We start from the raw sequence: 103,116 nt of genomic DNA, 5'->3' as shown, positions 1-103,116 counted from the left end.
GAAATTTCATCAAAATCGGTCCAAAACTTTTTCTGTAATGTTGCTACATGTAACAGACAGACAGACAGACAGACAGACAGATAGACAGGCAGACAAACTAACGGAACCAAAAACATAACTTCCTTGCCCGAGGTAACAAAGGATGGAAGCTTTTAAAAGATTGAATCACTCTGTACCTCTAATAGAAAACAAAACTTGCGGTAAATTTTCACATGAAGAAAGTATTCATAAAAGGCCAAAACATTTTACTGATGAACATGAATAAAGCCATGTTTTATTATGTATAAACATTTCAAAATTAAAAATTTTATATATTATTTAATATTTTCTGATTAAAATACATCCGTGTAGTCTATTGATAATAATAATAAGTTTAAACATTCTTTTTTCTACACAAAATGAAAAAGCAGAACAAAGCATTCGGTTGCACCATGACCTTCCTTAGTGTATGTTATTATGAGACTGAACACTACACACCAATGTATCAGTAATTGAATCAGTCCATAATAACACGCGCGCTTCGCTTATTGAAGAAAGGGAACCGGAGGAGAAAGGATTGTGCCGGAAGTGCACGTCATATGACGTCGAGTGGTGTAAGACGTAAAGCTGCCTGGTCATTTTTAGCAGGAAAAACACTGGATCGGAGCCATGAGTGCGATGTTGAAGCGGATTTTTAACAATAATACTTGTTAATTATAATTATGCACCGCCGCAATCCCCAAGCCAGGTAATGACAGGTAACTCAACCTATCAGATTCTTGGTGGGCTTTAATATTTTTTCAATATATCTCTTTTATTTCATGGGGTAATGTCATTGGTATTTTTAAATGACGTTTACCCAGGGTCGGATCCAGAGATATTTTTTGACAGTTTTTTTTTGACAATTATTTTTGTTGATCCATCCTCCATTTTTGACCGTCTTCCGACAGAAAAAAGATAAATACCCATCATGTAAACTTGAAAATCTGACCGTCTTGTGGAAGACCCAGAAGATGGCCTCAATCCGCCCCAGTCCCCGCAATATCGATATTTAAACAAGTGAGCTCAACACGGTTGCGAACATTCATGAGAGAGATCGCCTCAGGGTATCTTAATGCACATGCCCAGGCATTACTTCCGAGGAAGAAAACGTCGTTGAGAAGAAAGAGACGTAATATTAAAGAGAATAAAGAATGGAAACGGCTGTAATGAAATGGTTCCTATTCCTAATTCGGTGCACGAAATAATGTGTTATGTGCTTTTACCGGGTAGATTTCTTATTTGTTTCTAAAGGGTATTTCAACTGAATATTAAATAATATTAATTATTTATAAGTAGAACCCAAAGTACTGCGTCTTTACGCAAAACTTTTCGCAAAACTTAACGCAAATAACATAGACCTAATATCGAATGATCAAAATACCCCCAAGTCATTTAACTGCAGTACTTTATACTATTGGGGATAACGGTAATGAAATGCTAGTTTATAGACAGGAAGCTGGCTTCACGAAGATATAAACCCCTCAGGTAAGAGAGGTGGAATGGGCATGAATTGATATCAGTAGTTTGAAAGCTTACTTAACAAGCCGGCTCTCTCCTCCGGTGGCTCGTTGTCGTTCCCGGACCCAGGGCCGTAGCCTGAGCAAAATGCCAGGGGGGGCAGTAAGCGGACACGAGGGGCAAAGGCCCCGAGAAGGGGAGGGTGTGGGAGGGGGTGTCCCCCTCCCACGGTGTGGAAAATTTTTAAAAACTGTATGTATAATACTGCATTCTGGTGCATTTTAACTTATTTAGTGCTCAATCAGAAGTCAGAAATTGTGGGTTCATTTTGCCGTAAGTACAGTCATTTTTTCAACACAACACGCCAGTTGGACTTCATTTCGTAGATTGTCTCAGGATTAGGAATAGGATCAGGAGAGCTCCCTAAGGGAGGGTGAGCTTTTTGGCATGAACTGAGTTGGCTAAAAACAGTCACCTTTGTAAGATTGTTGAATGATTGTCTAGTGGCCATGAGTGCATTTTCTCACAGAATTGATACCAACTTTGCAATTATTTTTTTTTACCTTTGCGATTATTTTTTTTTTTTGCAGCTCAAATCCCAGGGGGGCACCTGCCCCCCGGGCCCCCCCCCCCCCCGGAGGCTACGGCCCTGGGACCACGTGGCCACGTAGCTCATTAAATCCCATACCTAGCGAAAAGGATTTTTAAGCTCAAAATTTACAAAACTAGCTTCAAATTTGTGTATTTTGATTAAGGTATCATTAATTAGGCATGTTTATGAAGAATATGTTCCGTTCAAGCCATTCCGACGGTCCGACGCAAATCATTTTAAGGACCTTGTTAAAACCAGGAAGTACATGTAGAGCGCAACTAACAACTACTGCAAATCGCAAATCGCAACGAACCACAATCGAGTTGCAATGATATATCCGTTTTTTTCAATGTTGTGTCGAGTTTTTAGATGATAAAATTTCAAGCCTATATAAATCGTTGATAGTGCAATGATAGATCTATTACAGCTGGGGTACGCACTACACTGTACTTAATTGACATTCGGTTAGAAGAGGTTGAGTATACAGTGAATAGTGCTAAGTGTGACAAAAGCCCGGGGTTTGATTACCTTCCCGCAGAGTGTCTGAAAAATAAGACGACTATTAGATTTCTGCAGTTCTGCTTTGTTAATTCAGTCGTGCCTAGTGCCTGGCTCAAGTCCGTTATTAACTCAATTCCTAATCCTATAAGGGTAATAATGTTAATCTATGTGATCCACTAGAATACAGTGGAATAACATTATTTAACATTTAACGTATGTACGATGTATATACATTTACACTGAACAGAAGTTTATCAAAATGGGCTGACGACAATAACATAATAGCTGACGAGCAAAATGGTTTAGACCCCATTCCCAGAGATTAGATCGATCCAACTAGATCGACCTAACTCTCTGGGGGTTAACGCTAAATAGCGGTCAGCCGAGCGGGAACGAAAGTTAATTACCCTCTTACAGCTTGTGGTAGGCGGGACGGACATTTAAGCCGAATTATCTGACAGTAATCTAGAGAGACTCCCCACAGGGATAGATCGATCTAAAATCTATGGGAATGCGCCCTTAGACAAGATCGAGGGGGTTCGGATCATCTGAATGTATATCATATCTAGTATTAAAGAAAATAGTCTAAAGCAAAATCAAAGCCTATATGCGTGTTACATCGATGCAAGAAAAGCATTCGACAGAATTAACAGGTCTTATTTATGGTACAAACTTAATAAGTTGGGAATTTGCGGAAATTTCATGAATTCCCTTCAGGCCTTGCATAGTAAACCCAAGTGTTGTGTTTGGGTAAATAATTATACAACAGGTTTCTTTGGCACAGATACTGGAGTAAAAAAGGGGTGTCTGGTGTTACCCTTTCTTTTTGAAATCCTATAGTATATTAATGATTTGGTACATGATGTTAAAGCAGTGGTTAAGGGCTCTGATGTAGGAGCTGATCTGATCTGTTATCTTCTTTATCCGGATGATGTTGTGTTTCCAGCTGGGAAAGAAAAAATGAATAAGTTTTGCAAGCAATGTTTGATGTAGTGTACAAGTGGTGTCATAAATGGCAGCTGACTCTGAATGAGGATACAACTCAGATAATTAATTTTCGGACACCCAGTGTGCCTAGGACTGATTATATGTTTACATGTGGTATCTTTGGAGTAAATGTTGCTGTAAAATACAAATACTTAGGCATGGGATATTTTGAGCATTTTGATATGAGTAAGACGGTATCTTGCAAAGCAAAATCTGCAGGTAGAACTCTAGGCCTTCTGACAGCAAAATCCAAAGCAAAAGGGAGCATGCCTTATGTATTAGTAGCCCCAGTGTTAGAGTATGATTCTGCGTTTTGGGGACTCCAGGAATTTAGTCAAATCAATGCTGTGTAGAGCTGCATATTGTAACTGAACGCATTTTGCAACCGGTTGCAAGTGTTGTGTTAGGGTAAGCAAAAAAATCGCGAAATATGCATTTTGCAACTGCAACGCATTTTGCAACCAGAACCTAAAACGGTGAGTACTATGCTACTGAGGTAGAATTAAAATGGTGACGGGTTTTCCTCTACTATGTACGATGAATTTGGCCAGGCTGCCCCTGTGGCGGACGAACATATATACAATTTATTCTAGACTGTAATTTCCCAGACCATTAGAGTTAGGAAGTTGAAACGTCAAGGATTAGTAAAGATATTGTAAGACATATGCATGGGCACTTCAGATTTTTTTTTGTAACTTGGGGTGTGTTCGTCCCTAGGGGTGGTTGATTGTAATTTTTAAATCTTAATTTCTGCCATTTACCCTTATATCTTTAAAGTAAGGAAATTAAATCGTTGGGGATTAATACACAATCGTAAGAAATGTGCATGGGCACTTCGAATTTTTTTTGACTATGATTGTGGTTGTCCCTGGGGGTGGTTGATTGAAATATACCCTAAGATCTTTAGACTGAGGAATTTGAAATAATTAGAATTAATAAACATATATGCGGAATTTTAGTTTGAGCTTGCTGTCCTTGGGTGATGGTATTTATATTTTTATAGCGTTTTTACTGTTATATGCCCTAGTCTATAACAGTGAAGAACATGTCCAAGACACAATTAAATATCAGAACAGCCTTGATTTGCAAATCCCTCAAGATGGGTTTATTAGCCCCCAACGTAAGTTCCTAATCATGGTGGACTAGGAATTAACAATGTAAAATACATTATACATGTATCTTGTGAATATGTAGTCCACCCCAGCGGTAGCCTGACCAATGTCAGCGTACCTAGCCGAGGCAACTATGTCCCCATTCCTGATCTACCTCTATAGTACTTTACACCATTTCAGTGACTTAAAATAAATAATATTGCAAAATGGGGCTCTACACCGCAGTGAATTGACAGTTACTTTATAAGACATAATTGTGCATACAGAGTATCCGCCCTCCATTACATTTGTACAGGTAAGGGGTAACATGAAGAAGTTAATCAAAATCTGGGACGGGGCTTAGACTTATCCATGGAACCGGGTTCTCTATCATTGGGGACTCCCTTGTAAATGACATATCAACGTCTAGCATTCAATTGTTCTACGAGGAAGGGCACCACAATTTAACATTACCACCTTCGTCACCCACCTATTCAGAGTACAGAGAGAGTCTAAACTAGGATGAACCTCAAGCCGCACTTGCCGTTCTACCTTGTTATATATTTTGTTCGATAAGGGGTATTCAATTTACCAGTATAAATTATTCAGTGGACGTAAGGACATCATTCTTCATAGGCTATTTTCATATTTTCATGAGGAGTCACCACTTTTTTAAAAGAACGGTGACATGTGTGAAGAAAAATACTGTTGCAGCTAAATTGTTTTTTCTCTTCGTTACCGTAAAGTGTGCACGGTTAAATAGGACGTCTGCCTTTCAGACTAGAGGTCGCGTTTTCCGCAACAATGATCTACAGGTAGAAATATATATAGCTCATTTCTAAATGCATTTTTATCTATTGTTATAGGTGTATCCCAGAGGCGAGAAAAATGAGAAGAAACTGGAGGGGAATATTCAGTGCATTGGTTATTTTGATGCTGATTTTTACGGCAAGTTACTTTAATAAATCGTAACCTTTATGGTCACCCAGTCGTCTTCAAAAAGTGTCAAGGTAAACATGAATGATAACAATGGGAAACAAGAGGATTCAGGTGTAAAAATAGTCGAGAATGTTCACGGCAGTAGGGTGACGGCTGTTCCCGCGTCCTCGTCACTGAAGAACCCAGATGGAGAGGACAAAGTTAAAACTGCGACAATGTCCAGTTTGACAGATAGAAAATATGAAAATACAGAAAGCCTTTCTGCTCGCTTTGTGTACCTCATTCAAGGCCCAAGCGTTAAATCAATTAAGGGACTAAAACATTCATCTGACCGTCAGATTATCTGGTTAACGTTCGCTGACCGGTCTGGAGACTTTTACTTTCCAAAAAGTACCTGGACACAAGGAAGAAACATGCTGCTGAGGGAAGCCGTCAGACAGGCTTCCAAACGCGAAGATGGTGGTTATTTGTACTACATATTTTTGGACGACGACGCGGTATTACTTCCATTGCCAACAGTCAAAAATACTAACAGTTCCTCTACAAGTAGAAACTCAACCAAAGACACGCCGTTTGACATTTTCGAGAGTTTTCTTCTGGAATGGGAACCTGCCATCGGATATCCACATTATGCAAAGAATTACATAGAAAAAGGAGCACGCGTAAATATAAATTTCAAATTCGATGCCATGTTTACAGCTTTTCACAGACATACGCTCTCTTGTGTTTTACCGTATACCGAGGAACTGGATCATATTTCTTGGTATTTTTCACAACTTTTCCTTGATTATTGGGCAGCAATGCTATATAATTCGTATCGAATCCAGTGCAATGACATTCAAGTGACCAACAAACGTTTTCATGATTATCATGATTCTATCAAATTTGAAATCGCGAAGGCATTTCAATTATCATCACTGCGGAACGAAACAAATAACAATGTCGCCACAAACTTAATTGGTGTATTTTCGAAAAAGGAGCCCATATTTGCATACATCAACGGTACTGCTACAAAGAAAAATCAAATGAACTATAGAGTTTCGACTAATTTCATATTGGACAATTTTCGTGCCGACCATCCGATAATACAAAACATTTTACGCTGCGACGTCTTCCGGAGGTAAAGAAAATCATCTACGCAACTCCAGGAATTCGTCAAGAAAATGAACCGCAATTTATTCCAGACATCGCTAAGTTGACGTAGTTAGCAAAAATCTTGTGTGGGAATGGAGGGTGAGAGATGAGGACCTGTGAAAAATGTCGGCTTGCAAGTATACCTTTTCCCTCGCAAATTTATTGTGTCACTGCTCTGACAGCCATACGAAGTGGTACTTACTGCAAAAAATCCATACGTTATCCATGGAAGGTGATTTTGTTGTCAGGTTGTGACACGTTTCTTAAAAGTAACAAATCCGGAGTCTTTGCGCCAAATATAAGTTTTCTAAAGAAAAAAAAAAGCCATACAATTTTTCCTAAGCACCTAAGACTCGTCCGCACCTGCACTAAGATTCTTTGCTATATACTGTTTCTATTTTGATAATTTAGTTCAAAATTTCTGGTTAGGTATACCGCCATGTCTTCCTGTAATTATCCGAGGTATATATCGTAGGCGTAGAAAATGATTTGTCACATTTTAAAACGCTTTTAATATACTTTCAAAAGCGGTGTACATTTGGTTGACGGAGTATATGCCAGGATATGTTGCTGACTGCATGCAGAAAATGTGAGGGGCGGGATCATTTCATCCATACCACATTTTTATTTATAATATAATTATCACAAATAACTAGCGCAACGTCTAGTCTGCTCGGGGTGCTAGGGTGGCCACAGTGATCTGGCCAAGATTCAGCATTTTCTCCACAGTTACCGTAGAACGTAGTTTACTACTACTTGTACTAGAAATAAGGTGCGTGTGGCGGTCCTAATTATCGGGATAGGGTAGGTGACTAAGAGTATCAACAACAGATGGAAATCGGTGTGATGACGTGAAGTAAATATTTTGTCATATGCTACGGCATTTAAATTGTATGCGTTCGCTCAATGATATCTAAAGCGCATTGTTTAACATTTTCTCGTGCAAGCTTAACCTTTAAGTTGCTAAGCATGGGTGTTGTCACTATTTTTTAATCTCATTGGTGCAAATAAAAGCATTTATACTGTTTATAATTGTGTGTGTTCTTCTGGATAGCGCTCATTTCGTCTTTGAGCACATATTTTGCTTAAAGCGTTTTGGAATTCAGGACAAGAAAAAGACATGACTGTTCTGCTATGTTATTAACGTGGCAACCAAACTAAATTTAGTCTGCGGCCTAACAAGATTTTGAATCAAGAAAAGAAATAAGAAATACAATGTCTTGGTTCTTAAAACTTCGCCTTGACTAGTATTTCGTTATTTGGAAATCCTTCCGAAAAAACATAAGTTGATACCATTCTAATGAGCCTAGGTTCAATATTATAGACAGTTTACACACTGCTTAGATAGCAGTTATCGATACGCGTTTAAGGTAAATCGTTCGTTACATGTCTAACGTTCGATTTTATTTTTCATTTTATTTTATTTATTCATTTATTTTTTGTTAGTTTGTTTGAAAAGTACATTAAAATTTTGCAAAAAAATTGAGGGTCACAGAACAAATAAAAGAACTAGGCCCAAGCATGTTACACCCTGCGTTTCGCACTAGTCTCCATTCATATCAATGGGGAAATGGGCGTTATTTCACGTAACCGTTATTTTATATAATGTTCTAACGTCCGATTTTTTTAAAAAAATGTTTTACTATAAAGAGACATCCAAGTGAATGAAAACTTTGCAAATAAATTTGGGGGGGGGGGGGGCACCGACCAAATAAGAGAACTACACCAAGTTGGAATGCATTTCACACTCTCCCCCATTCAATGGGAAATGGATGTTCTATCAATTTATTTGATGTCAAAAAAATTGTCCTCATGAAATTATGTTGAAATAAAATGAATAATAAGTAAATGGTCATGGAAAGGTTCTGTAAAATTGGCACTGTACTGCTCATATGTAAAAATATTTTTAAGGTTTTAAATAATGTTGATTAACTAGACTCGACTTCGGGCGGTTTCTCATTGTTTTTCATCCTATGCCTGTGATCCTGAATGGCAATCCTTAAATATTATGCTTAATGTATAAAATCCAAGGCTCTCGTTATTCTACACACAGTATTTGATTTTTTATCAACGCAAGTGAAGTGACTGTCCCATGCCTGTATCACACTCAACTGAACTTGCTAAGCTGAAAAGTTCACTGAATTATAAAAATACGTAGAACATGTATAGTACCTTGCCAACGAAATTCTTCAAACTGTTACTTTTTTAAAACAGTAGGTCCTTTTTAAATAGGCTACTAACTTGTGCCAATACATAACATGCACTGGCGTAATTAAGAGGCTCACATGTTGACAATTTGAAGATTTGGAGTGAAAAAAACTGTCGCACACAATGCTGCGGGTATACTATAGCCCAGCTAATGCATTCAGGCTGCAGGCCCTACCTTGTAAAACGTGAATGTGATGACAGTGTAATTACTGGAGCTTGCCCTGTCTCTCCGTGATTATGGGTAAAAGTAAGAAAACAAGAACTAATAACTCACCTCAGCAAGATCATTTGCAGCTTAGTAACATTTTAAAAGACTTAAACCATATTTTGCAGGGGCGGATCCAGAGCTTTTTTCAGATAGTCTTCTTAATTATCTTTGTTGATCCAATTATCTTTGTTGACCGTCTTCCGACAGAAAAAAATAGATACCTGTCAATGTAAACGCGAAAATCTGACCGTCTTCCAGAAGACCCAGAAGACGGCCTCAATCCGCCCCTCTTTTGTATGGCGGCACAGACAATTCTTTAACACCATTCTTTAACTGTCTTCTCCGATCCCCACGCAAGCAATGGTAATAATGTCGCGCCACGTAGCTGCATCCCTCCGTTCGGTAGCATGTTTAGTGAACGTGTAAGGTATAAATTGATTGTGTTTATTGTGCTTGAGGAGCCGGGTGATCCGGCACGTCTGATGCAACGTTCTTTTGCATAAGTGATAACTTTAAGGTTTAGGGATAATCCCAGTGACTTCGAAGGAGAAAGACATACTATACCTCACATTTTTGCTCTTTTGTAAATTCAAGATTAGGACTTACAATTTATTATTTCAAGGATAGGCATAATTGGTGAGTTAAATGTATTGTTGTTTGAGAAATACATTGTAAACTTTGTGGTGCACATATTTACATTTGAAAAATGAAGATATATATTATTGTATTTAGGAAAGAATTTTAATAAATTCAGCTAAGACACATCTGCAGCAAAGTTAACAGTTGATACTTGTAATTTATTTCAATTATTTCAAAACTAATTCATATTTAACAGCTAACATAGTGATTTGCATTATTATTATTTTCTTTTCCAATTTTTTCACGTGTCTTGAGTATTTCGGCTTGAAATAAACAGTGATTCAGAATTTCAGTGAAAGGCTAATGCCTTTCCTCAGACTTTTCTTTGACTGTTTCTTTCCCTTGCGCGCTATACAACAGCTTGTGGGGCAAATGACAGGAAATATGAAAGAACTTAAAATTATTAAAGAAGGACAAAAAAAAACAAAAAAAAACATTGATAATAACGAAAGAATGGGGAAAAGTTTGGAAAGAGACATCTCAACTTTAGTAGAGGAAAACGTAAATGCTATGAAAACATATGGGTGCAATCATCAATGCACAAAGTGAGCGCATTAAAGTACTAAAAGAAAAGTCAGCCCATCTGGTTAATGATCTGCTGGAAAAAGATAGAATAATAAACGATCTGAAAAGCCGTGTCAATTTTCACTTAGATACTAAGTGAAAATGTGGAGTTGTCTGTAGTTATCACTACAGTGTATAATTCTACATCAAATCCGTGCATGTTCCATATTGTATCGACTAGACTTTATACATGATGTACATGTACATTGTGCGACAAAGTTGATGTCTTTATCTTTTGCTGTGCGCGGGGTAATATGAACAACTCAGTTATAATATTCCATATTATTGATTAACTATCTTCCAGTTGTTTCCCTCGCCACTTTCTTACAATTTTTGTCTCTACCTCATTCAATCTCTAGCGGCATTCTCTCCGTTTACATTACATGCAGTTGTATAGATATCATAAAAGCATGCCAATCAACTCTTTTCCTCTACAAAACACCCCCGCTTCTTATTCACCCATGGCTGTCAATTACTAACATTACATCATCTTCTGGGGCGATATTATTACCACGGCTTTGTTGTTGTTCGCGGCGGTAATATATAATTGATTAACACGAGTCAAGAATCCGGTTATAGTGTTTTATTCTTTAAGCTTACACTAGTTTTTACTTAAAGATTCAGCTTTCATAGTAACTAATACAGAACATATCATACTTTGATACTTGATACCGCAGTGTATCGAGTTCTAGGACAGGTTTGCCTGTCATTTAATTCCTTAGAAATATAACGTTTATCTTTGAGATCCTTGGATCTGGTGCTGTCTAGCTATATTCAGTTTTTCAGGTGTACATGCTATATGAGGTGTACATGCTAGCTCTAAACCATAACATTAAATGTATAAATACTACAGAAAATAGGTAAACTGCATAAATAAAATCGTTTTAACAATATGCCTAGGCACGTTTAAAATTAAAATATACCTTTAAATAATCCCTCTTAAGAACTTCATATTTATCAGAAAGTCATGCAAAAATATAATTAAGTAAATAAATTCTATATAATAAACTAACATATGAAATAGAAACACATTCGACATGAAACCAAAAATATAACTCAAAGGAAGGTAGACTGATTATTTTTTGGAAAATATTCTTTCTCATGGACGCATTTCGTACTGAAATTGGCATTTACACTTTTATAATGTGTTGCCCAAGAATACAGATTCTTTTTCTTTTTCCATTATGACAACCACCTGTGACTCTTTTATTATGGCTCTGACACATTTTCTTATACAGTGTTGTTGCTGGAAGGCACTACGTGAGACAATTTTTATTGGGGCCCCTTCAAATAAACAGCATTCATCACAACGTTGCGACCAGCGCATCGTCGATGACGAAGTACCTGTTCAGCTTCTACTTATCCACACTATAGTTCTCCTCTTTGATGACTATAAAAAAAGTTGTTTATAACAAATGCAATCCATGGTTATATAAAACTATACCAAGAAATAATATAGCCACATAAATGCGAAAATTTTCCTTAATGTATATATCATCAGTTTCATGTCATCAGCGTTACAAAAGTTAAATATACTGTTAATACCGTACACCAATAACTGTCTGATAAAATATCGATAACAGATAGCCATAAGATTGCTAAGCTTAATATAATACGTCACGCACTTAATATTTATTACACAATACTTAATGTATCATTATTACCTCATGCAATAATGTTTGACTAAAAATTTTAACTTATGAAATATCAAGTATATAAATCATCAATTTCATGTCATCAGCGTTACAAAAGTTAAACATACTGTTAATACACCAATATCTGTCTGATTAAATATCAAACCGATTATCAATCTGATTAAATATTAAATATCAATCATAAGGTTGATAGGATGGATAAAGATATATTTATAATATTTAGTATTCATTACACAACACTTAATGTATCATTATAATCACATGCAATAACATATGACTCAAATAAATTTCAAAGTTCATTTTCAAACAAATGGCAAGATTTTCATTTGGTCTAGTTCACTGCATCCTCCTTTTTTAACTATAGCACGGGAGTTCAGTTCCATTTAATGTCAAATAAGTCCTTACAGACGGTGAATAACGTTTGTCATTTGCCATTCATTGTATAATGGATAATAGTTTTTATGGCGTACGTTGGCGCACGTATAGGTAAATGTTCATAGTTTCCTGTATATCTATGAATGTCCAATGACCAGCGTCTACGAATACATCCAATGCTAATGACGCAGATATGCATGTCAAGAAAAAACTTAACTACCTGTATCTTAACAGTTATCTTCAAAATTCAATACAGTTATGTATATCAGACAAACTTTAATTTGCCACGATATTGTTGATGCAGAAGATTTGATAACAACAATACGTGTATTTAAGCGTATATAAACGAAATAATAGTTTCAATAACAGTAAAAATAATAATAACTCCATCTGATGTCCCAGATAATGGTATTTATGACGCCAAAAATTATCAGCGAGGCGCAAGTACAGACTTGACATTTAATATGGAATATTTTTTTCCAAATCATTTTTTTCCTTTTTTGCTGACTGATAAATGAAAGTTAGGATTAAAATCGTGTTTTTATAAATTTTACTTATCTCTTTGATGTCCTTGTGACATTCTAAGTCATACGATAAACATTAAAAGCGATGTTTTGGATCTCCATTTTATTCCAAATTATATAGTCTGTAAAAGAGTTACATGCTCCACAAAGAACCCTCAAGTCAGTGTCTAGTCATAGCTACGGTCGCTTTTAGGCCTGACCTCATCTGGCTGCTACCAAGGCTCTCAAGCGACAAGGCATTCATTGGGATAGATTTTCTCAAGTTTAATCTGTAATAACATTCCAATCATCGGCCAAAACTTGTCCTATTTGGTAAACTTTTGTCGTGGGACATGTAGGCCGTTGATTTGGCGAGAAATGACCTGCCCACATATTGTCGTTTAAATATTGCAACTTTGATGACCAAGGTAGCTGCTCATTCCTTCTTTCTGTAAGTTATCTGCTATTAAAGTGCTTTTTGTGAACAGGCAATCTCATCGTGCAACCTAAAATTGTTTCTAAGGTTCTTCGTATCAAATGATAGTCAAGAGGTTCCCAGATTATTGCTTTATTTGATCTGGTTCAGGTTTTCATCGATGACTACCATAGGTGTTTTGACACCAGTGTGGTATCATCTCCAAATACTGACGCTGTCGGTGATCGTAGTCACTTTGGACGCCGCACACGCTTCGTCGCTTCGTCGTAGGTCTCTTCTGGACGTCTGTAATCTCTGTTTTGACTAGTTGAGCGATACAGGTGAAATCTGACCCCAATAAAGAAATCCACGCTGTTTCAATGTTCTATCCAGAAACGGTCATGGTCGCCAATTCATTGGAGAAACAGACTACGATGTTTTGCTGTTTTTATTGAGTTTCTCAGGGGTCGTCTGGTATTCTAACCTGCTAAAACAAGTTTGGTATTCGCTAAGGGCCTTGAAAAACGCGTTGTGGTGGCAATTTGTCCCTCATTCTGAACGGACTGGGTGGTTTTGTTTAGTTGCAGCAGCATACCCTGAAGGAGAGTGAGTCCTGTATCCTGGTGGTATGATTTCGATATATTGGGTGTGGCCTCTGTGTAGGCACATCAGTCTGGGCATTACTCTATAAAACTGTGCGGACCGTTTCGTTTGGCACAATTACCTGTCTAGCAATGCCTGTCTTTTTCGCGCCATTCTGCCACAGATGAACAAATTTGTAAAGCACTACATAGCTCATTTTACAACCACTTGCATGCAAAATTTTAAATTCTTCTATGCAGTAGTTGCCGACATATGGATACTTTTTTTGACAGAACCATGCTTTGCCAAAGCCAAGCTTTGACCTGCCCAAAGGAGCACTACTCAATTAAATCACTGCATTTTACATAATGCAGCAGCGCAACAAACCTAATAATCAGTTAATTGGTAGCGACACACCTGACTACACACTTCTCCATTCACATATCTTATATGAGATCGGAGTTTGTGAAAAAAGAACGCATTTTCACCTAGGCATACATTCGAAACTGATATATTCCATATTAAATGTCAAGTCTGTATTTGCAAACACTAGGAGCACCTGTAATTACAAAACTCGTGTTTATTTTTGACGATGGTAGTTTCCTTGGTTTATTACTTAATCTTTCACGAACGACCATGTTTTTATTGCCATCAGTGCTGAATTTATTGCAAGGTGGTGACATCTCACTTTAAAATGTAAATCCTAAATCATTCCAAGAAAACATTATAAGACACCTTAAATACATTAATGTGAGTTGTTTAAACTGAAATGTTTCATTAGCAATGGGTTAGCCATAAAGTGTGGTTGTTATGTACACCAAGGTGTCACATCTGTCCACCTGTAAATGTTACCTGGCCTTGGATGAGCCTGTATATAACGTGGATCTTCATGTATCATTTTGCGCACGTGGCTAATTCCACGATATTAAGTATTGGGATGGGGTCTTAATTTGGGCACCATCCCGAGGCCAAGGACAACAAGCAAAATATATTTAGAATATGCATGAACAAAGTTACTGTTCTTTTTTTAACAGATTTGGTATCAAATTGCAAATACCTCCCGCACGAAAATGCAGTAGTATCGAAGTAGCAAAGAAGCATTAACGCAGTAGTGGTGTGGAGCATATTTGCAGTAGAAATGCAGTATAGCCTACTGCAATTCTACTTCAAAAATTACATAGGGTTGTACAGAGGAGGAGCATTAATGCAGTAGATTAGCAGCATGATAGAAGCATGTTTCAAATATGCTAATTAGCTCCCACATCGAAGCAGATTTGAAGCATGTTTGCAGTATGATTGCAGTAGTCTACTGCGCTGGAGTATCTACTTCGTTTTCGTGCGGGCTGTAGTGATATAATACATTTCCATAAAATTAAAAGCTACTGAAGACTGGTTTCCCATATACCTATCGCACTAGCAAGATCGATCTAACTCCGAGGGGATTCCTCGCTAAATTGCATTCAGTTTAAGCTGTCACGCCCACTAAAGCCCATTAAGTCTGTCACGCACACTGAAGCTGTTAGTGGGGTAATTAACTTTCGTGTACTGCTTAAACTGAATGCAATTTAGCGAGAATCCCCGCGGAGATAGATAGATCCTGCTAGTACGACAGGATTATTGGAATGGTCCCTAAGACAGAAGGCTGTCAAGATGAACGAAGATATTGATAGTTAAAATAGGTAAATAGAAGAATGAAAGGTGGGAATGTGAGAGATGATAAGTAACCTTTATCAGAGTCACATATTGATTTCCACTAGATATGTCTCTGGCTATTCTAAGACACAGTGTTGTACTGTCTCAGAAATGTACATGTAATTAGATAGAGACATACCGGGTATCTTTGAAATCTGTGGCCCTGGTAAAAAAAAAAGACGAGAAGAGCTAATGGGGGCCAACCTAAATAGACCCAACAGACTAGCAAACGGTCGAGAATCTACGTGAGATGGAGTTATCTTTACAGCGAAAAGGATGAAATTATATGCGCCAGGAATGTCTTGCATTGTAAAGTGCATAATGCGGAGTGACTTCTCACGTTCTGTTTTCGTAATCTAGCGGGTATTATAGGGTATTTAAGCATAGCTTTTCCGGGCATATATCTTGTAATTTAGGCATGGTTATGACAACGGTAATGGCTCCAAATAACAATAATTGCTGATTAATAGCTTTGTTGTTTTCCTTTTGACAGCGTTTGAGGGAAACCATAATTGATACAATAAAAATTATTGCGTGCAGCACAGGAGAGTTTAAATAGTCTTTTAACCTAAGCCTCTTCTTGCCTCTACGCCTCGGACTATCCTTACCTTGAAACGCAAGGCAACCGGTTGGTGAACAAAACTATGCATAAAATAAATACGTGTCATGCATATGTTAAGCTGTAGAAATTGCAGTATCTGACATGTTATTGTCCATAAAATCAGTTATTCATTAAAACGACAACATTCCGTATTTTTGCAGAAATTTGGTTACAATTATTTTCCTGCGATCAAGAACATTTTCTGCTTTTCGCCAAACATGTTCCCTCCAATACTTAAATTCATTTTTACTCCACAAGAAAACGATATTCTAGAAAAATGATATTCAAATTGTAAAGGCCATTGAGCGAAACTTTCTCGGCACTCTGCCTTATATATATATATATATATATATATATATATATATATATATATATATATATATATATATATTAACAAACAATTTTTCATGGTGTTCTGACCCACCTGTTTTTCCGATGACTAGATTGTGGGCAGATAATATCATTTTCGTTGCCACGATTCTGTCCCCCTCCTTTACTGACATATTGAACATAGGATATATGCTTTTAGGCTAATATAAAAAAAGCAAACTTTTGCTACCTAGAGAATTCTCATTAGATGTCTGTCTCTATATGTTATTAATTAAGTTTTCAAGCAGTTGAAAAACCCTTTAAAATGTTTTGAAATGATATAAGAGAAACCAAAACTACATGTATAAAATTATCCAAAGATGAAACTTCTGTTTTCAGATAAAATCTTGAATACTGTACTTTTCAATAAATATTATGTTCGAAAAATCAGACTGAGTAAAAGCTATCTCTGCCTTGCACCTGCCCATTAGTTTCTCAACCTTGCAGCACACCACAAACCCATATAATACACTTCCGAAATCGTCTGCAAGACTGGTAACAATTAGTAGATTTGAATATTGTTAATTTTAAATATCTGCAGAGGACATTAAAATTTAAATGCAAAGACATAGAATATGATGCATTTGCAAAATAACAAATTGAACTTGCAAATCTTTCTCTTTTACTCTTTGATACGTGTTTGCGTCTGGTGTGGCGTGAACAATATCATGTAAAAGTACCGTTTTGGTGGCATATCATAAACAGGCAGGCCTAAATTATATGTCTCATGAAACTGAGTTTGATGGCCCCAAGGTGCGACAGTTGATGTCATTTCTATGTGAAATGAAAACTAGATTATTGCCATGCTATGTATCTTCTGTTTTTTTTTTTTTTTTTTTAGTTCAACAACAAGCAAATAAAACTACACCATCAACTGTAAATGAGCTGCCAGTTATCAATTTAAAAGTTTTAACCATTCGTTATTATGTCCAAGTTTAACTTAAAAGGTGTGGTTGTTGAACTACTGGTGCACACTGAATTGCATGCGTGGCCTGGAATCTCATTTTTGAACCTATCTGAACCTATTATAGTGCGGAATAAACAAACACTAAAATTCTTCCAGCATACTATAGGCCCTTTCTCTCTTTTGTCCTATCTTGACAGAAGTATAGTAACACGCTAAGAAAACAATAAAATTGCTTACAGAACTGGTGAATTATATAAAATAAAAGATCTATGAAATATTAAATTAACCATCAAAAGTTGTACTTATAATCACAATACGTTGCAAAAAATTAAAACAATCAAATCTTGCCACAGAAATATATTTTCCTTGATATAATCACTGCTGGTGTAACAAAATTTTACGTTCCAGTGGTACTATGTTTTAGATGTTTTAGAGGTTAGACTCAAATCGTAGACCTCGTGTGGCAACATTCTTGACTAAGGTGTCAAGAGGCCTGATAACAGCTAAATTCGGGCATGTAATTAGTGCTAACGTTAAAATTGTTGCTACACAGTGCAATTATCCAGACTTGGGGGAACGCCCCCCTGTTAACCTTAAACCTCCAACTAATGTGGAAGACACTGTGTTTGTATTATCCCAGTTTTGGGGTAATAACATCTTCCACTCGATGATGGAGGAGTTCACACGAGCAAGTTTCTATATCAACTTCCTTAAAAAACATAAGGACGTCAAAATACACATTTATAATGTTGGGATAGTTAAAAATATTTTGAAACACCTTGGAATTGACCCCTCCAGAATAGTGACTGGACATGTGTGGGCCAAGACGATATATCTTCCAGAAGGTACAACATGTGGAAGAGCCAGACCTATACATGCTCAGTTCCTCTATAAGGACCTAAGACAACACATTGATGAAAAGTTTCGTCCGAATGAAAGAAACAGTGTGGTTTTAATCAAAAGAAACCCTGGAACTTTAAGACACTATTCCCACCACACAGAGTTACAGAATTTCATGGAGAAATTTGTCCCAGCTCTAGGTTTCAGATTTGAATTGTTTACGGATTTACCATTACCTTCATTCAATGACATAGCTGCCATGTTTAATCGTGCAGTAATGGTGGTTGCCCCACACGGGGCAGGTCTGTCCAACATACTGTTATCAAAACCTGGAACATTTATTGTGGAATTGGTTTGTAATTGGATTCATATAAATTTCTGCTATCAAAATGCTGCCCATATCCTTGGATATCGGTGGCATGGAATCTCTGGTGTGTCTGGCTGTGAAGGTGTCATCGACCTACCAACAGATGAAATAGAGAAATCAATCTTACATGGATTAAAGAACATAGAACAGAATGGGAAAAAAGTGTTGCTCCTCCAAGCAAAAAGTATCACCTTCTGTACGTAAAGTAGCGATATTTGCTTTGATTAGGGCATCAACGTATGATAACCTAGGGAAAATAATTCTAAGTGCCATCTACTGGATGGATTCTGTTCGTGCAACACCAGCGTAATATGTAGCCTAATCCAAGCTTTCGGCCCCTAGGCCTTCTTCAGGGATTATGAAAAAAAAAAAATAATAAAAATAAATAAAACAACAAACTCCTAGGATACGTGACTTGTATTTTAATTATTTTGTTTTAAATTTGTTTACATCACTATAATGGTTTTATTCAACTTTGATGCAATGATTGTAATTATTCAACCCTCGGGTTGCAAGTTTGGAAATAATAATAATAATAATAATAATAATAATAATAATATATCTGCATTGGTCCAAAGGTTCAACAGTAAACATTCGAACATTCGATATTTTGGGGTGGTGACGTCTGCAGTGATGAAAATAATCTATGCTTTCCCTGAAATGTTCCCAGAAAAAGAACTGCCATTCATTCCAGATATAACGTAGTTAACAAGTCTGCGAGGGGAATGGTTTTCCTGATATAGAGACCTCTGAAAAGGCGGTTGTGACAAAGACCCTCTTTCCATCGCATGTTATATATGCTTTGTAATGTATCATTAGACAACTGGTTGAAATATATTGGTATACACTTTGCTTTAAAAACAGTTTTGTATAAAATTCATTTAAAGATAATAAGATGTATACTAGTCATATACTTGTATACTTGTTATATGCATTTTGGACAATGGACCAAGTGAATCCGAGGATGAGAGACCACTGGTTACGCTGAAAAACAATTGTTTAACTGGTAAGCCATTATGAAGAAATTATTTTAATGCTGGGGAGCATTTAGGTCATTTAGGCAAATGACGAAAGAAATGAAATCCAGAAACTTAGACACGTGTCCGCTCTGACTTGATGTTGCACAAAAAGACTGGAGAAATTATTGTTTTTGTGGATTTGGTGAATGAAAGAATTGAAATCTTGGAGTTTGGGGGGTATGTCAAAGTTGATGACATGAATACTGCAAATCTAGCCCGATACATGATGGTTTGTATGGTACAAATCATAACCTCAGACTTAAATGTGCACTTGCCAGTTTTCCAACAAATGGTGTCAACTCAAAATATCTTTACCCTCTGATATGGGAAGCTATAGAGCCACTGGAACTAGATGATGTTCCAAGGAGGGCAAACGTAAAACCTGGTGTGATCCATATACTAGCTGTGGGCGCGGTCTTCGTGTTGATGTTCAAAAACAAAGTTCAGTCCTGGAAAAGTTAGAATAACCAATTAACAGTGGGTAAGGCGGAAGAAGAATGAACGCAGGTTCGTCCCACAGAAGGTGCCCCTTCACCCGCAGGAAGGGGTGGGGGGCACATTAAAGGGGGTCGTTTAATTTAAAATTATACATGAATCAATATACTAAATATTGTCCTTATTGTTATGTTACTTTGAATAAACATTTTCCGAATAAAATATGTTCATATGGTTTCATGAATTGTATCGACTTTCATTATTCTGAAATCCATGCGTACGCGTGTCATTGTCTGTAATTTCCCTATAATCATTTGAGTTAATTGTTATTTGTTTTATTTATTCATATGAACATATTCCATTGATTTAATCCACTTCATTCTGAAATCAATATTATACGATGTCATGATAAAATTAAAAGTAAGGACATAAGTATATTTATCAAATAAACAGATAATTCAAAGACATCCTTTAAATTACAAATAATATAGGACATACATTACTGAAATTTTAGGAATTCATGCCCCATTAGGACTTTCATTACTAGACGTAGGACTTGCATTACTTGGGAAACTTTTCTCTACAACTATCAACATCACCTTGTGTTAATTCTATTTCGTATAAAAATATCGGTCAGTCTTAAATGAGATATGCTTGCGCATGCGTACTCAGTTAGCTTGTGACATGCGGCTGGGTAGTCAGCCTGAAAATAGATGCGATCTATTTCTATCAGAATTATAATCTAAAACAAACGTAGTTTGTTTGCTTAAGTTGGAAACATTTTTGCAACGGAGTTGCAATCTTTTATGCGGCATTTATATTGATCTGTAACGTAGTTACACATTGTAGGCTACGAATCATTTGTGTGCCAAACTTAATTTCAATGAATATGGCGGCCGAAAGCACGTGAAGTGCTGTTTTACCGGGCCTTTCAAAACCCGCAATAGATACATGTAAGAATAGCGAGGACGTTAAAGCAAAGAAAGTAAAAACTAGAACAGGAAAGGGGAAACTAGACGACAAAGCAAAATCTAGTCATAACAGTGATGAATATTTAACTATAATGAAAAATATACAAGAAACTGTGCAGAGACAGGAAACGAAAATTAACAGCGTCGTGGGACGCATAGATTCTTTAGAGAAACAGTACCTGTATCACGATGCATATTGTGAGGAGAATTATGAATTTGATGAACAGTATGATGAAAGATTGGAGGATGAAACATGCCCGGAGGCAGGTACTAGTAGCACAAACAGATTTGATGATATGACGAAGAGATATAAATTAATAGAGTATACAGACGTGGAAGTTGACAGTGTGTTGGCGAGTAGTGTCAATGATTTGTTCACCAATGGGATAGTAGATCATTCAAAGTATACAGAACTTACCAAAGATGAAAATAACTCACGGCCAAAAAACTGTGAAAGTTTGGTGATAGTCAAAACCAATAAAATGGTATGGAACATTATTCCTCAATATGCCAAAACAAATGATAAGAAGTTACAGGATGTTCAAATGTCAGTTGTAAAAGCAGCTACGTTGATGACTAAAGGAATAGACAAACTGGCTAAGTTAGAAACAGGAAATGACACGAGTGAAGGGCTTGGAAAACTCATTGATATGTTCAATGACAGTATTGCTTTGCTTGGTCATGCCAATACACAGATTAACTGTTTTAGAAAGGATTTGTTAAAACCAAACCTCAAGCCAGAGTACAAACCTTTGTGCAATCATAACATTCCGTGCACAACTTTTCTCTTTGGAGATGATATTACCAAATCTGCAAGGGAAGTGGAAGATTCTGCGAAAATGAGTTATAAAATGATGCAGAGTAGAATGGGCTTGGATTATAGAAACCGCCCATACCAAAGGGGCCCACGATTCAGGGGACGCATGAGAGGAAGGTACAATCGTGGCCGAGGAAGTTCTTCCCAGAGGGGTGCACATGCAGATTCAAAAAACTTCTCATGGCAAAGCAGCCAGTGGGATCAGAACAGATACTAGAGGTGAGACATAAATTTCAAGCTGGTAGATTGCATTTGTTTGTAGATGAATGGAGAAAATTGACCAGTGACCCATATATCTTGGATATAGTACAAAATTGTCATATAAATGTTGATACCAACATTGGATTTCAAAACTTAAATGATATGGTGAAATATAGGTTTAACACAGAAGAAACAATTATAATCAGGAAAGAAATTTCTAAACTACTTGATCTGGTGTTATTAAGAAAGTTCAAAGTGTACCGGGGCAGTTTTTATCTCCTATTTTTGTACGCCCTAAAAAGAATGGAGAATACAGAATGATATTAAATCTTAAGAAGCTGAATCAACACATTCCCTATGAACATTTTAAAATGGACACTTTTGAAAAGGCATTGACCTTAGTGACAAAAGGATGCTTCCTAGCATCAATTGATATAAAGCATGCATATTATAGTGTGAAAATAGCAGAAGAACAGCAAATTCTTTGTCGTTTTGTTTGGGAAGGAAATATCTATCAATACACATGCCTTGCAAATGGCGTTTCTGAAGGGCCCAAAATATTTACGAAATTATTAAAGCCTGTATATGCAAAATTGAGAAGTCTTGGCCATTCTAGTTCAGGATTTATTGATGACAGTTTATTGTGTTCAGATAATTACCTCGAATGTGTTGAAAATATAAGATGCACAAAACATCTAATGGAAACACTTGGTTTTATAATCAATGCAGAAAAGTCTGTCCTTATTCCCCAACAATCATTGTTGTTTTTGGGAAATATAATTGATTCTGAAAGTATGACGGTGACTTTACCTTAAGATAAAATGGATCACATTGTACAGCAGTGTAAAATGCTTATCATTAAAACAGAAGCAAAAGTAAGACTAGTAGCTAAAGTGATTGGAATTATAGTTTCAACATTCTCAGCTGTTGAATATGGTAAACTCCATTATAGAGAACTTGAAAAGCAGAAGATAAGTGCTTTAAAAAGCAACAATGGAAATTATGATGCTATGATGCACATTACAATTAGTATGAAGCAAGAATTACAATGGTGGATGGAAAATGTCCACTTGCAAAGAAGGAAAATTGACAAAGGAAATGTTGACATTATATTGTATACTGATGCATCCAAATTAGGCTGGGGTGCTCATTTGGAGGGTCAAAAAATTGGTGGTAGATGGTTTCCAGAAGAAGCTAACCTTCATATAAATGCTTTAGAGTTACTAGCAATATTAAATGCATTGCAGTCTTTTACATTTAGATTTGAAAATAAACATGTAAAGATCATGAGTGATAATATTACAGCATGTGACTATATTCAGAATATGGGTGGAATTAAGTCTTATGATTGCAATAACATAGCAAAAAAGATTTGGCATTGGTGTATCGAGAAAAATGTTTGGCTCACCTGTGTCCATGTGCCAGGGAAAGATAATGTAGATGCTGATAATGCTTCTAGGAAGTTTAATGAACGTTTAGAATGGAAGTTGAATGAGAATGTATTTCAAAAGATATGTGAAAAATTTGGAAATCCATTTATTGATCTTTTTGCCTCTAGATTAAATGCGCAAGTTGAAAGATATTGTTCATGGCAGGCAGACCCCTTTGCTTGGGGTATTAATGCATTTACTTATGATTGGGGAACACTGAATTATGTTTATCTGTTTCCACCTTTCAGTTTGCTGGGTCATTGTATCCAGAAGATTCGCAAAGACAAAGCCAGGGGTATTATAGTGGCTCCTGTATGGCCAACACAGATATGGTTTGCAAAGTTGATGGAATTACTTGTGGAAAACCCAATAGTCATTCAAAAGAAAAAAGGTCTGCTAACTTTACCAGGGAACAAGCTCCCAGTGGAACATCCTCTTATGGACAAGTTGAAACTCATTGTATGCAAAGTATCAGGGAACAGTTTAGAGAACGAGGCCTTTCTGAGCAATCAACCCACATACTTATGTCATCTTGGCGTACAGGGACAAAGAAACAATACAACGTGTTCATTAAACGCTGGTTCAAATACTGTGGTGAAAGGAAAATTAATTCAATTTCACCACATGTGGAAGAGGTGATAGAATTTCTTACAAAACAGTTTAATGATGGCTTAGCTTATGACAGTTTAAATACAGCAAGAGGTGCTATTTCATCAATGGGTATTCAAATTGATGGAGTTTCAGCAGGGAGTCATCCATTGGTGATAAGATATATGAAAGGCATTTATAATTTGAGGCCACCAAGACAACGTTATGCTCAAATTTGGGATGTTAATAAAGTTCTGGTTTTCTTAAGGAAACTTTCACCAGTAAAGCACTTGACTTTGAAGGATCTGACTTTAAAACTTACAATGCTCATGGCATTAATTAATGCCACACGTGTACAAACATTGCATTTAATTTCTGTTGTTGATATGAAAAAGTTGAGTTCAGAGTTTGTGTTTCAGTTATGTGGTTTACTGAAGCAAAGTAGACCAGGTTGTAATTCATCACATATTGTGTTTAAAGCTTACCCTCCAGATAGGAGGTTGTGTGTTTATACTGTTTTAAAAGAGTATATAGCTCGTACAAAGACATTGCGTAGGCATAATGTTGATAAAAATTTGCTTATAAGTTATATGAAACCTTATAAACCTGTTCAAAGAGATACTATTTCTAGATGGATCAAAGTTGTAATGACAAAATCGGGAATAGACACTACTTTATTTGGTGCTCACAGTGTGAGAGCTGCTGCTGTTTCAAAGGCAAAAATGAATTCTGTGCCAGTGACAGATATTTTGAACAAAGCTGGTTGGAGTACTGAAAAAACATTTGCAAAATTCTATGAGAAACAAATCGAGGATAAAACTACCACATTTGAATATGGAGTTTTAAAAAGGAAGTAATGAGCATATTCATATACTAGTATATACTGGCATGTATAGGTTTACATGAGTATCTGTTGATGATTTGTTGAAACTGTTCTAAACGATATTTTAAGCTGAAATAAAGGCCATTGAATACTGGTTTATTGATGTTTGTCACATTTTACTTTAAAGTCTCATTTAAGACTGACCGATATTTTTATACGAAATAGAATTTAAAATTCATCCAAACTTTCCTATTTATATCTGTGAGCTGATTACATTGGAATTATATTACTGAGTAAGCTGGGTGAGGAGGGTGGCATTTAAGCCCTCCCTCATTTTTACACTCACAGAATTACAATCAAACATCGACTTAACCAAGGTAAGTCTCGTTTAATTTTAAATTTTTCGCTGCTAATGGTGTTGGAAGCTTCACCAATCTTGAACATAAGAGAACCATTGAACTTAAATCGTTCTTCATATATTAAATTAATCTAGTCACTAAAAACTGAAGATTTATCTATTACCAAAAGACTGCATGAAAGGCAGTAAATAAGGAGTTTATTGGCGAAAGGTGGCAATAACCTTAAAGTTCTCTAAAATAAGAGATGGTAATGAGGCTTCTTTCCAAAAATTTATGATCAACCAATAATCAGAAAAGAGCAATAAGGAGAAGCGCGGCAAATCATTGCAAAGTAAGTATTATATACTCGTTAAAGTTTGAAGATTATTTAATAAAAGCGCAATTTACAGGTACATTTAAGATTAATATTTGTCATTCGGTTTTGGCTTGAAAGCAGCTGCTTATATTACAGAGCTGTAAGAAAGATAGTCGAAACAGAAATTGGGGAGGAAGAGAGGGAGAAGGGGAAATGGAGGAAAGGTGTGGAAAGCGAAGATAAGAAAAGTGCCTTGTTACAAGAAATGCATGACAAAGGTGCTATACATTATTTACTTACGATACATTATTTACTTATGTTCTACAGCTAAATTGATTTTCCAGCTTCACATTTCAATAGTAATATAGACATTATCATCGTAAATAATCATTAAATTAAATATTTCATTATTTGATTCATTCTAAAAAATTCTATTTTTTTTAAATTCAATCTGGACACTTGGATGCATCAAAAACCCTGGTCAAAGTAGAACAGAGATATACTGGCACAACATGGCCACAGACATTAGAAGATATGTTTCGTTATGCCACCAGTGCCAGGTGGCAATTAAAAAAAATTAGAATGAACCATGTCCCACTTCACCCAATAGTGGTGGAAAAGTGCAAACCGTGGAATTAGGTAAATACATCAAAATACTTTACAGTAAGATGGACATTAAATTTAACGGAAAAGGTAATTTTTCATATCTTACGTTTTGGCATAATTTCCAAATCTTTAACCATTTCGGTTTTTCTTGTCAGATTAGAATTGATTTTGCCCACCTGCCAAAATCGTATCAAGGTAACCAGTGTTATATTGCAGCCATATGCTACTTCACGAAGCACGCTTCAGTGAAAGCACTGCCCAATAACAAGGCTGAAAACGTGCCAATATTTTTGTCAGATTTAATGATGTTGTAAATATGCTTTCTATATCTAAACTGCATAGTTAAATGAAATCCTTAAGCAGAGGCAAAGGGACTCACGGGTGATTTATATATTATTCATAAATAATTACTTTCTTTTTCTTAACATAAATCAAATAAATGTACTTTTACGACTTACACTAGCGATTGTATTATAAAACGAGCAGTGTAGCAGCATCAGAGTAAACGTTACATTTTATATTTCAGAGAGCTACAACCAAACTTTGAATACAAAATTAACCAATATTAATCGTGCAAAGACCCAAAAGAGTGGGATCTCTACATAGGGCCATGCAACTTTGCATAGAACACTTCCTAGCGGGCCAGCACAAAAATGAAACCCTATTTTCTTATGTTTAGAAAGTGAGCATGAGTTTTCAATCAGACAGAAAGTCAAAATTATACTAAATATCGCATTTGTAAAATAAAAGTATCACAATAATTATGTAAATCACTCTTGCTTACATCAAACGTGCACAGCACATAAGTATTTGCCATTTTAGTGAAGCGACTCTTCCAAATGAAGACATTAGTTACTTGCAACCAATGAACAAAGAAGAAATAGACCCACTGCCACGGGTACAATTCATTATAAAGGATTTAACTGTAAGGCACGACCAACAACTGTGGCCAGCATAGAGGAAGCGCAGGCAGAGCAAAATAAATAAATAAATAAAATAACCTGCAGCAGCTAAAACAGAAAAGTCCCTTGACAGTCGCGGTGTTTTAGAGCCCTTAAATAACCTCGTTAAAACCAGAAACTAACAACCAAATTGCACAAAAAACCACGACCGATTCGTTGTTCAATGATTTATCTTTTTTCCAGTAACTTGCTGCATCGATCAACAGCGCGACAAAAGACGTCACGATGAAAAAAAACCCCGCGAGGATGAAAATCGTTGTCATATACAATTTTTGCATGTTTGCAATCTGATATGCCCATATCTAATTATTGTTTGGCTTTTTACGGTAAGTGCTGCTATTATATAACGGTGTTTTAGAGTACCTTGTTAAAACCAGAAAGAAGATCGCAAGTAACAACTACTATAAATCGCAGCGAGCCACGATCGTTGTGCAATGGCGTATCTTTTTTCAATATTGTGACGAGTTTTAAGATGTTTTAACAGTGGCGTAACCAGGCCTTTTAATAGATTATATGCAAATATTTTCAAATTCCCAAATACATCTTAATGTAGACTTACGCAACAGATGAAGGGCAGCCTATATTATATCTGCCAAATATCATTGATTAGTTTTCACTAGTAAAATAATCATCACTTAAAATCAAAAATATAACCGCGATTTCAATAGTCCAGTATATTTTTTCACCCAGGGGCTTACTGAAAACTTTGGGCACTGTACGAACTGCAGATAGTGCCTGCTTGCATCGAGCTGAATTCTGAATAACGTTGCGGTACTGTTCTTCCATATAAAATACCGGTACTGATCATGATATTTTTTCGTCGTGATGGAGAAACAGTAGTAATTCATTGGAAAGATATATTTAATATATTTTAATTACACTCTTACACATTAAAAACAAAAGCTTATTATATACATTTAAAAACAAAAGGATTGCAACTGCTAGCTATTTATCTATAGCCTATTGTATATTAAAAGTTATTATTAAAAATGTAAAACAGTAGAATTAACATGAGTATGTTCACAATTCATTTTACTATTACGATCTCTTCATTGTAAGAATGTTACTGTTTTAATATGAAACACAAATGGGGTCTACAAGTGACACAGCCATTACTTTAATGTCACGCGAAAACGCTAAACAGGGTGCAACTTTATCTTAAATTTGGACATTGAGAGCCTGTCGAAAATGTCAGTAGGTACTCCTCGTCTTTTGATCGACTCATCTTTCCAATGCCAGGGCTAGATGCAAAAGACTCATGTGGAACACCTTTCTGCTGTTTAGACGATGGCTCCGTCTCTGCGTTTTTTACTATATGGGAGCGTTCCCATAAACTCATCGTACTAACTGCATCGATCTAACTCTGCGCAGAACGAAAATAAGTTTTTGAATCTGACATCGAAAGTCCAAACTATTAGTAAGATTAATCGCTAAAAGATATATTGACATCAGCACTAATTTGTTAGAACCCATTCAGAAGATCCGAACTGATCAGCTGATTCCCGGCTTCATTTGAAAGAACGCACAAGAGAACAATGAAACGTCCGATGTATTAATGTATTAGATGACTCAATCCAATATTATTTTAAAGAAATTATAAAAATAAACCAATCCACCAGTGAATGACATGAAGGAACTAACTTTTGCTATAATTTTAGTGACGAATTTTTCTATACATATGCATACTATAATTTCCCCATGCCCTTTTGAAGACACTGCTCCACCTGAGGTTAGTATATACACCCAGCCAGTTTAAATAAGGATGTCAAGTTGTTACAATATAAATTAGTAGTGTCGAGTTGCAATGATATTAATGATTTTTGTTATAATCAAGATTTAATCACTATGCCCATGCAAGGACGACGCGTGGGGGGGCATGTGAAAGGCAGATAGACCATTACAGGATTAAGCGGCCGTCCTTTCTGTAGGGTCCGCCATATTTTATACTTGGATCAGTTGATAGTCGGATCTTCTATTCTGAATGGGTTCTTAGATAACCAAAATTGCCGGTGTGCCAGGAATAGTAATCCTAGGTGTGGAAGTCGGGGCTCTCATATAAGTCGGTACAGAAATCCATATACTGTTTAGGTGACGCCATCTGTGCGATACCGGTGGCGCTTTTACAGCTACTAACCTCAGTTATGTCTGATTATTTAAAGTGACGAACGCATGACCCAAGCTGTGATCAACGCACGTGATATAATCCTTCAAACATCGCTACAAGTTACGCCCCCATTGTTTGCGATCCTCCCCCTTCTATTGTTACGAAAGGCGGCTGATGTCGAGGTTACGCGGTCAGGGCCCCGGGCCCGGGCGCAAGCATGGCGATTCCTTGCTTTCCCATAACTCGAAAGTCTGGCAAATCGCGACCTGCGCTAGAAGCGACATCACCGTTAGTTTCGAGGCTGTTATATGCAACGAGTAAATCCCGACCCAATGGCCTCTGCGTATGCGCAATTTGTCATTTTAACGTATCTTTCATGCATGGACCTAACTAGGTCCATGTTTCATGTAATTAAACATTGCGGCAAGTTTGGGTTGCTAGTGATAATAGCATATAACAAAACATATAACAAAACAAGGCAGCAAAGCTGTCAAATGTACAGACAAAAAAACAGAAAATAAAGATGCAAATAAGTGAAAAATTAAATTTTCACAAAAAAATGTTAAATTGCCAGAAAAATTTACCAAACAGACTGCGTTGCCTATTGAAGCTGTATGTTAGACCCATGTTTCTTTCCTGTAAGTTTGAGAACAGTAAGTGACATGATTTCCCTTAAATGGTCATCATAGGAGCAGTGTACAAAATAGGGGTTTCTTCAAATTTTGATGCAACATTACATAATGTTTAACAGCATAATGACAATCAAATGTTATTAATAAAATATTAGTAACATGGACATTCAGAAAATGTGACAAGCAAAAGTCTTCAGGATCATGGAACTTTAAAGTCACACCTTGAAAATGCCAATATGTGAAAAATTAAATTTTCACAAAAAACTGTTTAACTGCCAAAAAAAAAAAAAAAAAAAAAAAAAAAAAAAAAAAAAAAACCAAACAGACTGCATTGCCTACTGAAGCTGTATTTTAGTCCCATGTTTCTTTCCTGTAAGTTTGAGAACAGTAAGTGACATGATTTTCCTTAAATGGTCATCACGGAAGCAGTGTCCAAAATAGGGGTTTCTTCAAATTTTGATGCAATATTACATAATGTTTAACAGCTTAATGACCATCAATTTTTAATTATAAAATATTTGTATCACAGATATTCAGAAAATGTGACTAGCAAAGGTCTTCAGGCCCATGGAACTTCAAAGTCACACCTTGAAAATGCCAAAATGTAAACAAGACAGCACTGTTCTGAAATGGGTTTATTTCCATTTTAACACTTTTTTAACATAAAACAAAATAAACATTTTACTGCCATTTTTATATGACCAACTAAGAAAATTGATGAGATGGGAAAAGTATCAATAGAACAGTGTTAAATGTCCAATTTCCTCCATTCTGAGATTCTGAACATAGTGGATGATTGAATCTGACAAACTGCAATGATATGAGTTTATTTCCATTTTTGGCACTTTATTACACAATACATGATAACAAGTTTACCATGTTTTTTACATAATCAACTAACAATGCTGTAAAGATGCAGGAAATATCAAACAAACACTTTTAGGCATCTTATTAGTTAAATAATGAGACTGTTAACATGCCTAATAATTGAATCTGAGGAAATGGGAAAAAACAGTATAACTTCTAAAATAATAGCCCGATTATGCTGATTTTCGAACTCAACCTGCGTTTTAGTAAGATTGACCACTCCTGTGAGTATAATTACAATTGGCCGATCCGTTTTTCTTATATTGTGTTATCAGTGTTGCATTTATATTGAAAATAGTGAAAAAACAGCATAAATTCCCTAAAAATGGCCCAATCATGCTGATTTTCGAACTTGGCCTGCGTATTATAAATATTCATCAGTTCTGTAAGTTTCAAGTCAAAAGGTAAAATGGTTTTCCACTTATTGTGTTATCGGTGCTGCATATATGCTGAAAAAAGTGTAAAAACAGCATAAATTCCCTGAAAGTGACCCGATCATGCTGATTTTCGAACTTGACCTGCGTATTATGAATATTCATCAGTTCTGTAAGTTTCAAGTCAAAAGGTAAAATGGTTTTCCACTTATCGTGTTATCGGTGCTGCATATATGCTGAAAAAAGTGAAAAAACAGCATAAATTCCCTAAAAGTGACCTGATCATGCTGATTTTCGAACTTGACCTGCGTATTATGAATATTCATCAGTTCTGCAAGTTTCAAGTCAAAAGGTAAAATGGTTTTCCACTTATCGTGTTATCGGTGCTGCATATATGCTGAAAAAAGTGAAAAAACAGCATAAATTCCCTAAAAGTGACCCGATCATGCTGATTTTCGAACTTGACCTGCGTATTATGAATATTCATCAGTTCTGCAAGTTTCAAGTCAAAAGGTAAAATGGTTTTCCACTTATCGTGTTATCGGTAAAAGTGCACGGCGACGGCGACGGCGACGACGGCGACGACAGACGCAGATGATGGCTATATGTACAGACACATCTGTGTCTGTACATAAAAATGGAAGCTTATAATAGATTGAAGCACTCGGTACCTCTGATAGAAAAACTTGCGGTAAATATTCAGGTGAAGAATGCTAAAGTCATGCTTTATTACGCACAAAAATTTCAAAATTAAACATTTCATACATCATTTTATAGTTTCTGATGAATATAATTAATCTGTGTAGTCTATTGATAATATTGATTGTTTTTCTATCAGAGGTACCGATCTATTATCTATCGTAAGCTTCCATGTTTTTGTTATGTTTTGTTATATGCTATTATGACTAGCAACCCAAACTTGCCGACATGTTTAATTACATGAGAGACACATAAAAATGACGAATTATGCATACGCAGAGGCCATTGCGACTAGTTTGTATCGCCGCAAATAACCTCGAAACTAATGGTGATTTCGCCATTAGCGCACGGCCGCGATTTGCGAAGCTTTCGAGATATGGGATAGTGCACGCTCGCCATGCTTGCTCACGCTCGCCATATGCGAAGCTTTCGAGATACGGGGCCCTGGACGATGTCCATCTTCACCCACGGCTCAAGAGGATGTCCATCTTCACCCACAGCAATGGACGATGTCCATCTTCACCCATAGGACTGCAACTAACGTTACAGGGATACACAAAGTAGCCTTTTTCAACTTTTCCGGAAATGGAAATTGCATTGTGGGTAGGGGAGCCCTGCTACGTCGAAACACTTAATGCGGTGCTTACAACCATGGCTGGGTTTACGTGCTTTTTGTCCCACTACTACAATAACAGTAAGCGAGATCGACACATGAGGTTTAATAAGTTCCCAACAAACCCGTTAGAATGAAAAATATGGTAGAAAGAAAGGAAAATATAGCAAGTTTGGATCAAAAGCAGGGCACCGCGTTTGCGCTGAACATTTCGAAGGCGGGAAGAAAAACTATAATATTAGGAGTTCAACGGTGCTTTAATAAAAAACAGAAATGCTTAGTTAAACAACGTATATAATGAACTATCGGCAAATAGAACTCGGGGGTAAAAAATGCGAGAAAAAAAACATTATAAAGATTTGAAGAAAAAATTGAAGAATAGGCCGGGGCCTAAAAATTAAGAAAAGACTTCAAGCATGAGATTATCGAAAAAGAAAGTAAAAGCTTTGAAGTTTTACACGGGGATTCTACTTACAAAACATTCAAGAACGTTATCGGCGAAATAAAAAATTATTTATTTCTGAACTCAATGACAAGAGAATTGGAAAATTCAATGGGCATATTTTTACAAAAAATGCAGAAAAGCCTTTCTGTAAGCTACACGTACATAATACATGTATGGTAAAGACAAAATGGATAATAAACATAATCCAACAACGTATTTGTAAAGTAATACAAATATGCTTAGTATTAAAGTAGGCCTACGTATATTTAACTGTCTTAGATAGTTGAAAAGTATGAACTGTGTGGGAAACACTTTAGTTGAATGTTTTAATTGTCTGGGACTGAAAACGATGAAAATACGCATAAAAACGTTTAAAAATCAAATAATTTGGGCTCTTGCTATAATTTTGTTTTTGTTTCAGATTGACAAAATTTTCATACTTGTCAGACCGAAAGGCTGACATTTTTTACCTGTCGTAAATTTTGTACATACAGGGTTACTACTTAATATGGAATATTTTTTATCATTGTTATTTTTGAGTCCTGATTAAATATTTTTTGGCTTGATTCATCAAATAAGTATATCATTGAGTGAGGAAAATATCCAGTCTTCTATTGTGAGATATTTTGGTCAATAATCTCAAATCTGACATAAGATGTCATTCAAAAGAAGAGAACACCCCCAGAAAACCATATCAACAGTTTGATGTCAGTATTAACTTTAAGCTAAGATATTAAAGAAAATGATAGCCTCCGGACAGTGATATGTTACACAGTCAAAGAAAGCATTACAGTTAATCATGAAAAGTCATCAATAGCGGGTATGACCTCCAGCAGCCGCTTGCAGCGCCCTCATCCTATATGCCATACCCTGTGACAAGTTTTTTAGAGTTTGGATGGGGATATCATTCCACGCAGTGATATTTGCCTGTTGCACTTCATCACTATTTACCGGCCGATGACCATAGCTATTAATTCTCTGAGTTACTTCCGCCCACAGATTTTCAATTGGGTTCATTACTGGGGAGTTTGCAGGCCAGGGCAGTTGCTGAACCCATTGGTTTTGAAGAAAAACAATGATTCTGCTAGCTCGATGTGGGGTTGCACAGTCGTCTTGGTACACAAAGTTGTTCCTGAAGATGACTCTTACAAATCGAAGCATTGTTTGCTGTAGAATGTCTCTGTAGGAACCCTGGTTGAGGTTGCCTCCTAGAAAAACCAACTGGTTCTGGGCACCGGCATGGAATGCTCCCCAAACAGAGACGTTACCACCCCTGCTTGCACCCTAGGTAGTACACAATCATCGTTTTATGCCCCTCGTACACGTCGGCGGACACGGATTCGACATTCAACCCCCCAAATTCCATATCTGGCCTCATCACTGAAAACGACGTGATTCCAGTGTTTTGGCTGCAAACGCACGTGGTCCCCAGCCCATTGCAGACGTCGCTGTATATGACCTGCTGTTAACAGTGGTTTCCCTACTGGCCTTCGTGCAAAATAACCGGCTTGCTGTAATCTCTTGTTTACAAGGGACCTTGAAACGGGCGTTTGAAAGGCATTCTGCCACTCTTTTTTGAGGACACTGGTTGTCTTTGTACGACCAGCACGGCGCACTCTAAGGAGAAGGCGATCCTGTCTTCTTTGTGTGGTACGCGGACACCCTGGTGGAAGTATTGGCGTAGGTGCCCCTGTTGTAGCATTTGTTTGGAGGACTTTACTAACGGTTCCTGAAAAATGTTGAATTATCTGGCAATGGCTGTCCGTTTCTAGCCATTTTCTCTGAGGCCAAGAATCCCATAGAAAGCTGAGTTGCTTAGCTGTCGAAGCATATCTTCTCTAAGGTACCTGACAAGTTTCAGAGGGATCCCTTTGTTGCTTCTCTAAATACACTCCAAAGATTAACCAAACCCATGCGTTTTTATACAAGGGCAGAAATTGCCGAAAAGACCACCCCTCACATTTCTGACCACAGAACATGCAACTGCTTACATTAATTGTTTCGAAAGTTGCATGGAAATTAGGTAACACACCTGGCTACACATTATTTTAGGGTAATGATGTAAAACAAGTTACACAAACTGTAAATTAAAAAGATAAGCAACTGTAACACACAGAAGCACAAGCAATGGCTCAAAATCACGGTCAAGCGAAACAGCGCGATTATGATCACATTTAACGGCAGAGTGTAGCGTAATAATCAGCTGCACATATAAAGCAACATCTTGGCAATATCAGCAAGAAGGTACATGTATCACAATAATTAGCTACGCAAAAAGCAAATTGCTTATACTTATCGTTTGCTGGATCTCCTTAGAACCCCCTGTCCACTGAAAATAATGATTAAATATAGTTGTCCGCTAATCCAACGACCTAATGAAAACGGTTGTAGTGCCAGGGGCAGGTAGAACCGGCCGGGTAGCTTAGTAGGTAAGAGCACTCGCCCTGTAAGCGAGGGGTCCCGGGTTCGATTCCTGGTCTGGTCGGTGGTTTTTCTGCACTCACCCCAAATCGCTACAATGGTGGCAGCGGTGTTGCGAGATAGGGCTCGCGTCTTTCGGCATTTGGGTGGGAGGAGTGTAGTGCCAGGGGCAGGTAGAACCGGCCGGGTAGCTTAGTAGGTAAGAGCACTCGCCCTGTAAGCGAGGGGTCCCGGGTTTGATTCCTGGTCTGGTCGGTGATTTTTCTGCACTCACCCCAAATCGCTACACGGTGAATGAGTCAAATAAACAATATCCATTCGCAAATGTTCATTTACATACGTCAAAAATATCACTGAATCCTCCTTGACGGCGGTTGATCTCGTTTTTGATTTACACCAGCGCCGTTCTCAGGTCTCCGTTCGTGGATGTTGATTCGGATTCGTGGTCTTGCGACTGAGGATGGCTCAAAACAAACAGCAGTACTGTTCTCAGGTCTTTGTCAATCTCCACCGGATTCGTGATAGTGCGAATAGCGATGTCTCGAAACAAACAATAGGCCGTTTTCGAGTCCTTGTCGATCTCCTCCGGATTCGTAGCTCACAGCAAACGGGTGATGACACGTCAGAAGAGGGCGTCCAAACAATAGCTCTCCGCACTTACGTGTGTTAAGATTCTTGACGAGAGAGCTAATGTCGTCAACAGTCTCTCTAAATTTGGTTAATGAGCACTATGTGTATCTTCACACAACTAACAGGCGCTACGACAGTAAATGAAAATCGTCGGCCTCTGAACAGCCCGAGTGCATACAGAACGAATATACGGGGTTCTCGGCTGAATTATCTTATCGCTATTGGAAAGGCAATGTTGGCCATAACAGTCATTACATCGTTTCACTCTGGTAAATCGCGAACCAAGAGGGCACAACAGTTGATATAGTCTGCTAACAATGGTACACGTCATGGTTGAGGTCTGGTGAGATCGGGTTCTTTATCAGCCACGCCCACCTCCAAGGTACCTTCTCTTCTTAGGCTAGATTTCACTGATTTTCACCGTCAATCTCATTGACATCAGTAGGAACCATAGCCTGCAAATTCCTGTCGACTGCTCCAATTAAAGCTGAGTATAAATAACACATAGACTAAACTGCAAATCGATCACCAGCTTCTTTATTCTTACAGTAAATTTACACACGAGTGACGACTGACTGAAGAATAACGAAGAATGACCTGTCGTGACCCAAGTAACAGGATAAGCGGGACATATAGTAAACCGGTTATATATATCTTTAGGCCAGTGGACAACAAAATAACTGCACAACGGCATAACCCGCTAACGCGCGCAAATATACGGAGCCCCGCAGGGCTCACTCAAAAATTTGTTTTTTATCTCGAGCGCTCGACTTACTATCTCGAGCGCTCTAGTTAATTGGCCAATCACAAACCAACTTCAGTCAAAATGGCAGACATGAGTAGAGACGATCTCATTACGCTTTACTTTAATCTTGGACTCAAATATAAAGACATTGTATCTAGTCTTAGTGCAAAGCATGAAGTGTTACTGAGTTCTTAAAAGAACTCTTAAAAGGATCCTGAAGAAGAAAGGACTAGTAAGGCGCGAGAACTATAGAGGTTATTTTATGGAGACTGTAGATGAACATAAAGGATGCACCAGTATTATCCGTGCAGACAAAGGGACTGAAAATGCTGACACATGCACCATGCAACATTTTCTCACACCTAGGAATTAGAGCAGTGCAGCCACCCAGACCAAAGCCTGTCCCTGCCTCGGCCGCATCGTGCATTTCAGCAACTTCATCTTCAACCCAGCCTACTAGATCTTTATCGGCAACTCCAATGCACCAAACACAGGAAAAGGATTACAAAGGTTCTGAAAAAAAGGCGACTATTAGATTTCTACATATTTTATTTAGGTTCTGCTTTGCTAATTCAGTCGTGCCTAGTGACTGGTTTAAGTTATTAACCCCAATTCCTAAGGGTAATTGTGTTAATCTACATGTATGTGATCCACCAGCATACAGAGGAATAACATAAGCATCTAGCATATAGATATACACATTTATACATGTACTAAACAGAAGGGCTATGGACAATAAAATAATAGTTGACGAGCAAAATGGTTAGACAAGATCGAGGGTGTTTGGATCAGCTGTATGTGTATAATGTCTAGTATTAAAGAAAATGGTCTAAAGCAAAATCAAAACCTATATGCGTGTTACATCGATGCAAGAAAAAGCATTCGACAAAATTAACAAGTTGGGGATTTGCGGAAATTTCATGAATTTCCATCAGGCCTCATATAGTAAACCCAAGTGTTGTGTTAGGGCTAATAATTATACAACAGGCTTCTTTGACACAGATACTGGAGTAAAAGAGGGGTGTCTGGTGTCACCCTTACTTTTTGACATCTAATAGTATATAAATGATTTGGTACATGGTGTTAAAGCACTGGTTAAGGGCATTAATGTAGGAGCTGATCTGATCTGTTATCTTCTTTATCCGGATGATGTTGTACTTCGGTAGCTGGGAATGAAAAAATGAAAAAGATTTGCAAGCAATGCTTGATGTAGTGTACAAGTGGTTTCATAAATGGCAGCTGACTCTGAATGAGGATAAAACTCAGATAGTTAATTTCAGGCATGGAAAAAATTGCGTTATTCTAATGGCCTAAGGGTAGATGGCAGAAATTACGTTGTAAAAAGATCCATATACACATCCCCAAAGACAGGTACGTTTTTCAATCCCCATAACGTTACGTTCCTATCTTTTATTGTCTAAAGGTAGATAGCAGAAATTACAATGTCATATTAGATACAACCGCCCTTAGGATCACACCCAAAGTAAAAAAAAAATCCAAAGTGCCCTTCCACATCCCAAATCATGCTACGTTTCACGTTCCTAACTCAAATGACTTATACCAGCTGTATTATACAATGGATAGATGGCAGAAAACGCAATGTAAAAATTAGAATCGACCACCCTCACGGACGAACACAGTCCATTAAATTATGTAAAGATAAAAAAACTCCATACAATCATTAAATTAAAAGAATTAAAAGCCCATTAAATCATGTAAAGATAAAAGACCCCCTGCTAAATCGGCGTCTAGCATTCAGCTGTTCTACGAGGGAGGACACCACAATTTAATATTACCGCCTTCGTCCCCCACCTAATCAGAGTACAGAAAGGGACACCCAGACACCGCAACACGACCTAGGCGAGTGACCTAGAAGCTTTTTTTTTTAATCATTATCTCAGGGCTTTCAACAACAGCTGCAGTCGTAGTACTGTGCACGCCCATAGGGACCTATCCCTGAATATCATTTTCCAAAGGGGAATTAAACAGAGGTATAAGTAAGACTATACCACACCACAAATCCAAACTAGGATGAACCTCAAGCGGCACTTAAAATCATCTACCGATCTACCTTGTTAAATGTTCTTTTTCGACAGGGGATATTCAATACTGTACACCAGTGCAAATTATTCAGTGGGCACACATTCCTCCTATTTAATCTTTTCATTGGTAGTTACCACTATAAAAACTGACACTTGCGAAGAAAAAATACAGTTGACAGCTAAATTGCTGGTATTTACCTTCGTTCCTATTCAGTGCGAGTGGTCAAATAATGTGTTTGCCGTTTAGGCTTGAGGTCAAGGGTTTTGCAACAGTGATCTACAGGTACAAACATATATAGGCTAACCCGTGTTGAAGGCTTGTCGCCGCCGTCTACAGGAGATAATTGCAGTACGCGGTAGACGCACACGCTGTTAGGCACGTAATTTTTAACGAGCACACCCTAATGCTAATTGTGTGTGAATTTGGTGACATTTGATGGCGTCTTTTCAATTTTATAGACAATTTCTTTACATCTGTAGAAGTCACAGTGAAACAGTCGATTTGAGGGGGTACCTCTTATAAATTTTACTAAATGGTATAAAATGTGTATATTTTCACCACTATTTTGTATTTTTTTAACCATTAATCATGTTAGACACGGTATCCGTAATAAAAAGCACTATTTCTAACAGTTCACAGCTGTGAGGTGATCATTTGTAAATAAAAGTACATGGAAATGGGGGTGGGACAACCTTTTTGACCAATGTTGTATATACATTTTCATCGATTGTTCTAGTTTTATCCTTCAAGCGAGAAAATTAGAGGAAACTGGAAGGTTTTTTCAGTGTATTGATTATTTTTATGCTGATTTTTACGGCAAGCTACTTTAATAAAACTGTAACCTTTATTGCCGCCCATTCGTCTTCAAGAAGAGTCAATGTAGGGGAGACCGGGGCTAGTTGGACCCCGGGGTAAGTTGGCCCCCCGTCAATTTATGACAAAGTAACTACGAAGTTAAAAAATTGGCCACATACTCTTGTAAAGTGACCGTAGCCTACAATGCAAAGGAGGTGTCGGACGTTAAAAAGTTTTACTTAAGCGGTGAGTCAAAATAAAGTATTTTTGCACCTAAAAGTAATTTTGTTAAAGAGATTTAAAAATCTATTTCATAGGCTTTTGATCGAATATAATATATGTATAGGGCAACAAACTGAAGCTCAATGTTTCAAGTTTCACAGAGACGTATCATCGTTGCTCATTCTAGCACCATAAATGGCTGCCATCCTTTAAAATAAAAAGTGTGCACCCGGGGCTAGTTGGCCCACTTGACTCGGGGCAAGTTGGACCCTCATATTACCCACAAACCTTTGCGCGCAACACAGCTAGAGGCCATTGTTGAAACAAACTCAATGGTTTAAAACTGAATATGTTACTTTCTTTTAAAACGAAAATTTATTATTCGTTTTCATTCATTAAAAACCTGTTTTATACCATTATTAATCAATTCTTTATTAAAATAAAACAAATTCATCGATAGATATTCTGCTTCTTGCAACACATACCCCCCCCCCTACAACGTGACGTACGGAAACCTCAATAAATCTACCTCATTTGAACTATTTATTCATCAGAGACTCTCAAAAGTCAATTTAATAAATTAAAAATGTATAAAAATGTATTGCAAGGCGTTTACGTGGGATATTTACTCCATTTTTGTATAGGGGGCCAACTTGCCCCGTGGCGGGGCAAGTTGGCACCCCCTGACGTCAACTGCGTTTTTTGTCAAATTGTGAGCCATCTGGCATTATATTTGAAAAATAATGACGTTGCATACGTAGCTTAGTTGATGAGGCTTACTTTGAAACCGGTTTTGTTACTCTAACTCATTCCTAGTTGGCTCTACAAGGCCAAAAGTGTCTAACTGGGCCAACTAGCCCCGGTCTCCCCTATACATGATTGATGACAACGGGAAACGAGGATTCGGGTGTGAAAATAGTCGAGAATGTTCACGGCAATAGAGTGACATCTGCTATTTTTTATTCATGGGGATATATCGGTTTTACGGTCTGAATTGCAGGATATGTAGGCGTTGAAATGATTTAGGCATATTTTCGATGTGTTTAACATACTTTCAAAGACGCTTTACATTTGGTTTACAGAATGTATGAGACCATCCCCACAGATATTTAGATCGATCTCTCCCCCTGGGGAGTCTCACTAGATTGCTGTCGGCTTAACCGGCTTAAATGTCTGTCCCGCCTGCTAAAAGCTGTAAGGGGGTAATTAACTTTTGTGCGCGCTCGGCTCCGGGAAGCTGACAGCAATTTAGCGTGAACCCTCAGGGAGTTATGTCGATCCAGATGGACCGATCTAAATCTGTGGGAACCCAGTCTATGCCAGGATATATTGATTACTGCATACAGACAGTTGTGAGGGGCGTGATCATTTCCTCCATACCACAGTTTTATTCGTAATATGTCACAAGTAAAACTTGTCTCGTCTGCTGAGGGTGCTAGGGTGGCCACACTGATCTTCCAAAGTTTTCTCCACAATTAGCGCAGAACGTAGTTTATATACTAGTACTTGTACTAGAAATAAGGTGCGTGTGGCTGTCGTAATTATCGGGATAGGGTAGGTGACTCATGGTTTCAACAATAGATGGAAATCGGTGTGATGACCGTGAATTAAATATTTTGTCATATGTTAGGGCATTTAAATGATATATTCAAATTACGGTGAAATAGCACATCTATCGATTGCATCCCCGTAAACCAAGATTCCAAGTACTTTCGTGGCCATCTCAATCTGAATGTGCAACCTACATGTACGCGTATGAGTGAAATGGACTTCACAATACCCACCCCACGACTATGAAAAATTAGATAATACTCCGCGATACAAAACGATTGTCATGTTGTAAATATAAGAAAATATTTAATACGGTAGAAATGAGTATAAAAAACTTGTTAAAATTTCAAGTTAGATGTCGCATGGCGGCGTTTCAAATCGTGCTACTTTACCGTTATTTTGATCTAGAATTATATAGAATCGAATTAAAGTATCCAATCAAGCTAACATAAATTTGGCCGACAGGCGCTTACAAAGAGAAACGAGCGGAATTTAGTGTAGGTTATAATGTCTTTTATTTAATTTATGAAATCAAAAATGTTTCAAAAATTTTGGCTCTGCAAAATAAAAAAATGTGGTTTCGGCAATAGTTTATTTTTGTGAATGTAACATTATCATTAAGCTCACTATGATTATACATACGTGGTAAAGGAAATTTCATAGTTTACATGATAGTGCTCATTTCGTCTTCGAGCACCTATTTTGCATAAAACGTTTTGGTATTCAGGACAAGAAAGTGACACATGACTGTTCTGTTATGGTATTAACGTGGCAACCAAACAAAATTTAGTTTGAGGCCCAATAAGATTTTGAATCAAAAAAGGAATAAAAATACAATTTAATTAGTATTTCATTATTTAGAAATCCTTACAGTATTTCATTTTTTAGAAATCCTTACGAAAAAACAAACTGATGCCATTCTTATGAGCCTGAGATCAATGTTACACACAGGCCACACACTGCCTACATTGTAATTTATGCAAAAAACCCACACAAAAACATCATTATGGCCAATGCAATAACGGCATTGACGTTGAGAATAAATCTCCACTTTGAACTCTCTATCATCGCGGCCATTCTAACGGCTGCATCATTTACACTGGCTTGAGCTATTTCCGGTATGCCACAAACGAAGTGGACCCAATGTCGTAAAATGGTCGTTTTTGTTTCTGTGGACATCGACTCCTCCTGGTGCTCGATCTTGTTTTCTTCTGTACCCTCTGAAAATTTAAGAGACATTCATTTGAATTGTGCGTGTCTTTGTAACGTGTCTTTGTTAAATCCGTGTACATGTAGGTCCCCTTATTTGCAGTGTAATATTACCCTACCAAAACCGCGAAGAATATAAAGCTGCACTGAGCCGTTTTTTTATTTCTATGTTATTATTTTGAACAAATATCTTTCACAGTAACAGTATTCAATAATGAAGTGCTATAGCTGGTTTTTGAAATAATTTTTGTAGGTTTTAACAACCGAATGTGAGGTGCAGTGGAATCAGACAAAAATCAAAACCAATATCCTACAAAACAAATATTACCACAATTTTGCTTCAGTGCTGACGAAAGCTGTTCACGGTGTTTTTCTGATACCGTTGTATATTTCTAAAATGTAGAGTATGGTTGGTGTATATATACCCGCAAATTATCCCTTTGATTTTTTTAAAAAAGACGAGTTATCACTGTCCATCCGTTTTTTGTATCAACTGGGACATTCTAGTTCTCTCCGAGAGTTAGGCCAATGCTTCGCGGATTGCAATGCATAAACTAATGAATAACACTAAATAAACTGGTCATGTCCATCATCCAACTGATGACGGTTCATTTTGCAAAAATAATTATCAATAAGAATGAGCAGGGGGAAAAAAGAACACCCATCTATATAAATAGTAAGGTATGATTAGTAGCAACAACTGTCACATTAATAATAATAATAATAATAATAATAATAATAATAATAATAATAATACATTTTATAAAACATCAAGCAAAAGAAACTGCAATTTAGCAAAATGTATTGAACAATTCTTGTCCTACCTAATATTTGCTCTTTCGCTGTTAACTCCTTCATGCCGTTGATACCCGTTTCAGACTTCGTTTCTTTTTCTAAATTTGTGTCTTGGGATTTCTGCACGGCCACCATAGGAACCGGGTTGTAATCAGGAGCCCCGGTCTCCGAGGCGTAGCTGGACACGTCAACGGCATCAGAAGGAGAACCAGCTTGTATTCCCCTGAATGCGTCCCACCGTGTTTTCCACGTGAGTCCACAAAGCTGGGTAGAAAAATGCGTTAGGTGAGACAGACATTGTGTTTTTATGTGTAGACGGTGGCTTCATATTGATAACATAAATCCCTTCCCCGAGGCTCTCAAACCCGTGTTATTACCTGCTTAAGTTGGACAACCTTTCCCTCTTTCACCCCTGAATTCTAGAACATAAAAAATACGTGGTAATCAATGAAGTAAACAATGTTGATTTAGGAGAATGGGGGATACTAATGTAACGTACATGTATGAAGGATAAGATAGAGGAGTAAAACAGTAGACCCTTCCATGCTTTTATTTACCTTCTTAAAATTCTACAAAACAATAAGAGATTTTTTGTCTCATTACAAAAAATCTACATTTTAAAAATGAATGAGAGAGAATTTTGGACGTTTAATCAAATAAAAAGTAATAGCCTATTCCAATTTCGGAATACAAAAATGTACCAAAGCATGCTTTACCCTTTGATCCAGTGGTTTGGTCAGCAAGCTGACCACAATAGTGACCAAACTTGTCACCACGATGGTCAAGGAACCAAAATAGGAATAGTGGACCTTGTAGAGAATTTCTGGTCTGGTCTCTGGTTCACCGCATTTTGGGCCTGGGAAACTGAAGTCAAGAATCATTCTGATGACTCCGCACGTGTGACCAGCCAAGATTCCCCAGAATGCACCCTGAAAGAGCCAATCAAGGATTCAAACACTTCCTTTAAAAACTTTTTATCAGTATTTCCCATTTCCCTTGGCAAGCTGTTGCGCCTGTTTGCAAAGCACGTGTAGAACCGACATTAGAAGCTCTTTGAAAATAAAACCAGCCAAGACTATGAAATACCTGTTCGTTCATTCTTCCCCACGCTATTGCTAATAGGAACAAAGCCCCGATAGGCGTGCCGAGGTAGCCTTGCACGGCCTGGATATAGATGAACAGCTGCCCACCCTGGGATGATTTTACCAGCGGAATCCATAGTATACTTATCACACACATAAACAGGATGAACACTCTGAAAGAGGTTTAATAGGAAAATTAGAGATACAGTACGTAAAACATAAAAAATAAGTTTTCCTACGGCATTCTCGTAAATATTTTTAATAATATCAATAATAATGAAAGAATCCAAGCGATATTTTCAAAATTTTCAAAATTTCCGTGTGCCAACCATTTTGGGCAATAGTGTATATGAACCTTGACAGCAATTTAATTAAAACATTCATTCTCCATCATAACCGTTATGTTTTTAGGACATTCAAACTGACTCCTACTAATACATGTAGCATTTATGGCGGAGTTGAAATTTCTGAAAATTCCAAGGAAAGTTCCATTTTTTATGTATAAAGGTCTTAGGTGAATTGTATGCCTCTCATGATTTTCTACATGTAGTACCGTCCAACAATGAGTAGCTCTCGTTCAGTTGCTTTCCCGCGAAATCGTCTCCACAGGTCCAGAGTGAAGATAGAACTGGCGCTGTTGAAGATTGAAGTCAAAGAGCTCATGATAGCTGACATCATTACTGCCATTAACAGTCCTCTCAGACCTGGAATTGCGTATTATGGAATTGGTACCTGTAGTTATGCAGGGAACCTACTGTGTCTTATTGATTAACTAGTATATTTCACCGATTGAGAGGGCTTCTTCATGTGAATAACCCTTGCCAACACCTTAAAGCGTTCTTGACTGACCTTTCCCTTTCTTTATAATAACTGGGGAGAGCAGGGGCATTCCCCTTGAAGAACGGTACTACTGTAACTAGGTAAATCACACATTGTCCCATCTATCATAATATCAAATTCCTAATACGTAAATCTGCCGTTCTTAAAATCAGCACTGTGACCTAAAATCTTGCAGACCTGAACACAAAATACTGTAATCGTTTACTCCGGGAAAATCGTAAAGCTTCCTTCAAGATCACTATTGAAAATGCACGTATATAACCTTAACTAACGTACGCACCTACTGGCAAAAGAGTAAGTACCAGCTTAGGGTAAGCGATGTTGGAGCAGCCGACCGGATTGCCACAGTATTTCTCACATTCTGCAGGATCCACACACGCGACCTCCTCTGAAACAACAAGAAAACAACTAAAAAAAAATGACAAAAACGACATTTACCTCTGCCAGCGATGAAGGCCACGTTTTCATTGGCGTCGGTATGAAGAGGATTTTAGAGTTATTCACAGAGTTTTAGAATAAAATCCAAGAGGGATACAAGGGATTAAAACTACACATAAATCCATGTCTCGGCAAATTCTTAATTTTTCAAGGCTTCACCTTCCCCCTTCTCCCCCAAAAACACTATACCAAATAAAACGAGACAAAGCCACGCAATTGTTTAAACCTACATGTCACGGTAAATTTGTCCCCGTTTACCATGATTTACCATGTGGCTTCGCTCAGCAAAATCTTTGTGCCCCCCCTTCCACCTTACCAAAATCCCGGATCCACCAGTGACTGTACACATTGAGTAGCGGAAAACTTATTACATCTTCACTCACCAGGATAAAGAGCTCGTGCCATCATTCCGGGCAATATCATTATGAATATAGGGAGGAGTTTCAGGTAACCGGCTAGGATTGCCCCGCCCTTGGCGTGAGTGATGGATTTCGCTGCAAGGGCACGTTGAACTATGACCTGAAAATAACATCAAGCAATGGCGTTTAACAACATCCTCAGTTTCTATTAAAGGCACATACTGAGCACGTTATATACCTTTAGGTCTATATATATAAAACACGAAATTAATATAGCTGGAAATTTTAATTTTCCCAAAACTGTTAAAAGAATTTTTGTTTTTGATTTTAAAATTTCTTATTTTTGCTGTCAGTATGTAGTGAAATTAATCAATAACTGTCTCAAGTTTATGGTTTATAATATAATATTAATAATACATTAACATACGCGCAAAGTGGCGAAAATTGTAAATATCAATCCATATTTAATAACAATTCATATCCAATGTCAATTCATATTCAATATCAATCCGTATTCAATATCAATCCATATTCACCTGGTCAGCACACCAGTACCAGAGACAGCCAATGGTGGATTGTAAAATGAGGCCAGGCCATGGGAGGTCAGAGGTCACCGGGTCACGGAACATGTGGAATGCATCTTCCCGCGGAAAACCACACGTGGAGTTCAGATCACGTACTGTCGGTACTGCAGCCGTGTACGCCAGGATAAGGTTGTTGTAACCTCCCACCTTTACGAAGCCTGAATATATATATATATAGCATCAATGAAAGATGTATCATATTCTGTGTTAAACTAATTCACTTATTTTCAGTGCAATTTTAAATTTTAATTGCAAGTTAGCTACGACATGCTCATGTACAGCAAATATAACAAGACGTTCCATGAAAAACAATAGACGTACGAAGTGTCGAACTACGGAAATTCGATTATTACTAAATGGACCAGGGGAAATCTGACTAACAAGGAATAGGTTAAACACCTCGGAGAAATGCTGATTTGGGCGTGATGACGACACTCACCAATGGCCATAAGCACCACCGCCCCTATCATCATGACTATGGTCTGAAAGGTGTCTGTGTATATTACCGCAGCTAGTCCACCTGAAAGGATGATAAAACCGTAGACGAAATATTACTGGATTTATAGATATATCTGAGAGGACATAAACAATATTTGGAACAAGTGTTTGTAGAGTGAAATCCAAAAAGGCTTTTGACAAAATGAGTGGTATTATTTCATGTTCAACCAAAAGCCCATTCGATTTTGCATTTTTTAAATTCTGAATTCACGTAATTTTTAGCTGAATCGTTTCACACGTTTTTAAAATATATAATCTGTCCATTTTATATTTAACATTCATGTTATATGTGCTGAAAAATTAAACACACAGTTGTGTTAACATTCCGTTAGTAAGAATGTCTAGAGTAAAATCACCAGAAATGTCTACTGCATACTAAAAGCATGTTCCCATTATTTAGCTTTACCTTAGTCTCAGACATTTAATTGCATATAATAACAGTAATACACGTAAGATATATACAAATCATTCCTTTTTCCTCACAGGAGGAAAATATGGACATCCTGCGCATTCCCTAGAGTACACCAACGACCTGGATAGAGGAGAACTGGAAATGTTAGTAGACCAATGACCTAGATAGCGGGGGACTGGAAATGCTAGTAGACCTACCTAGCACGGTGAAGACGGCAGTGACAGCCAACAGGACGACAATGGATACATACATGTCCCAGCCCAGGGCAAGCTGGATAAAGAGGGCGCCTGCATAGATGCTAACCTACAGTGAATATATTTATATCGAGATACAGTACTCAATTCAGAAAGAGATTTTACTATATTGAATGAATATTTGAAATAATTTGCCAACTAAAAAGTACTGCCGATAAATAAGACGCCTGTGTGGATGCGCACCTAGAATGGATACCTTGAATGGGTACCTTAATTGCCAAAGACACTTCGAATCTATCTGAAGATTATGGTTCTATTTTACAAATTAATAGTTGCCTTTTTTTTCTTGCGTGTCTGTTGTAGTACCACATGAAAAGCGTAATATATGTTGAGATATTTATCTAAAATATAAATTAAACCTTTTCAGCAATTTTGAAAGTGTTAATAGGATAATACTGACAAAAAAGGGTCAATAAGCTTTCAAATCCAACGAGAATATGTAAGCGATTTCCCCAAAAAAGGTTGGAAGGCAAGTTCCTTACGGCAAGCTTGGTAACTATATACAGCACGAGGGCGATGAAACTGATGTACACACGGAGACGTTGGCCGCCAAAACGCTTCTGTAGGTAACCTGGTAACGTGTAGGCCTTAAACATACAACATTGTAAATTTATTTCTAAAATACCAAAAGTTTCACTTGAACATTTCATACCTATATACATGTACATGCAGTTAAGCGTCAAAATTTAGAAATGTGCATTAACTGTGGCCCTTACATACGAAAGCGTAATGAAAAATAATAGTAAATAGAAAAAAATAATGAAACAGTGTAAAGTTACGATTCCTTTGTACCTGAATAAGCAATTTTATCATTTGTGTTGCATTTTTGAAATACTAAAACGTATTGCCTTATGCTAACCGTATATCTCTTGCTGATTCCAATCTGAAGTTAAAAAAATCAAATACCTAGAGTAAAATTAAAACAAAGCATGTCTAATCTTGACCAGTTACACAAATGAAAAGAAACAGATAAATATACACTTACTCCGGATGCAAGGTAAACCGGCAGAAATACCCATGCAAGCAGCATGACGAGTGGCATGGACTGGAAAGTAAATATATTCAGTAACACTTTTCAGCCTTTAATTTGGATTAAACTAAGACCCAATATTCCCATCACCTCACTAGATTCAATTGTAGGTTTTTGATCTTGCTAAACATAAAAAAAAATCACTACACGTTTGGGATTACAAAAGTTCAGTGGATTTTTCGTATATTAGATATATTTGATAAAAAGACTTACAGACCACTCGTACATTACTATGGCAATGCCAGAGGCAGCTCCTGTTCCCGCCAGTCCGATGAAATGTTCGCTGCCGATGTTACTGGCAAAGAGTGAAGCGCCCACCTGGTACAAGGAAATGATAGTCACTGCGTGTGTTTAACTGGTGAATAAAAAGCTTGAATAAAGGCGCATAGGTTGCAATTAAATATGCGATCCTGGATATGGTGTTCCTAATACTAAAGGGAAAGCGTTGACATTTCTAAAAAAACTAAGCTACATGAGTTTGCGTCTTAAGCGAGCAGCAGCAGATAACCATGCACATTATTCAGACCCAGAATGTAAAAAGCGAAATAATACACGTCAGACAAAATAATGAAATAAAATAGAAAACGAAAAACTTAAAGTGATAGGCATTATCACATGTCTCACCCTCACAACTGATAAGATTTTTTTCCGAAAATTAGTCTCCCAATGAAAATACAAAAACATAACTGTGCTTAACAAAAATTGGATCTACATAGGTTTTAAACACAAAAATTCGACTCTCTCTCTCTCTCTCTCTCTCTCTCTCTCTCTCTCTCACACACACACACACACACACACACACACACACACACACACACTAATTGAGAATCTTACCGGCCACCAAATCATATCTCTCCCAGCGAGGAAGTACCCTTTGACGCTGCTACGGTTTGGGCGACATAAAGACTGAAAAATGTTATATATATAAAGAAAGCTTTATTAACAATACCTTTAATTTTAAGGCACGAGTACTTGAAACTAAAATTTACACATATAAAGACATCCACAAAATGCATGAAATAGGTGGATAACGAATACAACCCATGAAAAGTACTATTACTGTATCATAGAAAAAAAAAACATTAAAAGCCGCCACGGTCACCCCCTTATCAGACTTATCAGACTATAGCCCCTTTCACTTCGAGCGATATACGTTTCCGAATCATTCACCGGTCCGAGCAAGTTATTACGTATACTCTACGGGAGCAGGGTTAATCCCTTCCTCAAACTCCAGTGCACGTTACACCGAGTACTGGTATATGTTAAAGACTGCATTCCTACAGATTTAGATCGATCCATCTGGATCACTAGGGGTTCACGTCAAATTGCTGTCAGCCGAGCGCGCACGAAAGTTAATTACCCCCTTACAGCTTTTAGTAGGCGGGACAGACATTTAAACCGGCTAAGCTGACTGCAATCTAGTGAGACTCCCCACGGGGATAGATCGATCTAAAAATCTGTGGGAATGCAATCTAAGTAACTCTTTTATTTAATCAAACCTTTGTCAGTCTCTCACACTAGGGCGATTAAAAATACTGTGCTGCTTGATGAGAAAATGGTGTTATTATGTTACATCAACAATGGAAATTTATAGGTCATGTTAAGGTGAACAACAACACCCAACAACACCCACACCCACACTCACCCAAAGTCCCACTGCCAACACGAAAACAAAATAGAGCACTACAACCAAAATGTCCGCCCAGTGGTCCAACCCTTGCTCCATTTTATGGTCGCGCCTGGACAGCTATCAGATGATGACTAGGAGGTGAAGTTGATCTCGCGATTGAAGCGGATCTCCTTCAATTCTGAAGAAGATATAGAGCATATAACCACAACAAGGGTCTTATTCCTTAGTGTAATTGTTCTGCTGACAACAAAACGATAGCCTAAAATCTGCAGCCGCAACAAGACACCCGCATGTTGCTGCAAGCTTCCTCGTCTTAGTAGTTTTCAAATGCAGTACTTCCCACGTTTCCTAACACTGGCATCTCACCGCTTTGTTGGATAACTTAATGAATTAAAGATGTGGTGCAGCTAACTTGATCCGCTCTTCCTGCAAACGAAGGGATTTTATTAAGCAATTGTTTATTCAGCGGAACAACTTGGTTACGCGGGGGAGATAGGGCTGTTTTGGTCAAATCAAATGGCCCACTTAACGTACACTTAACACCATATATCAATATCTGCCCTGATATTCTCAATATTCATACAATTACCAGTAAAGTAATTAACTGTTTATGTTCAAAATAAATCAAGTACCTATATAAAACTACAATTAAGAGAATTAATTGTATTTATGTAGCAAATGGTTTGTTTTAGTGGTGCTATTAACTTTTTGGTAATACATCAACGTTTTGTTTGGGTCTTGTGTCTGCACATTTTGACCTTAAGTAGTTGACCAAGACAAGGTGTTAACAGATGTCCAGGGTTAAGGAATGTCTTAGCTGCTGTGTATCAAGGCACACACAAGTATATTCTATGAAAGATGTTTTGGAGATTAATTCCATCGAGCTGCATTCAGTGTAAGGTCATTCAGCTTTGTAGCTGCGGATATATTTACCCGCAGTTTTAGCAGCTGCACTGTATTTTCATAAGCCTTTTATTTTCATTTGCGCCAACTTTTTGCTCCTATAGCTGTTGTGATTTCTCATATTTTTCATAATTAATCCTGGTTACATTTCATTAACATACTTTATTATTTTTATATTTAGCACTTATATAGTTTGGGGGATGTTTATTATCTCCCCAGTTTTGTAACTTTGTATCTTATTAGTTTTCGTCATTAATAAATGACAATTTCAGTCATATGGACTTATCCTACTTAATTTGGAGCAAAAACAGAGCTTCGTTGTGCTTGTGAACATTTGGCTACATAAAGTATTTTGTATGCTGTGCCCATTTTTGTTGAGGTATAAGGGCTCATTCTCTTGGAAACTAAGACACCTCCTCATGTTTCCAACGTATTCGTATAAATCATCAGCCTTTCTGTAGGCTAGGAGAAGCCGTGTTAAACTGTAAAACTGATTGCAATCAGCGAAAGTCCCTGTGGCGTTTGACCGATCTACACATACCGCTAGTTTCAATGGGAATGAGCCCCAAGAGGGGGAGATTTATATTCATCTGCACAAACGTAGACCATCTGTAACTGTAACTGTAACTGGCTTCATCGTTAGTAGCAGATTGCCAATTGTGAGGATGTGGTTTATATTCCGAAATTTCATTCATTCTTTTTTCATTCATTTGTATTGATCCTTTTTTACATCAACTAAAGTGTTACTACATGTACCAGAAGTGTTACTACAGATATACACTGTATAGGCCTACATGAAAAATCTAACAAATAATTCACAGATATTAGGTATATATTAAGTGGCGATTTGAATTGTAGTATTAGCATTTTAGTGTGAACGGTGTGAGCCTTTTAAAGCTATGCCACTGTCCAATAGCGGTCCAAATAAATCTTAATCAGGACGTGAGGTGTTACGGTGACCGCTCCACAGCGGTAAACTTGATCTTTGCTTGTGTGAACTACTTGAGTGATCTATATTTGTACGCAGTTAAACAGGTCGCTTTTATTAAATCTGTTTATTTAGCTATTTATCTTATGTTGCAATACTTGATGTCTGGTGTCCAAAAATGTTGTCTGATGCTTTTAAAATTAGTATTATAAATATTTAGTGCAACTTAGTGAATACACTATTTTTGCTAATCAGTAATAATAATAATAATAATAATAATAATAAATTCTTCAAGTACTTACTGTATGGTGATACGACGAAAAAGTATCGTGTTTCAGAAAAAAATGAAAATTGAGATTTTAAACTATTTGTGTTTACACTTCGGTGTCTTAAGTCATACAAATGTAGACTGACCAGCCTTGAGTATACAAATGAAAGTGTGCCAGATTTTGGAAACATATAAATTTAAGCCTGAAATAACTTCTAAAACTTTCCAAATGCAGAGCCCCCCCCCCCCCCCCCCCCCCCCTCCACACACTTTTATGACACATTGGTGTACTCAAGGTGATAGAAAGTTCGGTTATCAGTTGATTTATTGACTTACCCTGATTTAACTCCGCCGGTAAGAGGGTTTGACTATCAACCTGTGTTAGCTAGCTGTTTTATAATTCAAATTCGTGCATGTTCTGTATTACAATACAAGTGAATGATGAAAAAGTCACGTCAACCCATCAAGATGATAGATCTGAATATTAATAACAGTTATGGTGGACCAATACATTTATTGGTTTACCAATATTATTTATTTATTTATTTATTTATTTATTTATTTATTTACCCAATTTTTCATTATTATAAAAAGTGGTTCGTTTTTAAAGGGACTAAACCTGTTTTTACCTTATAGCGTGACGTTCAACCCTTCAATTATGCTCTGTTTAAATAAAAACTATTAATTAATCTTATTTTAAACAAGAGACAATTTTAAAAAATCACCGTATTTATTCATAGTTTGGTTCGCTGGGCACTAAGTTATTTAATTTAAGCTCCATTGCGTTCGAAATAGGACAAGTCTTACACGAAAATTATGAACAGCCTTGGCTTGCTTTATCAACCAGAATATCAATGTGCATGTAGAGTTCAATACCTCACCTCATCGCATGAGAAAATGGTATTTCTTGACTACTGAAACACCAACGCGTGTTGAACTCTTAAGATACGAACAAATTATAGTCTCCTTTGAAACATTTTATGTATAAAGTTGAGCAGAAGATCGAATCAAGAGTGTCGAGTTTTTTAAGTTTGAGTAGATTCGTCCTGTTTGGTGAAAGTTTTGGATGGTTTCCCACGTGACCGCACGCTACTGAAATGTTTCTCCTTTTCCGGAGGTTTATAAGTATCACTGTTTTGTAGCGACTCCTTTCTTTTCTTCATCTGTATTGCCCTATTTGCCAGCTTTTGCAATCTGGGGTCAAATTCAGAAAACTCATCAAGTTCATTTTTAACGCGCCGTTGGAATATTTTTTCCTCCTCTCTTTCCTGAATGCGGCGTCTCTTCATGTCCCGTACTTGTTTAAATATTTCCCTGCAATAAAATAAGATTAACAATATGATAATCCATAAAATGATTTATCGACGGACTTATGACCGCTATTTCCTGAGAAAAGTTAGTATAAAGCATCTGGGGCCTGTTTCACAGCTCAGTCCAGTTTGACACTGGCTTATTTATAGCAAGAAAGACGTTGTTAAAGTTTCTGTCCAGTGCTTAATTATTATCGATTATTTCAATAGGTGTATGTTCTAAATTTGAATAAATGATAAAAGATATTTATATGTACACCGATATTTTGTTTCTTTTTTTCTGTATGCCATGCTAGATATGGAAAATTTCAGTAGATATAAAAAAATCACTATTCAAAACCATATACAGTTGTCATGTTATCATTCGTTAACAAAAACACATGATATTGTTGGTGTGACAACCTTTTTTATGAGTGTCTGGTTTCCTGTGCCATTTAAAACATAAAATTGGCTATACTTGGTAAAAGGATCTAAAAAACATAAACTCCGATATTTCATCTGTTGCTAAGAGGGTCATGAACACATTTGGAGTACATAGCACTGGTACCACCTCCCCTCGCCCCCCCCCCCCCCTCTACCCCCTGCCACCGCAGCGTCCAGCTTCAGGAAGTCAGTCCCGTCATTCCTGTTAAGAGACGCACGCCCCTGTCATGTACGAAGTAATTCTCTATATTTGTAAAAACGGGAAATAGGACGTAGACGATATAATTCCCTGGTAAACAACAACAACAACAGTTACAGGATGCGATTCTTATTTATTTCAACAGGCGAGCAAACTCCTAGATTTTCGTCCACGTCACGCTAACCCTAACATTTGTAAAACGAACGGAGGGCGGACTCCGTTATATTGGCCTTTACACTCTATTCAATTTGGATATGGATAGGCCATGCATGATGGAGAAAGCGGCTGGAGGGTTCACCAGTGATGTGGTGTGCCAAGCAAATCAGATCATGACCCTCCTAGTGATGTATCATTTCCTCATTCTCGCTATTTAAATCTGACAAATATACAAACGAAACATTTGAGTGAGAAATTTCCAGATCTTTTGCCATATAAACATTTAAATATAAACTTTTAAACATATAAACTTTTGCCTAAGGACACTACTTGTTCGGTGGACCACTATGAATTGAAATTGAACACAAGTGCGAGAAGACGTGCGGGTGTTTGAGTTTCATAAAAGACTCTATAGGTATATACAGCTTATTTGCGCTAGGACAAATGTTAGTGCGTAATTTGCCAGAGTCTACATAATATGTGCAATGTTTTAGCAACAAGTGCAATGAGAAATTTACCACTCAGTGCAATTAAAACCGCCACAGCCTGTGCAACACATGCATACATTTATATTAACCTTCGTTGTACTATAGCAGCAGTTCAGCGTTTACTGCTTCATCGTTCTTTTCAATTTTACGTATAGCGGTCTTTGTGTGTTTCAACTGTTTCAGTCTCCTCCGCATCTGTCTTCTTTTAAAGCGTGAAGCACCTGACATAAGTTCACTATTGGGTAAACAAAAGAAGGAAAAATGAAGGTGAAATGAACAAAACGAGCTGAAAATTAAAACATAAAATAAATAAGTAAATAGATACATGAATGAAATATTATGTATTTTGTTACCAAAACTAAAAAGAATTAATAGAATCAAACTGCAAAAGTGAAAAGTAATTTAAATCAAAACACGTATGGAATAGGACGACCTGTCGAGTACAGAGGCAGATATACAACCCTCCTGTTGTAAGTGACTATCTTCCGCATTTTTTCAGAGAGATATGCATCAAGGGAAACAATGATAAACAAGCAAACAAACAAAAATAATGATAATTAATCGAGTTGACTTAATGCGTTTAGAGCTACAATGGTGAAGACATGCGTCACATTTTAATGTGAAAAAGACCAATTGCCATACCTTAACTTTTGCATTTCTCTGTGTTTGGATATCGAGGGATAATCTGAACTTTTTGTCTGTGAGGATATATTTATCTAAATTAGACTTACCGCAAGTTTTTAAATCTTTTTTTTTTTTTTTTTTTTTTTTGTCATCAGACGTAAAATCTGTCAACTGCAGTGTCCGCTATTAACCTTTCTTTTGACAGATAATCTCCGAGACCGAAATCTTGCGTATGTACTTTTTTCCTGACTTTTGTTATCTTCTCTTTAACGGACATGTCAAATTCATCTAGATATCGACGTTTTCTTTGAAAAGAATGTGCGAACAGTCTCGTAGAATAATTACCTGAGATCGACTTCGCCATCTCCGTCTTCGTCTAATTGTTCCAGTAACACGTCTAGTTGCCCACGAGTCAGAGGGGCGTTCACACCCTAAAATTTTAAGAAAAGCATGAATGTCAACGAAAATGTTTACTTTCCAAAACGCTATTATCGTGCTTTAGAGGCACGTTAAAGCAATAGTTAAAAACACTGCATAACGTTCACAATACTCGAGACAGTATTCTTTGCTGAGGCAAGATAAAGATCACTTTTGATCTTCATAACTGCTACATGAATAAATTTATTATTTTTTTTCTAAATACAGAAAAGATGAGTTAAAATACTTTAAGTCAAACGATTGCCTTGTACAACATGCCGTCTATAATCAACTCTGTAAAGTGACCTTACTGTTATAAATTAAACATAACACTTCTCATACCAGGAGGCCGTCCCTAAACTCTGCCCTGCTTACACTACTGCTGCCGTCTGTGTCGAACCTATTGAAGAGATCCACGACACGCATTCCCTCTCGGGTCATGAAGTTGAACAGGATTTCGAGTGGGTCCGTCGTGCCCAGTGCGGCGTCGGATGTGTAGTGTCGATGATCATTTTTGCCCATTATAGGACCGTACTTTACAACCAGCTCGCGCTTTTTTTGCATCTCTTCGAGAAAATTCACAAATTCCTGAGTGACGACAACGTCCTGCAACGAGAAGGTGATATTCGTACAGTTCTTTTACTCTAAAAGTGCAGCATTTTACATTTATTGTGACCTTTTCTAATATTCTTCACAGCCAAATCTACAAAATTTGTCCATTTATTCAATGATTCACTCTTTCTCTCATTCATTCATTCATTCATTCATTCACTCATTTTTCTGTAATATATAATTTTCATGAGGAGAATATCTCTCCACTCACCCACATGTCCACCTCTGAGAGCTCGGATAGCGGATTGCACTTATCTAAAGACTGGAGGATTGCAAGGGCAAGTTTGGGCGTTATAGGATTGCTGGAGATCTGAAATAAAAGTGAATGTTTTGATTCACCGCGTTACGTTATAGGCCTACTAAGATGATGAAAAAGTTATATCTAATATTGGATCTTACTTTAAAACAGAGATCACAATTTCGACCTTATCACAAGGCCCTTTTCAAGGCCTCTGTTTTAGAGATCTGAAATGATAGGCCTATTTAAAAAACGCGACTCTAAGTCACTCTTACATGTAGATGTAGTAAATCAAGTAAATTTGAGATTTGAAAATATCAAAGCGGAAAGTCTCATTTCTGGGGCCTTGTTTAACAGGTACTAGAGCAAAAGTTTCAGCAAAGATGTTCCATGCCACGGAAGTTATTTGGTGGATTATGCCAAATATTCATATTTAAAAGCATGTTGCCTTAAATCAACTTTAATAAGTACGTAGATCTAAAGTAAGTTTTACAATCAAAAATATAAATTCGTTTTGTCTCGTTCTTTTGTTCTGTTTTGGAATACAATTCTAATGGTGTAAAGTGAAGGCTAGTTGATAGGCCTATCTGTAGGCTATATGTATCGAAAATGTCATAGTTCGCATTCAAGGACAATCCCTCTACCACAATTCGCCTGCTTTACCTTAAAAACCATGACTTACACTGATTTTAACCAAGCCTTGGTTGTCCTTCACTCCTTTCATCAGCTCTGCTATGGCCTGAGGATGGAGTCTGTTACTTGAAATGTCCAGATCCTGCAGCGTCTTGTTGGCGATTAACGCTTTCCCTAACACCCGGCACCCGTCCAGTGCGAAACCATTCCAGGATATGTCCAACATACGCAGGCCAACATTATACTATAATAATAATAATGATAATGATTATAATAATAATAACGCCAACATTAATAATACTATTGTATTAAAAAATTGTAATAAAACAGTTGTACTTTTAATTGAAATACAAAAGCAATAAAATACCAAAGCACCTAAGAGAATTGATTTAAACGATAATGCATTTACAAAAATAATGCATGCATGTGAAATACATTTACTAACAACCTCAAATAAATACTTAGCCGATATTTTAAATAGAGTAAGGTAGAATTAAAATAGTTTAATCACATGTATTTGTTCTAGATGCATAGTACTAGAAACATAAAACGTACATCCGGTTCATATTTTGAAAAAAAAGTTATAATTAATGAAATAAGCGGTGTGTCTCATAAATTTAATAAATTGGCTGAGTAGACTAAAAAACAATAGACTAGAAAACAAGAAAGACTAAAGACAAGATGGAGAGATTAACTTAACAAAATAAAAAGCTCTAGACGAATTAGAGCAAGAAAGGTCAAACTTTAATGTAAGTATACTCCAGACGGGTGTTGCCTTGAATTGGACTAATTAGGTTCAGGTACAGGTGTCTACTTACCTGCAGGCATCCAGCGATAGCCGTGACAGCTTTCCCTCGAAGGTGGTTCCAGCTGATATCTAACACTTCTAATGAATCGTTGGACTCTGAAAAAAAAAAAAATTAAAGTGCTTTCAATGTTCTTCTGAATCGTAAGATGTTTGGAATAGTGACAATTTTAAGCATGAAAAAACAACGCATCATCACCGGGCAGAGTGAATTATATGAAAATAATGAGCGGCGGTAAAAATTTGCGAACACCTTTTGATGGACATGGGCGGGTCTTAAAAGATACGAGAAAAAAGATCCGATTAAGATCAACAATATTCTTCTAATCCAGTAATCCCCAACGATCATAACAGCATGCCCAAGTGACATTGAATGAATCCCTTAAGCTTTCATTTTCTGTTTTAACCACGTGTAAAAATGTGACACAATTTATTAGGAAGGTACACGATTTTGTTTCAACAGGACTATTTTGACAAAGGGGTCATCCTCACTTAAAGCTCTGGCAAGAATTGGTCCTCCGTCCTCTCCAATCTGGTTGTGACTGAGGCGAAGTTCCCTGAGATAAATATTTTCCTAGAAAGAGAAAATAACTGTTATCTCACACGAGTCTGTTACGTTGCTTGCACAGATCGATAGGAGAATGATTTTTGTTGAATTAGACCCGAAATTAGTACCATTGCTTTGATCGTAATTGGGTCAGTAGTTTTTTATATCATAATTCATCTCACGATTATTTGCAAACATGCGTCCTCGAGTAAATGGTCCTTAATTTAAAATGTATTTTACTAGTAAATCTTAATATATTTTGATGCTTATGTTTTAGATTTTATATTGTATAGCAATACGTGTTATTATCAGTGACTTATCCTACCATTAGCACCTCGGCTAGGTCTCCCATTGCATCGTCATGAATGTCATTTCCTAAAGACAAAAGGCCACTGTTATCGAATACCGTAATAGATGTATCATTTAGTCATACGTGTATGCACTTTTCAGCACATTTTACTGAAAGGCATGTTAACGAGATGGAATGATTTGTTACTTGGTAACAGGACTTACGAAAAAAAAATAATCCAAGGAGTTTTCAAAGCATCATTTTTACCTTTCAGTTGTTCTTTTTCTTAGATATATATTTTATTAACAAATCACATAATGTGAATTCTACAGTAAACCACGATTGAAACATAAGCACAAATATTTCCTTTCTATTACCAAGATACACTGTAGCCAGACTAACCTGAGAGATCTAGCATTTTTATGCTGGTATTTTCTAGTAGCACCTTTAATATGTCTATTGCACCTTCAGATCCAATACGGTTCTCAGCAAGATTCTGTAAATTGCATATTTATTTAAATAACAGAAAATAATCGTAGATGTGATTTTTTTTTTTTTTTTTTTTTTTTTGTGAAATAAAGCTTTTACTATCAAAATTCCGTATCTGATGTACACATTTTTTGTTTATTAAAATTGAATTTTCAGTTATATATATTTACCGGTGCCTCGGAAACCCTATATCTTACTGAAAAATAATATATTCTGAGACTGTCATTTTTTAAATAAACAAATATTAGAGATGAGGTCATGTTCACTGTATGTGCTGTAGCTTACCAATTCTGTTATAGTGAAATTTTCCGTCAACATTTCTGCTATGTAACTAGCGCCCTCAATTCCTATCCAGTTGTCCTCTATACTAAGGTACTGTACCTTGTCGTTCCGCTAGTAAATGAAAAAATATATAAGGACACGCGAATGATAAAATAGGTGCCTTCTGCTGACAAGAATGAGAGATCCTGTTCGGTTAATTGTTTTATACGTACTTTTGTCAAATACATTTTCAGAAGTATATTTTATCCTTAGAATATTCTCATATTCGTGATTTCACTTGTTCTCCAGCTCGTTTCTTAATTCTTACATATTTTCACTATTTCCTTTGAATTTCTTTTCGTAAGATTAATTAAAATACCTGAAAATCATTTAACTATCTTTCATCCCTCTTCACGCACTTTGTTCAATGTCTAGTTTATCTTTTATCCTGTATTGGTACATGTACTCACCACTAATGATATGGCAACAGCTTTTGCCCCCTGTGGACCTAGGCCATGGCTGTTCATTTCTACTTCTTTCTCTGCCAGTCTTTCGGCCAAGTACGTCACTGGCACGAGACCCATCTTCTTGCACGCGTCCACGTATATTGCACTATATTTAGCGATTTCTGTGGTGTCCTTTTTCGGTTTGACAGGCTTTTTGGGTGCCTCTGTAATCACAATAGTAATTCCAACAATTATTTGTTGTTTTAGGTTTTTTAAGGGAAGAAACTGTACGCAAACACAAATCCGTCAAAGATTCTTTAATTTGACTTAAATTGTCGTAAATTTTTATGATGTTTTTCTTTATCTATTGCTTTTCGTTTATAAGAAAAAATAATTAAATCTCTGTAGCCTAATCAATAAACCCCATTCATAAGATAATAAAGCCTCCACTTCTGCCTCAATACGATTTTAACTTTAATTGGCTGTAACGCATCCTTTTTAATCGGTGTTAAACATTTCTATTTGCAGTTATGCAATTAAGGTAAGAGAATATCAATACCCCCTGTGTAGAATCTTGTATTCGCCGAACATACTTAATCAAAAACAATGTTCACATCAATAATTGTCCACTGACTCGTATTTTTGCGAAGTGACCCTCACAGTACGTAATCAATCATTAATAAATAAGGGGTATTTCTTATACAGCTTACAGCACGGATATATGAGTTACTTTCTTCCCGTCGTAATCATTGTTAAAATAATATTTGGATATACATTTCACAACAAAGTCCTCCTCGCAGGCAGTCATTCCAATATGCGATATAAAATCTGCCTGTTTAGAATGCATCAGGGATCAAATCGATAAGTGACTGTATTTCGGATTGGAGATCGATAAGAAGAAGTTTTGGATACCAGAACACTGATTCCAGCTTTATTTGCACATTACTGTTAATCGATGAATTCAGGTAAATTTACTCCACAAAAGAAGCGATCTTTTCCATCTGTACTAGCATGTGTTACGTCACGTTATGCTGGCTTGTTTTGTGTTGCCGCGATTAATAAATTACCAAGTAATATTCTGGGTGCTACTTTTCAAGAACATTACTTTCAAAATATTACTAGCAATTTTTATTTTTCTCACGTGTAAGATATCATGCTAATAAATTCGCAGCGCGCAACTTACCGTCTTGCATAATGTCATATCCAGTGAATGTAAACTGACGAAACATCGCTTCATAAAGATCTAAATTAGGATTGTCGGATACTTTCTTATTGTCCTTTGAACCTGGTCCATTTGCCTCTAGAATTATAGACTGTGATATTAAATCTTGGTGCTCCTTCATGCTGTGTCTAGTCTGGGGTCTAGACTGTGCTGGAGTCCTTGTGGGCGTCACTCTGGATAGATAGAAAGCCGCCTGACGGCTCTTCCGTCCAGAGCCCTCTTTGAGTTCTTGCTTGTGTTTTTCCACCACCACGGGTTCACTCCACGTCGTCGGTGTTTCCACCGGCGGGAGCGTCCCTTCGTTGTGGCTCACCGTCGGCCCGTACATGGAAGCGCCCACGGAGGTAACGTTTGCAATGCCTGTAGTCACTTTGTTGCTGCTTTTGTCGCGGCTCCCTCCGCTCTAGAGAAAAAATAGATGATTATTATTCATTTTTATTTGTGGCATGGATTATAAGAAGGGTGGTCATCTATTCACAGTCGTGAAAAAAATCTTTATTTAGGTTGACGTAGAGTGTGTGTGTGTGTGAGTGTGTGTGAGAGAGAGAGAGAGAGAGAAAGAGAGAGAGAGAGAGAGAGGAGGGAGTGAAAACACATTTAGAATTACGGGTTTTCACAAAAACTTTAGAATATAATTTATTTAGTGCAGGGGAACGAGTGCAGTATAAAATTATGTTCAATTTCGCACCTCTTCAAAAAGAAAGAAAATCTATAAAACAAGAAAAGCGTGATAATGATAAACACCTGTATTTGAAATAAATGTAACTATTTTCAGCCCAAATACAAGGACTGCTGGATTATTTGTAAAAGAAACAGTGCATGTTATGACTACGCTTCGATATGTTAAGCAGCGAAGGGTTACGTAAGGACTTGGAAAACGCTTTGATACTCGCACACCTGTCGGAGTAAACTTGGGATTATTGTATGAATTGTTTATAAAAACAAAGTACGTAACACTCAAGTAAAGCACCAGTTCGCCTGTTTTACAATACTAATATAGACAAAAATTTGTCGACAGTATTTTCATAGCAGTCTAGGTACAAGAACTTTTGGACTAATGTTCACCTTCATTTAATGTTAGAGCAAGTGCTTACTTTCCAGTGAATGTCACGCAGTACAGTACACTGTACTGTGTGTGTGTGTGCGTGTGTGTGTGTGTGGGGGGGGGGGGGGAGGGGGAGGCCGCAGGGCTGGTTGTTGGTGTCAAATACTTCATCAAACGTATTGTGATCGAGTTAGGAGACTTTTAACGTTGCGTTCAGTTTCAACTTGCGTCTTTCATTCACTAAATGGTTGTCACGGATCATGATAACTGTAGCCGAATTTCGCTTAGATGTTGTTACAGCTAGTACGCTTGAAAACTTCTGTATCTCTCACAGTCAAGTTATATGTTGATAATAAGTCACAACATCGCGCTATCTCGATATGAAAGTTCCCCAATACACGTACCTGTAAGCATTTTAATGCATAAAATTATGAAAAAATATGAAGCCCAATACCCTTGACATCAAATCAGTTGTCATTTTTAACCATGATGAAAAATCACTCCTTGCTGACTTTTTGAATAAAAAGCATATAATTTTAATCACATATAGCAAACAGCATGTTCATTTTATGTGATCTTTTAGTGTTTACTAAAACTGACGGAAGCAGAGACAAAAGCGGTTTATTTGTACACTGCAGGTAGTTATTGCTGATATGTAAATATCAAACTACCAAAAAATGTAGGCTCCTTCATTTCAAGATATATAACTATTTTTCGTTGATCAACCTATGTTTCTCCTAGAATGTCAAGTATGGACAATAATCCTGTGTATTGAATTTAAGAAATATATTTTCACTAAATTAAGGTGAGCGGTCTCGTCTCCTAGAAGAATTATCACTTGGACATTTAATCGAAGTCCAGTGTGACACCACCTGTGTCTCGTGTATAAGGACGAATATTTAATTAATCTGGATTTTCTCTGATTCAAAAATGGATAACTGCACTAAAAATCACTTTGAATTGCTTAATGTTACATGAATGTAGAAAAATAGATAGATAGTGACTACAAGTGGTTAGACAAAAGATTTTAGTTGACCTGTACACAAGACATAAGGTAATAAGACCGGTGCTAAGGTACTCACCTTTCTGTTTGTGTTTGTGGTTCCTTTGGTGTCCATCGTATTATGAATTATAAAGATGCAACTCCCTTACGACATAATCAGCTGGAACCACCGGGTCTTCCATTTTTCATGTTAAAATATTCTTAATAAACTCAATCTAATAACCACGACGTGTTTCATACATATAATATGTAGCATAACTTGATCATACTGTTCGATACATATCACTGAGTTCTACACAAATTATAGGTACAACAAAATGGCCCTTCATAATAAATGAGTCTATTGTATCACTTGTTCTGTTATTACAAAGTGAGAGAATGTCGATTGGATATCCCCTTTCAAAATCGTAACAACGGTATCGAATCGGCGTTGTGAAAATAGAAATCATTCCGGCATATGGTATTGAAAAGATCGCTTTGGCCTTTGGTTGTTGTTCATATTGATCTGTAATGCCCGCACAATATGAACTCCTTTAAAATTTCCCGTGTAAATATTTTAGAATTGCCGAGTTTGTGTGAGATACATCTCGGTTGATTAAGTAATATTATTCGCATTTTTCTACCGTGTCAGTTTTCTTTTCTTCAGTTTGATTGTGTAATTTAATTAGGATTTTGTTGTTTTCTAATTTTTGTCTAAACACGTCTTTAAAACGCTTCCTCTGTATCATTTCAGCTTATTTAAGCCTTGATTACATTACACGGGCGCCGTGAAATTGTCCGTACGTATTTTTTAAATCGTAAGAAGCTACGGGCTACGCCGAGTATGTCTACATTACATGGCCTTAAATCCGTACGATTCCGTGCGATTTCGCACGGCCACCGTCTACCTCCGCTCAGACGCCGTACGAAAATGGTACATTGTATATCACGGGCAGTGTACATGCACCGTGCAGGCATCGCTTTTCAAATGTAATCTAGGCTTTAATTTAGCCTTACATTTTAGTCTAAATCCACTAAATTTTTTGTCATTTATTATTATTATTATTATCATCATAATTATTGTTTTTGTTGTTTTCATTTTTGTTTTTGCTATTATTGTTATCGTTATTTTGTACCAGTTAGTCTCATGCTATGTTAATGAATTAATATGTCCCAAGTCGTCTTCTTGACGTATATTACATTTAATATGCACCTCATATCTGCACCTTGGCTATACCCAGTCTTTACCCCTGAACCCCACCCAAAACGCATTCTCATGAGTCGCTTATGATATCTACTGTAAATGATATTTTGTGTTGATTTGCATTTAAGAAGTTCCCTTGAACGTGGTTTATCGTTTTCTATTTTAACAATTTTACCGGTTTATTTGTGGGCTGTTCTCCAGAGGGTTTCACGTATTGATTGAAATTGTGATGACCAGCAGTCTTATAAGTATTTGTTGTATACGTATTTGCTATTGGACAGATATCGCTGGCCGTCCCTTGGGCTGACCGTCTCCTGATATATCGAAGCCACTGCAATGAACACTACATTGTAGCACACCCGGCGCAATCTGATAGAGCACAACTACAGCAATGAATATGTAGACTGCTGACTGACGCTAGTCTTGTTTCTGCGTTGCTGGTATTAAAAAAAAACTGTAAAATGATAATGACAATTAATGGGGCTATCAGTTTTTTTCACCACTGGGTGGCGCGCGTGTTTTAGTTGGGGTACTTTTGCGCATGCGCGTACTTTCTCATGTGTTTGCAGTTTCATTTTTAATCTGACGCTGTAAATATCGCTCTAAATAATGCCAGGATACTGTTGTGTTCTGGAATGTACATCGTCAACAGGAGGTCATTCTTTCCGAAAGACACAAAGCAAAGTTACCAGGGGAGAGCTGCCATCAGGAGGGTTGATTCTACATCAAAAACACTATGGAAACCAAAGGCACATGACAAAGTCTGTTTCCTCCACTTTCGTGAGGAAGATTACACTTCTACGTAAGTTGTACTTGCTGTTGTCGCTTTTAGTATTAATAATGAGTTTGTCAACTTATTCATTAGGTGTTTGTTATCGATGTTTAAGTAATTATATCGTGTAACGTGCTTAGAATGTTAATTTTAAGGCATTCTTCACCTAACATTATGTAGCGATTTCGGGGGAGAAAACACTCTACCGACTAAGCTACCGAGCCCGGGTCAACCCCGACCAGCCAATACAATTATTTTTTCGTTTTTATATGATAATCCATGAGTTTTTTTAAAGGCCACGTTTTCAAATTAAGACAACTTGATTTTTATTGTATTAATAATCGTTATGTGCACTCCTTTTGCAGATGAGAGAAAAAGACTGAAGCCAGGAACGATAGCATATATGTCCATTTAATCAAGTGAAAGACGTACTATCATCAGCCGTCTAGCTAAACGCTGCAAAGTATCAGATCCGGTGACAGTAGGCCTACTAACAGCTCCTGATTATATTCATGGAGGTAAATATAACGCATGATATAATAACAGATTTAAAAATAAAATGTTTCTTTTTATTTGTATAATTATCTGTGTAAATACTAAAAATACTAGAGACGGACTAAAGGGGACAAGAGGCAGTCAGATCTACGTTATTTCTGTCATCTACACCGATTTTATGCGTTAATTAATACATGAAGTATAATGTATTTTTTTTTTTTTTTTTGTTGTATCCTATAGGTTAAGTCTCGAGCAGATGAAGCAGTGGAAGACAAACATGAAGACTGCCCTGGTGAGAGCCAAAAAGAAAGTACAGCTTCCCAGTGTGATATCATTAGATCATCAGACACAAGAGAAAGCATCATGCTGTACCGGCAAAATGCAAAGGCTGTCCAGTATCTAACTGGATTTAGTCATTTTGAACACTTCATGTTGTTTTTCAATTGCCTTGGACCAGCAGTTCACCGCTTGACTTTCAAATGTTTGCCACCAGAGGACCAATGTTTTTTACCATTATGCATTTTGACCGTTTCAAGCTATCGGTAACAACGGTGTCAGAAATAAAACGCACATGGATCAACTTTGTTTTTCCAGCTCAGTGAAATGAACATTTAGCCAGAACGTGACATTGTTGATGACTATACGCCTGTAAAATTTAAGAAATATGAAGTATTGATTTCATGGGTAAACAAGAGTGAATGGCATAATTTGACCTTGTCTCGTCTTTCGGTTGCGTTCAAAATATCACCAAACCTAAAAAATAAAATCAAATTAATGATTGTTTTTTTACTGTTCTTTTCAATTTGTATTTCAAATGCAAAATGAAATTGTACATTCATAGCATTAAATTGTGACCTTCAAACCATGATATATCATCTCACACCTTGTTTTTCTGTACTATAATGCAACTACAGGTACATAGTAGCTCAAGCTATGACATGACATTAATACAAGACATTTGAACAAGTAAAAAACTAGCAAACTTATTTTCGTTTGCATACCTACCTCGATGCTGTTATTCTCCATGATCTTTCTTCATGCCACACTCGACTTTTACTTTGGCCTCTAGTTCTGTTTTCAAGTTCTGACACTTCCTTCTCTGTGACCTACCAACATCAATGCAAGGTTATGAGGGAGTGAAAAAAACAATGATGCTAACAAAACGATGCTCACATTCTTGGCAAACAGTGTTTAGATTGTCTACCTTATCGACAATTAGTTATGTCAACTGTCATTGACATAAAACACGCATCAGGCCTTGTTTCTCCCTTACAAATTTGTGTTGACACAAGTCGTGTTAAATGTCGGACCTGGTACACGAAATTTGATTACTGAAACGAACGGTCCTTTATCAACTAGGAGTGCCTACAATAAACATATTTCAAACATAAATACCTCCATTATATTCTCGGGATATGGAAATATGCAATGACAATATTATTTTCTTGAAATATAGTAATAAATTAGGCATATAAGTAGTGCGGAACTAGCCGCCGCTTACACCTGGCTTTTGATAGGGAGCTCACACAGAACCCCATATCTTACGGGAAGATTCGAGCGCGAAACCTTCAATGTTAGTGATACAACTGACACATTTATAAGTAAAGACACTAACCTTTCTATCAAATCCTGTTTTTTTTCCTCTTGTGGAGGCTCCTCTTTCAACTAGTTGAAGTTTTAACTTCGCCACCGTTTGCTTCCCATACTCTAAAGCCATTTCTACACGGACGCGAAAACGAGGCTATCTTCAATAACCACTATTACCCCAGCGCCCTCTTTAGGACAAACGGCTCCGCGTATAGCCCCATTGTTGTATTAATTCTTCCAAATTTTCTTCTTGGTAAATAGTCCAAACTTGTTTGATATCTAAAACCTCGCCTCTCTATTAGGAAGAAAAGACTACCCATTTAATTAAGGCATAGCTGGCAAATGTTTGGAATCTGTGCCAACATTTGCTTTAATAAGTCCCATGAGAAAGAAATAGCGCTATGTCATGTGTGATTTCAGGGGCAATGCAGCGTTTTATATTACATTTATTTATTAACATGAATTGCACATCCATTCTTACCACTGAATTATTACCACTGAGTATGTATACGATGCATGCCTACTACCTGCATAGTAATATTTTCTACCATTCTGCATTATTACTCTATATAAATACAATACAATTCATGATCAAATTTTGCAGAGAATTAAGGCTTTGATGCGATGGAAGAAAAATATGCTTAATGAAATTATGCAAAAATGTTAAACTGTCATAGTCGGAAATTGATAGATTCACTGCTTAATCACTTATAAAAAATAAATAATAAAATAGATACAGTTGTAGAGAAATAGATAACCACGAGCAAATACATACTGTATGTAATGTTAAAATGTGAACAGACAGTCGAGTAATTATATGATCCTCTGCCTACATGCGCTGTGAGCTATGAGGTCGTCCTTCATTACATGGCTGTCATCCCTGATTATGGTGGATGTCACCAAGACAGCATTGCCATATGATCAATAGAGATTAATTATGTCAATTAGCTCCTCTCGAACGAAAAAGTAATTGATATCTAGAGGTTTTGTACCTCTATATGTACCTTTCAGTGTGTGTTGGTGTACACATTTCCATCACAAAGCTTTAAAGCATTGCCCTTTAGATAAACTCCAAAATTCGTCTCTCATCACGCACACTAAGAACTGTGCAAGATAAAGTCTCTACTGGCTATTAACGTGGCCTAAAATTAATGTAACAGTCACAAGTAAATGTCACGCGTAATTGTTGTTCACCATATGTCGTTCACTGTGTTCTGTTAGATAATTAAGAAGAGTAGAACATACTTAAACTATAACACTGCACTTACAACAGTGAATGAACATAAATTACCGGTCGAGGCAAAACTGCCTTCTTTTATTTTCTTTTTTTACGATTAAGATTACAAAATGTCGACAACAAACAATGAAGATGACTTAAAACTATATTACAATAAATTTTCTAATGATAACGAGGACGATAATACTCTGCAGCTATAACGTCGATGTCCATAAGGCGAGCTGAAAAGCGGAGAAAAGGACAATCGAATCAAGCAGGACAGAGTGGCGAATTCACACTCCGCTTCGCGTGTCTCGAAAAAAATACAACATTATATTATAATTTTGGTGTTACTTTAAATATTTTTAGGTTTATGTTCTGAGGTTGTTGATGCATGAAGGAATGCTGCCTGAATACCTATGCAGTATCAACTTTCATTCGGGAAACGTAATCCATAAATGTAGCGTGTTACAGAGGTATTTTTACATTGGTTTGGACCTTAAATGTGCTCATCATGTGAAACGGGACCAGTATTCAGCTCAAACAAGGATCTTAAATGACGGGCAATCCATCTTGCTAAATAATTTATACGCACGCGCGGACAAAACGACAAGAGACACTGAGGCCTATGTTTTACAGATATTCATGGCGACGGAGGAAAGCGAGAAACACTGACACCTAACAGCAATCCCGCCACGTGTATTTTTTAATGTGATGCGACAATTAATTCCACAAATGACACCAGAAACAAGCGCGGGGAACCTAGTTAAAGGTAAAGAAACGGAGAGATAAACACATGTTGAGGACAGCTTATAAAACTATTCAACAGTAATACGTTACAGTGTATGAATTGTAGTTTTCGGTTTCAACATCACAGATGCATATTTTAAGGGACATTTTTTGCCTGTGGCTTCCTGGACATATCAAAGCATGTAACTATACAAAAACAGCCTGATTCCCTAGGTGCTGGCTTTAAGAAACAAAGTTCTCAAAAAGCGCTCAAGACTTCAACCGACATGGCTGACATCACGTCGGCAGAGTGCTGGAACTATCTAGGACTCTGTAGTAGGATAGCAGTGTACGTCCTAACGGTTCTATCATCTCTCGGAAATGTTTTCACCATTGCTGTGATTTTAGCTAGCCAAAAACTCAGGCGCAAGTCAACTTTTGTGTTTTTCTTGTTCCTGGCTATCGCTGATTTCTCCGTTATGATCCAACTGACGACAAACTACGCACTATACGACATCGTATATGTAAATAACATCATGGGATCTAGATGCACATATGCGGACATACAGTCATGGGTAGCACATAGCGCTTTATTTTTGTCGTACATATTTATTGTTATGGTGACATTAGAACGCTTCTGCGTTGTATTTTTTCCGTTTCGTGGTCCGATGTTGTTTTCGCAGAAACGCGTGTTAGTGATGTGTGGTGCCGTTACAACGTTCATTCTTGGAGGAAATGCGTACCTTCTGGCCCATACTGTTGAACCGCACTATAAAGGTAGACTCTGCATTTATAATCAAACGTCGAATATATTTCAACAAATACATCATTATTCTACATTCAGTATAGCAACTGGATCTTGGCTGGTTCTTTTAGTGCTGTGTATTGCCATCGCACTTAAACTGAAAAGAGTGGCAACAATGCAAAGAAAACTAACAATATCAACAAGAAGTTCTAGCGGCAAATACAGAAAAACTCATCGTATGCTTCTGTGCAATGTTGTAGCTTTCCTTGTTCTCGTGGGCCCAGTGCGAGTGATAGATTTTTTAACTAGAATCGTGAGAATCGACGTGCCTATTCCTTCAAGAGTCCGTGATTCGCTTTGGCTCCTAAGCAAAGTGAACCACTGTATTAACTTCGCCCTATATGTTTGCAGCAGCCCGGAGTTTCGAAATGAGACAATAAAGTTAATTAATCCAAAAAGGCGCGAACGACCTCCACTTGGGGTCCGCAACCACCCAGGGGCAACTAGAATGACACCGCTCGCCACCACTTCTTTTACGAGCAAAAATGGCATTGATGAAAATGAGGACTGACTGTTTCGAACAGGTTCATATCAAGAAAGTACTGGAAAGCAATGTCTTCGAAAGGTCACTGATATAAAATAAATAAATTTGGAGTAGGATTAGACTATTAAAAGATATAGATTGCTCGTTGTGATATGAGAAAAATATGTTGCACCAAATGCTAAGTTTTTAAATGGCTGTGGACAATCTTGGAATGAAATTTACACGAACTTTTAACTATTTAGCTGTGGACTTCGTCAAGGTGATTTCATAATAATGCAGGCAGGTATATAACGGGTGTAATAATGGGCCAATATCTAAACTGCATATAACCATATGCATAGATCCTTCCCCACACAGATATAAACGAGACGGTCAAATATAATTGCATGATAAAAAATCATTACTGTAACTGGAATCATTACTATTTCGTTAAATTGTATTTATTATTTTATGATATTTGTAGCATTATCAAATATATCTAGGGACCTTTTGACATCAAACACCTGTGTCTATACATACAGATGGAGGATATAAAAATTAATTAAGTCTATCAGATAATTGTGTCCTTTGTGATTAGGGACCAGTGTCACGAAACTGAAGGTCTATTTAACAGAGGGCGCCGTGAAATTGTCCGTACGATTTTTTTAAAAATCGTAAGCATCTACGGGCTACGCCGAGTTTGTCTACATTACATGGCCTTAAACCATTACTATTCCGTACGATTTCGCACGGCCACCGTCTACCTCCGCTCAGACGCTGTACGGAAAGGGTATTACGCAGGGGCGGATTGGGGCCGTCTTCTAGGTCTTCCAGAAGACGGTCAGATTTTTTCAAGTTTACGTTGACGGGTGTCTAATTTTTTTCTGTCGGAAGACGGTCAAAATGGAGGATGGATCAACAAAGACACTGGGAATTCGGAAGACTGTCAGAAAATAGCTCTGGATCCGCCCCTGTTACGGGCAGTGTACGTGCACCGTATGGGCATCGCATTTCAAATGTAAGGCCATACTTTTTTATTTTTATGGATGACATCCTCTGGGGACCCCAAAATCGGTGCGAGCGGGCGAAAAAAAAAAAAAAAAACAGTCCAAAAAAAAAAAAAAAACTGCTTAAGAAAAGTTCTGTTTTCAGTACACAGCTGGAAACACTAATTTACCACAGAAACACGTATCAAACTAACAACATGTCTTTATCCATGCTCTCAAAATATTAAAGCATTGTGAATAGGGCCTACTTCGTAGAAAGGTAAAAAGTCATGAATATATATATGCTGCATATTACCAAATCTATTTAAGGTTATTTCATGCATTCTGTTGGTATAGCAATCAATAAAACAAATAACAAATAAACAGCGTGTCTTTATTTGTACTCTCAGAAAATTTAAGCATTGTGAACACTTCACAGAATTGTTAAAAAATGAAGCAAAGATAGGCCTATGCTTCCTACTACCAAATCTAAAAAAAGTAATTTCGGTCGATGCCATTTTGTCTACTTCGAGTCACACGTAGCAGCCAACTATTGGGTGGCCTGTCCGACCTTCAGTCCACCAAATACCACGACGCTCTTGTCGACCCTTTTTTCGCTACAAAAAAAACCCTGGTAAGCCTATGTGCTGCTTTGGACAGAATGTCACTGAAATTTTCCGGGCAATGATCGCTGGCCGCGGCCAGCCTTTCGTATAATTGTAAAAAGGTGATATCTCCATGTCCAATATCAATGGCAAACCAATCCAAAACGACGGCCCCCGTTCTCTTTATGACTTTAATTGTCGTGTATTTTGAAATTAATGCTAGAGATGAATTTGACGGCAAAGCGGCCATATTTCCACGTGGTGATAATACGCATGCGCAGAAAGCTCATTTTCCGCACTCGGAACTACTCGGATGTCTCCGCAGTCGACAATGACAGCATGGAGCTTGCGGAATTAGCCGAGGATTGCCGATTGCATTTTCCGGCAAATTCAATAACGACGTTTGCGACAACCGACTTCCTTGGGGGGGGGGGGGGGGGGATTTTTTTTTTTTTTTTTTTTTTTGGAGAACGGATGAAAATCGGTGCGCGCGCAGGATGTCATCCATAAAATTAAAAAAGTGTGGCCTAATCTAGGCTTTAATTTAGCCTTACATTTTGGCCTAAATCCACTAAATTTTTTGTCATTTAATTTTATTATTATTATCATCATAATTATTGTTTTTGTTGTTTTCATTTTTGTTTTTGCTATTATTGTTATCGTTAGTTTGTAGCAGTTAGTCTCGTGCTATGTTAATGAATTATGTCCCAAGTCGTCTTCTTGACGTATATTACATTTAATATGCACTTCATATCTGCACCTTGGCTATACCCCGTCTTTACCCCTGAACCCCACTCAAAATGCATCCTCATGAGTCGCTTATGATATCTACTGTAAATGATATTTTGTGTTGATTTGCATTTAAAATGTGCCCTTGAACGTGGTTTATCATTTTCTATTTTAACAATTCTACCGGTTTATTTGTGGGCTCTTCTCCACGGGGTTTCGCGTATTGATTGAAATTATGGTTACACCCAATCTTATAAGTATTTGTCGTACACGTATTTGCTATTGGACAGATATCGCTGGCCGTCCCTTGAGCTGACCGTCTCCTGATATCGAAGATACTGCAATAAACACGAGCACACCCGGCGCAATCTCATAGAGCACAACTACAGCAATGAATATGTAGACTGCTGACTGACGATAGACTTGTTTTGTTGGTATTAAAAAACTTTAAAATGATAATGACAATTAATTGTTGTATTAATTCTTCCAAATTTTCTTCTTGGTAAATAGTCCAAACTTGTTTGATATCTAAAACCTAGCCTCTATATTAGGGAGAAAAGACTACCCATTTAATCAAGGCATAGTTGGCAAATGTTTGATATCTGTGCCAGCATTTGCTTTAATAAGTCCTATGAGAAAGAAATAACGCTATGTCATGTGTGATTTCAGGGGCAATGCAGCGTTTTATATTACATTTATTTATTAACATGAATTGCACATTCATTCTGACCACTGAATTATTACCACTGAGTATGTATACGATGCATGCCTACTACCTGCATGGTAATATTTTCTACCCTTCTGCATTATTACTCTATATAAATACAATGCAATTCATGATCAAATTTTGCAGAGAAGGCTTTGATGTGATGGAAGAAAAATATGCTTAATGAAATTATGCAAAAATGTTAAACTGTCATAGTCGGAAATTGATAGATTCACTGCTTAATCACTTATAAAAAAATAAATAATAAAATAGATACACTTGTAGAGAAATAGATAACCACGAAAAATACATATGTAATGTTAAAATGTGAACAGACAGTCGAGTAATTATATAATGCTCTGCCTACATGCATTGTGAGCTATGAGGTAGTCCTTCACTACATGGCTGTCATCCCTTATTATGATGGATGTCACCAAGACAGCATTGCCAAATGATCAATAGCGATGGATTATGCCAATTAGCTCCTCTCGAACGAGACAGCAATTGATAAATAGAGGTTTTCTACCTCTATATGTACCTTTCAGTGTGTGTTGGTGTACACATTTCCATCACAAAGCTTTAAAGCATTACCCTTCAGATAAACCCCAAAATTCGTCTCTCATCGCGAACACGAAGAACTGTGCAATCTGCACTTAGACAATTTGCGTCTTGACAGGTTCCGTTGGGCATCAGTTTGCGGCAGATAAACCACCATTAGAGCTTGCTGTCTATACTGGTTATTAACGTGGCCTAAAATTAACACAGTCACAAGTAAATGTCACAGGTAATTGTTGTTCACCATATGTCGTTCATTGTGTTCTGTTAGATAATTAAGAAGAGTAGAACATACTTAAAATATCTTACTGCGCTTACAACTGGGAATGAACATGAATTACCGGTCGAGGCAAAACTGTCTTCTTTTATTTTTGATTTAACTTTCTTTTTTTACGATTAAGATTACAAAATGTCGACAAAAAACAATGAAGATGATTTAAAACTATATTACAATAAATTTTCTAATGATAACGAGGACGATAATACTCTGCAGCTATAACGTCGATGTCCATAAGGCGAGCTGAAAAGCGGAGAAAAGGACAATCGAATCAAGCAGGACAGAGCAGCGAATTAATACTCCGCTTCGCGTGTCTCGAAAAAAATACAACAAAATATTATAATTTTGGTGTTACTTTAAATATTTTTAGGTTTATGTTCTGAGGTTGTTGATGCATGAAGGAATGCTGCCTGAATACCTATGCAGTATCAACTTTCATTCGGGAAACGTAATCCATTAAATGAAGCGTGCACAGAGGTATATTTTCATTGGCTTGGCCATTAAATGTGCTCATCATGTGAAAAGGGACCGGTATTCAGATCAAACAAGGATCTTTTTAATGTCGGGCGATCCATCTTGGTAAATCATTTATACGCACATGCGGACAAAACGACAAGAGACACTGAGGCCTATGTTTTACACATATTCATAGCGACGGAGGAAAGCGAGAAACCCTGACACCTAACAGCAATCCCGCCAAGTGTATTTTTAATGTGATGCGACAATTAATTCCACAAATGACACCAGAAACAAGCGCGGGGAACCTAGTTAAAGGTAAAGAAACGCAGAGATAAACACATGTTGAGGACAGCTTATAAAACTATTCAACAGAAATACGTTACAGTGCATGAATTGTAGTTTTCGGTTTCAACATCACAGATGGATATTTTAAGGGACATTTTTTGCCTGTGGCTTCCTGGCCATATCAAAGCATGTAACTATACAAAAACAGCCTGATTCCCTAGGTGCTGGCTTTAAGAAACAAAGTTCTCAAAAAGCGCTCAAGACTTCAACCGACATGGCTGACATCACGTCGGCAGAGTGCTGGAACTATCTAGGACTCTGTAGTAGGATAGCAGTGTACGTCCTAACGGTTCTATCATCTCTCGGAAATGTTTTTACCATTGCTGTGATTTTAGCTAGCCAAAAACTCAGGCGCAAGTCAACTTTTGTGTTTTTCCTGTTCCTGGCTTTTGCTGATTTCTCCGTTATGATCCAACTGACGACAAACTACGCACTGTACGATACCGTTTATGTAAATAACATCATGGGATCTAGATGCACATATGCGGACATACAGTCATGGGTAGCACATAGCGCTTTATTTTTGTCGTACATATTCATTGTTATGGTGACATTAGAACGCTTCTGCGTTGTATTTTTTCCGTTTCGTGGTCCGATGTTGTTTTCGCAGAAACGCGTGTTAGTGATGTGTGGTGCCGTTACCATGTTCACTCTCGGAGGAAATGCGTACTTTCTCGCCCATACTGTTGAACCGCACTATAAAGGTAGACTCTGCATTTACAATCAAACGTCGAATATATTTCAACAAATACATCATTATTCTACATTCAGTATAGCAACTGGATCTTGGCTGGTTCTTTTAGTGCTGTGTATTGCCATCGCACTTAAACTGAAAAGAGTGGCAACAATGCAAAAGAAACTAACAATATCAACAAGAAGTTCTAGCGGCAAATACAGAAAAACTCATCGTATGCTTCTGTGCAATGTTGTAGCTTTCCTTGTTCTCGTGGGCCCAGTGCGAGTGATAGATTTTTTAACTAGAATCATAAGAATCGACGTGCCTATTCCTTCAAGAGTCCGTGATTCGCTTTGGCTCCTGAGCAAAGTGAACCACTGTATTAACTTCGCCCTATATGTTTGCAGCAGCCCGGAGTTTCGAAATGAGACAATAAAGTTAATTAATCCAAAAAGGCGAACGACCTCCGCGAACGACCACCTCCCAGGAGCAACTAGTATGACACCGCTTGCCACTATTTCATTCACGAACAAAAATGGCATTGATGAAAATGAGGACTGACTGTTTCGAACAGGTTCATATCAAGAAAGTACTGGAAAGCAATGACTTCGAAAGGTCATTGATATAAAATAAATAAATTTGGAGTAGGATTAGACTATTAAAAGATATATATTGCTCGTTGTGATATGAGAAAAATATGTTTCACCAAATGCTAAGTTTTTAAATGGCTGTGGACAATCTTGGAATGAAATTTACACGAACTTTTAACTATTTAGCTGTGGACTTCGTAAAGGTGATTTCATAATAATGCAGGCAGGTATATAGCTGGTGTAATATTGGGCCAATATCTAAACTGCATATAACCATATGCATAGATCCTTCCCCACACAGATATAAACGAGACGGTCAAGTATAAATGCATGATAAAAAATTCATTACTGTAACTAGAATATGGGTCATTTCTATTTCATTAAATTGTATTTATTATTTTATGATATTTGTAGCATAATCAAATACATTTAGGGACCTTTTGACATCAAACACCTGTGTCTATACATACAGATGGAGGATATAAAAATTAATTAAGTCTATCAGATAATTGTGTCCTTTGTGATTAGGGACCAGTGTTACGAAACTGAAGGTCTATTTAACAGAGAACTACAACTTCCACAAGATTTGTACATATTAAAGGTAGTGTTGGGGACCTGTCAGTCAGTGGGTAAAAATCCAAGGTGGTGCTTTCTTGTAAAAATCAATATAAGCGAGATTAAATTTCGGAGGACCCTCAGTCAGTTTGCATCGATATGAGTTGGATACTGCTTCTATTAAGCGGAGACCGGTGATCCACCCTTACAAACTTATTCAAACCAAAGAACCTACTATAATACGTAATATTAGGTAATATCGTATTACTTGTGTGACTGCAGTCTTATTTTAGTTCTATGTCGATTTGGGATACATGTGCACTATCAATCAACGGAAAATTCAGTCATGCAACGATAATACTGTTTCTGTTTATCTCCCATTTTGTATAGGATGATGATAGTGCTCACAAATAAAATGCCTTTTCATAAGCAGAACAGTGTTAATTAAATACTTGACATATAAAACCAGCTAGTTTACCTTGACAATTCTTCAAAATCTATGTCTTATGACTTGGGACTTGGCTCAAACGTCTGGGTTCCCATACTAAGATCTATCTAACAGGATCGATCCATCTCCAAGGGGTTTCTCGTTAAAGTGCTTTCAGCTTAAGCGGCTTAGATGTCTGGCACGCCTACTGAAGCTGCTAATTAATTACCCCCTAGCAGCTTCAATTTAGGGAGAATCCCCTTAGAGATAGAACGATCCACAGCTAGTACGATAGGGTGTGGGAATGGTTCCTAAAGCGTCGTTAAAAGTTGTGGTCTATCGAACTAGAATTCTTGAAAGTCTTATCCGTCTAATTTAATTTTAAACCACGGCTAGCGCGTAGAACAAAAGACTCGGCCGTGCTGTATTCGGCATTCAAGCACGTCATGTACGAGTGCGTCCCACGGTCTGTTGCACTACTAGTGTAGTAGCCAATCACAGGCCGTGGTTTAAGCCAGATACAACACTCGTCGCCGAGCTGTACGTGAAAATTACTCGTGTATTGTCTCGCCTGCGACTCGCCAATACACTCGTAATATTTCACGTACAGCTCGGCGACTCGTATTGTATCTATCACATATTTTGCATTGTTAAAATGTTTTACATTGTCCTGTTACATTGTCCTGTTAGACCAACAGTGTGTATCTTATACAGCGTGAAATATATGTAGTCACAATACAAATCGTGCAGTGGAAGTGTAAAGAGTATTTCACGGTACAGCATATATTTCAAAAGATTCCTGGTTTTCTAATTCATTGACGGCAGGCAGATATGTATTGAGTTCACAACGGTAGCCACTTGACTGGCCTTCTGGGATTTCCACGTTGAAGGACCGACAGCGGGATTCTCGTATACACGCGGTGGCACAATCCAAGCGGCTGCGTGCCATCTTTGAATAAATGCTGTAGCCGTTGATTCGTTTGTTTTTTCCAAGTATGCTGTATTTGCGCTCTATTTGGTAGGTTCCTGAAATGGAGAAATGATCAATTTCACATACATGTGTATATAAATATGCTATCATGTATTCATTCGGATCATAAATTATATAAAATATCGTATCCATGATTCAAGCATTAATTCGTGATCAGGGGGGAGATTGCTTATTGTTGGAAAATTTGATTTGGTGTGAAAATTCCGGATACAGTACATTCGGTGACTCACAGGCGACATTCAGTTTGGTCCTCTTTGTTCATGGCCTTATAAAATAGAACTCTAAGTAAAGTGTTACGATGATTGTACGTTTATTTTATCGACAGCATTATCTTTGGTCGGCACTGTCATCGATTGCAACATGAACGAAATATTTCCTTTCTTAAACAATATGGGGAGGTGGATTGAGTATGCATCACAAAATAACCAACAGCCCAGTTTTTGTCTCAGGAAAACCCAACGCAATTTGTACAATAAATTTGTGGATTATCTTTTTAATTATACCACAAGATGCATGAACAACATCGATGTTAGAAATTATAATCCAACGTCAATTACGCTTTGTTTAAAACGCGTTCAAAACACAATACGTGGCAATCAATTCATGTACTTTCTATGGAAATGTGTTACCTGATAATAATTCCGTGACAGGATGGAAAACTTTGACAACTGCATTTCAGAAATGCACTGAAGAATAACTAATTACATCGCACAATCGTTGGTCACTTAACGCACCTTATGGCGGAACGAGAAGCCAGCTTCACCGTAAAAAGGATAGAGAAAGCAGCTAGGGCACGGTGCGAGAGGAGTGAGAGTTTCTGGGAGTGTGTTGACACACAGATAGAGCTAATTTAACATGAAGAAACAAGCCCGTAACCAGAAATTTCAAAAGGGGGGTTCTTTTTCTAAAAAAGTGGACCTTTAACCATGAAACTTTCAAGTACCTTCATTAAATTTCACCCAGAGGGGGGTTCTTTCGAACCCCCCGAACCTCCCTCCCCTCCTCCGGCTACGGACCTGAGAACTCTTCCCTTTGACCCAGCCCCCATCCCCATGGAATTGTCAAACATCGTAGCAGCTGTATCGATCCAACTCTGCAGGGGATTCTCGCTTAATTACTTCCGTGTAATCAGCTAAATTGTCTGACGCTTCCTAAATGACTATTGAGTAATAAAGTTTTGTGTGCGTTCGACTTAATTACGCACTAGCAGCTGGAGAAGGCTTGTCGGACATTTAAGCCGATTCCAGTGATTGCACTGAGGGAGAATCTGCTGCAGAGTTGGACCGATCCAGCTAGGACGATGGGTTTATCTGAACGCTCCCTATGAAAATGGCAAGAATGGGACTAAGTAACCTTGATGTGCATATGGCTAAGATTGGCCAACAGAATACTTACTTATGCAATCATGTTCATTTTCAGCAAGCTTGTATGCCCTTACTGGACACGTGCAAATATAGGAGCCTCTCTGATTCAAGCAAGTTTGGTTACAGCCGCCATTGTTCGTGAGGCATTCGTCTATATCTAAGAGGAATTGAAATCAAATTTTGTTATTTCCAACATGTCAGTCATAATAAAGTTAACAGAATATGAAACCTAAGCAGTATATGAAAACTAGCACAAAGATCAGAATATATACCTCCTAGAATGCAACTTGTTTCCTCTAAAGAATAATTTAGTGCATAAGCAGAACTTCCATGTGAAATATTTTTCATCTTTCTTTACTGTAGAGATAGTTGTAATGACCGCATTTAGAACAGTAGTATTGGTTTTTAAGCCAGTTAAAAAGGATGCAGTGGCAGCATGTACTTTGTGCAAAATCGATAGGGATCAATCACTTTCAGTACTCCTTTTATAGAACTGTAAACCACATCTAACTGCCTTTGTTACTGCATGTTCCGCGATGCACAATTTTTTTTTTTTTTTTTTTTTTTGTATGAATGACTTACGTGTGTACATACGTGCACAAGTCCAGAAATATATGGTGCAAAAAGGGGTGAATACATGCGTTATAAATACATTAAAACTTAAGTCTTCCAGGTGCAATAAATTTCCCCTTTTATTACAGATCCACAATAAATATCAACTTTTATCAATAACTATACCCTCCCCTATACCTAAACAGGCATGCCCGTCTCCAGCAGCTTGATATCCAGTTTGGCAGCTGCAGGAGTATCCGCCATTGCTGTTATGACAAAAATGCTCGCAGACACCAGGCGACACCATGCACTCGTTTATGTCTTAAAAAGAAAGAGAGAGACGTAGATATATACAGCCATCAGAATTCGTATGCTAGACACTACATGAAATGCTTTATGAGAAAATGTAAATTTGGATATCTCATTGCAATGTTCAAGTTTGACTGGTATATGTTTTAATGGAAAGGATGACGTGTTTCTGCGTATGAGGAATTTTTTATATTAAACTATGAATGTGATACTTTCCTGACCTAGAAGACCGCGACAAATGCCCATTTTTTACAAAATGCACTTACTGCTACATTAGCTGCTCTCTTTTGTCTAGATACTACAATTAAGCCATTATTTTAGACTACGGGAAATATCAATTTAACTGTGAGCCTTTAGAAGTTCAAACAACAACCCGGATGTGCAGTGAATTTTGATAATATCTACACAATTACCCGTGAAAGGCAAATAAATCAATACTGTTTGATTCAATTAAGAGTGCGCATCAGCGTTAATTGTTGTTTTTAACACAAACGCATTTTAAAATTGACTTCAGATACGGGCGTTTATTTCTGCTTCCAAGCCAACATCATGCTTGTCTATTTGTAAAGATAATACTCAGAGCGCAAACAGCAAAATGGAATCGATACCTTGAATGCTGATGACCCAATGTGAAGTTTAAAATTTTGATATCGTCAGAAAACGATTCAACGGGAAATATACGGACTGTAAGCCAAAAATGCCACAAGAAGTGAAAATTAAGGTATTTTTAGATCCAATATGTCTATGGCAGCTCTTTATAAAGTACTCTGCATTAGAGATTCTGATGAAAACCCTTACCAATTGGTCCTGTCTCTGAGGGTCGATTTAAAAAAAATTACCTTTGAGAATTAATTGAGTAATAACTTTTAAAAGATTACATATATATCGTATGTACGGTATTCTGAGAGCTCAACTCTGCGGAGCATTTATACACAATTAAAAATAAATAAATAAATGACTAAATAAACCCGTTACATGTCTAAATCTCTACAGGTACTCTGAGTTTCACGGGCATACCCTATATAAATAAGCGAAACATGACACAAATCTCTCTCAAAAGAAACGCATATTTATGAATATCTTACTGCAAATGTCATAAGGAAATGATAAATTATAAAATTTCCTTGAAAGTAATCTAACCAAGAAAATCTTCCTCCAATTCCGATGTACTAGAAATTAATATGAAAATCATTAGTTCTTTTTACATGTAAAAGTTTTCAATTGACCGAGCTCTATAGATACTAAAATAATGACACTTCATATTTCACCATACCTTGGCATTGATGTCCGTTGACCAGTGTGTATCCACTTCTACAACTACAGTAGTACGAGCCATGAGTATTGTGGCATGTTTGGTCACATCCGCCATTGAGACTGTAACATTCGTTAACGTCTGGAGGGAAATCAAGTGTAGTTAAACTTAATTTACTTTTAATATAAATGAGATATATGCCTTTCTCTCTATATATAAATTAGCATAAGTACATTGTACAGTGTAATGTGTATAAATCAGTATAAGGTAAATACCTCCAAACAAAGCATAAATCAATAATTTTTAAATATCGATACGTGGGAGAGAAACCAAAAATTTGATAAATAATAAATATCACCTTCATAAGTAAAAAATCTGGTTAGGTAATGCTCAAAAGTAAAGGTTAGTTATGATTGTATAAATTACTAGGCTTTAAACATGCTGCTTTGTTATTATTTGTGAATCTCACTACATAAGTATCACTATTAGATTCACATATGTACATTAAATAGTTAAATATGTTGAAAACAAAGCTATGTGTATTGAGATGATGAAAATAAGAACATTAACATACCTTGGCACTGATGTCCGTTGACCAGTGTGTATCCACTTCTACAACTACAGTAGTACGAGCCATGAGTATTGTGGCATGTTTGGTCACATCCGCCATTGTTACTGTTACATTCAATATTGTCTGGAATGACGTCATCGCCATATTTTACTTGATATTATAATGTGATACATGCTATGTGCAACTGTTTGCAGGTATATAAATAAAGTTTTTATAGTGTTGCATAAAAGATCTTGTGGAATCCTAATATATTAAACATGAAAGTTGAAAAAAAAATGAAATGAGAAAAGGTTGTTTCAAAGTTGTTTCCAAAATAATAAACATTTTACTGATGACACAATTTATAATATTATTATTATGATTTGTTCGAAGATGAAGACAAAACTTACTCATTTTTTTCGTAAGTATCCTATAGCTTATACAAGATACCAGCTTATATTTTCTAATAAAATTGGTACATAAATGGGGAAATGGTATAAGTACAATTCTATCAATTGCAATGTCGGTATAAAGCAGATCTTCCACTTATCCTGTGACGTCATACTGCTATGGTCATGACGTCACGACTGCAGTCCTTCCACATACCTACCTTGGCATTGATGTCCGTTGACCAGTGTGTACCCACTTCTACAACTACAGTAGTACGAGCCATGAGTATTGTGGCATGTTTGGTCACATCCGCCATTGTTACTGTTACATTCAATATTGTCTGGAATGACGTCATCACAATATTTTACTTGATATTATAATGTGATACACGCTACGTGCAACTGTATGCGGGTATATAAATAAATAGTTTTTATAGTGTTGCAAAAAAGATCTTGTGGAATCCTAATATATTAAATATCATGAAAGTTGAAAAAAATGAAATGAGAAAAGGTTGTTTCAAAGTTGTTTCCAAAATAATAAACATTTTACTGATGACACAATTTATAATATTATTATCATTTGTTCGAAGATGAAGACAAACTTACTCATTTTTTTCGTAAGTATCCTATAGCTTATACAAGATACCAGCTTATATTTTCTAATAGAATTGGTACAGAAATGGGAAAATTGTATAAGTACAATTCTGTCACGACTGCAGTCCTTCCACATACCTACCTTGGCATTGATGTCCGTTGACCAGTGTGTACCCACTTCTACAACTACAGTAGTACGAGCCATGAGTATTGTGGCATGTTTGGTCACATCCACCATTGTTACTGTTACATTCAATATTGTCTGGAATGACGTCATCACAATATTTTACTTGATATTATAATGTGATACACGCTACGTGCAACTGTATGCGGGTATATAAATAAATAGTTTTTATAGTGTTGCAAAAAAGATCTTGTGGAATCCTAATATATTAAATATCATGAAAGTTGAAAAAAATGAAATGAGAAAAGGTTGTTTCAAAGTTGTTTCCAAAATAATAAACATTTTACTGATGACACAATTTATAATATTATTATCATTTGTTCGAAGATGAAGACAAACTTACTCATTTTTTTCGTAAGTATCCTATAGCTTATACAAGATACCAGCTTATATTTTCTAATAGAATTGGTACAGAAATGGGAAAATTGTATAAGTACAATTCTGTCACGACTGCAGTCCTTCCACATACCTACCTTGGCATTGATGTCCGTTGACCAGTGTGTACCCACTTCTACAACTACAGTAGTACGAGCCATGAGTATTGTGGCATGTTTGGTCACATCCGCCATTGTTACTGGCACATTCGTTGTTGTCTGCAAGGACCAAAATGTAACATTGCAAGACTTTCCTACACTGTAAGTTTTGACTATGATATTCTGTTATGTTTTCCTAATTTCAAACACATCTTGTATTCCAATATTTTATCTTCAAGGTGTGTCAAATTTTGGTGCTTGCAAATACTAGTTGACGTATGCTTATCCACATTTATCACCCTTCGGAATTTGGGTGATTCATAACAAAGTTCGAGTTATTGAAATAGGATAATATTAAATTATATTCCCGTTAAATGATACATGCACTTGTATGTATTAGTGACACTTCTACATACTATTATCGACGATTGTAATATTACCTATGCCTTTTAATGCACACAAATAATGACTAAAAATACTGCCTTGAGTAAATACTCACAAAATCTGACATTGTGTTTATCAAATGTAAATTGCAAAGATCTATATGATTGATAGTGATACACGAAAATATATATTCTTTTTGCACTTTTATGTCCAAATCCGGTCATTTATCACTTTAAAAAATATTTAAAATCACAAATGTAAATATTTTCGTTTGATGCAAACGTGTTGTAATTATAAAAATTCTGGCTGTAGAACTAGTTGCCAATTTATTCTTTTACGTATACATGCTTACCAACGCAGTTTGGTGACACGTATCCGGTGACGCACGAACAATAGTTTGGTAGTGTACAAGTCCCTCCGTTAGGGCAACTGGAGCAAATGGCTAGAATTAGGAAAATAAGTGCCAAATTTATAAGGCATATCATTGAAATGCAGCTGGTTTCAGCCTATTCTTACTATTCTTAAATATATATTCGTGGCATACATGTACCATATTTTTTTAACTCTTTCTACACATTCCATGCATTCTTCACATGCCAGACTCACGTGTATTACAGTTGTTTCCAGTCCACCCCGCGGCGCATCTAAAGCAGGAGTGGTAGCAGACGTTTGAAATTTGTCTGAAAATAGCAATACCACGGGTTTTACTCACTTAAAAAACAACAACAACAACAAATGTACTTTGGTTCTTTATTTTAATTTTTTAATTAAATTTTAATTGTTAAAACAAGCAAATTCTAAATGCTCTTTCTTTTTGTTACTCCGGAATTTTATTCTATAGCTTCGCCAGGTGGGCGGTAATTGTTTTAAATGCTCTTGCCTATATCTTGTACATCTGCTCACACCAAGAAACCCACAACTTGTAGTATAACGTTGCTGGCTATAACAGGTCTGTGAACACTGATAAGACTCTGTCAAACCGAAGCTGAAATAATTATAAAAATACAAGATCAAAACACTTTTATCCAATATAAGCCTGATATCAGTTTAAGTCTGTAAAGGTGTTTAAAAAAGACATAAAAGACGGCTTGTATAATCATGCTTCTTTTCAATGATTAGGAACGATAAAAGTTTATGTACAGGGTATACTAACTGGTCTTTAGAAGCATCATAAGGTCGTATCTAATTATGGTAAATGTCGATTCCAAAACTTTATCTTTACGTCACTGTTTTGAGTAAAAATACATTAAATGCTGCTCCATGATATTGGATTTAGAAGGCAGTGAAATGGAAATTTAATGTCAAACAAATAACGAAACTTAATCAGCCCTTTTCTAACACTCACCTCATATCTGTGAAAACAAAAGAAATCAAAATCATTTGTAGCTCACATTTCTTGAGTATGGAAGCAACACCAAGCATTCTCAAGTTACAGACTTCGCGTTTTATCTGAAATAAGAACAAGGAATGTCAACCAAAATATGCCGTTTTGACAAGTGAGAACCCGTTCCCCGAACTGACAAATTATTAAATATGCCCTACATAGGCAAAAAGTTATAAATTAATCTACGCCTTAAGCTGTATTGATTTAGCTGTATTGATTTAGTTTTCCGCTTATAGTCCAACCGTGGCGATAACTACATGTACCATAGTCCTTTTTTTATTAAAAGAGGACACTTTCTAGTACATCCCGTGCTTTGTGCTCTTTCAGCTGTCACTGAAATTACGCTTGCTATTGCTTTAACATTAAAAACCAGACAAATGTCCTTTAGTTGGCACTAATGGACACAACTTCTCTTAAACAAACACCAGTAGTGTGCGGTCTTGAGGACTACGTGTGAGACACGTGCAGAGAGTAAGTACTCGCATTTCATCAAAAAAATATCTATTAAACAAAATAAAGAGCACATTGCCACGGTCACATAAGATCGTTAGGCATGTATTACTATAAATACTTGTAGGTAAAATTATATAACTGGGATAACTGCACAGCTTTATTATTTATGTCTTATATTCTGATGCATCAATCTATCAACTGAAAATTTCGCATGTTTCAAAGGTGCTTTGTACTGAAGCTAATTGCACAGTATACCCCCAGTATTATACATTATGCTATTTCGAAAAATTTTCAAAAATTACACACGACATTATCTGATTATTTCTTAAGATCGAATTCTGATCACACATCCATCTACAACCGTTCACTGAGAATAAAATCGGAGTCCAAGTGACTCCAAACTTGGAGTCCAGCAGTGGTGCCTAAAATAACCCCCAATTGGAGTCAAGTTGACTCCGATGGAGAAATGCCATCCCAGACCCCACAGGAGGGTCACAATAACCTTGCGCGCGTTATACGTCACTGGTCTTGCGTAACTACCCACGTGCTACGATTTTTCCCTTGGGGGGGCAGCAAGCGGACATTTTGTACAGGAGCAATGCAAAGATGGGTGAAAACGATACGTTGTTTTTAACCGAAGACGATGTCCCCGGGGCGAAACTGCCAACACCGAAAGTAAAGGAGCATACCAACGTTGTTTTCAAACGATGTGGTTAGCCTGTCAGTGGCGAGTTGGGGAGAAAAGAGCAGCACTGATAGCAAGGTAGGGCCTACTGTGTACACGTGAACCGGCAAAGTTAATGATAATTTCATGTTGCAAAAGCATAATTAAATCAGTTAGTTATTTTCCAAACGATATTATTTGAATAGCAGATACATAGATCAAACTAAAAACAATAAAAATTTTTGATGACATTGAAAATCAAAACCTGCGGTGCACGATAGGTTGAGGAGGACACTGCCACTGCAAGTAATGCATGAATTTTGTTACATAACACCATATGCTTGTGTCGTTGTTAACTCTGTGGTATTATTACTGTTCAAATTAATACCTGATATTATTTCTCAGGCTACCAAGTACAAATCAACTTATTTTGTGGCAATTGACCTCCATGTTCCATCATGTTTGCAGACTGTTTATTATTATTATTATTATTATTATTATTATTATTATTTGTTCATGCACATTTTGATAAAGTGGCTATGCTTTAACAAGAGAAAGTCAACATTTATGCTGAAGTTTAAAAGATTAAATTATCAGTACTATATACAATTAAAGCTATTTGATTATGCATATTTGATTTTCAATTATCTTGATTATGATATGAGGTTTCTGCCTTTTTCTCTTGCCCTCAAATCAATGTATAACAAGTAAATTGATAGTGCTTTATTACAGTTTTGGCTTTATACTTTCAGATGTAAAACTGTGTAGCTGTTGGTAAAGCTGTAGAGATTGATGTGAGCATAGATCAGGGGAAATGGTATTAGAGAAACTAGGAGGACAAGACATAATGTACTTGTAGATCCATCATCACAGCAAGGGTAGATGGTGTGATCTTGTCCCTGAAGCTGTGCCACAAGTTTTCAACTGGTTGAGTCCTTACTAAGACAAGCTGCTGTGGTGTGAATCGCAATATGTACATTCAGCTTATACGTGACAGATTTATGACAAAAGAGACCTTCACAATATACTTACTAAGGAGTTATTCTTGCGTCTATGCCTCATCAAAAGTACACAGTTACAGTGACTAGAGCATTGTCTGCAAATAGTGAGGCAGTGAAGGCTGCAAGGTGCAATTGTTTTTCAGTATTAAGAATGACAGTATCTGTTTTTTATTTATATATTTATTTTTTATTATTCATTTTAAATGGGAAGGAGACTCACTTTGTTCTTTCTATGCCCATTCAGTTAAGGGTTGGTGGCAATATATGGTAAATCTGTCATGCCTGTATGTAGAATTTCTCTTGCTCAAATTTCTACATTTATTGAATGCAATATGAAGTTTCCTGACTGATTAATGAGGTTACTTGTAGAAATATCTTGCCTACACACATTTTGTGATATTTTTACTACTTTATACATATGATTAATATTTTATTCACATTTCATCAGTGGTGTGTGAAAGGTATTTGCATTTTAGAACTGTAGATCTGTGTACCAGCAGGGTTATACTGCAGTAATATATGTTAATGTTTCTAAAAATAAGCTTCATGTTTGATAATTAATTGGTTTGAAATAAATAAATAACCCAAATAAAATCAATTCATTTTATATTTCACATAATCTGTTTTTATTATTTCTTCTACACTGTAAGCATTTAATCATAACATCTCTATATATATATACCAATGAGTGAGCATACCTCTCCACTGACATGCATTGGTAGGTCAAACCTACAACCTGGAAATAATAAAACCTGCTGACCTGTATACCAACATGTCACATAAAGGGTGTGGCAACTGAAAGCCCGGGTCAGTAATCATTAAGTGCACGAGTTCTGCATGCAGAAACACACAGAAAACCACTTCTTCATGCATAAAACCAACTATGGCCAATAAAGTAATGTTTATACTGACAAAGGATGTTGAAAACTGTTATCTCCACGCCGTCTGCTCACTGTCATCACAAGTAATGAAACGAAGCTTACTGTCAGCGAGCGAAAAGAGTCGGTGAAAGGGGCAGCCATGACACTGGCTCCCGATAATTTGACTCTGATTTTAGAGTCAGATTGACTCCATGAGATCCAGGGGGTGATTGACTCTGATAAGAGAGTCTAAAGCTCTGGTAGTGGGATAATTTGACCCTTCTGTAGGAGTCAAATTAACTCCATGAGGGTCAAGGGGTGCTGGACTCTGACTAGACAGTCAAATGACTTCAATTTTATTCTCAGTGTTCAAGCAAAATGCACTGTTAGTTTACATAATTTATTTCTTTAATAACTTATAATGTGAGTAAACAAAATGAATACAAGGTCAAAGCAAGAGCGGATTTCACATAAGGTGGACCTTCCCAACAAGCACTGCATATAACTTTTAAACTACTGCTCATTCGTGCATGGCATGCGTGTATGCGAAATTCATCACGCCTAGGCCTTTCTTGCCCACGATGTATAATAAAATTATATATCAAACACATTGTATGTGTTTGATAATCTCTACCATGCACCAGCCCGCCCAGTACGTTTAAGAGGTGTAGGCAGCAGGTTACACCCATCTCCATCCCCTCTTTGGCAGGGTTCCGAGTACTCTGAAACATATTTCAAATCATTTATCACATTCAACGCTCGTTACATCTGTAAAACAAAACAATACATTTTCCGGACATTTCAGCAATTTCTCCTTTCGTACCAACGTATACCCAATACCAAATCGCTATAATTAACAGTAATAATGAGAATTGAGCAGCCCTCAGTAGAGATCTGCGCTCCCTGAGTTCCTTGGCGGAGGTCTGCACTCTCTGAGTGCTTTTCCTGTTGGGAAGGGTACAGTTAAACGGTTTATCGCTGACAGGTAGTTTGAGTCTTACTTGAAGTATACGAGACAACAGAGTGTTTCTTAACATCATGCCGTTATACAATGCTTATATGTATGTCATTTAAAATCGCAAAATGACCTTTAAAAATGCTCAAAGATTAGGTTTTCAGACATCTTAACCCATTGTTAACAATACAGGTATATTACGGTGGGCATCCTCTAATGCAACTGATGTTATAAAAATCAATATCGTGTAAAGAATGGAATTTCTCTATCATCACTACCGCAATAGATAATGTTACATCGATACGATGTAATGTGCTGGACAACTTTACAATTGAAGCAACAGATATGTATATGTATATACGCCTTTGACAGCCTTCTTGTGGTACAAAGGTTACCGAGTCGCAGTGACTTTGTTTTGGCTAGATTTGTCAAATTAGTCTGCAAAATTCAAACGTCAAAGTCATGTTGATCGGGGAAACATCCACTGTATCAGGCGATACACGTAGATGGTAAGTTAAACCATCTTTACCTAAATACTTGTACTTGTGATTGTCACACTCCCCCATCATTTCACCTAGATCTCTTCATTGTGTTATACACAGTATATAACAATTTTATATCGTTAGGCACGTCATGGATAATGGTTCAAATCAATTTCAGTATACTAATTTGATAATTATATAAAAAAACATCAAAGCGTAATAATCGTGAAGAAATGTATGCCCATAATAAAAGTTCAGCCTTAATTGGCTTCATTGCTATAATGTTACATGGATTAATTACTACCATGTCTTATGATTGGATTTTATAAAAATGAATAAACGTCGAAAAGAAACCATAAATTTTACTTTAAACTGTAATCAAAATTTCTCAAGGCGGTCTGATGACGACGATGGTCTGGGACAGTGATCAGGTAAATCCGGTGAAAAGGTTAAGACCTGATCAGTCATGCAATGGCGCATTTATGTGAATCAATACTATAGAAGTTATTAAGCAAGGCTAAAATGCACATAGACTTGCTACATGGACTTTGATTTCTTATGTTAAGCGCAGCGGCATCTTTTCTGTCTTCATGAGATCCACAGAGAATAGTTGCTATACCTAAGAGTTTCCCTTTGAATTCCATGGCTGGCAGAAATTTATCAACTCTGTACAAGTAACGTTTCTAAAGTTTACATATTGTGCTTATGCTGGAAAGTGATATAGGCCGTTTTCTTGGTCTCCAATGTTATTTTTGATTGGTGGGGAGGTTAACATATGCATACATAGACTGAAAGGATTTCTGACAAGAAGTCACAAATATCACTTTATTTCAGCACAAAACAAGTTTTTTTTTAATGAACGAAATAAATGGCGAAATTGACCGCCAGTGTTCACCGCCTGGTTGTTTTGATTTGATTTGCTTTTGTGGTGTCGTTTATAAAAGTATATTGTATATGTTGTGTAAAGAGTACGTATATTACGGTATCTCGTATATTTCAAAAGATTCTTGGTTTTCTAATTCATTGACCGCAGGCAGATAGGTATTCAGTTCACAACGGTAGCCACTTGACTGTCCTTGTGGGATTTCCACGTTGAAGGACCGACAGCGGGATTCTCGTAAACACGCGGTGGCACAATCCAACCGGCTTTGTGCAACCTTTGAATAAATGCTGTAGCCGTTGACTCGTTTGTTTTTTCCAAGTATGGTGTATTTCCGCTCTATTTGGTATTTTCCTGAAATGGAGAATTTTCACTGCTATTATACGCTATTATATGCTATTATACATTTCCCAATAAAGTCGGTTTTATTGTAAAAAAAATGAGTTTTTCTTATCACTACCCTTGAACAAGAAATAGTTGAAATCCACGTTTGAAAATTTACCAAAGTCATATTTTGTCTACATACCTTGCAAAACTACATCTACGCGTACTTATTCTTGCCAATTAAGGCCTAAGTAACGATTAAAGTGCTAGTACCTTTTGTTCATATTTCTCTCTAAAATACACCGGAAGACATGGCGGTGTAAGCGACAAGCCAGTTTTTTAGAACTGAATTTTAATGATAAAAATGGCGATTATCTGGCTTTAACTTCAATAGTTCGGGCGACTTCATCTCCAAAAATACTTATAATTTCCAAAAATACTTATAATTTAACAAAGCAAAAATATACATTTAGAGTTATTTTGGGATTACAAATGATATAACACAACGTATCCTATTGCAAGGAATGGTCAACATTGATCTGTGGGTACCTGTAGGGCACAATTGCCTGTTGCAGGAAAATTCGATTTGTTGGAAAAATTCCGGATAAGATAATTTGGCAACATTCAGTATAGTTCGTTTTGTTTTAAAAATTTATATTCTAAAATAGAACTCGTGGGGCACACAAACCCCATCCCTATGAATGTGACTATGATGAAACATCGAACAGTAAATGTCGAAAATGGTACACTGCAACCGTTGTGTAAACACGGAGAAGGTTGCCCAAAAGAATGCTTACTTATGCAATCATGTTCATTTTCAGCAAGCTTGTATGCCCTTACTGGACACGTGCAAATATAGGAGCCTATCTGATTCACACAAGTTTGGTTACAGCCGCCATTGTTCGTGAGGCATTCGTCTATATCTAAGAGAAATTGAAATCAGACAAAATATATTATTTCATTATAACGCATAATGATTTAAATGATGTATGAAAACTCGCATGAGGATAAGAAAATCGTACTTTTTACAACCAATCTACATCATAAGTTTCAGGCGAATGTAACTCGTTTCCTCTAAAGAAACATTTTAAAAGTGCATAGCAGAATTTCCATGTGAAATGTTTTTCGTCTTTTAGAAGCTTCATTGTTTTTCTATACTGTAGCGATACAAAATGGCAACATTAAAATCAGTATAAGTGGTTTTTAAGCCAAATAAAAAGGATGCAGTAACAATATGTACTTTGTGAAAAATCGATCGGGATCAATCACTTTCAGTATCCCTTTCAAAAATGGTCACATGGACTGCCAATGTTCATAAATTTCTTCTAGCCAACTTTGTTACTACTTGTTCCGCGATGCACAATTATTTTTGTATTAATGACTTACACTGATGCTTATAAGTTAAGCAACACTTTCTTATTTCTCAAATTTCTCAGCAACCAAAATTTTATTGAGGCAAAATTTGTACAGTAGCTAGATATTTATCTTGTTTTTACTTTGACTTACTGGACCGTGACATTAGAGTACTATTTACTGTTGGACACGATAGAATATGCAATGGGGGTGCCACTTGCGAAAAACATGCCATGAGGAGCTACCAGTTTGGCTAGTTTCATGGGCACAATTTGTTATTTTGGGCCAACCAATGGTTAGAAGAGGACTCAATGAGGTAATCAGATGGCAAATAATGGAAAGCCATCGTGCTGGGGTGCCAAAGAGACAGATTGCAAGGCAACAAAAAAGTAGCACCAAGTCAAGTATCCAAGCTGGTAGCAAAATGGCGCCAAGCTCATCATGTATTGGACAAGCCTCTTTCTGGTAGACCAATATTAACAGACGCAAGAGATGAAGTTATCTGGTTCGATTATGCCACCAGGACCAGTTCATATCAGCCAAACAACTGAGGAACATCTGGCCTGGATAAGGAAGGGCTTAAATCAGAAGGCAAACAGTCAACAGGCATCTTTTAGAAGCTGAACTTCCATCTAAAAGACCTCGTCAAAAGCCACAGTTGACCAACAAACACAAGCAAATAAGATTGACATGAGCCAGATAGCGAGAAAGATGGAATCTCAGGACTGGGCGAAAGGTCCTGTGGACTGAGGAGACCAGATTCACTTTGATGTATGCAGATGGTCGGCTAGGCGTCTGGAGACATCCAAACCAAGCGTTTCAGGATGATTGTGTTCTTCTGCGTGTTCAGGGTGTGGAGTTTCCGTCATAGTATGGTGGGGTTTCTCATATGATGAAAAATTGCCACCGTACATCATTCAAAGGAGGTACCCTGGTCAACTATACAGAGACGAAATACCATTGGGGCGCATACAATCACACATTCAAGCAAATCCATGAAGAAAAATCATTTTGGTGCAGGACAATGTGCCCATCCAGAAAGCATGGTCCGTGCAAGACGCGCTGCAACAGCACGCTATCCCACATTTGGTTTTGCCTGCATATTTACCAATTCTCATTGTAATCGAACATGCTTAGGATATGATTGACAGGGCTGTAAATGAGAGACAACCTCCAGTTAGAAACATTAGAAAGGTCCAGCAGGCAGTAAATGAAGAATGGAACAGGCTCCCAAAGCAAGATTGGCAGAATTTTGTGGCAAGTGGCAGGAGACAATGTGAACCTGTTGTTCAAAACCAGTGAAGGCACACCCGATATTTATTGCATAATAGACGATTAGTCATCTATTATCTACAGTCTTCTTTTATTAAAGCTAATTCTTAGATGACCGAACTTTATTTTTTTCATAAAGAGCTGTTTTAATCAGCACGTACTTTTTGCTGTGTGAGCATACTTATTTGACACATGGTTTGGCATATTTTAGTACCGTTTGGTTAATAAAGTTATTTTGATTATTACAATAAGCTATGTGGTGTATTTCTTTAACCGAAATATTCAACTTGAATAAGTTATTTATTAAATATAAAAGAAATATGCATTATCCCACCAACAAATGAAATAATGATCATGATAGAAGAAACTTTTGAAAAAATCGGGGTGTTGCTTAACTTATGAGCATCAGTGTACGTGTACATAAACAAGTCCAGCAATATGGTGCAAAAAAGGGAGTGAATGCTTTATAAATATATATTCAAAAGTCTTCCAGGTGCAATAAATTCTCCTTTTCTATCAAACATCCGCAGTAAATATCAACATTTATCAATAACTATACCCTCCCCTATACCTAAACAGGCATGCCCGTTTCCAGCGACTTGATATCCAGTTTGGCAGCTGCAGGAGTATCCGCCATTGCTGTTATGACAAAACTGCTCGCAGACGCCAGACGATATAATGCATTCGTTTGTGTCTTGAAAAGAAAGACAATAATGTAGAAATACAGCTATCAAATTTCATGCGGCTCAATGGATTACGCTATAAGAAATGTTTTATGATAATAATATAACCATTTGGATATCGTATTGCAATACCATAATAATAGTAATTTAATAGTATTAATAATTTTAATAAAAGAGAATGGCGTATTTCTGGATATGACGAATGTTTTGTGTTCTTTCTCTTTCTTTTGACATGTCAACAAGCAAATTTAAGCAACGGTTGTCTTTTTAAAATAGGTTTTCTATATAAAACCATGAATGTGATACTTTCCTGGCCTAAGGCCATGGCAATTGTTCAACAAACCTGTTCCAAAATACACCCAATCAAACTTCAAACTTCCTACAGGATCCACTAACTACTAAATTAAATATATATATATAGTCTAAAATATCAATTTAACTGTGTTTGTGTAGCAGTACAAACAGCAGTACGGATGTGCAGCGCTTTTGGTTATATCTAAACAAAGGGTATCTACAGAAAAGCAGTTAGGTGAATACTGTTTGATTCAATAAAGAGTGCTTATCAGCGTTGTTACTTTCAACACAAACGGCATTAAATGACTTAAAATACGGGTGGCTCTGCTTCCAGGACACTATCATAACAATATAAAATCGATATCTTGAATGTCAATGACTCAAAGTGTGTATGAAGTTTCAAAAAAGGTACCGTCAAAACAATTTAAGCGAAGCACATGTATGTGGACCATATGCTGAAAACGCCAGGCGGAATGAAAAGATACCGTTTAGTCTAATATGCAATTCGGCTTACCGTGGTCCCTCTTCTCTATATGGGGGGGGGGGGGGGGGGGGGGGGGGGGGGGGGGGGGGGGTAGGTATCAAACCATTTTTTTGGGGGGGGGTGTAGGTATCAAACCATTTTTGTTAGTCACTTCGAGGCTGTTTCTCCCCATATTACTTTCATTATAACAGTAATTAACATATTGAAAAAGGATTTATACATTATAATGAATTGTTTCTAAACGCTGCGAAGTGGCAGAAACGATAAACATCTCAAGAAAAAGAGTAGACACGAGTTCGATTCCTGGATGAGGCATGTCACCTTCCCCTCGGATACGAGCTGGTCACGTGATCGGGAAGGCGTGAATACGAATGCAAGCACTCGTCGGTCCCGGCAAATTACCTTTTGCATAAAAAGCCGGTATAGTTTCGCATAAGTGATCAATTTGGCAACAACTTTTGCTGGTCGTTATCATAATGTCTGCCTCGTCGATAACACTTCCTTACTCTTCATTTAAAGGTTCTTAAAATGATGCTTAGGCGGGGATGGTCATTGATCTCTATCCTTTACCAGCTACGCAACAGATCAAACTTGAATTGAGTCAGTATAGCTAACCCGCCATGGTGCTATGCACGTCATACTGCCCTTTCATCTCAGAGTGCTGCCTTTTCGGTGGGATTATCAGCAAAATAATTTATTTCATTTATTTATTTATTTTTTGCACAATTTATTATTTCTTACGAATTTTATTTTTCTATCAAACGAAGTACACAAAGCTTTTGATCACTACCGTAACCTTCCTCATTTGCATCATCTCACGTAAATCCTTTTACTATGACCGATAAGTTTAATTTAGTTGCTGTAGAATAGAAAATAAAATCATTAGCAGCAAGTAGATGCAGAACTCGTAACAGAAAATATATTATTTGTAATGTTGGTAATTGATATTTATATGAATAAAGAATGCAGAGACCTTTGTAAAATAGACTGACACGAAGAACGAAAAATGTATTGTGGTTTCTACTTCACGTAGCAACTAAGGTGGAAGGTGACACCATCGCCACGCGCTTCTATACACCACAATGGTGACACTTTGAATAGCACTGAATGGACGGTTGTATTTGTTTGCTGACCAGCTTTTTGCGTTATTTGAGAAAAAATGGGGGGGGGGGACATGCCTGGACATGTCATGACTCCTCTTTCTTCAATCTTCCTCGTCAGGGGGACCCCCCCAAACTATAAAACGGAAAGGGACGGTAAAGGGAAATTGGGTCATAGTAAAAGGATTTACGTGAGATGATGCAAATGAGGAAGGTCACGGTAGTGATCAAAAGCTTTGTAAAGAACAGTACTTCGTTTGATAGAAAAATAAAATTCGTAAGAAATAATAAATTGTGCATTTCAAAATTCGCATTTTGTAAAATGCAAAAGGCCAAAATTCACTTTTTGTATGAACTTTGTATTTTAAACTTTGTTTTTCTAAACATTTCAGTTTTCATAATTCATAAGATTTACAATTCAAAATTCACTTTTTTGTAGATTGTATACGGATAATCAAAGAATAGGGAAAATCACAATTATAAGTCGAAGGTCGAGAATCAGTGTTTCTAATAATGAAGTAAATGTTGATCAAAACTTCTAACCATGGCGTGAGATATGAACCACCTGTCACCCTAATTTTGTTATTATGAAAATGTAGCGTTTTGCCGCATTCATAGTCGGGAAAGTAGACGTGTAGGTCTAACAGAGCCATTCAAAGGAGCGACTGAGGATAGACAGAGCAGGGGACACTGTGGCCGCATATCCAACTCGTTGTATTACGCGTGAGCAGAATAAAATTCCTTTTGCAGCAAAAAATGTTGTTGTAAAGTATATTGTGACGCGTAGTTGCTGTCCATAAAACTCAACCTATGGTGCAGTTGACAGTGACTGAATTGCACAGTTTTAAAGGTATGTTCTTATTAAACATACAAATATTGAAATAAATAACCATAAACTGATTTATTGATACAAAAGAACGACCAAATGGTTAGTAAAAATAATGCATTGTGTGAGTGTCACTAAGATGTAATAACATTGTAAAATTTCCGTGTTCTACCTTGTCAATAAACAAATTTTGCCATTCAATATTGCTAAACAGCAATATACCAGCTGACTGCTTTGTCCGTTCAAATGCAATATTCATTTCACCTCAACACTAAATACTTTTGATATGTGCAAATCCGCCTGACAGACGCGTGTGTACCAGACACTAATTTATTTTGTACATTTGCAAATCCGCTTGACAAACATATGATACCCAGACGTGTCTGATTATTTCTATGCAAAGACGGAGATTTTTTTCATAATTCCAAAATATTCTACTTGTTACAGATCCGTGACTCTGCGTTTTCCTACTGACAAAGAGAGAATATCCCAGATTAGTAAAATAGATATTATGTCTTAAGAATATTCCAGCTTCGTGACTCAGAGTATTCCTACAATGTGCGTGTTTTACGCTAATCAGATATATAATACAAGCGGTACAAATACTTATGTGAGCCATAAATGACATTATTTAATTTGCGTACAATATTTTGATTTTTACTATTTTTATCAGATGGTTTAGCTATCACAATAGGAGCTTGATCAGCCTAGGACTAGTTGTGGCAGCGTACAAGATAAAAACGAGCAATAATGAGCAATAGATCCCTTAGACCTGGTAACTTAGAACTGTCATCATTAGAATTCCCTATATTAGCAGACTTCAAGGACATTTTAAGCATAGTACCAGTACATAATATGGTGCAGTGGAGACGAGTGAGTGCTTTACTGTTTGTTGTGAAGATCAGTAAAACTTAATTCAAGAGTAGATCACACTAATCAGATACATAATACACACAGTACAATTACTTATGTGGAACCTAGAGACTTTGAAATGAATTAAATCCTTCATGATTCTGTGGCTGTGCCATAAATGCCACTGTTTAATTTGCATACTTTTTGATTTTAATTTTTTTCAGATGGCTTAACTGGCACCGTAGGAGCTTTGATCAGCCTAGGACTGGTCGTAGTAGCGTACAAGATAAAAACAGTAGTGAGCAATAGATTCCTTAGACCTCGTTACTCAGAAATGTCATCATTAGAATTACCTACAGGATGTTTCAAGCATAGCACATAACACTGGTGCAGTGGGGACTGATTTTTGAAGTGAATTATAGCAACCATAAGACAATGCGAATCTTTGGCAAAATAAAATGGCTCTGCAATTCTTTCAGCAAAACATGATGATTTTGAAGTTTTCCTTCAAATAATTATATAATAAATCATTTCAAACTTGACCTTTGAATAAAGAAAAAATAAACAATATCCGTGACTAAACGATAAGACAGTGGCCATCTTTGGCAAAATAAAATCTTGTTTTTCAAAAGTTTGTAAGTGGTGGACGTCGCTTTCGGTTTCGACCTCTTCTAAGTGTGCGACCAATTCACTGTCACTAATTCTGAGTGATCCGTTTTGCCTGCCGGTGTCCTTTGAATCACGGGATATGTATACGCAGTGTAACTCAATGACTCAGCATTTTCTTTTTTCAAAAAAAAAAAAAACGGTTAAAACCGTCTACAAAGATAATAGGAATGTCCCAGATCCGTGCCTCAACTCTTTTCTTAGTATTATGTTATGGAATGTTCTATTGAAATTCGGAAGATAATAGGAATGTCCCAGATCCTTGCCTTATCTCTTTCTTAGTATCATGTTATGGAATGTTCTAGAAAATGTCTATTGAATTTCTGATTAAAAAGCAGCTATACAATATTTGGAAGATAATAGGAATTTTCCAGAAATCAGCCCTGGACATCGTGGTTGACTTCACCTGTTATTCGTTCAGGCAACAAACTATTGTGCATATGCATTTTATATTCCAATGTTACACGTCGAGCAGAACAACATCTATTCATGTCTACTGTTGCTGACAGTGTTTATAGTCGCTAATATATAAGGAGACTTTACAACAAACGAGGTCTCGCTGATCCCAAGTCTATCTCGTTCAGAAAATACTCTGCACACTGACAGCTATATTAAAGGAAATAATTCTTCCCCTAGGTAAATACAATATTGCTCTGTGTCTACGTTGGAAATTTTATTCCAGCTAAACATTTCATACGGCCGTTCATTTTTCCAGGCAATAACCGATCGAAGAATCCCTGATTATCATCACATATTCCAGGCTGTGTTAACATTTTTATTCACACTGCAAAAAACAGGAAGATGTCTAGTTCATTTCATTCTCAGGATGTCGCAAACAAAGAACTGTTTAGAGCTGCAGAAGAACGGGAGTCATCTCCAGACGACAGTTTAAATTTGAGTCAAAGTATATTCAATCAACAGCAAACTGTCAACGCACCAGCTTTGTATGCCAACCATTCTGGTGGGGCCAACGGGAGTGACATGTATTGGCAGAAAATGAGTGACAGGTATAATGTCAAGACAGTAGTGTATTCATTCCCAGGCCACGCTACAAGCAATCCTTATAGAAAGGTGCTGAATAAAAATGAACTAAATGATTCTAATGTGCACTTGTTAAAAGCCAACGTTTCACTGCGTAGACGATTTCCCACAGGCAAGACTTTTGTTGACTGTTTACTTCAACGTAACTGGTATCAGGTGAAAAATTCCAATGCTGTTTTTGCTGTGGGAAAATTGTATGGAACAAAATGGTGGATGGGGGAACAAGATGAGCAGCGCAACTGGCATGGACAGTAATAAGCCCGTCTATGTTTTTGATTCTTTTAAAAATGAGGGGACGGTGGAGGAAGGATCGTGTCAATGATACAAGTATGATGATGTAAGAAGAATGTTTAAATTATATCCGGGTGTGCCAGAACTCACACATGATTTCGCCGGGGTTGGCACTCGTGCTTTGACAGATAAAGGAAAAATTGCCATAGAGAAAGTATTTGAAAGATCCTTTAAATGTATTTGAGGATTTTTGTTTGAATTGTGAATGATGTCCAGGCATGCCCCCGTTTTACTCGAATAATGCAAAAAGCTGGTCAGCAAACAAATACAACCAATGCCATTCAAAGTGTCACCATTGTGGTGTATAGAAGCGTGTGACGAAGTCGTCATCTTCCACTTTAGTTGCTACGTGAAGTAGAAAACACAGTACATTTTCGTTCTTCAGGTCAGTCTATTCTACAAAGGTCTCCGCATTCTTTATTCATATAAATATCAATTCTCAACATTACACATATTATATTTTCTGTTATGAATTCTACATCTACTTTGATTTTATTTTCTATTATACTACAACTAAATTATAATTATAGGTCATAGTAAAATGATTCATGTGAGATGATGTTAACAACGAATGGCTAAGGTCACGGTAGTGATCAAAAGCTTTGTGAGGTACAGTACTTCGTTTGAAAAATAAATAAGATTCGTAAGATATAATGAATTGTGCAATTCAAATTCGCGTTTTGTAAAAATGCAAAATACCAAAATTTCCTTTTTGTATGAATTCGTATTTCGAATTTTATATTCCTAAACATTTCAATTTTCATAATTCATGGCCGGCGCAGACCGCTTGGGTGCACTGCGCATACGTACAATAATATTCATATATTACCCATATGTGAAGTGCAGATACCTAAGCGTCTATGATTTTTATATTTCAAAAAACTTTTCACAGTTCCAGTATATTCTAAAACTCCCTCTGTGTCTTATTGCAATGATTCCCAAAAATATTCTAGAACTTTCCTTTGCGAGCATATCACGGGTCAGCTAGGAGACATCAGTAATAACAAAATCAAATTACTGCATGGTTGGCGCAGACCACTTGGGTGAACTGCGCATACAATAAGTACTGTTCATATATTAAAAGTGTAGATACCTAGGCATCTATTAATTTTATATTTAAAAACAGCTTTTTTCACAGTTCCAGCACATTTAAAACTGTCTCTCTGCGTCTTATTGCAATGTTTCCCAAAATATTTTAGAACTTTCATTTGCGTGCATATCACGGGTCAGGAAATAGACATAAGTGATAGCAAAATAAATTTACCGCATGGCTGGCGCAGACCGCTTGGGTGAATTGTATTATCAATAGGTTTCTAGCTCATGCGAGCCTTAACGCATTCTGTGCACGAGACGGGTGCAGGCGCACCAAACGCATTTTTCTGCGCATTTCTAGAACTTCATAAAAGGATTTTTTCAATACATAAATAAACCAAAACATTTTCCAATAACTCCTGAAATTCGATCTAGCTTAAATTCGCTTGCAAAGCCTCATTTCTGCTTCAGTTGTCACTAAGAAATTGCATTGAAAGTATACTACTCCTTAAAAGGTTCAAGGTTCACTAAAAAAATTAAATTACAAGTATATACCTCCTGTCGAAAATGCAAGTCAAAAACGACTTACTTTAATACTGATCGATGATGCTTAGGCGGGGGATGGTCATTGATCTCTATCCTTTACCAGCTATCTCGAGTTCGAGATATTATTATATATATAATATCATTATTAGATTGTACGCGTAGAGATAATTCTCGAGTTCGAGCGAGGAATATTATAATGCTACTTCAATAACGTCCGCCATTTTGATCACTGTGGATCATGTGACTTGGCCTAGATTTTCGTACAATGGGCGCCATCTGGCGTCAAATCGCGTTTTGATGACTGGTTGCGTTTTGATGATGACTAGTTGCGTTTTGATGACTAGTTGCGTTTTGACGACTACTAGTCGTATTTTGCCTTCTGATCTGATAACGACGACGACTAATCGTGTTTTCATTTCGACTGATCTGATAACGATGACGACTAATCGTGTTTTGCATTTTTGTATAAACCGCCGCCCATAGCTTTCCCGCTTTGGCATCACGTCATACCGCCTGTAAACCGCGTTCAGCAGAAAAAGAAAGTATCCTCTCGGCGGAATTGTCGCCAAATATGTTGTCTTTGTCAAAATTCACATGGTTGCAATTGCTTGAAAGAAAACGCACCAGCTTTAATACATTTGAACGTTTTTTTAATGATTCCCTCTTTCAGGGGCTTGCTAAAACTAAAATCGCCCCCTGTGCTTTTTAACGTCATAGGTGATACCAAACTAAATCTCTG

At 37.0% G+C, this 103,116-nt stretch overlaps 4 protein-coding genes and 2 long non-coding RNA genes across 8 annotated transcripts; 2 read left to right on the top strand and 4 right to left on the bottom strand.

Moving 5' to 3' along the window:
• The first annotated feature begins 21,005 nt into the window (after positions 1–21,005).
• LOC147762875 (uncharacterized) lies at positions 21,006–24,698 on the top strand. The gene is made up of 2 exons (XM_087009291.1): positions 21,006–22,109; positions 23,770–24,698. The coding sequence occupies exon 1, from the start codon at positions 21,166–21,168 to the stop codon at positions 22,105–22,107; it is 942 nt and encodes a 313-aa protein (XP_086865417.1). The 5' UTR covers positions 21,006–21,165; the 3' UTR covers positions 22,108–22,109; positions 23,770–24,698.
• A 17,170-nt stretch (positions 24,699–41,868) lies between these two features.
• Positions 41,869–50,885, bottom strand: LOC106155732 (sodium/glucose cotransporter 4). 2 transcript variants are annotated; one of them, XM_087009368.1, is made up of 16 exons: positions 50,442–50,885; positions 49,631–49,702; positions 49,010–49,114; positions 48,752–48,811; positions 48,249–48,353; positions 47,710–47,815; positions 47,042–47,122; positions 46,555–46,760; positions 46,043–46,178; positions 45,502–45,609; positions 44,935–45,085; positions 44,386–44,554; positions 44,016–44,228; positions 43,677–43,718; positions 43,329–43,563; positions 41,869–42,515 (listed from the first exon to the last, which is right to left on the bottom strand). In XM_087009368.1, the coding sequence occupies exons 1-16, from the start codon at positions 50,520–50,522 to the stop codon at positions 42,271–42,273; spliced, it is 2,115 nt and encodes a 704-aa protein (XP_086865494.1). In that variant the 5' UTR covers positions 50,523–50,885; the 3' UTR covers positions 41,869–42,270. The 2 variants fall into 2 exon arrangements, with proteins under 2 accessions (XP_086865494.1, XP_013386157.1); XM_013530703.2 differs by lacking the exon at positions 43,677–43,718 and having other exon boundaries at positions 50,442–50,882.
• Positions 50,886–53,527: 2,642 nt separating this feature from the next.
• On the bottom strand, positions 53,528–64,033 carry LOC106155734 (uncharacterized). 2 transcript variants are annotated; one of them, XM_013530705.2, is made up of 14 exons: positions 63,812–64,033; positions 61,646–62,087; positions 60,487–60,686; positions 60,041–60,148; positions 59,669–59,762; positions 59,303–59,352; positions 58,923–59,004; positions 58,444–58,529; positions 57,675–57,869; positions 56,966–57,064; positions 56,485–56,748; positions 56,071–56,156; positions 55,191–55,336; positions 53,697–53,839 (listed from the first exon to the last, which is right to left on the bottom strand). In XM_013530705.2, exons 1-13 carry the CDS (start codon positions 63,845–63,847, stop codon positions 55,201–55,203), a joined length of 1,878 nt encoding a protein of 625 aa, XP_013386159.2. In that variant the 5' UTR covers positions 63,848–64,033; the 3' UTR covers positions 53,697–53,839; positions 55,191–55,200. The 2 variants fall into 2 exon arrangements, with proteins under 2 accessions (XP_086865419.1, XP_013386159.2); XM_087009293.1 differs by lacking the exon at positions 55,191–55,336 and having other exon boundaries at positions 53,528–53,839.
• Positions 64,034–65,387: 1,354 nt separating this feature from the next.
• LOC147762874 (uncharacterized) lies at positions 65,388–66,961 on the top strand. Its single transcript, XR_015333333.1, has 3 exons — positions 65,388–65,717; positions 66,053–66,205; positions 66,423–66,961. It is a non-coding gene; the product is annotated as an uncharacterized LOC147762874 (long non-coding RNA).
• A 10,348-nt stretch (positions 66,962–77,309) lies between these two features.
• LOC147762873 (uncharacterized) lies at positions 77,310–82,497 on the bottom strand. The gene is made up of 4 exons (XM_087009483.1): positions 82,382–82,497; positions 80,998–81,120; positions 80,279–80,404; positions 77,310–78,918 (listed from the first exon to the last, which is right to left on the bottom strand). Exons 2-4 carry the CDS (start codon positions 81,104–81,106, stop codon positions 78,662–78,664), a joined length of 492 nt encoding a protein of 163 aa, XP_086865609.1. The 5' UTR covers positions 81,107–81,120; positions 82,382–82,497; the 3' UTR covers positions 77,310–78,661.
• An 8,985-nt stretch (positions 82,498–91,482) lies between these two features.
• Positions 91,483–102,854, bottom strand: LOC147762872 (uncharacterized). Its single transcript, XR_015333604.1, has 4 exons — positions 102,421–102,854; positions 95,134–95,256; positions 92,735–92,860; positions 91,483–91,967 (listed from the first exon to the last, which is right to left on the bottom strand). It is a non-coding gene; the product is annotated as an uncharacterized LOC147762872 (long non-coding RNA).
• Between the last annotated feature and the right edge of the window lie 262 nt (positions 102,855–103,116).

The sequence above is a fragment of the Lingula anatina genome, chromosome 3 (assembly GCF_051362555.1).
Source record: "Lingula anatina isolate TDL-2025a chromosome 3, LinAna3.0, whole genome shotgun sequence".
NCBI classification, from domain to species: Eukaryota; Metazoa; Brachiopoda; class Lingulata; order Lingulida; family Lingulidae; genus Lingula; species Lingula anatina.
This window is presented reverse-complemented; position numbering and strand designations above follow the sequence as displayed.

Coding starts and splice junctions, on each gene's coding strand:
- LOC106155732 (XM_087009368.1), bottom strand. CDS start 50,522: ATGGAGCAAGGGTTGGACCACTGGGCGGACATTTTGGTTGTAGTGCTC. Junction 49,703..50,441: donor TGTTGGCAGTGGGACTTTGG/GTGAGTGTGGGT, acceptor AACATTTTTCAG/TCTTTATGTCGCCCAAACCG. Junction 47,816..48,248: donor ATATAGTTACCAAGCTTGCC/GTAAGGAACTTG, acceptor TATTCACTGTAG/GTTAGCATCTATGCAGGCGC.
- LOC106155734 (XM_087009293.1), bottom strand. CDS start 63,847: ATGGACACCAAAGGAACCACAAACACAAACAGAAAG. Junction 60,687..61,645: donor ATATGACATTATGCAAGACG/GTAAGTTGCGCG, acceptor TTGTGATTACAG/AGGCACCCAAAAAGCCTGTC. Junction 57,870..58,443: donor CTATCGCTGGATGCCTGCAG/GTAAGTAGACAC, acceptor TTATTATTATAG/TATAATGTTGGCCTGCGTAT.
- LOC147762875 (XM_087009291.1), top strand. CDS start 21,166: ATGAAAAATATACAAGAAACTGTGCAGAGACAGGAAACGAAAATTAAC.
- LOC147762873 (XM_087009483.1), bottom strand. CDS start 81,106: ATGGTGTCGCCTGGTGTCTGCGAGCATTTTTGTCATAACAGCAATGGC. Junction 80,405..80,997: donor AGACGGGCATGCCTGTTTAG/GTATAGGGGAGG, acceptor AATTCCTCTTAG/ATATAGACGAATGCCTCACG. Junction 78,919..80,278: donor AAATGAACATGATTGCATAA/GTAAGTATTCTG, acceptor TCTCCATTTCAG/GAACCTACCAAATAGAGCGC.